The sequence below is a fragment of the Genypterus blacodes genome, unplaced genomic scaffold (assembly GCF_046128005.1).
Source record: "Genypterus blacodes isolate CSIRO-AG114 ecotype Tasmania unplaced genomic scaffold, CSIRO-AGI_Gbla_v1 ptg000022l_1, whole genome shotgun sequence".
Lineage (NCBI taxonomy): Eukaryota > Metazoa > Chordata > Actinopteri > Ophidiiformes > Ophidiidae > Genypterus > Genypterus blacodes.
The window spans coordinates 1262390-1403499 of NW_027466835.1; the positions used below are offsets into that span (position 1 = coordinate 1262390).

The 141110-nt window shown below is 47.6% G+C and overlaps 1 protein-coding gene and 1 long non-coding RNA gene across 2 annotated transcripts; one reads left to right on the plus strand and one right to left on the minus strand.

Moving 5' to 3' along the window:
* The first annotated feature begins 48798 nt into the window (after nt 1–48798).
* Nucleotides 48799–93300, plus strand: LOC142992745 (uncharacterized). Its single transcript, XR_012961064.1, has 4 exons — nt 48799–49467; nt 79301–79372; nt 90704–90768; nt 92579–93300. It is a non-coding gene; the product is annotated as an uncharacterized LOC142992745 (long non-coding RNA).
* A 40356-nt stretch (nt 93301–133656) lies between these two features.
* sox9a (SRY-box transcription factor 9a) lies at nt 133657–137450 on the minus strand. Its single transcript, XM_076142934.1, has 3 exons — nt 136684–137450; nt 136094–136341; nt 133657–135844 (listed from the first exon to the last, which is right to left on the minus strand). The coding sequence occupies exons 1-3, from the start codon at nt 137109–137111 to the stop codon at nt 135081–135083; spliced, it is 1440 nt and encodes a 479-aa protein (XP_075999049.1). The 5' UTR covers nt 137112–137450; the 3' UTR covers nt 133657–135080.
* Between the last annotated feature and the right edge of the window lie 3660 nt (nt 137451–141110).

The window sequence follows — 141110 nt, forward strand, 5'->3', positions numbered from 1 at the left end:
GCACACGTGATCGCGTACGTGCACGCGCATTTGAACCGCTCTCACGCTCCCCGCCGACGAGCTGCGGACGAGCCGGTCAGAGGAGCGCGAACCTCCAGACACGCCAGAGTCCAGGGGTCCAGCAGGAGGAGCCGCTGGTGATGCGGCGCGTAAAGGCTGTACATGTGTCAAGCAGGGGCAGGAGCAGGAGCAGGACACAGAGACAGTTACTCTGCAGCTAATGTCTCTCATTTTGCTTAGAGGTGCATCATTATACAGTATTGCAGAAAGTGCATGAAATGTGCAGCGTCATTTATTAATAAAAGAAGTATCTTTGATTTGATCTGATAAGGAATTTAAACCCCAAATGTTCTGGTTCCTGAAGTGTCCCTGATGTGGCTCAGTCATAACTCAGGATGTGTAGAGCACCATCCCCCCTGCCCACCCCCCAGGTCTGCATTATCTGGGGGTCCTTTCATCAGTAGATGGGGTCCATGCGGGTCCAGGATCTATGAGCACAGTCAGTGTTTACTCCTGTAATAATAAAGTCTGGCAGAGGAGCCATAAGAACGCTTCAATCAGCCAGACACTCCAGCAGGGGCCGAGGACAACAATGTCACAGGAACACAAGCACTGAGGGAGTGTGTGTGTGTGTGTGTGTGTGTGTGTGAGAGAGAGGGAGATTTCCCCACTATAAGCATGAGCGTATCTTATTCATATCTCGTGCCCATTTCTGGAGTTATCATTAATAACAGTATTGTCATACTTTCCACAGAGAACATGGGGGTCTCCTTACTGAATTTGTCTCAGCTGCTCTGCGCTCCAAAGCTTCATAATCTGTCAGCATACTGTACATTAAATATCTGCATGTTCCCAACAGGCTGTAGTAAAACTGCAGCGTCTCCTCAGATCTGCTCAAGCTGCTCGGGGGAACAGATGGTGTCTGCTTGGAAATGTGCCACAGGTCCTGCTTGTTTATGTGTGATTACAAAGGCTAATTAAACCATTTGTTTGTACCGAGACCTTTGCTGACCACCCATTGGCACTCACTGCCAAAGCAAGGAGGAATCAGCTGTTTGGAGGCAACTGTAAAGGAGATTTTGATGTGTGTGTATCCTGTATTAGAACATGCAAACAAAAAGCTTTACACACGTTGTTGAGGAGTCTCCAGGATCAGCTTGAGATGGTATAATTATGGGAAACCTCCGTGCACAGCATCTAGTCACATTTCAGCATTACAGCCAGTGCATCCGGGCTCACACAGATACAGCCAATCGCATTATGCAGAGTACCTGCGGCAGCGTTAACTTTGATTAGATTGCACCTCGTAAATCAGGAATCAGCTTATCGTTGTTGTTACATCTTTGCTTCATTTGCATCTTCGTTTTCATTTTGCATCTTTACCGCAGCCTTTATATCTAGGAATGCTTCTATTTTGCCTTGTTTACATCCGTCTGAAACTTAAATAAATTAACCCACAGAGGCTTAATCTCCGAGAATAAACATTTCAAAGGATTCGGTGTCTCACAAACTAGACTTTCTAGCGTTAAGTGTGCCAGTGGGAAGCAGACTGTGCAGGAATGAATGTAACAGAACCGTGTAATTTCTCTGCTAAAACGCCTTTTAAGTATGATGGAAGCGTCGCACCTCTGCAGTGGACCTAGATGAGACCCAAACACATTAGCGCTCAGTGGCATAGAGACACAAATTTGACCATAGATTATCCAGAGTGGTGTAAAAGTTTGACAAGCCGACGTGTTACTTATGCAGTTATCTGTCGTGTGTCTGTAGCGAGTTCAGTTTAGTAGTCAGGTTAGAGACGCTGTGTGGTAGGGGGGAGGCAACGTCTTTGGTTTCCACACACACACAGCCGCTTTCTCCCTTCGCTCTTGCAGACCGATGTGTGCCGTGTGCAGAGCAGATGTGAAAGGTCACGAAGGAGATGAAACAGATGAAGTAGGGGAGACGGTCATTTGTTAGATGCTTTCCTGCCCCGGGGAGGAATCGATGACTCTGTGACTCTGTGGCTGTGTTGTGTTAACTGGAATATGAGCCTCCGTACCGACTCTCAGCCTTAACTGTGTTTTCAATTTCCTAACTTCCTGGGTTGTTGTGAAATAACGTTTAAGGGTAAAAAATGAAGTGACCCAGGAGAAACTGATTCTCAATCAATATTCCATGGGAGGTATTGACATTGAAAGCCCAGAGTGAAGTCCTGATGGCTCCCCAGACAGGGTTAGCTTCACCGATGACGTTAATATAATTCAGTGCTGAGCTTGAAGCTTTGCTTTTTATTTGCTTTCTAATTACTGAGGCATGATCAAGCATCTCTCAGGTTCTGGCCCTGAATTGAAAGCATTGATTGGAAATCCTGGTGGCCTGAGTTGACACCCTGAGGGCCCAGTGCAAATACATTTTGTGGGCCCAATGGATGCTTTTGGCTCTAAACTTAAATGATGTTTATATTAGAAAACAACCGAGGTGATTTCTTGTGGCTTTATTGTTCTCACTCCGGTGTGTGTCAGCTCTTATATGTCCACTGATTAAGAGAGAGAGCTGTGACACGAGAGGTTATACTGCTGCAGTGATGTGTGAGCTCGGGTTTGGACCCATTAACTGCTGCTGTAACGTCATATCTCATGGGCGGTTGGGAGCAGCTAGGAGAGCAGTTTCCCACCTGTGACAACCAAAATGTGCAAACAGAACAAATCTCTTTTACAATGTCTGCAGAGGGTGAGAGTTTGAAACTGTAAAGCAGGAGAAACAGAGCGGGGACACTGTGGAAAATACTGTAAATCAGGAAGCATGCGGCAAATACAGGCTGACCGCAAGTGATGGGACTACACACACACACACACATACACACACACATACAGACACTTTGTCAGCCATTCTTTCTTCCACAGCTGCAGGCTCACATCTGTTTGTGTGTTGGAGGTGGCAGAGGTGACTTAGGGCTGATACACACACACACACACAAACACACACACACACACACACACACACACACACACACACACACACACACACACACACACACACACACACACATGAACTGTGAAAGAAACCAGTCTCGGTTCTCCTTTTGGAAGTGTGTGTGTTTTGTGTAATCAATGATACTGAGTCTGTGAGACGCTTCATCCATTCTCTGCATCCTGGTCTGTTTACACATAACAGCAAAAAGTGATTGTGTGTGAGGCGATAAAGGCTGCTAATGCTACAGCCGGGGCTGCCAGGAGACAGCGTGATGGTGATTAGGTGATTCTGGAGGAGGCTGTGTTTCTTTTTACTCTCGTCTTCCTTCCACCGCTCAGTCCAAACACGGAGACGCGCGTATGTGTGTGTCTGTCATTATCCACAGCGTTGTGTTTATTCTCTCCTGCTTTCATGATACGAGCCGCTAATGGGACGATGTGCGGCCTCGACTCGTCTGCTCACTTAATGGATTTTGTTTCTCCTTCCTGCTGAAGATTCTCACATAAAAGTAGGATTTCAAAAATATTCTGACAATCCTCCCGGTGTTAAATCAGCTTTAATATGACAAACACATTCTGACAGTCTTCCGATTTATTTTGAGGTTCCTATTTAACAATTTACTACTGATGAGCCATTTTGGGCCGAATCCATTATGAATATAATCCATACGATCGGAGTGGTTTATTTAAATCTGCATTATAGATTCACGTTCCTCTGGGATTGAGTTGAGGGTAGAAGTTGCTTTAGTTGTATTCAGGCTCCTCTGTGTGGATATTTATATATAAATTAATAATGATACTTTGTCTGTTGCCATGGGTTACACGTATAGCCAGAGTGTTGCAGTTTCAGAATCTGTATTACAGGTGTGTGTGTGTGTGTGTGTGTGTGTGTGAGTGTGTGTGTGTGTGTACAGTAAATATCAGCACTTTCTGAACTTTGTCTTGGTTTTCTTAATGAGATTGTGGCTCGTTTACAGATGAAGTTGTTTCCCTTGTACATCATTTCATGTTTCACACTGAATAATTGAATTTGATGGCGTGATCGTTAAGCGTCGGTGCCACCTGTGCTGAGATGTTTAGGTGTCATGCAGCTGTAAACATGCAGCGGCACAAGAACTGAGACTTTCAGCTCCATTAATGAGCTGTGGATGTTTGATGAGATGTGTGCCACCAAAGCTCCTAGTTTCCACCTCATGCTGCAGCTTTATCCTCCTCTTCTAACCTCTGCAGAGAGTCTCCTGTGCTTACAGAAGTTAAGATACTTTAGTAAACTTTTTTTTTTTTACACACAAGTTAATTGGAGAGAGAAATAATACATTTTCCCCTCATTATATTTCAAAATAAGCTTTTTTTTAATGATTAATTTACCAGGATTGCCGATGTGAAGGAACCTTTAATAGCATCACATACCTTATATGGTAGTGCTGTGTTTGAAAGGTCAACGCCCCAACAACTACAACTTTGATTAGAAAATAAAAATAAATGAAATAAATTGCTTTTTAATTCAATTTGCGCAATAATGTGAAAGCAGTGAGAAATTAGACTGGCGGGCATCCCAGTTATGTAGGTCACACAGGGTTCATGAGGCCTGGATGCTCAGAGTAATGAAAGCCCAGAGCAGCACCCAAAGGCCTGAATGCTGATCGATGCTTATGGTCTGATTAGTCCCTGTGGGCTGCTGATTGTTATTTTGTGGCAACTCTCCCTCTCCCTCTCTCTCTCTCTCTCGCGCTCTCTCTCTCTTCTCCCCTTCTCCCTCCCTCTCTTTCTCTCTCTCTGTCTTTGCCTCTTCATGCAGCACTTTACCCCTTTCTCTCTCTCTCTCCTTCCTGATTGTGTTTTTTTTGGTTGAGCACGCTTGTGTTTAATTTTCAGCAGAACACAGTAATTAAAATGTAAATGAAGTCTTTGAACATTTGTCTATTTTCAGACATCACGATCAGCCCCGCGTCTGAGCTAAACAGCAGATTGACGCTCTTCTCCTGTGGATCAGCGTCTTTATTTCAGGATCTCTTCAGGGTTTCAGTGTTTCTACGTTTTATTCCTTTCTTATCACGAGAGACCTTGAAATCGTTTCAATCCACTTTTTATTGCAGGGATGAGACAGTTCTGTTCTTCTGCCTTTCACTGCCTTTCGTTCTACGCTGACAATGGAACATTTAACTCATATATAAAGTATGAGGTATTGCGTAACACAATACCTATGGGAAATGTATGTAATTACCAGAAAGTGACTATTATTATTGCTATAAAACTAAATAAATCTACCAATCAACCAATCAATCAATCAACAAATCAATCAACCAACCAATCAATCAATCAACCAATCAACCAATCAACCAATCAACCAATCAACCAATCAACCAATCAACCAATCAACCAATCAACCAATCAATCAATCAATCAATCAATCAATCATATAGGCTCTCAAATGTAATTGTGTGTTTGCAGCTTGTGATCCCAGACAGCAACATATCTGTAATCGTGCTTGAATTAGTCATTTTGGGAAAAAGTAAGAGGAGTTCATTTATCACAGTATGTATAATATTAAAACATATTAAATCATTCAGTCACAGTTTCAGAGCTGTGTTGATGAATTCATTCAAATTCAGAAGATAACCAAGTATGAGGCATGTTGTGCAACTCAAACTCCTCTGAATTTGACTCAACGTGTTGTGTTTTGTGATATTGGTCCCATAAAACCCATTCTGTCCATTTGTTTTTACATTTACACGCTTACATACATTCTACTTATATGAAGTAAACCACATAGATTCTTTCAGCCTCATTACCATAATATTCAGTCGGTTGTCTGAAATTAATAAATGCATCAAACCTGGATCACTTGTGATTTTAATAGACTTTTCCATTATGCATATGGCAGCTGTGAGGTCACAGAGAGTCCTTGTTAATAACATGACTCCCTCATCCGTACCGCCGCCGTCCTTAAGTGGCGACACGGCGGCTGATTATAAATATAGCATGCTGCATAATTAGGATGATACATTGTAGTGGGAGTTGAGGAGGTTGTGACAGCGTGTGTTTAACGCCGTCAAACCTCCCACCTAAGAGCCACACCTTGATGTGACAATGATGGCTGAGCGTCCTCCTGCTCTCGTCACCAACCAACACGCACGATGGAAATGAATCAACTTCTTCTCTTCTCTTCTCTTCTCTTCTCTTCTCTTCTCTTCTCTTCTCTTCTCTTCTCTTCTCTTCTCTTCTCTTCTCTTCTCTTCTCTTCTCTTCTCTTCTCTTCTCTTCTCTTCTCAATCTCAATCTCAATCTCAATCTCATTCTTTTCTGTTTTATTCTGTCAGATTTTAGAGAAAAGTTCGACTTTTACAAGCAGACTGTAAAAGCTGAATATCAGAGCATCGTGTTCTTCACCCACCGCGGTTTTCCAATCTCAGTAGAACACAATGCCCCTCTCTCCCCGCCGCAGATGATAGATAATGCAGCTCATGGAGGGAGGCAGCCGTCAGCTCTGGTTTCGCAGGTGGGCTCTGCCAGAACGAGCTGTCAGCGGCGGCGAGCACCTCGCTGAGTCCACTCTGACCAGCCGCATTGTGTCTGGCAACATCAGCGGGCAGGAGTTAGAATCTGGCACTGACAGGAGTCCAGTTCATCCCATACTGTCTCATTCAGAACAATAGACTCCAGATTATATACATTTGAACTGATATAAAGTCTGAGCTCTTAACTCTCTTGACCACAAGATGAAGATCAGATCATGCGGCACGCTTGAGTTTACAGGTTTGGGTGAAGAACACCAGGCTCAGACGGATCCGAGATGAAGGACATGACTTCCTTTTCTTCTTCATCCTGTCCTGTACTTCTGTGTACTTTCCACATTGTGTATCTGACAGTGGATAACGCACAATGACACAAAGCTCCGGCACTCATCATCATCATCATCATCGTCATCGTCGTCATCATCCCTGATCATTCTCATGCATCTTTCATGTAAAACCAGGAGGTAAAAGATGAGAGACATTTTCTCTTTTAAGCAGTTTGAGGAATGACCTTTGCCCTTTTGTGGAGCACAAAGAGCCTCATTTCCTCCCTCAGATCTCCTTAGATTCAATCATAAACACGCAGCAGAGTGGCTGTTTGATGAGTCTGCTTCCATTGATGTGGAAAATAGTTCCTGTGCTATTATGTGCTGAGGTCACTGTGCTGCTTTGAGACGTTTCATTGAAATATGCCACAGCATGTAGTAGGAGTAGAAGTATGGATTAATAATATTGTATTCTAGATTGGTGGTTGTAATCATGAGTCCTGAGCTCATGAGTGACTTCCTGTCTGTGTTGTGTTCAAGTTCCTGTAGATCTAAAGCAGAAGCAGCAGGTTTGGCAGTAAACACAAGATGAACTGTTTGTTATCTTGCTGTAATATACTGAGAGTGTCTCCATCGTTACAGTCCCTGCAGGATCCTGTGTATCTGGACTGAAACTCTTTCTAGGCGAGTGTTTGTGCGCACATCAGCAGCTCAGACTTCAGGAGTGAAGCTCTCTTCTGCCGCTGTGACTCACTTTGTAAGATGGAAATAGATTTTTGATGAAGACGAAGCAGTTTTGCAGCCGACTCTCCGTTCAATGTGACCTCCCTCCTGATGTTTATTAGGGGGTATTATTTGTCATTTCTTATGATTCACGCCTGTCAAAGTGATTATTTGTTTCTCTCCTTGGTTCTCGACGGAGTGTTTTCAAATCGGGAACAAAATCTGGGCGAGCTCGTACATCACACACACAAAACAAGTCGAGGGAGTCTGAAGTAGCTGAGATAATGGAAATTTCACCTTAATCCCACCCAACTCATTGCTGCGGGAACACAAAGCTTCTCTGCTCTTGTGCTGCTCGTCGGTTTCGTCCTTCAGCCCGACATTTCCCGTGTCAGCGTTACAGATTCAAGAGTCAGACTTGAAGGCAAAGTACCATCAGATGAAGGACTCAGCGTCTCATCATCCAAACAGAACAGCCATTGTTTGATGTCTGAGGAGTGCAGACAGGAAAAACCACACACACACACACACACACACACACACACTCTACTTTCCAAGCTGCTGTGTCTCCGTTTCTGGAGAAGCTTGAAAGGATCTGCATGCTCAGCTGCAACTATAAAGAGATCTCTGTGGCTAACTGATGGAGCTTTTGTAGAAATAATTTAGTGTGTAAGTGTGTGTGTGCGTGTGTGTGCGTGCATTCGTCGTGGCTTTGATCTCAACAGGTTGGCAAATCAGAAACCAGAGTAGACATTTGTCCCTTTTAATATAACGTGTGTGACATGCTTCCTCCTCCTCCTCCTCCTCCTCAGGTGCTTCAGAGCGTGTGTGTGTGTGTGTGTGCCTGTGTTGGTGTCACCTTCTGTCTATAATCTCTGATTCCAAATATGACAGATGGACAGCAGCTCTCCTGAAGACGAGCTCAGCTTGTTTGATGTCAAATCACAAGCTATTATTTTTCCTTTTGATTGATTGATACTCCGTGTTCAAAACTATACAACATGATGAAGGTATTTATACGGTGTGTGTGTGTGTTTGTGTGTGTGTCTGGAGGTGTCTGGGTTGTGTCACTGTGCAGCTCTGTCTTTATTCATGCTGATACGGTGTCCATGCACCATGTCCATGTCCATGCGGCCCTGTGAGGATTATCTGAGCTGCTCCATGGACGTGCATATGTATCCTGCTAAAATGCCACACACACACACACACACACACACACACACACACACACACACACACACACACACACGCACACACGCTCGCACACATGTGAAACCTCAGACAACAATATGAATAATATATAAGCCTGCGACTGGAACATCAAAATGTGTTTATTGGACTCGTCTCTTTTAAGTAAGCAGCTGTGAGTGTGTGTGTGTGTTAGTGTGGTGTGTCTTGATGTGTGTGTGTGTGTGTCAGAGCTGAAGATAAACACTCACCACACCAACACACACACACACACATCAAGGCACACATTCCTGAGCTGTGATCCGTCCTTGACATTGTTATGTCTGGTCACGAATCACTTTGCTATATTCAGACTTGTTCACTTCTTCAGCTTCTTCTCTTTGTCTCTGTTGCACATTTCATAAAGTCCTAATAGATTCAGTTCAATTTGTTTTTTCCCAGTGCTGCTCTCTGTATATGTGTGTGTGTGTGTGTGTGTGTGTGTGTGTGTGTGTGTGTGTGTGTGTGGAAACAGCACAGCAGCTACGATTAAACTGATTGTCACTTGTGTCTCTTTGGCATTCGGCTGCAGCCAAGTGGCGACGCCTGCAAACAAACTTCCTCACGGCGTAGTAGATTGTTTTTTTGCGCCACTCGGATGATGGATTGACTTTCTCTCCATCTGGTTTCAGTGCGAATTGCAGAGAAGCAAACACGGAGCGGAAGGAAAACAAGGCATATCGGAGCAGCAGCCGTGTTTGCTCAGCAACACGGATCACACAGCAGACAAAGCGGGGACAGATGGCTGAGTAAGAAGATAGGCATACAGAGACATCCAAGGAGGACAGAGGACACAAACGAGCCGGCGGACACGCTCACACACACACACACACACACACACACACACACTCTCTCACACACGCACACACCCACCCTGCTACGCTGTTTATCTCTCTCAGACAGAACCTGGCCTATGTGTGGCAGCAGAGGTGTGTGTATGTGTGTGTGTGTGTGTTTTTTAGCGCGGGTGTTCACACTTAGCTGTATAAGTGCTCAGCTGCTTCAGGCTGCAGCATTCCTGCTCTCCTTGCACTAATGAGTCTTTAATATTCAGCAGACCAATAGATCGCGGTCGTGTCGTACTCCTTCATAATAACTGGAGCCGTCGTGTTCTGCAGGTCGCGTAATGGAGGAGGACATTTGCAAATGTGGCAGGAATGAAATATAGATAAGCCAGAAAGCAAACAAATTATAAACAGCTGTACTGTTCGGTCTCATTTGGTATTGTCCTGATTTTCCTTACATCACATATATCACAACAATATTAACATCCGTTGTTGCGAATTGAAATCACCCCTGTGGGATTGGAACATTGGAGAAATAAGCAGGAAATGGTGACTCAGTGCTGCACTGGGCTGCAACGCTTTAAGCTTTTTTTGGTGTTGCCTGATGACTTTGTTCTTTATGGCAAATTGGAAATGTTTTGTGTTTGCTGTCAGCTGTTAAAGGTTCACGTGTCCCGCTGGAATGAGGCTAAACTGCAGCTCAGCTCTCTGTTTCAGTTTGAAGAGGCTGCAAAGTGCCGTCGGCTCTGCTGTTACGGCGCTTTGGCGCAGGAGATGAACTTCCGTGCAGATCCGCCCTGAGCCAAGCCCCAAAACAGGAAGCTGAGCATCAAACAGGAAGCTAGCGGCGCTGTGAGGATCAGAGAGTCTCAGACTGCATGAAGACAGCGACGCCCAGTGACTCCAAAAGTTCTTACACACACTATTTTGCTTGTTTAGCCACTCCTTCATTTACATCATACCTCATCTGATACCATAACTGCACCCAGCCTACGTGACGTCCGGCTATTACAACATTTTACTGTATAATTATGAGATAGTCATTTAGTGAGGGTCTGCAGGTCAAACCATTAAAACACAAGTTCACGGGCAGCAACGCTACAATAATCTACACAACCAGATCTGAAGGGTTTAATGGGGGTTTAGAGCAGAAGATGCACAAGTAGGAGCCTGTGGCAGATCCCAGGACACACACACACACACACACACACACACACACACACACACACGGATTCTTAGCAAACATTCAGTGCAACAGGAAATACAGGCAGGAGAGCCGAATCCGCCTAACAGGGAGTCGTATCCTTTTTAAATGAGCCACATGAAACAGTGACGTTGAGTAAATACACTCATTATGGCACCATATGGGCGTGTAAAACAACAAAACAAAATCACTGGCAAATGTTGTGTTGCGGCAGTTTAACGAGCAGAGTGTGTGAAACATCATTCAGCCACAGACACAGATGAAGATGCTGAGGAACACAAATACTTTCATTGTCAGGGTAGAGTTGTTTTGTTGTTGTTGTAGTTTGGATGGATGATGGATGAGCGAGGCAAGGAGAGCTCTCAGGACACACACCTGTCCTCCATCTGCAGTACATCTACACACACATGTGTGGTTGCTCTCAGGGCCAAATCCAGAATCACCACTCACCTGCCACTCTGTCTGCTCTATATCGCTTCTGTCTGACTCTCACCTGCTCGTACATAAACTCATCATTCTTCCACACACACACCGCACCTGTCCTATGCCTCTCGGTAACACACGTTTGCTCAGCCAACAACGAAACCCTATGAATTCCTTCCACGTGAGGACGAAACAAATTGGAATATTGAGTGTGCGTCGTGTGAGGAGTGTGTTCCAGCAGCGTAGAGATGCTTGTCGGACCCTCCACAGGGAGACCACAAGTGCTGTTTAACACCAACAGCAGCCTCTCAGCCAGGATGATGTGGCACTTGACGTCTTCTTTTCATCACGATTGGCCAGATGGTGGAAAAATAGAAGGAGAAAAAAAAATCCGCTGACAACACAGATTGCTTTTCTGAAAATTTGCCACTCTGCCTCCCAAACAGAGCCAGTCGCTGCTGGATTTACTCCAAACCAATGCCGCACCGGGGTAAGACGCACAAAGGTGGCAAATATCAACAGTTTCATCCAATTCTGGTGCATGCCGATGATACGGAATCGCAAAAAAGCCCTTTATGCAAGAGTTAAGGGTTATTATTTTAATATAAAATACGAAATAAATCATAATTAAGGTTTTTGAAACACACAATAATATCTCCTCGATCATGAGCGGGCCTGCAGCAGCCCGCCGGCAGAGTGATAAAGCTATAAAATAAGCAGCTTAGCCACTGAGGTGAGGAGGTGTTGGACACAATCGCAACAGTCGGAAATGAATCTAATCAGCCGTGTCCAGAGGCAAGAACGGCTGGAAGCTTCTCTCATGTTTTTGTTCTCCATTAACCTTTTTAGAGATGCGATTGAAGTGGTCGGTGGCACTTTCTCCTGACCCTCAGCTGGTGTCAATGACCCGTCCTCTCTCTCTCTCTCTCTCTCTCCCTCTCTCTCCTCTGTGCCTTTGAAGAGGAGCACAAATATGGTTTAATTATGCGTTTCACATCCTTAAAGGGGAGAGGAGAATCATTAAAAATTAGAAAGATCGATCTAATACACGCTAAAAAAAGCCAAAAAGTTATCAAACATCAAACAAATATTGCGTAGTAGTGGTAGTGTAGTTTGAAGGATTGAACAGGAGCCATGTTGGACACACACCTCATCCATCTCAGTGAACATCTCGTCTGCATTCATTTTAAAAATTCATATCGATCCCAAAGGACGCCGCTGCATCGCCGAGCAACAATAACATGTTTAACTAAATAAATGCTGACGTTAAAATGGCGATGATGGATTGCACGTGTCAAGCTGTTTTCACATCCTGGCAATTTCCCCAAACAAGAATCGATGCTCACTAACTTACTCGCAGTAACAGATTGAACACATGGTGCGACGTGACGAGACGCGGCTGATCAGCGGTGAGAGATTGAGAAGAGAACATGACTTCTCAGAGTTCTCTTGTACACTCAGTATGAAGAGCAGCGTTACAAAAATACAACATTTTCTTTTGTCAAACAGAAACGATGTGCTTCACCCTAACTGCCACCTTATTGGATACAGAAAGGGACAGATTGTGAGTGGAAACCGTGTCTCACTTCACATGGGTGATGATGGATCATGGATCACCTGCACCAAAGGCCAATTTGATTTCCCATAATGCACTGCGCAGACCCTGGCCACTGCACTTTTTTCCCATGTATGTACCTCATTCCCAGCCTCGCCATTCTCACAGTATTGTGTCATATAATGAAACTATCAGCATTCTTCCACTCAGCCCTCAAGCAATACTGAAAATTGTCCCTGAATGCTCAGCTTGCGGTCGGCTTTCATCAGTGTATACCTTGTCTTCAGTTCGCGACCCTATTCCTTCTCCAAATCAAGCCCACATGCAGGAAACCTCTCATAAAACGACCCTCTGACCTCAATTACCACCTGACAGCAGGAGTAACAGGCTCCATTTATGCTTTTATCCACTCAGCAGCCAAGACGCAGACCCACGATCACAGCTTCCAGAGTGGAGCTCGGTCCTTGTCCAGGATCCACCTAAAGCCGTTTACCTTTTTGTCAAGGACCAAACGACTCTTAGGGTTTCATATTAACCCAGCAATTCTACTTATCTAAGTATTGTTTTCACCCGTTGTTGAAAACAGAATACAAAGCCACAAAGTGAAGTGAAAGAACTGAGAGTGTGTGTGTGTGTGTGTGTGTGTGTGTGTGTGTGTGTGTGTGTGTGTGTGTGTGTGTGTGTGTGTGTGTGTGTGTGTAGCTGCTGCACAACAGCCACTGTGGCGGCTGCTATAAGTGCTAATTAAGAGATAATGGCAGACTGAATTCCCTGCAATTTCCCAAGATTCGCCTCAGTCAGTGGGTTTAGTGACATAATTAGGACACATAAGTCATAATTAGGAGAGGTGACATGGAGGAAAACAGGCCCGAGAGAGGGACACGAGGAGAATGAGGCACAGGGTGTTTATTTCCTCTTTTACAATTGTGATAAAACACGAAAAGACATGGAAACACCGGAGCAGACTTGAATGTCAGTGATCTGACTCAGCAGTCCTCAGTTACAGAGTTAAGCTCACATTGGCTGCTAGGGTCCGACGCTTCCTTTCACATGTTACTGAGGCTGAACTCTGTCATGAGGACGGAATCACTGAGCTGCCCAACCTATCGATTAATCTGAAGGCTCAGAGATCCTCCTGATTTAAACATGAGCATGAGAGCCAAACGAAAGGAACCGATCACCAGAAAGATTTGTCACAAAAGATTGAATTATTCAATAACAAAACAGGAACAAGAGAGGCCCAATGTGAGAAGTAAACAAAACAAAGTGCTTATTTCACACCCGCTGTTCACCCTCAGTGTGCTTTGAGAAGTGGACACTCCAGAGTGTGTGTGTGTGTGTGTGTACTTTTCTCTGCCCATAAAAGTAAGAAAATGTTGAGCGTGATCTCTTCATTCTCACACACGCTCACACCAATTAGGTTTGCTGGGGTCTCCTGGGGAACAACCTGCTGTGTGTGTGTGTCTGTGTGTGTGTGTGTGTGCGTCTGCGTGTGAGTGTGTGTAGCTTGAAATTATTATCAAGGCTTTGACTCAGGAGAAAGAGACCGATGCTGGGTCTCATTAATTATGCGCCTAAAGAATGTGCTTGGGCCAGCAAATACTTCCTGAAAAAGCCCAAAGGCTGTTTTGCAGTTTCCCTTAAACTAAAATTACATATCCAAAGAAAATCAAGATTAACAACAGAACCTTATTACCCATACGCAAGGTCTTGACCTCTGTGAAATGGAACCAGCGATCCAGGTCCAATTATGGGTGTTACTTGGTACGACTTTCCAACAGAAGCAGAGAAATATGAGAGAATCCTGAAATTCCTCCTCAAAGATGTTTCCATTTTGTGGAATTTGGCTGAAATGTGGAGTACAGAGAGTCTGGAATTTAGTTTATGAATTCAAAAGCTATGTCTCACTTTTGTGTCATTGTGGCTAGTTTGCGGGTGTCATGAGGAACGGTAGTGCTGTGTTGATATTTGGTGAGTCAGACGTGATGGTGATGGAGGCTCTGGTTTCCGCACATGTGCAGCACAAATGAGACAAATGATGAATGTGCCTCTAAAAGTAAGAAAAATGTTGAGCGTGATCTCTTCATTCTCACACACGCTCACACCAATTAGGTTTGCTGGGCTCTGCTGGGGAACAACCTGCTGTGTGTGTGTGTGTGTGCGTGTGTGTGTGTGTGTGTGTGTGTGTGTGTGTGTGTGTGTGTGTGTGTGTGTGTGTGCGTGCGTGCGTGTGTGTGTGTGTGTGCGTGCGTGCGTGTGTGTCTGTCAGCTGCTGCATGCTTTAAAGCAGCGGAGCACACAAGTGTCTTTTCACAGGCCGGGTCAAGGCGCTTCTATGTACCAGCCGATTATTGATCCTCTCATCTTGGAATGTAAAAGCTAACAACACTTATTTGTACGATTGAAACAGTAAAGTCACTAATGACAACCCGGAATGAAGTTTGGTTGAATGATTTTGAGGCCCTTCATGTTAAGTGCAGTGGAAATGAAACCCAGCGAAGTGAAGTCCAAGCTTCAAATGTGTTCTCTTCAGAGTTCATTACAATTCTCATTACCATCTTTATAATGGACCACTGAATTATATATTTTATGGAGCTTTTTATCATTTGGGGACTCTGCATGAGCAAACTCAATATCTCACAAAGCCCCGGGCGTAATTTAGCCGATTGCAGGATCCCGGACGTACCTGCAGAGAGAATTTGTTGGCTCGTAAATGGAACATTACCACAGTGGCTTGATCCGAGTTGGTTTGGCACTCTGGGTTTTTATTGCAGATGTTCACTGCACTCTGGGCTGCTGAGCGTCTGTGTTATAGACAGATGGACCACTGATGGGCCTATCGCACAGCTTGCGTCGGCTCAAAGCGGAGGGGAGCGAGGGCAACCGGGGACGAAACCTGAGCGCCGGTGCGAAGGTACAGAGCAATGCTAGGAATGAGGTTTCTAGCGGAAGCAGCGTTTATTCCTTTTTCATCTCGCTGCCATGCTTCAATTTCATATACGCCCTCCTGTTCTCACGTCAAACAGTAGATGTGATTACCAAACATTAATTACCAAACAGTATTCACTTTCCACAGCAGGCAGTAACACATTTTGAAGCCATTATCACAGTGTTTATATGTGCAAATAGCTTCTACACAGTCAAAGAATGCCAGTCTGTATCAGCAAAAGGATCTTTAAGAGCGTGAAACACAGTTGGTAATCAGTTACAATCGTCGTAGCTTGTCATAGTCACTATAAACAGTAAACGTTGCCTTTTTTTTCAGCTTTTTATTATTGTTTTACTGGATATAGTTACTGGAGCACAAATACCTTCACCATTACCAAAGTGGAAATATTGCAATCTCTGCTGTGCCTGTTTCCATATTCATACAGATCGAATGAGTCCATATTCTTTCAGGAGCAAGAACAGTGTGTGTGCTGCAGTTCCTTCTCTGAGGCTTTGGGATCGATTAGTCTTAATACTTTCAGAGAGCAGAGATACAGAAGCTCTGCTGTTTGTTCCTGTTACCCTTTTTTTTTCTGGATTCCATAGTTCAGAGACTCATTGATTCTATTTGAAAGATCCCAGGAGGGTTTTTTTGCTAACTTTGTTTTTAGTTTTGTTTGAAAATCTTGACTGATCATCTCCAGAGGCTCATTTTGTCACAGAGATTGTTGAATTCATAACTTAATAGGAACAAAAGGCTCTAAATCGTTCCTTCATATTCTGTCCTTATTTCTAAATTTAGTTGTTTTCACGTGAGAACATTTACACATGTGAACCCCATCAGCATCACACTGATCGTTTATCTTGTGTGTGTTATTACCTGGATGCCCTCCTGCTTGTCTGTGATTAGCATCAGTGTTTGGCTCAGCCGCAGCTACACATGACCTGAGGATGAAGCTTACACCTGCAGTGGTATCTCCCATCTCAGATCCTGGGACACAAGCAGAGGATATTGCACAGACGTCAGAAGCGGTCATGCTCCGCTGCTGAATGGCTCCTATAAAGAATAATCCCGATAAGACGCTTAGTTTGCCAGAGGAACACCGACAGATTCCCTTCGATCGCTGTCAAATGGTTGATGCCTTGAGTTTCAGTATGAGGGGAAAAGAGTTATCTATAAGAATTATTTTACTCTGGCAGCTTCAAGTCAGCTGTGTGTGCGTGTGTGTGTGTGTGTGCCTGTGTGTGTGTGTGTGTGTGTGTGCGTGTGTGTGTGTTGTTAAGCAGCACTTGGACACATAAATCCACACGAGTTTTGGACAATAGAGTGTGAGCTGCAGGAGCTGCAGGCGGAGGAAGACAAAGATTTCTCTGTGTTTCAAAATGGGATTATCAATGATTATTTTCTATAATTATTTTCTTTTCCCAGCTGTTCAATGGCTGCTCGATGGCCTCTCAGCATTGCAGCAGAGCGGCTTCATCGAGTGCAAATGGAATATTGACCTAAGACGGAAGGAGCGCTCCTCTTCCTCTTCTCTTTTATGTTCATAACACAGCGCACAAAGCCCCGCGCTGACAAATGCCGCAGACGTTTTAATCTTCATTTCTCTCGACAGAATCAATATGGATGCAGTGGTTTTTGTTCAGACAGGTTGTAGACGGTTCAGGTTTCTCTACTTCCCTCACTACCTGTGACATTGTAATTGGTTAGCAACAGCGTCCCAAACTGCGGCCCTCATTACACACAGTGGCTCAGCTCCTTCAGAGGCTCTTCAGCTTCCAGCACATCAGTCTGTTTATGGATTTCATCATTACAGCACGGAGGAGACAAACTCACTTACATGACTGGAAGTTGGAGTATAAAAGTCAAGACTGTGGGATTTGAAGAGCAAAACCAAGGTTCAAGGTTCAATGATTACTGATTAATGATGAATTACTGATACAAGACCAATGATGAACTAACACAGCAGGCAGCAAACTTACCATAACGGCACAATCCTTCAAATACTTCCATTTATTTTGCATCACAGCTGAGATGATTTTCTCCAGCTGCTCACTCGCCACGGTCGTCCAATTTCTAAACTATTAGCATGAAAGGTCAGCACGCATGCCGAGCGCCAAACTGCACCGTCGAAGAAGTAAATGCATTTTGTGAGACGGTTGCTTGGAAAACAGATTATTTTACAAGCCACAGAGGAGAACAAAGTCACACACACACACACACACTTTGATCTAATTGAAATAAAGTTTGATTATCATTCCTGTCAGCTATTCTGTCAACTAGAAATGTCTCTTTATTAGGAGAAACTAATCAGATTAACACTGCCCTTATTAGCACCAACAGCTGTGTTTGACATATCCACACGCAGAAACACACACACACACACACACACACACACACACACACACACACACACACACACACGTCTGACCTTTTCCTGAGGGTCCAACCTCTGTCAGAACCCTCATGTATACTTTAGATGAGAGTTTTTGTGACTCACACTCTGAACCATTGAACAGACGGCTCGGTGTGAAGTATTTGCCGTTACTTGGCAACGGGTGTACCCAGAGAGAAGAATGCGTCTCTTCATCGATTTCAGGTGGACCGCCAATGAGGAAAGGTTTAACTCTTGCTTGCGTGAGGATGCCTGCGTGTAATGACCCTGAGACGAGTGACACACACACACACACACACACACACACACACACACACACACACACACACACACACACACACACAGGATACAGTAATATGAGATGTGTGGAATTGACCGCTGTGAGGTGAATGGGGTCTATTTCATGGCTGTGTGTGTGTGTGTGTGTGTGTGTGTGTGTGTGTGTGTGTGTGTGTGTGTGTGTCATGTAGGTACGAATGTCATCCCCTCCCCATTTCACACATATTGCTAAGATAAGCTGACACTGTCTGCCAAGTCGTAGCCTTGAGCTTCTCAACTTCCATGAAAGTGCATCTCAGCTGTCAGAATGAGTTTGTTGTCATTTTGCAAGTGTGTTTTTTTACAGTTTCATTTCACCATGTTCTCACTGTTCAGTCATTCTTCAGCTTCTGTTGTCGTACAGAAATACAGAGATCGGCCACTGAAGCGAGAGCTGCTGCCGGCAAATGAGCAATAAAAGAAATAGTTTTGATTCTGGTCTGCAATTTCCTGTCAATATCCTGCGTGTGTTCAGCTCTGAGCCCGGTGCGATATCATCGTACAGCAGGGAAAACATTTGTCCCAGCGCAGGTTATTGACTCCTGAAAGGCCGTGTGTCAATGCATTGAGCTGTGTTCCATTTAGAAAGCTGCGTTCCAACTACAGATGGAAGCCAGAGTGCTGAAAAAAACAAACAGGGAGAGAAAGGGGGAGAGAGAGGGAGGGAGAGGGAGATAGAGAAAAAGCAGGGAGAGGGAGAGAGAGGGAGGGTGAGGGAGGGTGAGGGAGAGAAAAAAAACAGGGAGAGGGATTGGGAGAGAGAGAGAGGGAGTGGGACAGAGAGTGGGACAGAGAGAGAGAGAGAGAGAGAGAGAGAGAGAGAGAGAGAGAGGCAGAGAGAGAGAGAATGGTCTCTCATAGTCTGCTGCATTTTACCGTCATTCCCCAGTCACATTTCTGAATTATTTTTGGAATATGGTGTGAAAAAGCAGAGTAATGAAATATAAGAAAGTGGAGTGAAAGGTGGATGAAATCCTGTGACGTGGCTGAGTGAGTGAAAGCAAACAGGCTCTGATGTGGTGGAGCTCCATCTCGGCTTCATACCTGTGTGTGTGTGTGTGTGTGTGTGTGTGTGAACCTGCCTGTCAGTCTCCATCAGCTCAATAAGTCCTCTGCTGCTGGTCTCATCTGTCCCCCGGACTAGGAGACAGTTTGACAGCGAGTCAGCCTCAGCCACCAAACCAGAAAGTGGAGAAAAATCAATAGTTTCAAGGAGCGAGTCACATTTCTTCACTTGGAATAGGTCAGATTCATCATGGAACAAAGTCACCTGGAGAATTTGCTGTGAAGAACAATAAAAGGTGAAGTTAATTAAGGTGAATGTTACTAAATTGATTAACTCTGAGGCACTGAGGGGTTTTGATCCACACTACACGCCTCCAAAAACACCATAACATGTTGTTTCACTCTGTATGTGTGCTATGATCAAACAGCAGCCTGCACACATCAGAAGGGTATATCACCAAGGAGACATTCAGTCAGTCTCACAGAGTTACTTTGGAAGACATCAGACACAAACTTCTCACCTCTCTGTGGTGGTGGAGCCAGACGGCAGCCTGTGACTGAAGTCCCCCTGCGCCCGAGAGACACGAGCTGCCGAGCACAGAGTGAGATGGAGCTGAACACAGAGATTAAGTCCATAAGCAAATTGTCCCATGTTTGTTTGAGTACTTATCAGATTTACACATTGAAAATTGGACGACTTGAAAGACTTGCAAATGTGATTGATAAGAATGTAAACCGGGGTCTCGGGGGTTAAACAAGACAGATTTACATTAGAGGCGTCTGACCTTTAATAAGCAGAACAGTTAGCTCATTGAGGCTGTCATGGTAAAGGGCATTGTGAGGAAGAACAACAGAGTGTTTCCCTTTGAGCTGAAGATGACAGCGACTCTCTTAACTGAATGGACATTGTTTGGCGATCATGTGAAGTAAATGTCCATTGATATGCTAATCTCCCTTTCTTCTCCGACGTCTCGCCCGTCCATGATTTAGACAAATTAAATTTCCTACTGCGTCCCTCTGAGGCTCGGCCATTAAGCTTGTCCGGATCAATTGAAGTACAATGAGAGTATTCCATTAGTGGAGACAAAAGAAAACTGACAATGACGAGCGCCTGCTTAGTTTGCAATTATCTGGCTGGTTATAAACGTAAATGCCAGGCTCGTATAGGAAGCTAGTGTGTGTAGCGGCTGGTCGTTAGGTCAACCGGCTCGTTAGGTGCTGTTGAAAACCATCACATCACATGAGCCATCGGCCTGACCTGCTGCTGCTCGTGTAGAGAGATAATTAACACTATGAGATCTCTGAAGCACAATGCAGAACTGAACTGTTTAAGAGCATGTGTGTGTGTGTGAGTGTGTGTGTGTCATTGGGATGTTGTCCTTGTTGTCCTTGTTTCATTCATTCCTCATATGCAGGTAATTGCAACTAAAGTGTGTTTGCTATTCTGTGGTTTGTCTCATGTGCAAAACAGACGTGCAGCTTCCAGCCAGAGGAGGGCAGCAAAAACAAGATTTGCCGCAAATGTTTAAATGCTTAATATTCCTGGTTTAGAAAGCTGGTGTGTGAATACTGAGAGCACTCTGCTGTGCTTTATGACTTCAGGGGTGTCCGGAAATGTTTTTATATTTTCCATGTGTGTGAAGTGACAGCGAGTGATGCCTTCACTGACTGCATCCGTAGCTTTCATGTTTCAATGGAGCCTGGCTGAAGGAGTAAAATACAATCCTGAAAAATGAACAATAACTTTGGGAAGAATAGACCCCTAGTGACGCTCCCTTGGCAGCCAGATATTATTCAGTGAAACATAAAGGAGTCAAGGCCCAGCAGGGGAAGGACAGTTTTGGCTGCTGAATAGCTCCCACTACTTTAATCCTCAGAAGACTGCAGAAGCCCGCATGGCTCTACTTTATAGCAACTCCTGCCAATTAATTACTGCTTAAAGTGTTCTGCCATGAAATTATGTCCATGTTCCAGTTCACCATTAATAAGTAAGCATGAAAACTATCAGAAAACTATCAAATATGTATCTTAGTGGTGTTTGTGGTAAATGTAAACGTGAATCACAAGTTGCTCAGTGCGTCATTGTGAAGAAGTCGACAGACAAGGACTTACTGAGGACTTGCGCATATCGGGGAGCTGTTCAACACGCTTGTTTCCAGGGAGTTCACACTTGTAGTGGTGCACTCAGGAGACGTCAGACTAGCACCTGCACAACACTTCTATATCAGAACGCAACTTTACCAACTTCCATCTGGTGAACGTCATGTGCCTGTGGAAAGATCAGCAATGAAATAGTGAAATAGTTAGAACATGGCAAGTCTTATTTAGGGATCCAATTTCTCCACAACAGTCAGAGTCATTCATTATTAACAATCCCCCAGTCAGATCTCCATATCGCAGTATTGATTTTCAGGAATAAAACAAGTGACACTTTTCTGTCAATTTGAGAGTTTCTTTCTTTTCGCAGGCACGTCGCTGGAGATTTATTCACTCTGTGGGACAGAGAACCATGCAGACTGACCTGAAATATTTATTCATCATCAGCACACTGGCTCCCCTCTTTGTTTATAACATCTAGTCCTTCATCAGAGGAGGAAGAGTAGGGTGTCTGTACACATGATGAATGAATGCCGGCGCTGTGCGGCTAAACGGGTGAAGCCCTGAGACCCGGCCGCCATCGCTCATACCTGTCTGGCTCTGCAGGCTGCGGGGGACCTGGGTCGAACTAATGACTTTCCATGCAACTGAAATGAGATTTTAGGCTTAATTATTTACATCCCTCTCTGACATTTGTTCCGAAGTCACATTCTGTTGCCACACTGGACAGAGATGTAGTGGCGAAGCTCATGGAGTCGATTTGGTGTTTGGGGGCTTTGCAGGCTCGTTTGATGCATAGAGGCACAGACGGCTCCCAGCAGTGGCGATGCTGTTTCACCAAGATACAGATAAATGGTAATCCAACATGATCCAAAACTAAATCCTGGTAACATGGTGCAGTCTGTTTATGCCTGTAAAGAGCCACCTTCCTCCTCAGCACCTCACATAGACAATGGGTACAGAGAAACTGCAGTCATAGAAGGGCCTCGTATTAATCTTAAAGTAGAATGAAGCTTCCTTTGGACCGCAGCACTATTTCTTCATTGCTTTGACCAAATGACCACACATCACTATTTGCGGCACACACAGACACACATACAGATACAGCAGCTTTATGTAGGAAATACTGGCACTGATTACTGCGTATCCAATGTAAAACCACACACAGCACACAACACTAGTTAGTAACACCCCTCCAGATCCTCATCTCTCCCATCATGCACCACAGCCGCTTCACTACCTCACGGTGCTCTTTGTCAGGGAAGCACAGCCCAGCACCTTCAGGAGACAGAGATGCAGTGCAGAGGTCTGATAAACAACAGCACAGAGAGCATTAGCATAATAGAACCCTAAAGTCCTCAGTGTCGTCCATCACACTACAATATAGATGGAGACAATCCTTTAAATGTGACACAGCAACACAACCCAGTAAACAAGACACACTCTCAATATCACCACTCATTTGAAAAACATGCTCTTTCTCTCTCCCTCTGTCTGTGTGTGTCTCTCTCTCTCCCTCTATTTTAAACACACACACACACACACACACACACACACACACACACACACACACACACACACACACACACACACACTCGACGCGCCGGTGAGTCTGCTGTGAGGTGATGCCACCTACTGGACAAACGCCGGCCGAGCACTCTTTGTCCGCGTGTCACGTTGAGCCCGTCTTATCAAAGAGGTTGAATAGCACGAAACCCGGCACACATCTTGGCTGTTCAGCCTCAGAGGTCACGTATAGTGTCAGCACTGAGTGGAGAGTGTATTTGCTCAAGACAGGCTGTCTCCTGTGCACGGCCTGGACAAAGCACTCCATTGTCGGAGTGATTTACAGCACTTTCCCCCTCTGTAGGTGCCTCTGTGGACTCATGACAAGGCTGATAAAGGTACAATAACCTGCAGAACTCACACACACACACACACACACACACACACACACACACACACACACACACACACGCACACACACACATTCTTATCAGGCTCAGCCCAGTGCTTCGTCTGTTCGATACATAAAACATATGAATCCAGTCCCTGCGGTATCCCGTCTGTAGCCCGGTGGATTGGGTGTGTGTTTGGCAGGTGCTGGTGTCGGTCTCACAGCTGTACACCTGTCTGTGGGTTCAAATTCCTAATGAATCTCACCCCGTGTGTTCCACCAGAATCTGTGTCCGTTCTTGGCTATCCCGCTTGTTTAGGGAAGGAAAACTAAACATAGCGGGAACAAAGGGAGCAGTGTGTGAGCTGGAGATATTCGTCACCTGTGGTAACACTATGATGTAGTGGAGCTGGGATTACACGGGTTTAGGAATGTGAGGGGTGACAGTTTGCACAAGATGACTATTGTTGAGAGCAACACCCGAACTGGTAGCAGGGGTGAAAAGTGATCAGGAGAAGATGGTAAACGGCTCATCTCCGGCCAAGAAACCATCCTGGCACAGCAGCGCAGCCGTGTGAACTCATTGTCTCAAATGGACAACGAGGAAAATGTCCAAAACTTGGAGATCCACAGTTAGGGCAGATTACAATACTTTGGCATATTCGGCCAAAAACAACCAGACATGACTGAATAGATAGAATTACACAAGTATCTCTTCATTGTTGCATATCTCAGTGTTACAGTTTGACATTTTACACAATTCAGCACAGAAATGGATGACGAAATCATGTCTGAATGTACATTTTTTTGAAACTCATTCTTTTAAAGCTAACGGGAAAGATTTACGATACAATTAATGATCGCTCGCTCTCAGAAATACTGCGGCCATAAACCTGTGCACACTGCCAGAGCAACAGAGTTCCTATAGAGCGCCTGAAGGTTGGACGTGTTCGGATCTGAGAGCTTCTGTGAACGCGGCACTGTTTTCAACATCAGTGGATTTTTTTTCTCTGTCTAATAAAAAAAATGTTTAAAAAGGCACTAAGGCTCTCCCAGCTGCTCCACTTCAATCAGCTGTAACAGATCCAGGTACAAACTTTATGAACAGTGAACAGTCATATTTTATTTCCACTCCAGATGGGAAACATTAAGGCGTATAGGCTCTGCACTGTATAGTCCAGTATGGAGTCACTGTAGCCTCCATTCAGCAGCTTTGTGCCCTGTGCTTTATATGAACAGCTGCTCAGAGCTGCGACTCTTCTTTTTTTCTCTTTTTTAAAGTGAAGTGAAAAATCATGGAATAACATTTGGAGGGACAGGGAATTTTTTTCACATGTGTGTAAGGTGCATGTCACAGGCGGGGGGAGGGAGGGGGGGGGGGGGGCGTGAATGGAGCGATTGAGAAGCACGAGACCTCGCGGAATGCACTGGAAACCACCATCCAGATGTGCAGCGAGCAGGACTGGGCGGGGGCCGGGGGTGGAGGTGGTGGTGGTGTGGGTGGGGGGGGTGGGATACGGGTGGTGATTTAAGGTGGGCAGGAGAATGAGGAAACATGTAAAAGCTGCTGCTGCTGCTATGGAAACTTTACTCTGCCCTCAGGCTGATAGTGATCAGGAGAGATAAACAAGAAAGAAAGAAGTTTAACAGTAAATCACAGTGTGTTGACATGTTCTGTAGTCAGGAAGGTGCATCCTCTGCTTAGCGACGCATACTGCCCCCTTTGGGTCCACAAGGTTATCACAACAACAACACAGACAATTCCAGTTCCACACATTCATTAAAGACATCAAAGGAATATGTATTAAAATCAATAGTTCCTCCCCTGTGCAGAGACACTGTCCATGTGTCCATTTGTCCACGTGTTGTCTCCATGCATACATCAGTGCTTTGGATGGTCGGCATGTCAGGTGGCTCCACTGTTCATTCATGTGTAAAAACAGTGTGTAAGTATGTTGCTGTTACATTATGAGAGTTTTTCTGGGCTGGTATCCATAAAGTTTTGCCTCTGAGGCCCACATTTCTCTTTTTTTTTTTGGTCCATCCACATGAAAGGGACCTGCAGAGAACGGCTCACCGCCCAATCCAAATATCCCTGCTTCCCTTTAGAGTGACCCTGGGAAAGGAGAGCAGGGAAAGTGTTTGCATGGACAAGTGGACCCAGGAGTCCAGTTGGCTAATTTGATGGCATCAGAGCTGAAAATGAGGCCAGAGGCATCAATCGTCTGTTTTCAACTTGTGATGACGTATTTGTTTCACTGCTAGTTGTTTTAATAAATTGTCTCAATTTATATAACAGCACTATGAATGCCATCCTCACATGTTCCATATTTGTATCTGAGACAAACTGCAGCCTGATCCGTCCAGAAAGAAAAGGTGAAAGTCTGCTTCACTTGTACACCCCGGGTTTGTTTCTGTGTGTGTGTGTTTGTGAGTATGTGCGAGTGTGAGTTGCCGTGTCGGCGTGTATCCACATTTGCTCTAACAAGCGGTTGCTTGTGTGCGGCTCTGCAGCGTATTGTAGTTATTAAAGTCAGTAAGAAAGGAGTCTTTGTCATGGCCATCATCTAAACCCAGTCACACGGGCCATCTTGTGCCAGAGAGCCCAACTCGTTTTTACCACCACATTCCTGGGCTGTTTGGTAAGCCCAGAGGGGTCCGTCCTCTCCCTCCTCTCCCTCCTCTCCTTCCTCTCCCTCCTCCTCCTTCTCGTCTCGTCTGGATTCCTCATTCCATCTATAGTTGGATCCTAATGGGAACATCGTCTCACATAAGTATAGATACAAATGCCTATACATGTCTTACATCACACACACACACACACACACACACACACACACACACACACACACACACACAAACACACACACACACACACACACAGACCCTCCAGGCAGTGCTGTTGCTTTCTGAGCAGCTCTGGGAACAGGAGGTGACAGATATGTTCACCTTAATATTCTCCTACCAGGCAGCCCTTCACTCCCTGCCTATCACTCTCCTACCTTGACGTGACACTTTCATTATTGCTCTTTGAGTCGAGGTCAGGGTCCAAGCGTTTCTTGATGATCACCGTGATGAAGTTTTTCCCTCATGTCTTTGTAGATCTGATTCTCAGACTCTCTTTCTCATTCGCTGCTGCTCCCTGCGTCGTTTCAGTGGCCGGCAAACAAACAATCCATTGATGAGATGGTCAGACATCCCACCAAACTCAACCATATGTTTATACATTCTTTCAGGGAAGGAGGCTGTTTGTGGTCAGACCATCCTGCTGCTTTCCCATGTTTCTCTCTCTCTCTCTCTCTCTCTCTCTCTCTCTCTCTCTCTCTCTCTCTCTCTCTCAAACATTTTCCAGACTTACTTGCTCCTTCTCACTTGGTCCTCCCAGACTCATTTCTCTTTCTTTCCCTTTCAGTGATGAATGAAGATGAATATATTCTGATGAGGACACAGAATAAGAGTTTTAATTTCATTTGTTCATTTAAATACAGATTTAACTTTGGACATGTTGTCTCCCCAGGACCTCAAGGTTTGACTGCAAAGCTAAAATAAATAATAAATACACCTAGGAAATAAGTAGGATTCAGTGTTTAAGTGATGGACAGTAGATGGAACATTGTCTAAGACTTTACTTAAGATTATTTCTTACGGTCTGTGTACATATGGGTGTAGTCAGTGTGCTCTTTGTTGCACTGTTACCATGCCATCATTGTTTGATTGAACTGAATGTGTGGCTTGCTGCCAGGCAAACACAGACAAAGACACACAAAGACATTGTTGAGGATCTTAAATTTATTGGTTCAAGAAAGTGTGCCGCTTGATTTGTTTTGATGATGATGATGATGATGAGGGTGCCTGTGGACAAAGACTACTCCCATCAGTGTAATCTCATTTCCTTAAATTGGAGACAGTGAACAATGAACATTTGACTCGCTCTTTAATCTCACCCAACGTATTCTTCATTTTCAAATCTAAATCTACAGTGTTAAGTACTGAAGGTGACATCTGGAGAATCGTGTCTTTAGGAGTTACTAGATCGTCCCCATGGCGATTAAACAGCTCAGCTCTATTAGGGAGATAAATATGTGGGTACTTTTGTATGGAGACCGCCTGTTTGCAGAATATAATGAGCCAAATATGTTCAATCTACTGTCTCAGAATATAGTTCACCTCCCGCTTTCTCAAATTCCCTCTTCCAGCCTGTTAGTTTAGTCTTGGTTACAGATTATTATCTAATCTGTGGATTAAATGTAATCTGCGGGCTTTAAATCCTGCAGCAGCGTGCCAGGGTTCCGGTCAGGACCCGGGAATACGGACAGACAGCTGTGTGACGTCCTGACTTTCCTTTGTGTGTCTTGGCAGAATATGGCTTTGCTTCTCTCCATGGCAGCCACACACAACTACACCACAGATCCTCTAAATGAGACCTCATTACCTCCCGGTTGACCTTTACTGTAACCTGACCTTGCACGTCCTGATGTGAGGCACTACAGAATGTCGTGTTTGTGACTGTGTGAACATGTTTCAGGAGCACCTGTCGCTTCCCTGCGTCAGCTCTCATTTCCTCCCATAGAGCTGCACTGGGGGGTCAGAGATGAGGTCGGAGTCGCTGATACAGGCTCCCTCATCTGTGTTGTAAGTTATATTCAACTATATGCACATGTATGTTGCTTATTTTGGTGTAAGAATCCCACCAGAGAGCTTCCACTTCAACCGCAGAGCTAAAATCCCCAAACCTTCCTTCTTTTCCCTCCCAGATGACAGAAGTGGATCACAGAGAGCCCAGATCAAACCCTCCTCCCCCTGGACACCTTGATTACACGACCTCCTCAATTCCTTCTGTGGAAACATCTCACCAAATCCTAACTTCAGGCCCCTTAGCTCCAAAGCTGCAGAGGCACATTCTGTACTACAACAAGTAAGGTGTTGTGCTTTGTTAATCTACAGAGCGGCACAGTTCCCGTCACTCTGCAGGTGTGAGGAGCATATTTCATAAACACCTGCTGGGAATGTTGAGTGTGTGTGACTGTGGAACCCTGGTTCACGCCTCAGTTTTGGATTGACAGGAACTTGACTGACAGTCGTGTGAGGGAAAGGTCACGTTTGGTAAATTTGTTCAAGAATAACATTCGACACGACTGATGAAACAATACGGGGGGAATGTAGGAAATGAACATTTTGGATCTTTCTCGCTGGTTCACAATGTCACTGATGTTGCTGCTAAAGTATTTAAACTTGTCAGCGTGACCTAACCTCAGCCTCACCTTAGCCCCGAGCCTAACTTCAGGCTCCCCTTAGCCCCGAGCCTAACTTCAGCCTCCCCTTAGCCCAGAGCCTAACTTCAGGCTCCCCTTAGCCCCGAGCCTAACCTCAGTCTACCCTTAGCCCCAAGCCTTTCCTCAGTCTAACCTTACCCCGAGCCTAACTTCAGTCTACCCTTAGCCCCGAGCCTAACTTCAGTCTACCCTTAGCCCCGAGCCTAACTTCAGTCTACCCTTAGCCCCGTGCCTAACCTCAGGTTCCCCTTGGCCCTGAGCCTATCCTCACTCTACCATTAGCCCCGAGCCTAACCTCAGACTCCCCTTAGCCCCGGGCCTAACCCCAGACTCCCTTTACCCCCGGGCCTAACCTCAGACTCCCCTTAGCCCTGAACTAACCTCAGCATCCACCGCTCAACAGTTTAATTAGAGCGGGAGAGCGCTGAGCGAGCTGACCAAACTTCCCAGGATGAGAAAACTTTAAATCTAAATGTTATTCTTCTGGGTCCTCAAAGGATACATTGTGTGGGGATCCAGAAGGACATACCAGGCTGTGAAAGAGGCTCTTTCTTGTTTTCTGCCCGTTGGCCCCCTCCCAGTCTCTCCGGGGCGGCCTGTCTCTCTCTGACAACAGCTGCTTGCTGCCTGTGGAAGCCGGGGGTGAGCGGCACAGCTCCAGACATCTGTAGGCCCCTAGCCTGGGCCGCCGAGCTCTTTCTTTTTCACTCACACACACATACATTTGAAGCCCACGGTCTGCCCAGCACAAAGGGCCACATTCATCCTCCTCATACACTCTCTACTGGTGAAGAGATCGTCTGAAGCTCCCAAGCTCTCACTCTTTTCTGCCTCCTCTCTCTCCCTCCACATCTTCACTCATTCTCTGGTCTAATCCCTCCCTTCTCTCTCGCGCACTTTCTCTCTCTGTCTTTGTGTTGCCATCTATTGGGATGAATGTTTCCCCATTCAAGTCCATGTAAATCATGGGATCATTCAATATTATGAATTGTGGTTAACCAGAACGACAATGTGGGTCAATTAGAGGAGATGTGTTCTCCATCAGGGAAACACAACATTCCCTGGTTTTGGCTGTTCATTATGTCAGAATATGACCACATTTGAAAATATGCAAGTTTAGTTTATGTATGTGTGCTTGTGTGTCTTTCTGTCTGTGTTTTACCTCCTAATCCTGAGAACAGGCATTCCAGTGCGGAGGACTTGCCGGCTAAGTTCACAAAGGGATACTGAGAGTGGCCAGAGCGAACAGAGATCCTTTGTACAGGATGAATGTGGCCATGAGAAGTTTGGGAAAGGCATCGTTTGAGAAACATCACAAAGTTGCTTTTAAAAAGCCTCACTGGTAGGAAACCATCTACTTCAAACATACGAGCTGGAGGTCGGCCACATGTCGGTAACAGACAGAGCACAACTAGTGTGGGAACTCTGAATGAGAAACGTCAATGAATGAGCTTTGACTCGGGGAAAGATCTTGTGTAACTCCATCAAAATAGATGAGAAGGAGCTCAGACTAAATGTGCTCCTGATGGGTCAGACAGGAGTGTTTGTCCTTCACAAGGTTCACAACATCATATTTGTTTTTGTCCTCCTGTTCCTCCTGCATCTGTACAAACACCTCATTAGTTCCCACGTGCCACCAAATCAAGCTGCTGTGGCCTTTTTGCTGCTTAGTAGCTGCATATTTGGAGCGTTTGTATGACTTCATCAAAGCAGCGATCCTGTACAGCACAGCAGGGGTTTGTATGTTTACATTCATAGTGACTCCTGATGTTAGAAACCTTTCATGTGTTGATGAAATAAACATACATTTCATCAACGCATTTAGGGTTGAATCTGCATTTGTTGCTCGCAGCAACTTGGTAAACAGGAAGTGGATATGCAATCTTGGGAGAAGAACTGCATATTGCACCCAAACAGCTCTCCATTCTTGGCTTATGAGAACATGATTGATGGTAGTTTCTCCTCTGGCCTATAGGTGGCAGATATCTGTAACACTTTCAGTCTGTCAGCGCTGCAGCTCAACTGTAACTGTTTACTCTGAATGACACCAGAACATCTTCTGTCTCCAGGTGCTCCAGGCCCACACTGCTCAACAAGCTTTGATCTGTTGTATGGACATGCAGCAGGTTCTGTACATGCACACACACGCACGCACACAGACACAGACACACACAGACACACACAGACACACATGCACACACACACACACACACACACACACACACACACACACACACACACACACACAACTACTGACTGTATTTCATGCTACAAGAAATTCTACTTTGCTTTTTTGTCGACCTGACTTCTTTAGAAACATAGTGAAGATGTGTATCATTCTTCTTCTATCATTCTGGCTGACGTGGGTCATAATATGTGACCGCCTGCATGTTTCTCGTACGGCTCTGATCTCTGTGTAAACCATGTTTTAAACTCCAGTCATGTTACATAGCTCAGCAGTAAACCCGACTAAGCTGTACACACACATGAATACAGACACATGTGTGCGTGGACACGGATACATTCGCCGGAGCACACACACACACACAAATGCACACACACACGCACACACTCGCTCCCACACACAGTCGGTGCAAAGCGCGACTTGTCTGCTCATCTGCTTGTGATTAGTGACGACATGAGCGATGCCAAATGGGAGATATGGATCTCATTCCTCTGCAGACAAAGCCTCATTCATTGGCAGAAAGCTCAGATGTGGGAAGACGATTCCTGAGACTTGGACCTGGCCTGGTCCGCTTCTTGTGGGTCTGGTGTTGTCCTGTGAACAGGGGGTTGGACCACATGTGCTGTTTGGCTTGGATGGGCGGAGGGTCGATGTGGAACGGGACAGAGAGGAACTTGGTGTTTTTACGCTCTCATTCTGTGAGGGTTGTTTCCACTTGACGTATCTTCAAACAAAGCCGCCGGTTAAGTCGACTCCTTAATTCCTCTCTCCTCGTTTCTTACTCGCTTTCTTTCTTGGAAGCCAAGCTCACTTCAAAGATCTTTCAAACTTGACCGTATACACAATGAGCCGCCTGCGTTATCTGCCGTTGCGCTTGGAACAATGAATCTATTCTCTTGAATGTCAAACAGATGTGTTCCTCTTGGTGTTTGCCGTGCGGTGTTTGGCTAGCCGGTGGGTACGTCCTTAACTTATGTCACAAGCAAATGGCCTCCTGTTATGTCTGTGACAGCTGTCAAGGTGATGGCACACCTTGGGGAGACAGAAAAGCCTTTTGATGATTGAGTTTACCCACAAGCCCTCTGCACTGGCTCACTGTGTGACTCACCGCTGGGGAGAACGCAGGTGCCAATGCCGAACGTTTACCTTTCTGCTTTGCCACACATGACTAATCCCAAACATTGCCCTCCACATGTGCAAAGGGACCTAACCCAAATACACACAAACCCACACACATCATCACACAGAGTAACGCGTGGAGTCCAGTAAAGGTCACATTCTGAGAGATCTGTGTCTTTGTTCCCAACAGGTGTGCAGCGTCATCACACCACAAAACAATCGAATCTCCACGGTAACTCTACATCTGGACTTTATCTCCCCATCGCCTCCTTCTCCCTCTCTTTCTCTCTCTCTCTCTCTCTTTCTCTCTCTCTGTCTGTCTCTCGCCTGCCTTCTCTATGAGCTAATGAAGCTGGAGGATCCACGAGCCAAAACATTGAAGGCGAAGGTCACCAGGCAGTCAGTTACCACATGAGGCTAACTGCTCCTTTCTGGTGACCTGGGGGGGCGGCAGCTTGGCTCATTTACAATTCTGTAACTAGATTGTAACTAGATTACACCCTCTGCTTTTGGAATGGCTCATAGAACACAGGTGTGTGAGTTGCGGCGTGTGTTTGTGTAAGACAAAGCTGTGTGTTTTCACTGCATTGAAAGGTCCTGACAGTGCAGGCAGTAATTATTCATTGTTATTTTCCCAGGTTAAACTGGAAGAAGGGTTTGCCTCTGGGTGAAGTTACTTAGAGCGCTGCAGTTATGTTAGGTGTTCAGGTTGGTAAAGGTCAATAGGATGTTTTGATAATAACAGTAGATAGGGTGTGTGCGTGTGTGAATGCGTGCATGCGTCTCTGTGTGTACTCATATAGGGGTCATTAACATGGCGAGGCCAAACAGAAGTCGAATGGCGTCGCGAGTCAGCTGGACAAGATCCGAGCGCAGCACCACCAGGTTCTCCGTAATCTGCGAAAACAAGCAAATGTTTTGGGCTTTTCTCCGGCGGGCGCTCCCCTCCCTCTGCACCGCATGGAGCAGGGTTCATTTGAAAGGCGCTGTTTGTTAAGGCTTTAGCGGTTGGTAAGTGCTTCCTTTGTGTGGTGGGAGCGTAGAGACGGGGGGTTAATATCTCCCAGGGAGCAGTGTACAAAGAAGGCCTTCAGCCGGGCCGGCCACAGAGGGGTGACTAGATGAATGAGGCCGGGCCGCGGGGCAAAGGTGCCAGGGAGGGCGAGCAAGGGCGGTGCAGAGTTGCGGGCTGAGGGATGCAGGGGAGAGTCGGGGAGGTCACGGGGGTGTTAGAGTGAGGGTCAGAGGCAGGAGGAGAGGAGGGCGGGGGGTTAACTTCTGTGTAATGGATAAGATGAAGGATGAACCATCAGAGGAGCATGGAGGCTTGGGGGTCATCATCTGTGTGTATCTGAGCAAAGCTAATCAGAGTGTCAGGTCTAATAAGTTGCTGAGTGATGTGCGTGTGTGTGTGGGGGGTGTAGTATGGAGCTCGGCACCTGCGGCATCTGGACCCAAGGACCCGCAGAGTGGTTGAAGTGGCAAGCAGAGATGCAATCATGTGATCACGTGCTCAGGACAAACAAATCCTTTATGGCGCGTGATAGCAATCAACACAGTCTGTGAGGGCCATCCACACATCCCCCTGAGAGAGAGAGAGAGAGAGAGAGAGGGAGAGAGAGAGAGAGAGAGAGAGAGAGAGAGAGAGAGAGAGAGAGAGAGAGACGGACAATAGAAACGTACCAGTAAACCAGCTAACAGGTATTGTGGAAGTAAAAGTTACCTTAGTGTTCAAAACATATCACTGCAACACTGCTATGCACATTGAGAGAAAAAATTGATGGTTTTGGCAAAATAACGATGCTTGCTGGCCTCACGGGTGTGTGGCGGCAAAGGTGTGTAGGCCAGTGGAGACAAATAAGTAGTCAGGGTGTGATCAAGGTATGCGTGGCTGCTTATGAGAGAGAGAGAGAGAGAGAGAGAGAGAGAGAGAGAGAGAGAGAGAGAGAGAGAGAGAGAGAGAGAGAGAGAGAGAGAGAGGGACTGTGGATGAGGGAGGTATAGAGTTTCCAGATAGGGCGTGATTGTGGTGGGTCAGTGTTGCATGATGGGGGAACAAAGGGATTTCTGTGGTGGGTTTGGATCAGATGGATGTTATTATTTTATGGGGATCCGTGTGCGTCTGGATTGCAACATGTGTTGGCCGGAGCCCTGACACAGATAGAAGGACAGGGGGCGTGGCCAGAAGGGGAAACATCTTCATTTTTGGATCATGATGTCTGGCTGTTCCAGGTATTGATGTGCATGTGATCAATAACACAGCTGCCTCAGTCCAGCGCTCTGATGTTCCTCCAACTCTCCAGATAATAATGAACCAAAGCATCATTAAAAGTGTGTTAATAATTACACATAATGTAGTCCTGACTGCCTGAGTGAAATATGCTCTCTCTCTCTCTCTCTCTCTCTCTCTCTCTCTCTCTCTCTCTCTGTCTCTCTCTCTCTCTCTCTCTCCCCCTCACTCCATCACTTTCTCTTTTAAACTATATATGTCAGCTGCCCAGAATTTCATTACCTCCATTACCTTCATTACCTCACCGCCGGCAGCACAGTGTGTATCTGGTGTGTATCTGGTGTGTATCTGGTGTGTCTAACGCTGCTTGTGAGGTTTTCATCGATGTCTCCATCACATTTTCTCTGACATGAGAGAGGGAGAGAGACAGAGAGACAGAGGGAGAGACAGAGAGAGCAAGAGAGAGAGAGAGAGAGAGAGAGACAGAGAGAGGGGGAGAGACAGAGAGAGGGATTGACAGACAGAGAGAGGGAGAGAGAGAGAGAGAGAGAGAGAGGGAGAGAGAGAGAGAGAGAGAGAGAGATCCTTCTCATTGAGACCAACTCTTCCCACGGAACTCCGACTGGATTCCTGCTGCGCCTGAGCCAAACCAAAGGTCCCTTTGTGCCCGTCCACCAGAGCTCCTCTCTCCCCTGCACACTGCCCCCTCTGTACCCTGCTGCTCTGGACCAGCGACCGCCCCTCTCTGCCTCTCACCACCACTTCAGCCTGAACTCCACAGGTTCACTGCCCATCTCTGTGTGCAGTGCGGTGCATGTCGTGGTAAAATACAGCGTACGGGTCCAAACAGAAGCCTTGGACGTCTTCGGTTCCAAGGCTCAAGGGTGCCCGGGTACACGAACTGAATCGCACCTCATTGATTAGTCAAGAAGAAACTCACACTTCCACCTTATATATGAGCAAAAATATATCATCTATACCAATCAAGATGCTTTGGACAGGGAGCTTGTTTTTGAAAGTTGCTTTAGCCAAGACGATGATTCTATCGGTCATCAAGCGTGGTCGAGTTCCAAAGGATCACCGTCGACTTCAAAAGCCAAAAGGCCAATGAATTCTCACGTGGCCGGGCCATAGTGCAGCCGCTCATTCAAGGCACAAAGTCTGCAGCCGTCTCACTTTCATCAGGCACGTCAGCGGGCGACTCAGAGGGGTCAGAGGCAGAGTTGGGTCACACGCGTCCATGAAGGACAAAGGCTCCACTCGTCTACTCAGTAGTATAGTGCTGCAGTTTTCTGTGCTGTTGGACCACCGTGACTCCAACAGCCTCTTCTTCTCCTTCATTTTTCCCTTTTTGTCCTTCAACCATTGTTGCCGCTGCTGCTTTCCCCCCCTTTTTTTTCCGTCGGGGTCACCAAAGCAGCATTTTTCCCCTGAATGATCTCATCCCCGTCCGTACGGCTTTAAATATGCTGCTCCTGGCTGATTCAAAGCAGTTCGGTGAAAGAATAATATTTATTCTCTTTAATCCCCCCTCTCCACCTCTACATTCCCCAGCCTACAGAGCAGCCAGAGCGTGCCAACAATAGCACCCCTCCCTCCTCCCGCCCACACTGCTCTCTCTCTCTCTCTCTCCCTCTCTCTCTCCCCCTCTCTCTCTCTCTCTCTCCCTCTCTCTCTCCCCCTCTCTCCCTCTCTCTCTCCCCGCTCATGTCGGCAGAGAGGGTGACAAGTGTTTGGGTAACATGCCATGTCAGAGGGCTTAGTGAACATGTTTAGGACATGGATCAAAGCGTGTAGAAGCAATTATAAACTATGAACTGAGCTACACACGCGGCTGCAGCGAGGTGGTGTGTTCTGAGACGTCCTGCAGAGATAAACCAAACACTCGCACTCTCGGAGATATCGTGGCTGTTCAGCGTGTGACTGCCAGATAAAACAGGGAGTTATTTGGAACCCCCCCCCAAAGTGGTGATGGCAGTAATAGATTACATTTATAAGCCTGTAAAGTATTTTGACATGAGCAAACACTGGCGGCTGACATTGTGGATGTAGTCGTCGGTTTGATATTTCAACACGTTGTGGAGCAGAGACGGACGTTCTCATGGAGGAAAAGGGGTTGAAGGAAGAAAAAGTGTTTTGTTCTTGTGGTCAGAATGGCCTGGCAGGGTGAAGTGGAGCATTTCAACGCTGTCTTATGATGGAAGAATCCAGAGGGAAGTAAACAACGTGAGAAGACACGAGAGAAGATTGGGTTTTCAGTCAGGCGAAGTTAATTTGCGCAGGATCACTTTTCACGGGGGCGATATGGAGACGTAAGATCTCAGGAGGAGTGAGGTCATGCTGTGCTGCTGGACGAGTCAGGCGGTGAGCGAGCGAGCTAGCGAGCGAGCGAGTTCACCCTGACCCCGGCCTGCCCTGGAGCCTGGGACTATGGTTTCTGGCGTTTGGCCTGCGAGGCGGCGAGCGAGCGAGCGAGCGAGGTCAACTCTGGCAGCAGCACCGCGCGCGTTGCTCAATTCTTGGCTCCGTCCTCCTAGACGAGCCTTGACCCAGGTTTACTTCACTTCAGGGACCGGGCTCTCTGTGCCGCTCCTGCTTTTCTTCCCCTCTCTCTTTCACATTATTCCCGTCTCCAACACTATTTTCCCCTGTAGTTCTTCTGCCCTGTAGCTGACTGAAGGAGCCCATTGTCGGCAGATTCACAGCGTTTGTCTGTACCGGTGTCATTACAGCACATTCTCTGTAATGTCTAGACCATAACTAAACAAAATCTGAGTAATTAACCATCTCTCACCCTGGATTTGGCAGAGCGGCTGAGCACCAGTTCAGGTGAGCTTACAGGTAGCAGGGTGGGGTTTCTGTCACAGCCGCCGTGTGGACCTAAGGTGGATTAGGCCGATGAAGAGTGCGGCGCGGGTAAATCGGGTCATTGTATTCACTGTATTCTTCGTGTTTGTACAGCTTTCATGAATGCTAATCATTGTTAGCGATGAAATCGTAAGTGTCAGCTCATGTTTGATGCACACATACCAACCATAAACTCACACACGCCTTCTTCTCACAGCTTCTATCACCCCGGCGCGGCGTTACTCACCTTCCCCTCCCTCCTCTCCCTCTTCCCACTCCCCCCTCTGCTCCTCTCCTCTGCTCTCTGCTGCTGTAAAGCCTTTCCGTGACTAGCTGTCATTAATCTTCCCTCTCTAGGGGCAGGATCTTGACTGCGTGCCAGCGAGCACTCAGGGAAAGCCAAGACAGCCATCCAAAAACAGAGCCGCTTTTCTTGTTTCCAGAGCACAAACGTGGCTCACACTCACACCGCTGTAGCCCTCGGGGCGGCGCAGACCCACACAACAAAGGAGCGACTCTGGATGCAGCCTGTGCACATCACACTTTCACTCATATTCATACTTTTAGGTGCACAGACACACACACACACACACACATAGGCTGGCTGGCATGTAGGTTTGCAGGTATCAGTCACTCATACTCATACTGCAGCAGGCTTTGTGTGGACGCAGGTTTAAAGCACAGAAACATCATGGTGTTGGTGTGTATGAATCATGTTTGGTGTGTGTATCTACAGAAGTAATCACATCTGGAGCAGCTTCATTTAGAAAACGATCATAGTTACACACCTGAGCGTGACAGTAACGAACCACACACACCCTCTGTAGCTTAATAATCCGCTTTGCACACACACACACACACACACACACACACACACACACACACACAGCATCACTCAAAGCCAAAGACCTGAACCATTCAGGCAGCAGGTGTCCAAACAACTCAGTATGAATCAATAACTTTCCATTGATTAGAATGATTGGTTTGGTTGTTGGGTTGTGTGCGGTTGACTCGTTGCCTTGTTGTTGTTGAAATCTGCTGCTCGGTAGGTGAACCCATCATCCTCTGCGTCACCCTCAGTGTGTTGGCAGCAGACTCTGGACTTTGTGTCGCAGGCAGCAGTCACACATCGGCGCACTGTGGAAAAAGAGTGAGTAACAATCCCAACAATGGACCCTAATAAAAAAAGCAGATCCTTCGCCATCATAAAGAGCCACCGAGAGGTTAACAGTCCACGCTGGGTGCTATAAACTTCAGTCAGAAGGAAGGTTGAGGGTTCTAAACTTGATCTGCGTGATTTCCCCTGTTGCTTTGTAGATGTAGAGATGATCTGCAACAACCACCAATCAACCACCACGTCCACTTCAAAACACACACACACACACACACACACGCACACACACACACACACACACACGCACACACACTCTACTCATCGCCAGCTAAGAAATGCATCATCCATCCAGAGTCTTTCTAACTCCTTCATTTCCATCTAACATCGCCATCATGACTCTGCCGAACCCGACAACAGGAAACCACACGTCTGAACACACACACACACAGTGATCATCATTTTGTAAGGGGCTTGATTTTGCTCAAACACACACGTTGTTGTTGCTATAAAGGCGCACAGTATTCCATCTTTTTTTTTTTCTCAGGCGCGTTACTTTCCTTAGCAACGATTTGTGTGCCTACGCGTGTTTGTGTGCATGTGTGGGTCTGTGCACACATCCACAACAATGTCTGAGGTTATGTGGGAGCGCTGGCTTTATTTGCGTAAAGACTCAGACTTGTCACACGCGCCTCTTGTGTTTACAATCGCTCATCAATTGACAATGGTATCGCTTGTTCCTGTACCCTTGGACGACCTGCGTGTCTTTCCACCTCACTCAGTATACGTGTGGATGTGCGTGTGTGTGTGTGTGTGCATGTGTGTGTGTGTGTGTGTGTGCATGTGTGTGTGTGTGTGTGTGTGTGTGAGAATAAGATGCAATGCAACATGAACAAAGTAAGTGAGTAAATGAAGGATCATAATTTGTACTGTTGGTAGTGACATAATGTGTTAGGTATGAGATCCTCCTCAGAGTCTACCTGCCTACGGGCGTGACAGATTCCAATACACTTGAGGATTTAAATAAGATTGTGATTATCCTCTCGCAGTGTGTGTGTGTGTGTGTGTGCAAGAGACAGTACGTGTGTGTAATATCACTCTAATTGCTTGCAAACTCCTCCAATACAAGGATGAGATAAGCTCCGTGTAATTACTTTTTTTTTTTGCAGGACCTGCAAATTAAAAAGCCCTGAAATGTTCAAACGGAGAAGTTGTGCTGCTGCTCCTCTTGATGTCGTCTCACCCCGGAGGCGTCACACACACACACACACACACACACACTCGCTCAGCCGTATTTCATTGTGTATGTCTGCAGGGGAGCACATTAACCTGCCTACGCTGTCACGCGAGCTTCCAGTCGAGTGTGTCGGCGTCAGACGTTGGACCTCAGCATACCATTCACACACACACACACACACACACACACATACACATCAAAGGCAGGCTGAAGTGGCTCTACACACTGAGACGCCCTGGCTTGGTATTCACAGATCCTCGCTGCTGATCTCTGAACACTTTGTCAGGCCGATCTCATTCTGTTATGCTCAAGCAGCTGAGCGTTGAGGCGCAAATGTTGCTTATACTAGATTCACCAGTAGGAGAAACTTTCATTGGGCCTGTGAAGTGGTTGTTGTGAGTGTTTTGCTGATGGATGTTGGTTCACAGCGGGCGAGCAGAGACGGTAATTCCAACCGCTCTTTAGACATTGTGCGGTAATAATAGAGATTAACATTAGAGCCAGGCAAGAAATGGTGCAGGGCTGCTTGGTTTGTGGTAAATACGACAAAAACAACAACAACAACAACAACAAAAAGGCTGCCAGCCAAATGTCAACATGCTGCCTGGTGGGCGGGCGGTGAAACTGATTTTGATTTCCTCTTTGTGATGCATGTGACTCCATAGCACAGAGTTTAAAGAGTTCACTGGAAAGGGGAAGAAGTAGAAATTCTGATCTCTGTGTCATATTTCTGCATCAACTATGGACTTTTACAGTTTACTTCCTGTCTGAACTTCTCCTTTGACCCGTTCCGAGGACTCTTCAGATCAGTTTCTAAGCTGCTTTCTGAGTGTTGTTCTTTTCTCTCGGGTGCCAGTAAGCAGCCCATTGTGTCCCGGCTCAACCCTGTCATTAGCTGGCTGGGGTGTGTGTGTGTGTGTGGGGGTGGTGTGTGTTTACAAACAGCCGCCATGACCAGAGAGAGAAAGTGACACACACACGCCGCGTATCGCCCCCTCCACACACTCATCTGTGCCATCACCATACATTTTTCCTTTGATGAATTGACATTAGAAGGATGAGATGGTGCTTTGACGGAGGCGCACGCTCTTTAATATTGGTTAACCACTTCAGATGAGCGATAGAATGCATCAGCTATCTCACTATCAGCATGTGGGGGGTGTGAGAGAAAAGGTGTGTGATCTTTTCCCACCTGGCAGCTGTTTCATTTGCATGCTTATGAAATCAAATTATACTTAATTTAAGGCAATAAATCACTATTGTCACAAATAGAGGCACAAAGAGTTGCTTAGAATAACAGGACTTTAATCCATTTCATAAGGTTGAAAGACTGAGATTGTAAGATTATTAAACATCTGTGATTTTAATTAAATGCTGATTCCTTTGGTCATTAATAACTCATTTCAGAGATAATTGTGTTGTAACCACAGCCTCTAGTCTCATGGACAATGGGGATTGTTAATGAAGAAGAAGAAGCAGAGATTGAGATTCACTGTGACTCGAATGGAGGAAGAGGAGAGATATAAATGAAAAGGAGGAAGTGAGAAAGTTGAAAATTACAGGAAACAGAAAGATTGAAAAAAGGATCCTCTGGCCCCCCTGCAGCTGAGCGGCTTGTGTGCCCTGTGTGTGTGTGTGAGCGTCTTGGGCTCCAGTGACACGGCACAATGGAAGAAGGATCCCTTTATTCTCACACACCAATCGCTTCATATTCCCAATCATACAAGGCCTTTGTCTCAGCGCTTCATCCGAGCACAGGGGAACAGTGTGCTGCATTGACTGGACACGGATAGATTATCCTGTTTGAATGGCTTTTCCATGGCAGGAGAAAGGCCGGAACAACAATAGGCAACTTGTTGTAGGCACAACAAACCTAATATTCATTTAACGTGGCCTTGTAGCGGCTCCACACGGGGGCCGCTCACACTGGTACAGTAACTGTTTGTTTTTGCATAATGCACTCAGTGGGGCCACTAATTGGGCTGCTTGGATGGAACCAGAAGCCCCCTGATGAAAGAGAGCAGCAGCCACAGCTATGATAGGAGGCGCAGATAATTCCTCCTTAAGTGTATAAGGAAGTGGCTTCAGATAATAAATGCGGTAGAAGGATTTCAAGAGTCACTCTCTGTGTCTGCTTGCTTGTGTGTGTGTGTGTGTGTGACTCCATCTGCTCCAGTTGTTTAGAGCCTCAGGGCGTTTGACACTTTGGTTGATTTGCCCCTTTCAGTTCAGTTTAGTTCAAGTTTGACGTCAATCCAAAACAAATACAGGAAGTGAAAAGCATTCATACTTATTTTTACTTGCTTTTCTCCAGAATTAATAATAGTTATATCCTGTTTACTGTATGTCAGTATCTGTATTGAGGGTTCAAGGTCACCCGCTCTGTTATTCATACAATCCATAAATGTGAGCTTTTGTACGTCTACAGAACAAAAAACAGGTAGCGGGTGAATGTTGCTCCATAATTGAATCTTTCTCTCAGCCTGGTTTACTTTGTTTGTATAACGCAGCCTGGAACCAGCTGTACCGTGACAAAACCGTGGCAATGTATCAACTTCAAAAACAGAAGATATGTGCATGTTTGTGCCTGTGAACGTGACCGTGAGGGAGAGATGCTCATTATACCTTCATTAGCCCTTGATTGAAGTCACATGTGCAGCCGGTAATGCCGTCGTCTGTGCGAGGACGCGACGGCCGCCCGTTAGGTGTCAGGAGCGGTCGAAGCCTCCGTCCCTCTTGGGGGGGTTTGGTGCTGCAAAGGGAGGGGCGTGCGTGCGTGCGTGTGTGTGTGTGTGTGTGCGTGACTGCGTCTGGCGTTGGGTAACAGCGCCGGAGTCCACAGACCGGATTTGGACTTGTTTTATTACCTTCGCTCTGTGTTCAACATCTGTTAGATCGCAATCATTCACACGCAGCAGTAAATATTTGGGCTCTTATTCATACATGTATCGGTTCCTGTAACGAACAACACATGGAGCCCAACAGTGAGGTGATGGACGCAAAATAGGTTTCAAATACAGCCGTGACTTCATTGTTGAGAGATAAGTGTGGCCAAGGCCGACTCCAAGTTCATGTTTACGTTGTTCTGGTTGAAGTACGGTTAATGTCACACTTCATCTGTATGAGTTCACAACACACACTTCAGACACAAATTATCTTAAATGTTTAATAAATGTTCAAACGACTGATGCAACTTTCCACAAACCTAAAAACTATGGCACGAATGTGCCGAATGGTTCCAACAAAACAAATACAAAATAGGTTCAAAGTAAAAATGTCAAAGCAATCAATAACTCAATAACTCAATAACTCTGTCTGTCACTCAGCAACGGAGAGACAGACAGCAGCTACAAAACCTCCATAAGAAACAGGTGCTGAGTCAGGGAGGAGAGGAATGTGAGAAGAATGAGGAGGGAAGGGTAATGCGTGTGTGTGTCTGTGTGTGTGTGTGTGCTTGGGCGGGCGAGGGAGAGAGAGAGAGAGAGGGAGAGGTACGAGCGTGATGAGTGTGTGTGAGAGAGAGTGTGAGTAAGGCTGAGTCGAAGCCAGCGAGGCGAGGAGAGAACAAGGGGAGGAGACTCTCTGGGGATTGCGTGCGGACATCAAATGTTTACCTGTTACAAAAAGAAAGGGGAAGGTGTAGGAGGAAAAAAAGGAGAGGAAAAAAAGGCCGTGGTTTACAGGGGTGGGCGGGGACCCAAAGCCTGGAGTAGGAGCTTCGCACGCAACTTAACAATACTACCTTTATGAGCGCTGTATTGCGTTAGTCAGTGAGCACACACACTCACACGCGCGCATGCACCAGCACACACACACACACACACACACACACACCCACACAAATAGCTACACACGTCAAGGAGTAGATAAGTGAACGATGACACTTCCACTGCAGCCTGGATGAGAAAGTGAGCGCGGCCTTTTGTTCAGCAGGCATAAAGGAGAGAGCAGAGGCTCAGACTGTACGACTCACTCTGTCCCGGCCCGTCTGCCCATCTGTGCAGCAGCTGGAGGTTCTGTTTGGGGTGGGGGGGGGTGCGTGTGTGTGTGTGGGGGGGTACTTGTGTCCACCCTAAAACCCCAAACTTCTGAAAGCAGATGTGCGGCGTTCCCTCTCGTCCCCGCCTGACTCTCTCTCTCCCTCTCTCCCTCTCTCTCTCTCTCTCTCTCTCTCTCTCTGTAGTTACCCGGCTTGTTCTTCATCATAATTGCCCCGCTCCCCCCTCAACCGCCTCCCCAAAAAATAAAATCAAGACAAAAATGAGTCGGCCTTTGTTGTGGAAACCATCCAGGGCCCCTCTGATTTAGCGAAAGGCAGCCGCCCTCTCTCTCTCTCTCTCTCTCTCTCTCTCTCTCACTCTCTCTCTCTGTCTCCTGGTCTATCTGGACTTATATATCTTATCTACACACAGAACACAAAGCCTGAAGAAGCCTCAGCCAGTGATGATAGATCATTTAACAACAGTCACATCGTGGGTTTACGTTGATGTTGATAGGTTTGGATTCACTTTTATGATCAGTCTTTACTTTGACGCCAGGGAATTCACTCATCTAGTTTGGATATAAACTGTAACAATTTCACGATTGTAAATATTCAAATGAGTCCATCAGTATCTGCAAAACATCAACGTCTGGATGAAGACATCTTTCATTCTGCCTACATTGTGATTGGCTCTCAGTTGGTTCTTTCCCTCCAGATGTTGGTCTCCTGATTCAAAATAACCTTATTAATGAGAGCGAGTAGAAAACTGGGAAAGATGAGGCTGGGCTACAGTTTCAAATAGTGTTAAGAGATCTAAACAGGAACCCTAAGTTACCTGTTTATGACATTAATCTATGCACTTTAATGTAATAGAACCAACAGCTCCATAATGAAGCTTATAGAGGCCAAACTAAATATCATAGTATTGTTGATTGAGCTGTCTGGTAATTCTGAGGCTGTAGTTGTGATGAATCAACACTAAAACTATGTGTGTGTCAATATTATAAGTCAGATTGTATGAAACTCTACAGCTGTACCTAATAAAGTGGTGACGAAGATCTTTCTTTGCTTCAGTTCTTCTTTATTTGTCTGTTGCCTGATAATAACATTCACTTCTTTCTCAGGACTCTCCCTGTTGAACCAAACACACACGTATTCCTCGGCTTTGATTGGAGCTAAACACCGTCAGTCGTGCCGTTGATTGGCAGCTTGCGTGTAAAAGGCAGAGTTACTGGGATTTAGCCTGGGGCGCCTGCGGTCAGCACAATATGTGTACTATAAATAATTTGGCTGTGCACGCATGGTGTGAGTGTGTAGGCATGTGTGCGCGTGTGTGCGTGTGGGAGCGTTACACACACTGGGCTCAGGGCTTCCTCTCCTGTGAGCGTCTGCAGTCAGAGCGCAGGTACAATAGGGAGCATTGTTCAGCTGGCAGGCCCCTGCGTGCCGGCACCCCCTCCGTACCTGAGCGCAGAGACAGGTGTATTTCTCCTAGTCACGCATAGCCCTGCCACACTCCCAGCTGCCTACACACACACACACACACCTAGAAAAGTATCCACAAGCGAGGTGAGCATCTACCTAAACACTGATTACAGAATCTAACTCTTACACAAGAAGCCTGATTTTAACCTTAATTAACCTTCAACAAGTTTGAGGACACACACACACATTCTTCATGTGCTCAAAACACTTTTGAATTCCAGAATAGTTTCATGTTCAGAGTGTGAATTTGCATGCCTAAGTGTACAGCTGCATTACGCTCATAAACGGGCTTTCCTGAGGACATTCAGCTGTTCCTGTTGATAATTACCAACGTTTACAAGGTTTACTTTTGACACAGAAACCCAATAAACCAAAAGACACCTGCAGGGAAAAGTTCTCATGGTCACACTGTGGCAAGGCTCCAGGAAGGGTGTGTTTGTCCAGAGAAATTCCTCTTTTGCTCAGTGCGAGAGTGTACACAGCGTTAAGGAGGAGACGGGAATGAGTCACGGTTCTGCTCACTGCTGCGGTCATCTGGGGGCAAAAGTTCATTTCATTTCTCCCAACATCGAACAACATCGGCACCACTGGCAAAGTTGAGCTTGACGTGCTAATCTAGGATGAGATGTGGAGGAAGATGGCCAGACTTTGCTGTTAACACCGATTGAATGTGAAGAATTACATAGTGTTGTTGATTGTAGGGTTTCCATTCCACACATTTGACTCCCTGAGGTGCTGGAAGGACTAGGATAGGCACACACACATACACACATACATATGAACCACTTCTACTTGAGTAACCTTCATCCCCATCACGCTGAAACCTGGCTGTGACCTCTGTTTAGCTTGGGTTCGCCCGTTCCCACGGCGAGGCCCCCGAACCTGACACAAGTCGTCACTTTATTGGCTGAATATGAAATTTGCACGAGCTGCCAACACAAAAAATCTAAACTCTTGGTTTCCTGGCTGATATTTACTGAATTAATTCCCAGACGTATGTAGAAATAATAAGAGCTGTGAAAAGTGGGCGAGTGGGAAAACGGGGAAGCGAAACCGAGTGTGGCAGGCGAGCAGGAGTGTGTGTGTGCAGCAGTGAATGGGCATGCTGTTATTTGGGAAATACTTGTCATTTTCTCGTCTGCACTTTGGTTTCCATGACGTCACCTGGAACCCCACCCCCCCATATTGAACCTGCATTAAACCGTATGATGGCCTGAGCTGCGGAATACGTTTCGATCCGGGTCCGACAATAGATAAACCTCCAGTATGTCACTCTATCCTGCTCGGCTGCTCGGAGCCACATAAGGAAACATTTGTTCCCTGTCTGGTTGAATGGAGCCTTGTGTTGGAGGTAGTCAAAGAGATAGAAGGGGATAGCACATCCAAACAGCCCGCAACACAAGCGCCGGAGCTCTGAAGCCCCTCTCTGTCTGAGCGGCAACCAGTAATGAATGTCATCTAGTCTTAATCACTCTCAGTGTACACACTGCAGATATGACTGACGCCATTGTCTGCCCCTCCATGTTCTGAGCGAGTCACAGAGGTCATCACTTCCAGTAAATATTAGATCTGCTGCAGCACTAACAGGTGATCATTGTTCCTCTCGGATGGACCCGTGTACATTCTTCACAATATTCCCGCTGCCACCCGTTTTCTGGTTGTGCGGCTGGATGTGGACGCACGCTAAGGCGATTTGTTTATGTGGCTTAAAGATCTTAAGCGTCTCTTGCCTCAGTCAATCTGGTCTGATTGCTTCTTCTCTCTGTGAGCAGCGTTCTCAGACCTTTGTGTTCTCTGGATATGATTATCCTTGTCACACCAATCTGGAAAACATTTGCGTGCGGATTAGTACATACCTACGTACACACACTGGCATGAGCGGGGAGGAGGCGCTCGCTGGCAAACAGGCACGCACTCTGACACGCTCACACACACACTTCACACTCCCAAGTAATTAATTGATTAATTAACTTTCTTAATTCCTTCTGCGACAGACATCAGCCGTTTTCAGGCGTGTGTCTAATCTGCAGCTCAACACTATAGCAGGAGGAGCTTCTGTCTCTGTTTACATTCGTTACATTCTTTCACAGGACAAATACCTTTTTAATTGTTTTGACACTGAGCCAAATTTTGATGAAACGTGGACTTTGGTACGAATGTCCAACACTTAAGACGTCGTGATTTAATGGACTCACTGTAAGAATGATCAAACCCCATATCATTTGGTTGTTGTGTTACTTCGGTATTGATTATTGATCAGTGTGTGTGTGTGTGTGTGTGGGGAGGGGTGCAGCGTGGGGGGAGAAATGCCATCACTGTGAACCAGGTACACATGTGTAACCTTCCTTTTCTTTCTTTTTTTTTTTTCTCCAAAGGAAAAGAAAAAGCCTCCACACAGCAGTGGTGGCTTAGGAATGTGAGACAGGAATGCTGCAGAGTTACTATAAAGGGGGTTTGATCGCTGAAAACAAATGTCTTTGTGTTTTCATCCCCGGCTCTAGTCACGCAAGGCTGTGCGCTCAAACCTCCAGCAACTCCTCAACCTCGGCACAGAAGAAAAGCCATCAAGTACCTGCAATTGACAGAATCGCGTGCAATTCAGGTGCTCCAGGATCGCACTGGAGCGGGGCCAAATGGGGAGCCGGGGGAAAAGGCGGAGCGGAGCAGCAACACAGCCTGGAGCGCAGGAGGAATGTTTACAGAGATTAGAGACACTTTAATGCACATGTTATGATGCCATGAATGCTGAGGGTCTGCAGTCATGATAGTACATATATAGGCTGATATGATGAGGGGAAATAAGGTTTGTATGTATTGTAGCATGAATAAATTGCAGATGTGATCTTATATAGTTTAAGTCTGTATCAGTAGAGATTTAAAGAGGAATCACAGATAAAAGTGTTTGTCGCCCTCAGAAACATTCAGTCAGTACTCATCCAATGTGAAGTAAGTTTCATTCTGTCTGTAATGTAAACTCACTTGGTCTAATTTTGGCCTTTGAGGCTCCATTCTCAGGAATCCAGTCCTTGTTTTGAGTTTTCAGGGCGTTATGATCCCAGAAATAAAAGCAAGCCTGGAGGTGGTTTGGACATGAAAGTGAGGTAAGAAAGACAAGACATTCATTCATGGGAAGGTGATTGATCTGTGCTCACACACAGCTCACGCACACACAGCTTACCCCCCCCCCCCCCCCCAGCCCCCCCCCCCCCCCCCCACACACACACACACTGCTCACACACATACACAGCTCACACACACAGCTTACACGCACACAGCTCACACACACACACAGCTCACACACAGCTCACAGACACACCGCTCACACGCAACCCTGCATCACACTGACGAGTTATAGCAAGATGTTTTTAATATCACATATTCATCACATGACAACGCATAACACACCTCAATGCATCAGAGGCCAAATAAGAAGAATAACAACAATACCATTAATAATAATAATTACAACAATGACAACAACAACAACAATAATCATAATCATAATGATTATTGGTTATAAAGTCAGAGCAAGTATTGCAAATGTCTGTTTTTTTCTAAACAATTGCCACTTAAAGCTAATCTGTTTCACCGGCCAACAGCCAAAAATACAACAATAGATTGAATTATCAGATCTAATTAAGATCATAAAAGTAAAGAAAAGTCACTGCCTTCATATAATTTATATACATTTTGATATAAGTTAAAGTGAATGAAATAATATTTAAAATAATTAAACTTTATCATCCTTGTTTCATTCACCACTAGAAATGAGACAGAAATTAAAATCTGGGTCCCTGATTGTCTGAATAAAACTTTAACATTCAGGTCTACTGACGTTGTCCGGTTTTATAAACATTACGTAATCGAATACGGTTCGTGCGAACGCCTCGACCTGAAACTCCACGTCCCGTCATGCCTCTGTGTGTGTGTGTGCGTGTGTGTGTGTGTGTGTGTGTGTGTGTGTGTGTGTGTGTGTGTGTGTGTGTGTGTGTGTGTGTGTGTGTGTGAGCAGCATGTGCTGAGCTGCTCTGCTCTCACTATGGCTCAGTGCGGCTCCGGCTCTCCACGGCAGCGCGTCGTGTCCGCGTTCGTGACAGAGGCGCTCCACGCAGGGGCCGCCGCTCGCTATGGACTATTAGGAACCAACATTCTTCTGATTCTAACCGGAATTAACCACACGGACCGAACCGGACCGGACCTCTGGATCTTCTCACCCCGCCGGTGGAGTTCCTCGCACAGATTGTGACCCAAGTTTGGATGAATAAACTGGATTTATCGATCCCGTTATGCACCGACACACGTGCTGGAGTTCGGATTATCGATTACATAGAATCGATCAGGATGGCAGCGAGTGGAGGACTCGTCAGACCGGACGTGTCCCGGTTAGTTGGGTCTGAGCGGATGCTGTCTCATGTCTGTGTCCATGTCTCCGCTCCCGCTGCTGGACAAGTCTGCGCCCGGACACACACAGAGACACACACAGTCTCGGGATGTTTATCACCGGCTCGTGTTCGCCCCGGTGTCCCGGATGGATCATCTGCTGACGTTCTTTGTGGAAGTGTGTGTGTTTGTCGCGGTGGATTTGGAGCACAAACTAATGGAATAATATCCTGCCGCGGTTTGTTTCTCGCCTGTGGACGCAGCAGCTGATTCTCGTGTCCGGCGGTTTGGATTTAAACCCACAATGCATCTGATCTCTCAGCAGGTAAGTCAGGATCATTGTCATCTTATTTTCAAGTGCAGAATCAGGGGCTCCCAAATTAATTCTGGGCTTTTCTGGGGGTCAAAGGGTCTCAGTAGCTGCGAGGTTCCAAAAACTGGTCACATATGTTCCTCCACACACATCTGAGCTCTAATTCTCTACCGCAGGAAGCCTTGATCTCCCTGCCTGACTCCTCACAGCTCTGTTTTGTGGGAGTCTGCATCTGCTTAGTGGTTGGTGTGTGAAGCTCTGGTCAGCTGCACCTTTAGGCTCACCTGTCTGTCATTCAGAGGGAGACATTTTGATGGTTGACCGGTTCAGAACACTTAGGAGCCCAGTCGCTGACAGGGCCACAGCTTGATTCACACACACACACACAGGGACACCTGCAGTGCTAGGTACCCACAGGTGCTCCAAGCCCACTGGAGAGCAACGGCATGAGCTGTCATAGATCATACATGGTGTCAGAGCAGCTGCAGAAATACACCAACTGTGGATACAGTATCCTCGCAGAACAAGGATGTAGTCAAGCGGCGAAACCCCCTCGGCTCCTACAGTGACTCCATTCAGGTGTGAGTCAATCCATTCAGCTGCACAACGCGGCTCACAGGGAAGCACCTGTCAGTACTACAGGCTGCTGCTACCTGGAACGCCACACGGAGACCTGATCCAGTCCAAGGCCAGGGTTAGGAAGACTGTGTGTGTGTGATGTCAGGATTCACCATGTTTTAGTGAAGCCTATTGATCTCATTGATCCCCCTCATACTGGGTCATAGCTGCTTGTAGTCCTGTTTGTGTTAGGTGAGTTGACGTGCCTAAGCGGCAGTGTGGCATGGCGACGCACAGTAGGCGGTGCACAGTAGGCGTGTGTCGTTGCGTGTTGGTTCAAGTTATCTGATGAGGCTTCCACAATTTCCATCCTCTCCATCCTTCAGCCCTCCACTCCCTGGTCCCATCCACTTCCTTAGCAATAAAGAATCCCGCCTATTGTTGGTGCAGGGGGACAGAGCCCCACTATACGTCTGTATACAGCACAGAGCACAGACCCAGCCCCCCCTTCGACTCAGCACCCCCCCGTACACCCCCTCCATTAAAAATCTTCTCCAAACAAGACCCCCTTTCTCCGCTGAAGAGGGACCCTCTGTCTAATGCCAAGTGACTCTCATGGCCGGCATTGACGGTGGGACACTTGCTTCACAAAAGGAGCTGAAGTGTCAAATAAACTCGGTCAGAGCCCCCGACACACAAGAATTCCTTTATCTGGCACCCTGGGAGGCAGACAAAGACGGACTTTGTGTCAGCGAGCAGGCCTTGACTAAACACTGGGGCTTTTTTTTTTCTTTTTTACTCTTCTTCGCACAACTTCTGCCTCCTCTTCCTCCCTTTCCTTTGTCACATCCAAACGTCTGAGCGGGAGCATGTCCGTTGACGTGACCCCCCCGGCTCGCCCAGCATCTGTCCTGCACACGGCAAACCTCACCCCAAACACACACACACACACACACACACACACACACACACACACACACACACACCTTATCACCAGGCTGTCTGTTAAGCCTCAGAACACATTTCAGTGTGTGTGTGTGTGTTTACGCCGTAGCTGCCTTCACAGAATAAGCCTGGGAATAGTAAAGCAGGAATTCTCTTTCTCACAGGGTTGAGGGAGTTGGCTTGCGCTGTCATATGATACGCTTGTGGTTCACCGCAGCAGAGAGCCACCTACACACTCGGGTCACACTCACTTAACAACCCTGTATTTACTCAACATTTCCTTGGAATGCACTTTCTCATCACCGGCATTTGTTTGGTAGGAATTCCAGGTTCATGTTGAGCTGTGCTGCATGCGTCACCTCCCCCCCATCCCCCCTGTACGTTTAGAGCTCTTCAGTGGAGCACATCCCAGGCTGCTCACCTTTTAGCCTGAGCCTGACCACTTTTCCACACACGTACAACGGTTCTATAGAGCCGTAGAGTTAAAGTCTAGTCTCCGTGGACGAGAGCTCAAAGTCCTGGAAAATGACCTCACCTCAAATGGCATCCAGGCGGGTTTTAGGACGGCACTGAGGCGGCGTTGCAGTCCAGAGTTGGAGCGGGACTTGCCCCCCCTCCCCTGGTGACACACGTGCGCATCAGGCCCCCGTAGGCGCGCTAATACGTGCCTGCCGGGGCGCACGGGTCCCCGGCACGGTGCTTAAGGTAAACAGATTGAGTTGCTGTGGTGAAGCATGTTAATGGCCTGTTTATGAGCTTAGCTGGAGTGGTGATTTATCATGTCTAAACTCAAGGCTCACCTCAGGGTCCTGGCCATGATCAAACCTCAGTGTGTGTGTGCGTGTGTGTGTGTGTGTGTGTGTGTTTGCATGGTGACTTTGCAGGTGACGTGACCTCCTGCTGAACTCTGTCTAGACGGCCGCAGCGGTTTCATTCAAGCACTGCGGGGAAATGAAATAGAAAGAGGATTCTAAAAATGAATTAGGCAGTTTGTTTAGGAGTAAATGTGTGTGTGTTCTGTGTGTGTGTGCGTTACCTCATTTAGTTTGCAAGCACAAAGCTCTGATCGCAGGGAAAATATCTTTACATCATTAGTGTCAAGTAACCTTTTTAATGAGCAGCATGAGAAATCTCAGGCTATAAAAAGCTGCTGTGCATCTTTTCATAGTGTGTGTGTGTGTGTGTGTGTGTGTGTGTGTGTAGAATGGGCTCTAAAGTTTGTCTGAACAGGAGAACTGTCATTTATTAGTAGTGCGGGAACAATGGGGAGCTTGTCTCCGGGGTGGTGGGGGCCGGGGGGGGGGGGGGGGGGGGCTGGCCTGAGATTGGGCAGCAGCCTCTGACCAAGAACAAGCCCCCGTCTGATGGAGGGAACTGCTGACCCTTCCTGAGTAAAATGGCACCTTTGTTCCGAGGTGTATGTGTTTGTGCCTGTGTGTTTATATGTGTGTGTGTGTGTAAGGAGAGAAGGAGGTTTTTTGAAAAGCCGGGATCAGTGTGAAAAAGTATTTCTCTCTCTCAGGCCCCTTTGCTGATTTTCCCTCCGTTTTGCCATTTTCTATCTCTCTATCTATCTATCTATCTATCTATCTATCTATCTATCTATCTATCTATCTATCTCCTGACCATTCTCTCTCTCTCCTCTCTCCTCTCTCTCTCTCTCTCTCTCATACATATATGTTGGTCATCAGGGAGGATTTATTGTTTAAACAGGAATAGAAGTGAAGGAGGGAGGAGGAGATGATGGTGGTAATGCCGCCAGATTGCTGGTTTCCTACAGGGAAACCACAGCTTAGAGGGGGGTGTGTGTGTGTGTGTGTTTGGGGGGTGTTAGCCTGTCTTGGGAGCTGGCAGGAAGTGGGAGGTTGAGTGGAAATTGAGGATGTGTTGGGCCTTGGGGTGTGTGTTCTTGAAAGTGACGCCTCGGGGTCACACACTGGGAGACACACACACACACACACGCTTGTCCTCTGTGATGAAGAGGCCTCAGCTCAGGCCTCCAATCTGCCGTCTCCTTCCTGTGTGGAGCTCTGCTCACCTCACACACTCGCACCTTTTACACGTCTATGTTTCAGTGACACATCCTGCTGTCCTTTCCCGTCCTTCCCTCCTGCAGGAAGAGAAGAAGAGGAAAGAGAGGGAGTAGTAGAGAGGAGGACGTAAGGATGAGTAGGGCAGGGCAGACAGGGCAGAGAGACGGGGGGAGCACAGGGGCGTCTCTGTCCACAGGCCTGGACGTGGACGGACAGCGCGCCGTTCAGCCTGGGACCCCAGTAAGCCTGAAGGATGGCGTGCGTCTGGAGAGCTGCAGTGAGGATGGAATGCCGGGAAAATGTTCCGCATCTGCACGACTCGAAAGCAGCCAGGTGTCCGCCGGCACGCCCTCAGGTGTTTTCTTGACCCGTCTTGTCCACGCCGGCGTTATCTCGGCGTCACAATGCCTGGGATGCCAGACATTCCTCCCCTGCCTCCTCTTCCTCTTCTCTCTCTATCTCTCTTACCTCACTTGTTCTATTCCCGCTTTCATTTTTTGGAGGGAGAATTCCTCCCTTTGTCTTTGGGCCCCCGCTCGCAAACGCTGCATTCCAGCGAACCTGTGACCGCGCTCAGGCTCACTTTCCAGGGTGTGGGTTGCCATGGTTACGTGGCTGCTTCTTTTCAAAGAGTCACACCTAAAGGAGCAATTCGGGGAGCAAGTGTCCCTCTCACTCTCTCTTTCTCTCTCTCGCTCTCTCTCCCCCCTGTGTCTCTGTCTGTGTCTCTCTCTCTTTCTCTCTCTCTCTCTCATTCTCTTAGCTCCCTCTTCCCTTTTCTTTCACTCGCTGTGGGGGGATAAAGGAGACATTTTCGGTGTGAAGAGGAGCGTGAAATTTCCTGCGTGACCTCCTTGGGACACAGCAGACCACCAGGCTCCTTGGCTGACTGTGTGTCTGTGTGTCTCTCTGTGTGTGTATGTGTGTGTCTGCTTTTAGACTTTGTCCAATTGTACTGGTGTCTTACAGGAGATTGAACACGGCTGGATTATTCTCTCTTTCACATAGAAAGTGTGACTGAGACATTGTGTGTGGGTGCTTGAGTGACAGATGCTCCTCTGTTGGACGCTCTGTGCTGTGCTCCACTCTGAGCTGCTGACAGGTGTTTGATGGATGGGGTGTGAGCGGACACACAGGTGAATTAACACTTCTTATTGCTCGTTGATCTCTGTGTCAAGGAGCTTTTCATGAGGGTGAGGCTGCCCAGGTCATTGTAGGGGGCAGGAAGTAACCAGAAATATTTAAATATCATGACTGGCTGTTGAGCAATGATGTAATGAGTCAATTATTCTTTCACTTTTATTTTTAAGTCTATACTGCCCCCCTGCGGACAAAGTGGAGAATAACACAGTAGTTTAATTGTCTGTAATTCCTGTGTTGGCCAGTAGAGATGTGTGGCGCTGTTGTACACAAACCCTGGATGTGACGTGAGGAGTTTGATCGATGTTGATCTTTTAGCTGGTGAGCAATAATTTGCTCTAAAAGTACATGTAAAACATCATCGTTATATAGCAAACTACTGATTTATTATTATTCGACGATTATATTGTACTTAATTACGCACTAAATGGGTGTAAATAGCACAAATACACAATGTTTCTAACACATTTAGGTATTTCAGGTTGGAGTAGCAGAAAGAAAAGGGAAGATGTTCAACTATGTGTCACTTGCCTGCTGTTACTATCTCTATATTTAATATAGTTTAGTTTCTAACATGAATATGAACCTAAGATGAACCAAAATATGAAGTATTGACCATCTATAGACTACATCTCCTACTATTGTTGGTATTATATTCAGTACACAGCAGTAATTGTAGTACAGTACATTATAGCAGTTTATTAACATCAAATTCTGAAATGTTAATGTTAATCTAAACAACACAATATAAAGTAGAAGAAAGAGAATACATTTGATATAAACTGGTAGATTCAGTAGATTGTCAGTGAGCTGTTCTTCCCAGCATGCGGAGCACAGCTGTGTGTGTGTGTCGGGGATGAGGGCGGTGTTTTGGTTTTGTAATTTCAGAAACAGTGAGTCATAGTTTATAGTTTTACTCAATAATCTGAATTTATTAGTTTATATGTTTTGTGGCACACACATATAAAGTTTCACACAACACAATATCCCACAATATATGGTTTTAAATGCCTTGTTTTGATGATACATACAACATTCAGATTAAAAAAACGTTATTTATGTCTGAGGTGCAAATGTGCAAAAGACACAACATAGACTGTAGATCGCAGTTAGCTGTTAGCTTTTAGCAGTTACTAAAGTGCCAGATGTAATGTGAGATACAAGTACATAATCTGAAAACAAAGTAGAAGGGAGAAGGGAGAAAAGCTGTTTTCATCTCGTCCCTTTAACCCACAAGGAACAAATTAAAGATTATTATTAAAAATATTGATTCCAAACGTGTGTGTGTGTGTGTGTGTGTGTGTGTGTGTGTGTGTGTGTGTGTGTGTGTGTGTGTGTGTGTGTGTGTGTGTGTGTGTGTGTGTGTGTGTGTGTGCGCGCGCGTTAAAGGGCATAAATAAAAAATCGCTGCAGGACAATATCTAACGCGAAAACAAAAACAAAGCAAAGTCTTTTTCCTGGTATGTCAATAAAGCCCAAGCGACAGTTGCCTGCCTCACCACCAGAGGTCAGAGTCGGATCTTTTTAAACATTGATTAACATTTACTGTTAAACCCGTTGCGCCTCTTTGCACAGAGCGGTCTGATGGTGTTGTACACAGTGTTGTGTCACAACAGCACACACATATGTTGTGTATAGGTTTTTCCAATATAGTTGAGTGGTAAATGTTTTAATTAGATTCTCATGAAACTAGAGTACGACCGGCACATTTCTCTGACCTCTGTGATAAAAAAAAAAAAAGGTTAGTCTGAAGTTTGACCACTAGATGGCAATGTGGCAACACCAAAAACACTTCAAATCCGTGAGTACAACTACTTGTTAGTTGGAGTAATCCTGTGATCTATGGAGTAATGGATGCAGATTGGCATTATTATCTTCTTATTGCCCCTCATTCTAGCTCATCTCCCTTTGAAGATCAAAGTGGCTGAGTGCGTCTGTGTGTACCGACACTGATAAACCCACAGTGAACTTCAATAAAGTCAACTGTTCACCTTGTGCGTCCGTGTATCCCAACCAAACCGTCCTTGGGAACCGGAAAAGCTTTTTGAACCACAACGACAAAAGAAAGTGGCGAGATTGATTTGAAGTTATAACTTAAAGTTTGTCCAAAATGTCAGAATATAACTTTGAATGCATGATAGATTGCAGAGGGAAAAGGAAGAGCAGAGCAGCGTGCCAGCAACAGCAAACCAGCCAACAAGCAGACTGATTGTTTGAATCATGATACGGAAACTTGGCAAGTTCGCCGGCTGTTTGTTGGCTTCACTCCTCTGTGAACTTCAGACATTAAGGAACACAGAGAACAGACAAAATGAATGAGAGAGAGAGAGAAAAAGAGAGAGAGAGAGAGAGACTCTTGCTCCTTGAATACGGACGGCTGGCTTCTGAGAGACACACACAGGTGGGGCAGCTTATGATTGGGTGACAGTAATAGCAGGAGTATAATGCTGCTTATAGTTCAGTTCCCACAGGTGTCTTGTGCGTGGGTGTGTGTTTGCGGCGTTGGCATAGATGTGTGTGTGAGTGAGTGAGTGTGTCGACTCCAAAGCAGTTTATTGGTTGAGCTGTGATCATAACAGTGATGACCTGACAAGTTTGAATTCATCTGCTCCCATTCAGGTGGACTTTCTTTGTAAACAACTTTCCTTTTCTATGCTGAAGATCATCCTCTCTCTCTCTCTCTCTCTTTTTTTTTTCTCTCTCTCTCTCTCTCTTTCTCTCTTTTCTCTCTCTCTCTCTCTCTCTCTCTCTCTCTCTCTCTCTCTCTCTCTCTCTCTCTCTCTCTCTCTCTCTCTCTCTCTCTCTCTCTCTCTCTCTCTCTCTCTCTCTCTCTCTCTCTCTCTCTCTCTCTCTCTCTCTCTCTCTCTCTCTCTCTCTCTCTTCTCTCTCTCTCTCTCTCTCTCTCTTCTCTCTCTCTCTCTCTCTCTCTCTTTGGAGGCCCAGTCTTCCGGTTCGTCTCAGCATGAACTGCACATAGTTGAATCTTGACCAAATTTGCTTTGGGCAAATCAGATTTCAGACTATGCAGTTCTTCAGGTTCCTTACAGTTGGAGCTGACGGTGAGAGTCATGGGAAGATGAAGATGTGCTCAGCAGGAACACTTTAGTTTATTTAGGCCTTTTGTGTCACTGCAACGTGTTTCTTGTATTAATTCCTCCAGCATTACTCCATAATCAGAAGCTTATCATAGCTCTGTTTGGTTTGTTACGCCAATTGTGTAGATTGTAGTATGTTGCACACACATACACACACACACACAATCTACTGTTCAGACCCACACACTCTGTGTGATTCCTCTACATCTCTGTTATCTGCTCTTTCATTCAATAACAGCAATCCAGTTCCAAACTATGAGCTTATCAATGCACTTGGCCACTATTTGCTATTTTTCTTCTCTATTTACTATTTATTCTTTAGAGCAGTGAGAGTGCAGGCAGCATTCAGGTCTTTGTGGTGAGCCTGTTGACATTAGCGCCTGTGTGCGTCAAAGCCCGTTTATGTCCCGGCAACAATCACTAACCCAGGAACCCCGGTTGCAACATTCCTGGCGGCCGCTTATCTCTGGCACCTGTAAGCTCCGCAAAATTACTCATCTCTTCATAACAATCGATCATCTAAATCCTTCAGCAGCTTTTGATAACAGCCACCGCGGGCGAGTCTCTCTCGCTCACAACCTGACCAGACGTGTCGGCGGCAGGCAGGCAGGCAGAGACTGACGGAGTTTGCTCGCCTGCAGGGGACCAGATCCACGTTTTTCCCAAGCTCTTGTTTTATGAGGCTCTGTGCTTGGCGGTACTCTCAGGCGGTGCATGCTGGGTAAGCAGGCCTGTGGAAGGGGGCGGAGCCCCAGTGGAGATATGGACATATCTGTCTGGTCAAACCTTCTACAACTGTTGAGGTTAATCATTGACGCTGGAGCTCCCAGAGTGCAGTGCTGCAAGAGAGGCCTAAAGGAAACGCACGCACACACACACACACACGCACGCACGCACGCACGCACGCACGCACGCACGCACGCACGCACGCACGCACGCACACACACACACACACACACACACACACACACACACACACACACACACACACACACACACACACACACACACACACACACACACACACACACACACACACACACACACACACACACATAGATTCTTTCACCTTTTTTTTTCACTTTTTCGATTATATCATGCACATACTGGCTGTTGCATTTGACATTCGGGCAGCTCTCTCTCTCTCTCTCTCTCTGTCTATGTCTCTATCTCTCTTTGTCTCTCTCTCTCCCTATCTCTCTCTGTCTCTCTGTCACCTTTAGTCACATTTCCGTTGGTTCAGTTGGCAGTGTATCGATTTACAGGAGAAGCCCTGAAGTAATGAAAGTTAATCACCATGTCACCCAAACCCGACCACATGGTAACACTTCCTGTCTGGATCTCAGGTCTCGATCAGTGTGTGTCTGTCACCTGCACAGGTAGAAACTGTACTTCAGTCTGTACACAGCTGAATTTCCAACACAGGACTTTTATTTTGAAATATCAGTATTTATTCTTTTGCACATGTAAAGGATTCTTCCACTGCATAGATGCATACACACACACACACACACACACACAGCCGCGCAGCAGGAGTGCATTAGCAGCGCTGCTCGGCTGGTGCAGGTTTGGGTTTCAGTGTTGTGTAAGTTTTGGAGTTTATGTGAGGTGGTTCATGTGTTTGTGTGTGTTCCTCCGTTCGTTTACAAAGCCTGCACTCCTCCACTGTAAACTCTGCCAGCCGAGCCTCTCCCAGACATCTGTCTCTCCCTCACACACACACACACACACACACACACACACACACACACACACACACACACACACACACACACACACACACACACACACACACACACACACACCACCTTCTCGCTTAATCCCCCAAGTCCATACAAGCTGCGTCTTGAAATCCAAACCCTGTGTTCTAAATTCTGTGCATATGAAAATGGATAATCCGCCTCCAAATGCAATTACAACAGTGACATTTATAACAAAAATCAGGATATAGTGTATTAGTAGTGTTGATGGGGGGTGTGTGTGTGGCCTGTAAAGACGCGGAGGCATCAGTGGTCTGCAGGACGGGGCACGGGTCACACAGGTGTGGCAGGACTGTTCCAGCCCCGCCCAGAGCTGTGGCGCCATCGATCGAAACAAAATGGCAGCGGGACAAAACGGTGTTTCTGGAGGTCCAGTACCGGCCTGAACCGGCCAGGAAGCGGAGAGAGCAAACAGTGAGGAAAGGCTTCTGGAAAAAGTGAGCGTGGCGGTGGGGGACCTGGTGGTTACTGGTGGGCAAGGTTCCCCTCCGCTCCTGCCAGCTTATCGACTTTAACGATGTGAGCGAGCGAGGGCCAGTCCCTCTGCCCCCCGGGGCTCCGGGTCCAGCAGGGTCCAGCAGCACCAATAAAGCCGCACATGGTCCCGATTGAGGCGCATTACAGCTCTCTCTGCTCGCTCTTTCACCGCACCACATCGGCCGGATCAAAAGACGGCGGCGCTGCCCAGAACGCTCGATAATCTTCAGGCCTCAAATGTCTCGTTTACTCGAATTACGCCGGTGTCGGTTTCTTTAATGGCAGCAGGTTTGTCAAAGAAACAAACGTATAAACGCTTTTGTGCTCTGCGTAAACAGGAATCTGAACAGGATCTTGTTCTAACACGCTGCTGCTCGTATCTGTGGAGGGGAATGAGCCAGTTTGTGCAGAACCACATGGAGCAGATCATTAGAATCCTTTAAAGATGTTTGCTCTTCATCGCTCTGATCTCCAGCGCCAAACAATCCACAAAACTGGTACAAATCAATATGACAAACATGCGATGAGAGAAGCCACGCAATCCATTTTCTCAAAAAATCTGAATTATTAGAAGTATTGTAAATTGTTCTCTTGCACTGCATCTTGGGAGATATTTTATTCAAACAAGATCCTTAAGAAATACTGTGATCTACAAATCATCTGCTTGTCAAACGCCTTTAACTCGAGTCTCTCTGCTTTGATGAATTAGTCTCAGATCAATGGGATGAGGCCCTTTAGCTAAAGTGCTTTTACAACTGACAGGTTTGTTGACTTGTTTGTGTTTGGACTCTGCAGGGCAAAAATCATTTCCCAGTTTCCCCCTCCTCCCTCCCTATCACTCCCCCTCCCCCTCCCCTCCCCCTCCCCAGCTCTGCGCTCTCTGACAGAGCGGCTCTGGAGCTCCGGGGGCAGCGTTCGTTTAAGAGTCAGATATAAACAGGCATTAAAAGGCAGCGTGGTCTTAATTAACTGAAGCTGGGCATGTGTTTGGAGCGATTGTGTAATGTTTATACTTCAGTGTGTGTGTGTGTCTTTGTGTGTGTGTGTTTGTGTGTGTGTGAGTGGCTCTGGTTACCATGCTGATCGTCTAACCTGCGATCAGCATGGCGGCGAGCATCCAGACAACCAGAGTGGCTCTGTACATGCATGTGAACACAGGCAAACGCTATTTCTGAACACTTTTAGTTATTTAATGCAACAAATAAACTTAGGAGTGACAAATAAATCCATTTATTAACTATTTTGCAGTAGAAAAACATGTTGCTGATTTATCTGAGGATTGGTTGAAGTGTTACTCGGCTTTCGTATTGGACAGATTTATGGTTCTGGTTCTTCTGAAAGGCAAGAAAAGACACATGAGTGAGCTGTGTGTGTGTGTGTGTGTGTGTGTGTGTGTGTGTGTGTGTGTGTGTGTGTGTGTGTGTGTGTGTGTGTGTGTGTGTGTGTGTGTGTGTGTGTGTGTGTGTGTGTGTGTGTGTGTGTGTGTGTGTGTGTGTGTGTGTGTGTGTGTGTGTGTGTGTGTGTGTGTGTGTGTGTGTGTGTGTGTGTGTGTCCGATCATATTCTCTGGAATCTCCTTGGCATTATGACACTGGTTGGCTGGTTTTGGCGCCTCTCAGCTGAAGCACCTGCCCTGAGCTGTACAGTAACACAGCGATGACATTTGTCCCAGTTGTAAAGGAGCGACAGAGCAATAAAGGCATCTTTTACCACGTCTGGGTTTCTGTAGCAAAGGCCATTAAGCCGTAAAGTCTTATTGTAAAAGTCCTGATCCAGGCGATAGCGCGGAGGGCGGAAACGCTCCTCACTCGCAGTGGGCTTGGTTCTTACCGGTAAGCGTACAGGGGGGAGAGCCTTTGAACTCACGCCCTCCTCGCTCTGGTCCTGCCGCCCCACAGCCAATGGGCCGTGGCCACACGGGCTGGTGTGCGGCCCGTTCTGACGTCACGGGGGGGGGGCGATGGAGCCGCTTCAGCCAATCAGAGAGGCCCTCCGTGTTTCCCCTCCAGTCCAGTTTAGAGGATTTGTTTTATGGATTGTACATTGGACTGAATCTGCTGGTGTTTCGTAAACACGCTTGCACACACACACACACACTCATATCCAGTTATTGCTGTGTGAGGTGGGCCAGATCACGCCACTGTCTGACCTCACTGGGAGTCACACACACATGTAGGTTTGGCTCTTTTCCTGTTGTCCCTCTCTCCACCTCTAGGGGGCGATGGGGGGGCAGGAGGGTGGGGGGCGTGTCTCAGACCCAGACATGTCCATAAATAAACGGGGTCTCCCTCTCCTCAACCAGAGCCGAGCCGTGTTTACGTTCAGGCCCTGTGTTTTGGGTGGGGGGGTGGGGGGGCCATCTGGACCACTGAGCCGCTCTCAGGTGGAATCAAGATGTGCCTCAACAACTTTTCCATTAAATACACACGGTGCTGTTAGATCAGATGATCTTAGCTGTGAAGAGAGGAGAGAGAGTGAAAGGAGAGACAGACGGTGGAGGAGAGTAGCAGCTTATTTACATTAGCTGGATATGGTCTTCTCTGGTCTTCTCTGGTCCTCTGTGGTCCTCTATAGTCCTTCCTGGTCCTCCCTGGTCCTCTCTGGTCCTCTGGGCTGCGTTTGATTTGGTCCAGGATCCAGGCTATTAAAGCTAATGAACACTTATTACCCTGATCTGGGTCCTGGGCTCCTTGCTGAACTTCCTGTCTGTAGCTGTTTGTTTTACTTGTACCTGATTATTCAAACAAGCCCGAGTAGTAAAACATGTGGTCTCGTCTCTGCCTCTGGTCTTTACAGGTCGTCTCATAAACAGTCCGATCTCTGATATCTGATTGGCCGGCGGTTTTATGGGAGCACGTGCGGGTGGTCTTCACTTCTCTTCTTCTCTTGTGCGTTTACTGTCCAGCTTGATGGCACATGTGCAGAATCCTACATGCGATGTTACATGTTGCTGCCGTGTTATTGGACTTGCGTGTGTTACTGCTCAGCACATTGTCGTCTTTATGAGCCCGTGACCTCCTTGTGTGTTTTTTATGTCCCCTTGCTCGTTTCGGGGGGGGGAATGACAGATTTGCTCGGTATGCGTTTCGGCGTCGCGACATCTGCTTTGCAAATGTGAGCGAAAACTCCCGAGATGCGTTTGAAACCCAGTTTGATCTATACGGCTTTAAAACTCTTCTGACAAAGCTGACGGGATGTTCTGTGTCTCCGGGAGAGAAGAACCACGTGTTTATGAGATCCTTTGATACGAGTGCCATCGCAGAGTACACTGACATATTAATAAGTGAGATAATAAATGAGTCCGACCATTAAAATGCCAATTCTGTGTGGATTAAAGCAACCGGCTGATTACTTTCAAATGTCTTGTAAACTCACAATCAGACTGGAATCTGCGTGAAACCACAACCCATTAGATTACAACTGTCACATGGAATCAGAACATTCTGCTGCTCACATGACGCTGTTCTTCCTCTTGTGTGTTATTGAGCAGAATGTTAGTGTGTGTGTTTACCGCAGTTCGAGTTGACATTGTGTTGATCAATAACAGTGTTGCTGCTTCAGTTTGTCATGTTTGCTGTTTAATCGTGTGTTCAGGTGCTAAATTAGCACACGGATTCGCACCCTCCTACCTTTTTCTTTGTTATGATCACAGTTTCAACACCTCCAGGATTTGCCGGCTTGATGGCTTTATAATTGTTTGCCCATCGCCAGCTGTCAGATTGGAGATTAGGGTGACAACTGACAGATGAAGCAGCGTGCCTGCGTGTGCAGAGCGAGCGTGTGTCTCGTTTGAGCACCGCGTTAGCATCGCCGCCACCGCTCGCAATGTCGGTGAGTGACACGCCACAAGTGTGTGTTTCTCTCCCCCTTTGGTTGAGACCTTTTGTGCTGCATAAATCACCCCAAACACCGAAACAGTTCTGGTATTGTTGAGGGGAGCAGGGGCCTCTTTTCTTCTGACTCCTCTCCTGACACTTGTGGTTTTTAATACGATACGCGCGTAAGGAAAGCGCGGTCAAATAAACAGCGTGTAAAGTTCCCCTGTGTCTGTACCAATCTGTCAAAAAGAAGAAGAGATGGAGCTCGACTTTCATCCCCTCCTCCCCCCCCACACACACACCTCCTCCTTCCCCCCGGAATTTCCCCTGGAATCAGCTGCGGCCGTTAGCACCATTTGTTTTTTAAACTAATTAAACATTGTCAGGACGCACAACGGCGTAATGGCACCTTTTGTGCGTGGCGAGGGCGAGATGAAAGAGACTTGAGAGAGAGGAGGGATAAGTGAGAAGGAGAAGCAGGTCGAGGGGAGAATGGTCTCGTCTTGTCTCTTCTGGTGACATCAGCTCTGCTCCCTTTGGCTCTGAAACTCTATATGGTGGAGCTGAAATGCAGGGCTCCTCTCTTCTCCTCTCCTCTCCTCTCCTCTACTCTCCCTCTCCTCTCCTCTCGCCTGCCACGTCTCGGTCACGGCGACGCTTCTCGCTGTTGCGCTCTTGTATTACATTTCACTTAACATGCTATCACTGTAGAAATCTGTAATTAGATATACAACACAAGGCACCACACCTATAAATCCAGCACCATTATAAAGGCCTGTGTTGGCTTGAAACCCCGGCTCCACCTACGTCAGGACCACAGCTGGCATTCTGTGTGTGTGTGTGTGTGTGTGTGTGTGTTTGTGTGTGTGTGTGCGCTCTCACAGGTTATGCTCTGTACCAGTCCCTGTAGCCGTAAGTCATTCTGCAGCTTCGGGAATCTCACAGCAGCACCAAACCTCCGCTTTACAACCTCACACAATCATAGAACACACTGGAAAGTTTGCAAACAATGGAAATAACAGATCGCACGCACACACACACACACACACACGTATAGGTGCCCCTGGGCAGCGGCGTGCAGCAACATAAAGGCCGAGCTCTGTGAGCGGCGTGGCAGAGGTTAGACCAGACCGAGGGCCGATGGGCCTTGTGGTCCTGGGAGAGGCCCTGAGTGGAGCTGCTGCTGCTGGAGGAAATGCTGAATCCTCACTGCGGGGGTCTTCCTCTCTCCCCCCCTACCCCCTCCCCCCCCTTGAGGTGCCTGATAGCGCACGTTTGTCTTGGATCCCTCACAAAGTCCGTCTCCCAGTTTTCAGTTTCACTTCTGAGGATGTATTTTTATCGCAGCACAGATGAGAGATGATCCTTTAGTGTCTTGCCGCCCCGCAGCTGACCGCTCACTTCCTCTTTTTGTTTTGCTTCCCCCCCCCCTCTCTCTTTCTCTCTCTCTCTCCGTATAGAACTCTCAATTAAGGAGCTCACATGATAGAGAAATGGGGCCGTTTTGGATGCAGGGAATGTGTGATAATGCAGTGAAAAGGGGGCGGAGCCTGGTCCTCCAGCTGAAGAAAAGAGGGTAATGGAGCCTTTTTTTTTTCTTTTTCACTGATTCATTTCCCACAGGAGAGGCGGCGAGTTGCATTGAAATGTGGCACAGAAATTCGTCTGAACCACTGGAGGGTTTCAGATCAGATGATCACAATCAGACACACGTTTTGTAACCGCAAGCTTTCCCGACCTTTGTTGGACGCAGGGAAAATGGCACAGCAGCGCCTCGCCAACACACACGCACACACACACACACACACACACACAGCCTTCTGATCTGCTTACCAAGATTAGACACAAATGACCTGGATCATGACGTGGCAGAATGCTGTGATTAGGATCGGCAGAATTCCGGCCTTAAAGCTTTTCGGGGATCTACTTTTGTCTCATTCAGAAAAAACACATTTCATAAGAGCGGATTGACTCTCAGCCTGGACTCTGAGCTATTTAAAGAACTCAAAGTGATCATATTTAAGTGTAAAGCCGTCCGTTTTGCCTCTAACGAAACATTTGCGGTGTATTAACAGACGTTGTTGAACACGTTGTGTGATATCCAAAGTTCAAGACAGCTGCTTTGTGTTTCCTGGCACCGTGATAAACGCAACGTTTATAAGTAATAAATAATAATGATAATTGGAAAGAATTCATTTTCAGCACAAACTCTTTTGCTCTATTGCACGTTTGCAGCACTCCGCCTTTGGCCGCCGCGATGTTCGAGATTCGGCTGAAAGAAAATGCTGCCTGTGTACAAAACACAGGTACATGATGTGTGTTTGGAACTGTGTGTGTGTGTGTTTGGAGTCCTGGCTGAGGGTAGAGATGGAGGGGGGGGTGTAATTGCCACATTAAGGTGAAGGAATTCAAAATAAATTTAATCTCTCAATCCCTTTCACCCCCCTAGAGGTTTACGGCGAGCGTGCCGCGTCTTGTTGCGAGAAACAAGGAGAGCACAGAGAGCGAAACAGAGATGAGGAGAAGAGAAGAGGGGCGAGGTTCTGATGGAGGTTTACCCACTGGCTCCCGGCCTGGGTGGTGGTGGTGGGGGGGCGGGGGGGTTTGAGGTTTAAGCAGAAGGAGCAAACGCCGCGTCGCTGTCCGCCCGGCGTTATCGTGTTCGTGAGACCGAGGCGACATCGATTGATCTCCCAGTAAACCACAGTAGCACTTTCCCACAGTAGCTGGTTTAGGCGTCCAGCCAGGGGCGCGTTCTTCATCCTGACCGAGCCCAGAGCGCCGGCTAATTGTGCTGACTGGCACATCTTCAATCGCAAATGATGAGCGGGAAGCAGGAGGAATGGGTGTGTGTGTGTATGTGTGTGAAAAGTACAAACCTGTGTTCGCAGCAGCAGCAGCAGCACGGAGCTGCTCGGTGGCATTCTGAAGCCTTTTGTCTGCCGTGAGTCCATCTGAGTTCTGCTGAGTGAGCACTCGGCATCGTTTCACCTCAGTTTGTTTGCTTGAAAATAACAGAATAGCTTCAGATGGAGGCGGAGTGAGAGGTCAGTCAGCTGGCCCAGGGTCAGAGGTCACGCAGGGGTACGGTGTGGGTTCAGGCCCTCAGCAGGGACACATGGTGCAGCGTGAATCATTCCTTCTGCCTGCAAAAACACTGTTAAAACGCTCTGCATGCTGGGGCAAGAATTCAGTGAGAGAGGCCCGCTGACCCACACACAGCAGTGGGGAAACACACACACACAAACACACACACAGACACACACGGTAGATCAGAGACGTCCTGCATTGTTATTGATTTGCTATTTGGTGCAATTTTAGCTTGGTTCTGGATTCTTCACTTCACTTTTACTCCATGTTCTCTTCAGAGTGTCTTTCCACTGTGGTACTAAAACTTCTGAGTGCCTCTTCCTCACATACGAGGGTCGTTTTGACTGATTGTGGTTATTGTGGCGTGTTTACTCGTCCCAATGCCGCCCGTGGTGTTCGGAGGTGAGTCATCTTCCGCTCTGGTAGAGGGATGTCGGGGTCAGCTGGAGTTCTTCCCTCCATCAGCAGTTAAAGTGACATTGATTTTGGCTCTCAGGTTGTAAAGATAATTAAGACATTTGCGCAAACCTGTAATTACGGCCTCTCCGTCTGAGTCACTAATGTCTCCACTCTATAGGCTCCTCAGCCCGTCTGCACCTATATGTGTACAGTAGTTGACAGCCAAGTCGCTGCTCTGCCTGTGTTGTTGAAGATAAGTTTTGGTTTTGTGGTGCAGCTGCCGAAGTCAATACAGCAGGAGTCTAATGAAGAGGAAGCATAACGCAGAATGGAAAACTTATCCGTCTGTTTTCCCATTTAATTATCAGCTCGTGTGTTCAAAAAGTACTTCCTGTAGAGACACGAGACCTGACCTGCCGCCGCCACGGCCGGGATTGGGCCGGCTCGTCCTTTCCCGGCTCGTTAGGGAAATGGCAGCCTGAGTTTTCCGGGGGCGCTGACAGGCCGGCCCCGGTGTGATGTGGTGCCCCGCGCGCCAAACACGCCGTCCCCACCGCTGCCGGGCGAACACTGCGCCCTGTGTTGACGGGGATGATGGGCACGCGGATCACATTTCCAGCGGGAGCAGGAAGTGAGAATTGGAGGGTTCCTGCTACCAGGCCCCTCTTTCCTCTCTCTCCTCCCGGTCCTACACCGAGACAAACTGGAACCATGTGTGTTCTCACCCGGTGGACCTCTGCGCACAGCCCCGGCCCGAGTGTTGTGGTCCCCCTAACACCATGTGATCTCAGGAAGCTGCCACTCGCCATTGTTATTTGACTCCCCCCTCCTCTACCCGAGTGTGTGAGGGTCTCCAGGTCTCCAAAGACACACCCCTCCCCTCCCCAGCTTTCATTCAAGGTTAGGCACACGATGGATGTGATTGGGGAAGTACAGTAGTCCGTCCCCGGGTCAGAGGTCACTTCCTGATACTCAAGCTGCCACAGGTTAACTAGGAGCAGATTAAGAGAAATGCTTTTTGCTCGCAATGACAACAAATGAACAAAGCTGCTTGCAGTCGTTTGTCTCCAGCACACTGATTTTATGATTTTGCAATATTTTTGAAATATGTTTTTGCACACATTTTAAGACTTGTCAGCTTCATTTCAACGTCAAGCTGTTTGGCTGAGAGAATTCCATCAAGGGGTTAACAACCTCTCTGAGCTGGTTGGCAAACAAGTAATCTGTCAAGAGCTTGATGTGTGTGTAGAGAGAGAGAGAGTTATATTCATGTACATAAAGACAAAGAAGAACAGAGTAAACCATAGTAAGTCAGTGTTCTGCTGCTCTATCTGCTCTGCTCATGAGCACTAAGGCACAGCTGTAACACGTTTCAGATAAGATGCAGGGGAATATCCTCCAAGATAAGGAATCAAACCAGCAGATGGATTGTTTACTCTAAACAGGGCCTGACGAGGGGATCATGCCCCCCCCCCTTCTCTCTACATTTGTCAAACATTTGCAGCAAACACAGAAAGCTCATTTTCGGCCCGAGCTTGGGTAGATGTGTCAGCGTCTGGTGCCTTGCTCCTGCCTCGCTCCTTTCGCCCCTCACTCCGCCTCCCTCCCCCAACATTGTACGGACACCTGTGGGCAGCCATTTCCACCGCGGGGGTTAGCGGTGGGGGGGGGCGTGGCTACGTTGCCGGCTTTTAATGGAGACGCGTTGACTAATCGGCGGAGGATTAGACTCTTAGACAAGGACTCTTTCATTCTGACACTCCACATGCCGCAAACAAGCAGTGGACCTGCCTGGAGATGAAGGAAGGGGGGGCATACTGTACCTGGATGGGCTTTGTTTGATCATGCCTGAGCCCTCGGCACACACACACACACACACCCCCCTGCTCCCCCTCAGGCTGGATCTCCCCCCGTCCTCGTCCTTTCGCTGACAACTCTGCATATTTCCCACCGTGTTCACAACACAGCGACTTTCCACATGAGAGTAAGTGGACACGAAAACGATGGGAAAAGAGAGAGAGAGAGAGAGAGAGAGAATGAAAGAGAGAGAGTTTAATTGATCTCTTTGAACAATCAAAGCTTTGTGCGTCTCTTTCACTTTCTGCCTGTAGATCAGCACGTTCAGCTTGCTGTGAGGAGCTGACATGTTTTCTTGGAACCTTACCCGCTCCTCTGCTCATTCACAAACAAACACACACACACACACACACACACACACACACACACACACACACACACACACACACACACACACACAGTGCGCTGCACATGTGCTCCCTGACTGAGATTGAGTTTAGCGTGCCGTGAATGGTTTGTGTGTGTGTGTGTTTGGGAGCCGGCTGTGGACCTGTATATTGTTGTATGTAAATGAAGCGGGGAGACACTGTCGAGGCTCTCTGGCGCAGCTCGGCCCTGATGTTACCCAGAACCCCTCTGCAGTGTATTCTCGCGTCTGATGAGGTCATTTGTCATGCAGGGGTACATAACGCTCAGGCGTAGGTGCAGGAAGGAGGCCGAGGCGAGGCGAAGCGAGGCGAGCGCGAGGATGTGAGAACCGCGTTTCAGGCCGGGCGCCGCTTCTACTCGCATACCTTTGGCATTAACGCGTGCCCGTCGGATTAATGCTCCCAACCTTTCATATTTAATAAAGGTCTTTAAGTAGCAGGCTGTGATCTGTCATTAGCAGGGGAAAGTAGTTCACATGTGATGTCATTGTAACAGAATGCAGAGGTAATCTCTCTGTGGTTACTGGGACTTTACAGAGGTGAGGTGTGACAGGCCGTCTTTCTGGATTCTCTAAAGCCTGAGTTTCAGGTATTGGCAAAGTATCATCACACACACCTCACCTACAGCATGTGGCTCACATCAAGGTAGACGTGGATAAAGTGTGTGTGTGCGCGGTAAGCCGTCTGTGAACAGGTTTCGCGGCGCAAAGCAAGCACAGACCTACGGCGGACTTGCGAGGTCACAAAAGAGAGCAAACAGCACGGTGGCTCCTCGCTCACAAAGGCTTCGGTCGCGGCGGCGCGTTCCATACGTCCGGCGTTGTCCTCTGCATTACCTCCTCCTCTTAAAGTGGTCTGTGTGTTCATGTGTTTGCTGCGTTCACTTGACCCCTGTGCGTTTCCTGGTGCCTGATCGGAACAGGTACCAGGAAACGCACGCACGCACACACACACACCAGGAAGCCACCGCTGCTAAATTCCAGCATGTCACCGTCCCAATCTGATCTACCTGACAGCTATTTAGGTTGTTTCTTCACTGCCAGCTTGTTTTGTGGTTGTTTGTCTGCTTGCCTGGGAGCAGCTGCTGACCTGTGTGTGTGTGTGTGTGTGTGTGTCTGTGTGTGTGTGTGTTCACTCAACCTCTGTGGAAAAATGATAACAACTAAAATAAACGAAATGGCGTGAAAAGCATTTGCGGTTGGAGAGATAAAAAAGCAAGGTGTACTGTACAGAGAAAATGGGAGGGTCCAAGCTGAGGCTCCAGGGTGTGTGTGTGTGTGTGTGTGTGTGTGTGTGTGTGTGTGTGTGTGTGTGTGTGTGTGTGTGTGTGTGTGTGTGTGTGTGTGTGTGTGTGTGTGTGTGTGTGTGTGTGTGTGTGTGTGTGTGTGTGTGTGTGTGTGTGTGTGTGTGTGTGTGTGTGTGTGTGTGTGTGTTATAAGGCGGTGTTTAGAGGGCTGGGAACTAAGTGTTTGGCCCTCCAGGTGTGTGTGCTGGAGGTTGTCGGGGCTTGCGAGGCGAGTTGCGGAGGAGCTACGTGACAGCCATAATGATAGGCTGTGGCGGGTGAAGACATGAGTGTGTGTGTGTGTGTGTGTGTATGTGGTTTGCTGCAGGCAAGTGTTAGCTTGGCTCCTGATGACACACACACACACACACACAGTGAGACAATGCACCTTATATCAGACTTTACATCCCCCACGGTGAGAGCAATTAGAGCGAGGACATCAGGGCGAGTGAGCACAAGTCTGAGGTCAAACCATCCTCATCCTCAACCAGGTCACTGAGGGGTCAAGTGTAGGTTCAGGCTGTGGAGAGGGTCAAGTTCTTCTCCCTGTCTGCTGACCTCTGACCTATTGACTTTGAGAAGGTGATCAGTCTCATAAGGAGCAGTGTTATGGAATAAAGGTTAAGCATGTTGCATGTTTGTTGGCATGTTTACAAAGGTATGAAGGTAGAGAAAGTGAGATAGTTTAGATAGTAAAGCCAGACAGGATCTATGGCTGATAGTATTTACTAGATAGTATTTATCTGGGAGTGTTTTCCGTGAGCAGCAGTTCACTCACACTCTGGAGTTCCTCATGTATCATCTTAGCTGAGCCAGTGACATTTGATTCTGAGGTTGTAATCGGTTGTAATCGAGCACCGAAGACACAAACGGGCCGCAAAGTGAATTTAAAGGTTTGATCTGTGAGTGTGAGTGTGTGTCGGTGTTTGCAGTGGATGGTTCTGCTTTACAATTGACTCTAAAGAACACACACACACACACACGCGCACACACCCGCGGGGGGTTGCTTAAGAGTTTGACGTTCTTCTGATCCGACCTGATGCCTGTATGAAGCTTCTCTCTTGGTGTCCTGATCTTCTGCGACAGTGAAGATGCACCAGCTCAGATCTGCAAGATGTTTAAATTAGCCTCTTGGGTTATGGCGAGTCCGTACCTGGAGCTCATTAAAGCCTCTCCTGTCATTTACAGTAATGCGTGAGGATAATGGGCGCCGCTCCACAAAGATGCGTATTGTTGTGGCGAGCTGTGAGGAAAATCTGGCATGTCGGGGGAAACACAACGTTTCTGTGGTGAGCCGCCCCACAATAAAGCTCTCAGGAGGACCTTTCTGGTGCTGGGACCTTACCCAGTGGTCTCAACGCTGCGGCCGCATCCGCTAAACCCGGTTTCTCTCTTCTCTGACACACACACACACACAGAGAGAGAGAGAGGGAGGGAGCGAGAGAGAGAGACAACAGACGAGCTATTGTCTTTCCTTACATTGTATGGAATCAGAGATGCTCGTGTCTAATCTTACAGTTTGAGTTGCGTTGTTGCTGCTCTGTGTCAGGACGACTCGCCAGCACGTCAAACTACCTCACACACACACACACACATACACACACACACACACGCACACACACAGATCAGAATCTATTGTCAAGTGTGTTTAAAGAAGATTGTTTTTTCACTCTTTTCTCATTTTAAATATTCTCAATCGGACTCCAGTTGTGTGGAGTTCAAAGTGTGTGAGAGGATATGTCCCGCTGTGTCAGGGGCTTAATGTGAGTTCAAAGCCGTCGTCCAACTGTTTACAGCAGCTGCTCTCTGAATGTCCTCCTACTGTACAAAGAGGCTGCCGCTCCGCCACATGCGCCCCCTGAGCTTCACGATGGTGTTAAGCTGTCTGGAGATAAATCAAAGCTTCTTCCATCTCTCCTTCTTGTTGTTCTTTCTCTTCACTCGGTTCCTCCTCCAGCCCGAGAGGCTGCGGTGCCCGGAGGCAGTGTCAGCGCTTATATTTGTGATTTGTTGGCAGGGGAACAATGGTTCAGTTTAGGCAGTGCATTCCTGATTATTGACACACTGTGGTATAGAGGTGGATTAGCGAGTGCCTCGGCCCTCCTGATTCCTCCGCTTTGGCTCATGAGCAACACCTGGGCGTATCCATGACAACAGGTATCACAATGAAACAGTGATTTCGCCACCAACCGGTTTGACAGAGAGTCTGCGATGGCGCTTGTGCATGGAGGGTCACTAAAGAAGGGAAAGTAGAGGGAATGCGTTCCTGGCGTGTGGAGCGTCGATGCCCAGCCACCGTCCACCTCATCTCATTTCCTCCCAGTAGATCTCCGACTCTTTCTATCCTTTATGTTCAGCAGAAATGGGAGTTTTGCAGGGTGGACATGGCGGGTTTATGGTTTCTGCAAGAGGAGCCGGTCCCATTCTGACAGCCCTGATTACCTGCGTCCGGCGAGCCCACATGTGGTCTGTGGCGAGATGGACCAGATAGTCGGGACTGAGGCGGCTTTGTTTGCCCGCGAGCGGTTAGCCCAGGGTCCTAGTGACCTGCTCCTCAATCTTATCAGCTCAGGAGCCCACAGGAGCCATATCAGGCATCCTGGAAAAGACTTCCACTGACATCATGGCCTCCAGGGTGGAACCCACGTTATGTTTTGATCCTTGTGAACTCGCTACTGGTTACACTGAAACACAACATGAGGCATCTCAAGCCGCGGCTCATCACATCTGAACTCATTTTAATATCAAAACAAATGTAGCCACTTACGCAGCAGCTCCCTGGGACTGAACCCCATGATGTCAGACTCACTTGTAAACAGATGACCTCATACTCCAGATCAGATCACATGTGGTGTGTCGTCTCATATCAACATTTCCATGTCAGACTCGTCTTGTCGTTGTTTATATTACAGACACATTTTCTAGCACCTTGAACACCATGAATCATATTTGGTTTAATTTTATAAAGGACATCCGCCCAGGAGTTGAGCTGGAAACACCCCTGACATGTTGGTTGAGTACTTATATCTGATGAGTGGTTGTATTCTGGAACAGTAGAATTAATTGTGTTTTAATTGATGGCCTTGTACATGTTGATTATGTAGGGTGTAGTGTGTGTCACACACACACACACACACACACACACACACACACACACACACACACACACACACACACACACACACTCACTCTCAGCACCTCACGACCTCATGTTCAGACTTCTGTTGTGTTAAATCGGCTTAAAATTCACCACTCACCTTTGGCACACACACACACACACACACACACACACACACACACACACACACACCAATCACTGCACTGTTGCATCATTCGTGTCACTGTGTCTTTGCTGAAGGGAGCACAGTGTGTACACACACACACAGCAACACATTTACACACCCTGAGGTGACTGTGCATTAGTTTACTACAGAAGCTTCACTGTGGGCTGTAATAAGTACTGATAAGGTATTTAGGGTATTTGACTCACCTGTCAGGTGCAATTAGAGGTGATGGTGTGTGTGTGTGTGAAGCCAGACGGCTGACAAATACGCTGAGTGGGGGAAAACCCACCGTCTGATTCATTGAGTGACGCCAAAGACTCTCTGTTCTCTCTCCCCCGCTGTGCTGAAGTCATGATTTGGAAAGATGTTTTTACAGAAATGGAAATGTCTCCGAGGTCTGAGCTTAAATATGGATTAGTTTTGGGTTACGTGGCATCGTTTTTCTGATTTGGCGCCGTGTGCTCGAATGTGTCACCAGAAACCAGAAACCTCGCTACTGTACAGGAAGAGCGAAGCCTGACATGTTCCCAATAGTCGCCCACACACCTGACTGTGCAGCCGTTAACAAGAGTGACTACCTGAGCGGCTGTCAATAACATCAATGACCTCATATCTCATATCTTCCGCGTGGGCTTATCAGGAATGCCGTGGATCAGTCCAGCACAGGGAATTGGCACGAGTACACGATTTATAAAAGGGTCGGTCAGCAGGGGTGAGAGCCTGGAGGAGCACCTGAACTCAACCAAATGTTCTCTCTGATAGCTGAGATGTAGAAAAAAAAGAAAAGAGCCGAACGCAGTGCAGTGGAACCGGAATCAGCCTGTTCAGGAGCCCTCTCGCTCACAACAAGTGGTTTTGTTTGGCACTGTCCCTTTGTTGACGCTGTGAGGTTCTCATGCCTATTAGGTTGCTGTTGACGAATGGGCACCGCCATGACACGCCGCCGCGAGGGCATTGGCTGGTAGGGGGCGTCACGGTGGAACTGAGGCCCGCTCGCTGTTTGGGACCAATGTGGCAGAAATGATCATGTGTCTGTAAATCACTGACAGAGCCAATGAAAGAGGGATCAGAGGTATGATGTCACTGTCGTATGACAAAGTTAGAGTCAGATATTTGTGTGTGTGTGTGCGTGTGTGTGCGCGTGTGCCTTGTCACGCTGGTAAGGAAGTCCGGTCTCACGAAGCGCTCCGACTCATCCCAGCATGGACGGTTCAGCACCTGCCCTCTTCCTCGCCCACGATGCCGAGCGTTCCGAGCTCTCCGCGGCATAAGGCAGCGTGGGAAATGCGGTGAACTTCCCGACCCCACGCATCACCGCGGCGCATTGACCCCCGTCACGTGATAAAGGAATGTTCTCCGCCTTTTGTTTTAACACCCGTGGCACTCATGGAGTTGAGAGCAATTTTGCATACTATAGAATAATCAGCAGCTTGGCATGTTGCCTCTCCATTCTCCTTTCAGCGTTCCTCCCATAAAGGATTTGCCGGCAGCTCTTTCCTGCATCTTTTAAATCACTTCAAGGTCTTTTTCATCAGGAAAGCGGGCACCAATCTGATGGCATCATTTGGGCCTGCACACATCCAGCAAATCAGCCCCCCCGCCCCCCCTACACTTTTTTTTTTTGTATGCTAAAGGTTTTGTGAGCGGGGAAACAAAGGGCGGGCCCAGTGAAGCACATCTCGGCGGGGCCGGCTGAATAGAGGGGCCCCTTTCATGGGTGTTTATGAGCACCCCTCTTCAAAAACACACATACAAATCACATCCAGTTCCTCCCAATGGCCTACTCCTCCTCCGCCTCCTCCTCCTCCGATACGAGCGTGGGGAGTGGGTCGGAATCTCGCGGCGCCTCTCCCTCTTCATCCGTTCCAGGTGATGGATCTTCACCCGGCGTTTACAATCCAGATCCATTAGTTTGCCGTCATTAGTTTGCTGATTCAGGTGTTGCATAATGGAAAGTAGCTGGGACGGATAAGCGCTAATGTACGGTGACTAACATGACAACGTGCATCCAGGCGTCATGAATAAAAAGTAAATATATTGGAGAGGTTGGAGTGAGAGATGAGCTGTGTTTGTCCTCACGTGGACACACACACACACACACACACACACACACACACACACACACACACACACACACAGTAGTGGCTGTATCCTTGAGAGCTGACAAACTTTTTTAACATATTGCATGTCACCCCGCCGCGAAGCAGCAGAGTCGTCCTTCCTGCGACTCCCTTCTCTCTGCCGGGTGTCATATCTTGTCGAGCAGGTAAGGGTTTGACGGACAGGAGGAATGCGGGCGGAGGGATTTGTGTTGTAATGGCACGCCATTCTTTGGGTGTTCTTAAGCAAACAGCGCGGCGCTAGGTCCTGTTTTTTTATGGGTTTCTCACGTCACTGTTCAAACTCTCAAACAGGCTGGTCCCCAAGAGTACATCCAAGAGAGCAAACACAGCTCTAATACCTCACCGCTTTGACCTTCTGCTAACTTGATACACGCATAGACAAACACACACACACCTTTAACTCATGCAGGCGAGTCTTGCAACGCGCAACATTGACAGTATTCCGTTTCATCCTTCGGGTTTGCGGTGAAATCGGATAACGCGGAAAATGTTTCACGTCCACAACTTTGTTTTCTGCGTGTTAACTAACGAACATCTCGTCATCTCGTTGTTGTTAATGGAGAGATTTTCCATTTTCTGCATCTCTGGAAGTGGCAGCGTTGTTTTTTAAAGCCACCCAGGTCCCATAAACACGGGTGGTGGGTGCTATTTATCATGTTGAAGCGGCGTACGGGTGCTTAATTGAGTGCTACTTTAATGTGCGTAGGTCAAACCGGTGGAACAAAAAAAAAACAAGGCTGGGAATTCTGTGGGAAAGTTTGAAAAGCTCGTAAAATGATGGATTTTCAAGTGCTCCCTAAATTCCAACAAAAATGTATTGAAACAGTAGAATGTCTATATTTATTAACGGCACGGAAAAACTGTGGAGGGAGCGTGTAGCGTGTAGTGCTCCCCGGCCGCCAGCGCGGGACTCTACGCCGAGGCCCATTTAGTTTATGTAAGCGTGTGTAAACTAGTTAGGGACCGTATGTGTCTGGACTTGTGTGTGTGGCTGCCGTTTCCCCTTTACAGTAGTGCCAAAGCTGCCCCGCCACGCTGCATAAAGGGACCAAACAACACCTACGGCTTCCATAGATCCCTCCGAGATTCCCCTTTATTGTTCTTTTCCGCTTGTTTTAAAACTGTCCTGATATACGAGGCATTCCTTTGTGCTTGTGTAACATGATTTGAGGCCGAACTCGGGGAAAGAAAGAGAGAGAGAGAGAGAGAGAGAGACGGGAAAGACGGGAGAAGGGTTTGGTCTCGTTGGGTTTCACGTCCTACTGTGCGCTCATATTTCTCCAGCCTATCCGGGCCTCTCCTGTGTACTGTAAACCAGGCCTAATAACCCTGCACATGATTAAAGCAAACACGGTAATAACAGCCCGCCTCATTATCAACTCATGCTGGGAAAAGCCAGTGTGTGTCAGCCTCACCTACGTGTGTAATCGCCCCGACAGCGTGCGTAGCTCGGAAACACAACTGCGATCGGGACGGGCATCGCGTCTGATTTCTTCGCTTTGAAAATTGGGAGGAATTGCAAGAGTGTTTGGCTTTTTTTTTGTTGTAATTGTTTCTGCTGAGTCTCCCATGTGTGGGAGTTTAAAGTGTCTTGTTGTTGTGAGTGTGACATTGAGGTGCAGGGCTGGATAGAGGCGTTGCTCTAGAGGGTGCTGTTCACTGAGGAAACGCTCTGGCTTCCTTTCCTCTCTCATGTCCTGCTGTCTCCCCGCGTCTCTGCTGCATACATCTAATAACACACACACATCTTTCTCTGTTGTGTAGTTACTTTTAAATCACATTATTCAAGCATCTCAATCTGAAGGAGGACAGGACGAACCTCCATGAGAGAAAGTGTGAATGGAGTAGAGAGTAAAGATGGCCGATGACTTCTCTGAGGAAATATTTCATAATCTCTACAGTGTTTGAAAGAATGTGCGGTATTGTGCTGTAAGGCATAAGATTAGGCCACTGTAATCCCTCTCTGTGTGTGTGTGTCCACCTCACCCGTGGCTGCTGCTCTGCACGCCCACACACACACATACACAGATGCCGAAAGATGTTTACACAAGTTTTTTTTCCGCGCAGCCATCCCGGGGCAGGTGATGAGCTGTCAGTCAGACCTCCAGCAGCAGAGCAGGCGGAGATGGCGAGGAATGCGTCGGTGGCGGTGGCTCCACCTGCGCGGCCTGCGGTTTCCTGCGGCGCTGTGGCAGGGTGTAATCCATGACATCGCCTGTGTTTACGCCTGTGTTTTAGTTACAGGCCTGACATGTGCATGCTTTGGAGCTTAGTGACTTCTGCTTCACTGACTGCTCAGCCTGGCCCGGGGGCATCCTCATCCTCACCCCCCCGAACTGCGCCACACACACACACACACACACACACACACACACACACACACACACACACACACACACACACACACACACACACACACACACACACACTCATCCCCGAGCTTGTGCAGATACAGTACAAGAAACTTTCCGATCCGTGTAGAGACGAGAACGTTCCGAATGTTCATACTAAGTAAATATATAAATAAAGTTCCTAATCATTTTGGGACTGAACCTTATTCCCCCCGTTGATCTGGAACTGGATTTCCATTAGAAGAGGATTTTCAGGGAACATTAAATTGCGGTTGTTTCCTGGATGTGCTCGGGGTCTCTTTTTTTGTTATTTTATATGGTTTGTACTCCGTCAGCGGTGACGTTGACGCCGCCGCTGAGGTCATAAACGGGGAGGAGAAACTTCCAGTGCCAGTGGTTGAACTCACTTTTTTATTTTAGTAAATATTCTAAATTTAGACTCTCAGCCTGGGCCAGAAGTTCGCCCCAAACTCCCTGAATGACACACATAGACACACACACACACACACACACACACACACACACACACACACACACACACACACACACACACACACACACACACACACCTTTCTTCGGGGCTACATCTGGTGTTTTTATTACAGTCCTCCTTGTTTTCTTCCCTTCTTTTGTTCGCTCCGTCTCTCTTCTTCTTCTTCTCTGACTCTCAGGACAGAACGATGCAGCTCTGTTTCTCATTTGTCAGATTTGTTGGGTGGATTATTATAGAGAGGATCTTAATTCCCGCTAAAGGAGGGACACGCTCCGCCGGGGTTTATGAAAAACACTGCGCCGTGACGTGAGCGCAGCAGACGGACCAGTAGAAGCTCCTCTCTGCTCACACACCCTCCTCGCAGCTCGGCCCAGGCTGAGGCAGGAGTGGAGGAGCCGCTTGCAGACCTTTCTCTGTCCACTCTGGTCCTGAAACCTGGACATGTATGTAAAGACACGTGTCCCCAGCTTATACACGAGACGCTAAATGCAGCACGTGAGCACTTTCCTCTCTGGTCTGATACGACGCTGATGGGATCTGTGTTATTTTGGTCTCCTGGCTCAGTGAAGTGGTCGCTCTGCTGGATCCTTCTCCTTGCGGCTTGAGGCTTTGAACCATTTTCCAGTCATACATCATTTTACATGTTATAACACAGTTTCGCCCAAATGAACCCAGCTGAACAAACGGAGAGCGCAGATTGAAGCAGATATAGAAATGTAACAGTGTGTGTGTGTGAAGTGACACATAGATCCTTCTTTCCCCCCCTACAGGTGGAGAGTCACACATTCTGAAAATGAGACGTCAACCTCCAATTACCTCCATCGTGCATTCTTCTTCTTCTGGTGAGTGTTTCTAAAGACATGAAGCTGTCTCCTCCTCATCTTCAGGTTTTGCAGCAGTGAGACCTCCAGACAGACAGACAGAGGTTCAGGCTCATGACAGGACATGTTGCTTTTAACTGTTGGCACAACTGGCAGCCGCTTATTAAACTTCTCCATCTCTCCTTGTCCAGGCCAGATTCCCTTTCCTTTGTCAGACATGTTGAGTTTGTTTGTTAGTTTACATAAGAGAAAGTTACGCTCCACCAAAAGAAGCTTTATTAATAGAAATGGTTTTAATTGCAGTGAACACACACACACACACACACACACACACATCTATTAGTCCTTTATTGTGGTACTCAGTGTACTTAGCCCCCCCTCCCTCTCCCACGGGTGCTCCCTCTCTGGGCTGGTCCAGCCTGCACCAACCAGTGTGTGCCTGTCAGTGTGTCACCCCAGGGTGATGCCCCTCTCTCAGCCCCTCGGGGCCCTTTTGACTCTGCAGTGCTCCGTGTTTGCCCAGTCATTTGGGAGCCGGATACGGGGATGAATAGTTAACTACAGCGGGTCGGCCTCTGCCCCTCAGCTCCCGGCCCTCTCCGCTCCCCCACCTCCCCCCCGGCATGCTGTTGACTCATTTCCATGGCAACAGTGCAGGAATTTGTTTTCTCTCATGTGTCCGCTGCCAGCCGCTCGCCCGCTGCCCTTCGCCGCCGCCTCCGCCGCCGCCCCTTCTCCTCTTCGTCCTCTCCTCGTCCAATGGGAATGCGTGCGGGCGGGAGTCACATGGTCAGGAAGCGAGCGGCGTGCGTCCCACAGAGAGCGTCACTGGAGCTGCTCTGGGAGAGGAGGCCTTAGGGGAAAATGTGTGTGATTTGTTTGGTCGTCAGTGATTTCCTGGCCCACATGCGTGCGTACGTGTTTAAAACATTCTCACACGTGGTCAGAAAGGCACATGTGTGTAAGCAGGCGGGGGGCTCAGAATATGCATCATGTCATAAAGTACTGAATCTGTGTGAGCTGCAGAGGTTTAGCTTATTGTTTCTGGTGCAGAGATTCAAACAGGTCCACAACTTTACGAGACAAACAGTTGGAAAAATGGCACCGTCCTTTAAGACACGTACAGTATGTTGTGTTATTGTGGTCTGAAGTAACCTGCAGGTTCAGCTGTGCGCATGCGTGTGTGTGTGTGCCTGTGTGTGTGTGTGTGTGGGTGTGTGTGTGTGTCTACCTGTGTGTCTGTGTGTTTGCCTCCACATGCATTATTAGCTTAGGGCAGGTGAGTGTTTGCCTACCTGTCTCTCTTTATGAGCTGAGTGTTTGCCCAAGGAATGCACCACGTCCGATTTGTCATTGACTGGTATTGTTCAGCTCATCCGACCGGTGCCTCCAGGCCTTCAGGCTGACTCCTGCTGTGCCCCGGCAAGCCAGAAATATGCGCCGTTTCCCCTTTTTTTCCGTGTTTGCTCTGCGTTATTTGCTCTCGTTTTTGGATGGAAGTGTATAAAGTATTAGAGGCGGGCGGCGGAGGCGTTCAGGAGTTCAGGCCTCCGTCAGGAAAAAGTAGAAAGGGAATTATTGAGTTGAACGTCAGAGAATTTACCAAAGCTTTCTGACGGAATCCAGAGTGTGTGTCTGGCTTCTGCCCGCTGTGTGTAACTGCACGGAAAGGTTCTTGTTTTTGGACCCAGGTCAAGTAAGATAGAAAATTACACACGATGTCGGGGAACTCGGTTATGTGCAAAACAGAAAATAGTGCAGGAATGACGTGATTCAGCAGCAGACACATCCTGTAGATACACACGGCAAAGAGCAAAGCTGGCTGCATGTAGAGAGTGTGTGTGAGTGTGTGTAGATGATGTATGTGTAGTTTTTCATCCTTTTTAAACTCAACACAACGTTTTATTTTCATATTTTCTGCTGTTTAATATTCTAAGCAGGATTGAAGCGTTATGCGGATGTGGTTGAGCGGTGGATATGAGTGCGTCGCTCCCTTCTGTATATTTGAACTTGCGTGCTTACGTCGTCCTGTGCCACCGTCTGGGTGGTCCTCACGGCTGGTTTCATGTTAATCTCCTGTCCCATAAATTAGTGTCCGGGCCGGAGCCGAGGAGCTGATGCTGTGTGACCGGCGGAGCGCGGGGGGGCTCAGAGGCACTAAGCCGAGACCCCCCCGGCCCCCCCCCCTGCCCCACCGCAGCCACACGTCAGCTCTCCACACCACCTTTAAAATAACTCGTCACGCATGGACGAGCGCAGAAACGCGGCCCCGGACTCCCGTACGAGGCGGCGACAAATCGGGGCCGAGGCTTGGAGGGGCGGCGTGGAAACAGGCCGGGTGGCTGCTGGAACAACACCAGATACACTTTGGTGTTTCATAACCACAATAGTGTGTGTGTGAGTGACTTTTCAATGTTCTGGTTTTTGTTTTCTTTTTCATTATGTTTCATTATATTATAAATGTCTGAAAATGACTCGGTGAACTCAATTTGTTTGTTCCGACTAAACCTTAAGTGACTTCTGATGGCTTTCCACAGAGCTGCTCTCATTTCAAATGTTCCCGTCTGACTCAAAGTGCCAAGATTAAAGCCATATCATAGTCTTTGTTGGCCCTATACCTCTCTCTCTGAGGAAGAGGAAGGAGGATGAAGGCTGGCCCAGGTCTGCCGGGTATTGCGTACAGCTCTTTCCGCTGGGCTTTTATCTAGGGAGATTGGTTGAAGCTCTGTCCAGACCGGGCTCCCAGGGAGTGCACGGTCCTGAGACCTGTGGCATTAATAAAGATAATGCTGTTTGGAATAATAACAGTCAATTCTGCCCGATAGAGGAGAGAGACAACAGAGACGAGTGTAGTGGAATACAAAAGAAGGCGAGATGAAAGGCTGAGCCCGTGCAGCCTATATCAACATGCTGACACACACACACACACACACACACACACACAGGGCTGAGTGGGACCCTATGCCGCTTGTGACCCTCGGGCGCCATGATGCAGAAATGCAATTTGTTCTTTTGTCTGCCAAGATCACAGAGGGAGAGCAGTGACTCGTCTTTCTTTTGATTCTTACTCTGGTTCTTTTCATTCTCTCTCTATTCCTCCATCGCCTTGGCTGAGTGCAATTTAGTTTGATGAGCAGGTGGTCTCTCACAGGGCTTTTGGCTTTCACCTCTGGCGTGTGGGGGCTTTCAGTTGGAGTCAGTCATGTAGGCCGGGATTACAGGGGTGGAGGAGGCGGAGGAGAGTCCGGTCGGAGTCTCGGTATTGGCGACCTCAGCGCCTCGTCGTCAGAACCACGCAGAGCTCAGACTGAAAGAGTTATTTTGTAGCTCTCAGCCGTGCCCCAGATGGCTTTTGTGCTGGCCGGGGGATGTGGCTGCGGGTTAAGTCCTTCAGGCTTTGCCTGTCCCCCCGGACGCAGCAGGTAAAGCATTGTGGGCCAGGACGGACTGGGAGGGCCAATCACTGTCGTCTCCGCACTTTTCCACCTTAAATTTGAACAGTGGACCAAAGCAAAATCAGAGGATTACAGCTAAGAAACCGCTCGACGTCCATCCGCACGTCGCATATCACACAAAAGAGTCGGTGGAGAAAGAGAAAAACATGCTGCATTTGCGAGAAATTCTCCTCTTTTGCACTTTTCACGGTTGTGGAAGAAGAAAAGGCGGCACAGACCAAATTCCAACCTGCTTCACTGCTTTACCTTTGATCTCAGTTTCATCACACAGTGCTAATTAACCAACTCCCATTACCACCGAGGGGGAATTTATGGCCCATTACTTTATCTCTTTCCAGCATTCCTCAGACATAATCTCCATGGTGACGCATGGACAAGCAATCAATATTTTGCCAGTCATGCCTGTTGACTGCGGCACGACTTCCTCCGTCTGTAAAAGCCCTTCAGCCCCTCGGCGCTGTCGCTCCACGGAGGTTTTCAGGAGGAAGCTACTTCCACTCCGCCTGATAAACAGCAGGGATTGGATCCAGATCCTGCTGGGTTCTGGCTGGATCCCCCAGGGGCCCTGAACAACCGCACATATCGGGAACGTTAGTCATTTGTTTAGGTTATTGGTGATATTTGCCCGCTGTTAATCCCGGGCCGGATTAGTGTTCCTCATCCCACCTTTTTCCACCGGTGCAGGCTCTGACATTTACATTAGGAGGCTTGTGTGGGTTTGAAAAGTGTTTGCATTTGTTCTCCACACACACACACACACACACACACACACACACACACACACACTCTCACGCGCACATACACACACATACACACACACGCATCCAATGGCATGCTTGTGGCTTTTGTGTAATGAAGCATTTCACATTTGTCATCAAAGGTTGTTTGTAATCAAGGCAGTCTGACAGATCTGCTGTAAGGCTGTGATCAGTGTCAATAGGAAAACTTTCACTTAACTTAATCTTAACTTTGTGCTCATGGACGCGGGGCCGGAGGCGTGTTGGGATGTAACAAGTCAGGCTGCGTGAAATTGTCTTTATTCATTTATTTATTTATTTGTCATGGAAAGCACAGAGAGGCCCGTAGGATCTGTGTAATCAAATCAACGGAACGTCGCCGTGGCGTCAGTGGAATTGAAATTAGCGATGTCAGAATGTTGGTGGGAGGATGGGGAGGGGGGTGTGTGTGGAAGTATTGACTGACTGAGTCACCTGGAGCAGAGGGGGAACACGCTCGTCGTGACCTTTCAGATGAATCGATCCCCGCCTACATAAATCTGTTTCTAGTTTCCAAACGCCGCCACCACGCACGCGCTCAATAACGTGCTGCGCTCTAACCCCCCCCCTCCCGCACTGTGTTTGTGGACCGAGAGTGCTGCACAACTCTGGACAAACACACATGCACCTCTTCCAATTCCTCGCCTGTAATGCAACACACACGCACAAACAAACTGATGTGTATAAACTAACACGAGTGACAGACGTATAGCGTGTAATAATGACTGTTTACGTATGGATGATGAGGTCATGAGGTTGAGGATGGACTATTTATCACTTTATCCACTTGGGCTTCCTGCCTCCTCGTGCTTATGTGTGAAGTTTTTACAAGCAGTTGTGATTTATTCGCATTGCGTTGGAGGGAATGGTTCTGACCCAAACACGCCGCCGTCCTCAAAACGCTCAGCGGAGACAGATATTGGGTGTGACTGACATACTGAAATGTGCGACCGTCCCTCCACATCCGTTCCTCTCCTCGCTGCACATGGAAGTCGTCCAGTTGAATCACAGCTGAGCTTCATGGGGTGTTGGTTAATTGGCAGCGTTTGCTCAGAGCAGATACGCTTCACTGTGCGTGACTTCCTCAGTGTCCTCGGCACTCTTGACGTTTTTAAAAGACGTCCCCTCTAATTGCCTGCAGAGTCACGGTCCCCCGTGGTACGCCAATGTGGCCTGTTTGACCCCCACGCTCCAGAGGTTGAACCTCGTTTTTTCCTCAGCCCAAACCGACGACCCTGAACTAGAATTTATTTTTTCGGTTTTCAGTCTTGGTCTCTTTCTTTCTCGACTTCTGTTTCTTTGAAGTCGATCTCTTTTTCACCGGGACAGTATCGGGCCCCTGAAAAGCTAAATCCGCTCCATTTCAACACCTTTTCATAATCCATACCTAGTGTGTGTTTGTGTGAGCGTCGGACTCGGGCCGTTCTGTCATCGCGGTGGACGTGCGTGCCTCCGCCCGCCCCTGAGAAAAGGCTTCAACCTGGGGCAGCGGAGGCCCCCGACCAGCCCACCTGATGGACCTGCCCGGGACTCCTCCACACACACACACAAACACACACACAAACACACACACACACCAGCCACTTTGAACTGGGCTGCATCAGCAATACTGAGAGACCCGAGCGCACTGTGATCCCACCATGGGGTGAACGGCTGTGGCTCCTCCTGCTCTACACTTTAATCCCCTTCCCTTTTAACCACAATGGGAACCATGTGCTCCCTCTGTGCAGGGTACAGGCCCACCATGGGAGAGCCTGTTTACCTTCACTCTAAAACTAACATCTCAGCCTCCCTGACCACTCCTGCTTACTACCTCTGCTCGCTCTGCAAAGGTGATAGCAGGAATACAGGATTGTTTGGTGATTTGTGTCTGTGTGTGTTTGTGTCAAACAAGGTGATACATCAAGATGTTTGCCTGATACAAACCTCGCTTCTCTCTTCTCACCTTGAGTATTTCTACATTTTTGTACATAGAGTTGAGCTTTCTAATTTCTCTAATTAAAGAGCCGCTCACTATAACTGTACTATCCTCTTCAGTTTGCCCTCCACGTTGATTTGGGTCAGTGTGTGTTTTGCACACCGGTAATTGAACCTCGATGCATCTTGGTGAGGAAATCACATTTTTCTTAATTTTTCTTAATCGCAATGATCCACCATTTAGAATGTGAGACTTTCAACACTCAGAGGACACACACACACACACACACACACACACACACACACACACACACACACACACACATACACACACACACACAAAGACACACACACACACACAGAGTGGACTCCTGTAAAATAGGAGCCACTGTTTGTGTGCCAAGATGGAGGACAGGAAATTCAGTCCAGATGAAGATGCTAGATTGTGGTTAATTTGACTTGTGCATGTGTGTATGAAATGCTTATTGCTGCACTGACGATACACACATTTCAGTTACAGCTCAGTGTTTCTGCTTTGTGATCTATTAGAGCAACAAATTATCAGAACTATAAAGTATTATATCAGTTATTTCAGTTATTTGAATGAAAAGTGCTAAATGAGCCCCGAGTGATTTAAAATGGAGAAAAGCAAAATCACACATTTATGAGGCTTAATTGAATTGATTGCTTGAGTATCAGCTGTATACTGTAGTTGTAGACTTTTCAAAGTAAAAGCCTTGGTAGTGATGCATGCATGCAAGGAGAAAGAGGGTGTGCCGCAGATCATGTCTTGCATAGTTCTTGTTTAGTTTGAGTGTCTTTGAATGCACCAAAAAAAGAGAGTTCTAGTGAGCTTTAAAAATGTGATGCACGGTAAAGTCCATCTTGATTTGTCCTTGAGTTGCCATTAGCTGGTTCACGTTGCGTTCTGGCAGGCGGCGCTGTGTCAGTCCCTCTGGTCTGCTCTGGGCAGGCAGGCGGGTGTGGCAGGTGATCTGAGGGATGAGTGAGCTCTTCCTGGGGTAACAGTAGCTCTCCGGCGTTCCCTGGTTTCCCGTGCTGCAGTCTGCCCTTTCCTGTTCTCTTATCTGGACCTCCAATGCAATCTAAACCCCCTGACCACCGCCGCCGCCATCCCTGCTCTTCTCGGGTGACACAGTGAAGAGAGAATGACCCAGTGCATGAACTTGAGTTCCGCTGACAGAGGCCTGACACCCCAACAGCCATTCACCCCCTGACCTCATCATATATGAAGGATTTAATGATTAACACAGAGGAATACATTCAGAGCTTCTTTGTACTTCAAACAACACTAAAAACACGTGAAGGTGTTTTATTTGAAGTCACACAGGTGAGGGTGGTGAGGTTAGGCAGCCTTGGCACCCAAAATGTGTGTTTTCACCCAGCCTGCAGAGTAGTGTTTCAGCAATCCAATGTTTTATGCACATGAAAGCTTTGCACCCCTAAATGCATATAAGTGGATAAGAACATGTGAATCTGTATCATATGTCACCTTTAAATGGTTAAAACGTCATTTGAATGTTTGACTTCACACACAAAGAGGCACCACGACCGCAGGATCTGTGAGGAAGATCTGATCAGGGCCCGCGGTGGTGTTTGGTGTGACGGCTGTGATAAAGAAGTCGTTTAGGTTTCCCTCTGAAGCCACGAAGACGAATGCAATTGGACGGTCGGCGGGGCCAAGGCGACATGCTGATGCAGTTGAAGAGCTTTGTGATTACCAGCGTGGAGGCTAATGTAGATCCTGTAGGGACGGAGACTTGTACTTCCTCCAGCTGTCTGGGTTTGATTAAGCAGCCTGGCCAAGCAGCTTCTTTCACATTCTGGTTTGGATAGAAAGACTGGAAGCGAAAAAAAGCAGAAAAGCTGCAAGATTGATCACTAAAGCCCCAATGTGCAGATACAAACCGCGTGAAGGCATCGGTACGCTCTCCCTCGCCCGCTCGCTCACTCGATGATGTCATTTAGATTGATGCAACTGGAATACAGAAAATCAACTGGATTTAGATCAACGTGATTCATTAGTATTTCATTAAAAGTTGGCGTGGACTTGTGTAGAACAAACCAGTGTGTGTGTGTGTTTTCCTGCTTTAACACATCAGAGTTCGGTAACCTGAATACAACTTGAATCATTTGCGAATCATCTATCATTTGCATTCCTGCCAAACGCACATAAACATGTTTCCACACGCGCTCATTCCACCGCCGAGCTGCCAAACAGCAGTTGAGCTCTGCTGAAAGGAGGCTTATCACACACTTCTATGATTTTCTTTGACAAAGAAATTGTTTTGTTTTGTCGTTAGTCAGGTGAACCTTTTGCTACACACAACTGGGGTGTATACAGTGTACTGCAGATACATGCAAGGGACGTGTGTGTGTGTGTGTTAAGGCAGGACTTTAGGGCCGACAACTGATTTCTTTGCAGATTGCCTACATGTACAAAGACGGGAAGGTTTGGGGGACGAAATCTGATTGTGTGTGTGTGTGTGTGTGTGTGTGTGTGTGTGTGTGTGTGTGTGTGTGTGTGTGTGTGTGTGTGTGTGTGTGTGTGTGTGTGTGTGTGTGTGTGTGTGTGTGTGTGTGTGTGTGTGTGTGTGTGTGTGTGTGTGTGTGTGTGTGTGTGTGTGTGTGTGTGTGTGTGTGTGTGCTTGATCCCTTAGCTTGAAGTGTGTGTGGACTTGTAGACCTCAGTTGGTAGATGTAATCTGATTTGCAGAAAGGAATGGATCGTTTCACATGACTGGTTTAAAGGAGCACTGGCGCAAGCTTGTGCCAGTGTCCCCCGACTGGGTGTGTGTGTGTGTGTGTACTTGCATGCATGTGTTTATGCAGCTAAAAGTATTTATTTGGCTCAGGGGGTAAGGGTGTGTTTGTTCTGCTCTACAGTAGAAGTGTTTGAGTTTGTAAAGGTGTGGAAGTGTGTTTGTGCGGTTGAACAAACCAACATGTTGAGTTCATCCGGTTATTCTTGGTTTTAAGAAGGTTTATTTAGGAAAGGTTAAGTAATAGTAAAGACGCTGCTAATTAACAGCCGATTACACATCTGGAAACGAGTCCCGCTCGGCTGAGACTCTGCCTGATGCAGGTTTTGTTTGCATCTTTTTGTTTACACGTCTCTTATAATCAGAGCTTTATTTTGAACTAATGGACCATCAGAAATTATATCAAATAATTGAAATCATCCTATAGCCCCAGCGTACTCCAGAGGAGCGCTGGGATCAAATCCCCTTAAAGCTTCGCCTCTGAATCCACTCTGCCTTTTTTTTTTAAACATTGTTTGTTGATGTTTTTTTGAGGTGGGATTCTCAGTTGTTTTTTCAGAGCTGGACGTGGTCCATCATGTGATTTTCATTGGAGAGTGGCCGGAGGAGACGACCACAGTAATTCCAGAGTGTGTGCGCGTGTGTGTGTATGTGTATGTGTGTGTGTGTGTGTGTGCTGGCCCTGTGAGCAAATGCAGGTTGTTTTCCATTTGAGGGGATTATCAGCTGTGGTCATCGCATACACAAGTGGAAGAGAGCGGAGCAGAACCCGAGGAGATGACGTTTGCAACCACATGTGTGCATTTGCGTACATCAGTGTGGTCGTGTACATGTATGTGTGTGTGTGTCAGCTTGTGCAGTACATGCAGATTTGTCTCTCTATGTGCAAATTTGTGCCATTAGATGTGTGATTAGATTTTTCTGAGCACTTTGTTTGGGTCTCTGAATTCTCTAGAGGTTTAGTTTAGCTCTGTGTGTGTGCCCGTGTGTCCGTGTGTGTGTGTGTGTGTGTGTGTGTGTGTGTGTGTGTGTGTACTCTGGGTTTGGATGTGTTTGTCTCTCACATGTGCAGCAAGCTCATACGCAGCGGTCAGGAAGCTCTGATCCCATCAGGCGCGTCAGCAGGGGCGTTTTTTTTTCATAAGGTTGTAATCTCCACACACAAAGGGGTGTCCAATATTGGAGGGAGCCCCCCCTCCCCTCCCACACCTCCAACTATCCCCCCACCCCCTCCCACCCCACCCTCCAGCTAATCAAGACCTGACTAACCCTTCTCCTGGCTCGCCCACCTTCTGAACATGACCTCATCTGGAGGCTTAGCCCGGCCTCGTGCTGCTCCAGCACGCTGGCCTGCATGATAAGTCACTTACCTCAGTGAGATAGCTGGACAAACAGGAAATGGAAGAAGGGATTTAAAAGTAGCTGGACCAGCGCTGAGGTTCTGTACCTCTGGTGCCTGGTGCCAGGAGAAGGTATGTTAAAAGGCAGAGGAAAGAAAGAATCATTTTACCATGTCCTCCAGAAACTCTGGGAAGCAATCCGCCGGTGTTCAGTTTCCCTCCCTGCCGTCCTGTTATTGCCGTTTTCCCCCTCGACTCTTGGAGCTCTTAAATTCAGGCTCTGTGTCACTTGGAAACAGAGCGTTTGTTGCCAAGGGTAACAGGTCTGGGACAGCGTAAGGCAAGAGCCAGAGAGCACCTTTGTCCCGAGCACCCGAGGCACCCGAGCTGTCTGGTCCAGTTAAAGCGGGTCCAAAAACAAGAATCCTGCAAGTCGCTCCATCATGTATCTGTGGTACCTGAACCTGGTGACCTGACAGAGGCTGCACGCCGCCTCCGTCTGAAACGCTCCCATGGAAAAGCTAATTTGACTTCTTCTACTCGCCAGGTCCTGCAGTCCTGCGCTGAAACCTTAGAATTACACAGACCAGAGCGAGGTGATTTATGTCGCTGCTTCAGGTTTGACTTATTAAATGTCATTATGAGATTATATTTCATTGAGTAAGGGCCTTAAACATAATGCAACGACGAGGCAGGCGGGGCGCGGTAGGCCACATGAGTGACAATCTAATTAGAAGAACCTGAAACTATTCGGTACTCCAAGTGCTTTCACAGTGACTTTTTGCACTTGAGCACTTTTCAGCTATGTAAGGATCGTGTTTAAGTGAAAATCTAAAAGGCATTTTTCTATGATTATGTCTGGACGTGTGTCTGGACACATTTTCAGTAGTCCTACACCCCGAAACAGGAGGAAGGAACTGTTTGTTCTCACATTAGTGAAAGAAATGTTTGCTGGAGTGTTTCTACAAGTTTGAACAGAGTTGGACTGAATTAAATTTGATTCCTGTGCTCTTTTTTCCTTCTGTTTACCCTTGAATGAGCTCCACTCTCAATGATATATTCTCCTTAATCTTCCTCCCAGGTGATCTCAGGTGAGCGCAGAGAAGAGGCTGAGTAATGGAAAGATGATCTGGAGAGATTCGGCAGGTAAGAGCGTCTCTTGTTTGATGTCTGTTCAGCCGAATACATGAGCAAACTCATTGGAGTCTAATATGAACACGGTGCCGTTTGCTAAACTCATCCATCAAATGGAGGCAGGGGCCGTAGGTCCAACGTATATGAGATGCGATCGGGGGTGGCGGCGGCGTTGGTGCTGTGCCCACGAACTTGGCTTTTTTGTGTGTAACTCAAGTCATGACAGCGCGGTAAAGAATGCAGTGGCACAGAGATATCACTTCAAACACGGCTCCTCTCAGATCCTTTCAGTGGATTGAATGAAGATATGCTTTGATGGCCCACCCCAGAGTCGCCGGCCTTCAAAGAGACTCGCTGATGGGACCGAGCGCGGCGGCCAGCAGGCTGAAAGAGCGCCACTGTATACGTGCTGCTCACAGGGAAGCCGTGGGTGTTCTCACTGGAGGTCAAACATGCTTGACCCCCAACATGAGCAGGCTTCTCTACAGACTTCAGGCCTCCATTATCTCCTTTTCCCCCCTCCTACTTGGTTCCTGTCTCTCTCTCTAAATGAAGGGGAACTGTGTGTGTGTGTGTGTGTGTGTGTGTGTGGCAGCATGCCAGCAGACAGGTAGATGTGCTGATGAGGGAGGGCGATAGGGGCCGGCATCAGCCCCAGGCACACACAGACGCACACGGGCAGGCTGAGACTGAGGGGCAGGTTGGGACCTGGTTCCTTGACGCTGATGCTGCCATGCTGGCTCAGCGCCGAGGTGAGGCACCGGAGGGAGACGTGGGAAGGAACAGACTCAGAGCAGAGATAGAGCAAAAGCGGCGAAATGGAAGATTGGCCAGGGGTACGGTTGAAGAAGCATACCGGCTAAAATGAGGGTAGATAACAGAGATTGAAGGTACGAGCTGAGATTGTAGCGGCGGGCCAGATGAAGAGAGATGATGATGTGTGAGGGGACGGAGAGAGGAATGGAGGGGACGGGACGAGAGGGGAAAAACCAGAAAGTGAGGCAAGATTGTAGCACGTGACTCCTCGCAGGAAAAAGCTGCTCAGAGGTGCAGACAGGCCGAGAGAAGAAGACGCGCATTGATGGATGACTTCTTTTCCTCTGACACGTTGTTCCTTCCCTGTGGGCGACGTGGCAGGACGGGCCGGTCCCGCCACTTTGTTGCTATGAGACGACGTGATGTCATCTATGTGGGAGGCGTGCGTGTGTTTGTGCAGGTAACAGGTGAAGCATGTTGTTATGGGGACACCATACCTGCACGACCTCATCCTGGATCGTCTCATGAACCAGCAGCAGATACTAACATCCGGTTAAATTGAACAGAATGGCGTTCCCCTGTCTGATTGGTTGAGGATTATCACAGAAAGGAAACATGTCTCTCAGGCCTTAATCAGATCCATGCGTTGGCGTCAGAGAGTGAGCTGAGGGTGCTGGGCTGAGGCGGACGCTGGTTCCGGACTCGGCCCTGCGCGGCCTTGATGTCGCCGCCGCTCATAATGTGATAATGTGGCGCTGTGGATGAGGTTCTGGATGGTTCATCGGCAACTTGTCGTTTTTGAATCCTCGAGGCCTTTCTGAGGAATGTCTCGGACAGAAACCAAATGTTCCGCGAGAGCAATCAGCGGAACAGATCTTTTTCAGTCAGGTGCTCTATGACTTATCTGATTAAACTCATCAGGATTCATTTATTTGATGGTTTAAAAAGCTCCCAGGAGAGATAATGTACCTGAAAATGTCTTTACACAGCATGAGAAACATTCAAGTCTCAAGATGTTTGATTTCTTGGACGCAGTCAATCATTACTTCCTGTATTATGTTTCTAGGAACAGAGAGGGGGGCCGGACCAAATCCTGGTCGGGAGTACGGATCGGCGTCCCCTGCAGCAGATGTTTCTGCCTCTGGCCTCGGCCGCTGACGGCTTCATCAGCTCCATCGCTGATAATCTCACACATAGGATGGAGCGCCAACAGCTGGGACTTGGATAAGTTACGACGTGAACTCAGTGGGATTGTGGAATCGCACAATCGCTGGGCTCAGACTTTATGGAACAGCTCACTCATCTCCATCTTAAGTCAATATGCATTTACTCAAAACCCACAGATCTGCTTGAGTTTGAGCAGATTAAAGTGCACTTGAATATACTGAACATCTGCTTTTGTAACAGTATTGAGTGACGATTGGTGTTGTTTTGCAGCTGCAGGCGATACACTTATACTGGAATTGAAGTTTACGATGGTATTTATTTATTTATTACTATTATTTCTCAAACAAGATGTCAAGTTTTGTCAAGCTGATTGAGCGTATCGAGCGTTGAAGTGCTTAAGACATCATTAATTTAGTTTATGTTGGTGTTAGTACTACTAGCAGCTTGTCCATGGTCTGTATGTAAACGAGGTGCATTGAGATGTAGGAACAATGAATGCTTTGTAATTCTAATAATAATGTTTTTGTTGTTATTGGGATATTGGCTGATTTATGACATCAGAGTGCTGATTTACAGCTCTTTAAGTGTTGAGATCTGTCTTAAGAAGCAATAAAAAAGTCTCCATCTACATTTCTGCGTCTCCATCCGTGTGTGTCGGGTCCCGTATTCTGGTCAGTCCTGTACTCAGAGGCCAGTCTGGACTCATCTGGTTCATATCTGAAAGAGTAACTGGCTTTTTCTGGTCCTGGAGCAATAAGAATATGAAAGTGAAGTGTGCAGTGAAAATGGGAAGGAGTGACATTTACAACACAGCAGCGATAAGGGAAATTGGAAATCACGTTACTTCATGAAAACAGGTCTGATGAGTGATGTTAGTGTGGAGCTTGATTCCATTCACACACGTGACCCGTGTATCATTTTTCATTTTTAGTTTTGAGTTTACATTAAAGGGAAAATGTCCGTGTAATGTAGACAGAAGTTGTAAATGTCAAAGCGTCTGTCACCTCAGGTCAGAATAGGGGGAATTTTCACCCATTAGAGTGTGAAAACTCCCCTCAGCTGCCCTCTTCTACAGAAACACATCCCCACTCTGCACACACATTTCTTCTTTTCATTTCGCTTGAGTGAGTTCAACAATTCAGCTGTGACTTCCTATTCAACTGCTTTTCACTGTCAATTTCAGCTGTGACTCAATAAGGTTCTGCTTTGGAGGGGGTGGGGGGGTCTCAGGCCTGGCGGGAAAGTGGGGGGGGGGGATATTGGTGTTAAGGGGGGGTAATTATTCTCTGAGGCGCTTGTGTATTGTTGTTCTCTCTGGGATAAAACAAAAGCGTACCGGGCCTCCGCCGCCGCGCTCCGTGCTTTATCCTGTCGCTTGACGATTTTCTGACAAGTGGTGGACGGAGGCGGATGAACAATCGAATTTACTTTGGACGAGGTCATCGCATCTGAAAAAGAGGAGGGGGTAGTGTGAGGGGTGTGTGGGGGTGTGAAGGCGCGGCGGTGCTGATGGTTTTGGAAGTTGAGCTTCATGACATCTTTATGGCTCTGCTTACGGTCAACAACATTAGCATGTCAACAATACACTTCCCTGCTTGCCTGCCTCGCTTTTTTTTTTCCCTCTCCCCCACTTTTTCTCACACACATACGCACACACACACACACACACACACACACACACACACACACACACACACACACACACACACACACACTCACGGCTCAGAGAATAAAAATGACCTCCCTACAGCTCTCAATTCACTGCACTTCTATAGCCCTGAATGGAGCGGCTCAACAAAAGGTGACATAATTTTCTCAGGGTTTGATTGGCCCCCTCCATGCCACAGGATGACATCATGCAACCCCCTTCCCCTCCCTCCCTCCCCAGCACATATCACAACCAGTACTAGCATACAACGACCCCCGCCCCCCCACCCACCCCCTGTTCTTGGATGCTGGGTTGCCACGACAACGGCGCTAGCTGGCGATGGGCAGGACTTGGCACCGTGTTGGCGCTTGGCTCTCCATAATGAGCTCGGGGAGCGTCGCCCTTGTTTTTGGGGGAGAACAGTCTTGGGAAGTGATAGGAGGGAGAGAGAAAGAAGGACAGGGACGGACGGGAAGACACTGACGCGGACATAATGGTGGGGTCGCCCCTCACTTGCAACTATCTGTAATAAAAACAAAAAGTATTGAAGTAAAAGTTTGAAGCCACAAAACTTCTTCATGCTGTCACTTGAACCTCAGCCAAGTGTTGGTGTCTGCATGGGTGTGTGTATGTGTGTGCGTGTGGAATGTGTGTGTGTGTGTGGACTGAGTGTGTGTGTGTCTGTGTGGAATGGGTGTGTGTTTGCTGGGATATCTACAGTAGGTTCAGGCCGTTAAGTTTTAATCTAATGGAGACAGAGCCATCCAGGTGATGAGTTCAGGTCACGTGACTTCTTCCCCCCCTCGTTCTCCCACGTCTCTCTGAGCCAAGAGGAGCTGCTAAAAGCTTCCCGGGTCCAGTGGTCCGACCTCTGACCCTTATTATTAAACGTCCCTTTTCATGTTGTGGTGCATTCAGGATCATTACCCCAAACACCAGAGCATCGCACGGACAAATGGCCGTTTCCCCTCGGAATTGACGTTAACGAGGATAATTTGAAGTGAGGTTGACGCGAGGCCCGGAGCCAAACCGTGCTGGTTCCAAACACTCCTGAGCCATGGACGCCTTTAAGCGCCGTCCAAGCTATTTCCTCAAAATTGGAGCTGCGTCCGAAAGAAGAAAACGACACAGTTACCGCCGAGTGTTGGAGCGGAGCCACGTCTCATATTGTCCTTTAGAAGAGAGACAAGCGAAGAGCGGCAGATCGTCGAGCCTGCGACAGAGCAACTTTATCCCTTTTGCTCTTCCCGTCTTTGTCTTGTCCCTTGCTCTCTCTCTCTCGCCCACTTTAAAGCCTCCGTCCTCTCTCCCCTCCTGTCCGCTGTGGTGTGATGTGATTAACTGCGGTGTGTGGGACCGCACTTCCCTGGAAGCGAGCGCAGCTTTAGTGTGTATGGCACCGCCTGGGTCTCAATTACCTCTGGCATGCAAGCGGGCGTGCGTGGGCTCACAGTGACCATGACGTCCAACCTGCGCAGCTCGGCTCGCACAGAGAAATGGTGGGAATTCGCCACTTTTCCCCTTCCTCTGTATTTTCCACAATTGTTCTTTATAGCAGCAACTTTGTTTCCAACAGTGTTTCACTTTCTAATGTGTCGAGGGATTTACCTTGAGTTTATTATGGGCAGATTTTCCCTAAGCCAGAACTACATCAATACATCAACGGCAAACTGAAAGTGACGTTAAGGTCGTGTTCTTCCCAAAAATTGTTAAACACATTAGAGTCGCAGCTTGAGTGAGTGTGTAACGCTCCCAAACGTCTCCGGGTTCCTCCCGATGAAAGCCCGGGCTGGCGAGGTGACATCCTTAAACCATCCTTAAATCAGCGCGAGCACCCCTCTCCTCCTCATCTCGCTCCCTCCTTCTTTAATCCCCATTGAGAGGTGGAAGGGGAGAATTGCGTGCAGAGGAGGAGGAGGAGGAGGAGGAAGAGGAGGGGGGGAGTAGCAGAACAGGCCAAAGGCTCTGCTGACATCCATGGGAATCTGCAGATCCATTCATTGGTAATTATCAGCGTCAATACGGAGTGGCAGTGGTGAGGCGAGGGGGCGGGGAGAAGGGGGTGTGGGAGAGTTTTTTGGGGGGCAGGGTTGGGAGGGATAGGTGGGGGGGGGTTAGGATGAGATGAAAATTGGTGGGTCTCCTGAAGAGTTTGTAATTAGAGTGAGAGAGAGAGAGAGAGAGAGAGAGAGAGAGAGAGAGAAAGGTGGCGGTGGGGGGTTTACTTGACCTTAGGAACGAATCCATTTTGCTGTGTCGCGGTGCTTCCCTTTTATGCGTCTGCTCTCTGGAGAAGTGATCACAGGAATAGAAATGTGCACACGGGGGGAACTTCACATCATCATCATCATCATCATCAGCCGGCGATCAAGCATATCGTCCCTGATTCTTTCTTCTTTAGGCCTCTAGCCGACAAAATGACACTAACTACCAACGCGTCCAGTAAGGAGTCTGTGTGTGTGTGTGTGTGTGTGTGTGTGTGTGTGTCATCCTGCTGCGGGACCGTCCACATGAAGCGAGCTGGCAGGAGCGGGCAATGCCAGGCCTCCGTCCGGCTCGGCGTCGTACATCACTCTGACAGGCCGTTTCACTCCTGGATTCCGAATTCCGGCGGGGGAGACCGCCTCAAACGCTTCAGGATTGTCCCCGCTTGGTGAGAACGTCTCTCCCGAAGCCCGCTGAGCACCACGTTTGAACCTCGGCCCACTGGACACCGAGCCAAGTCTGTCAAACCCGGGGGGAAATTATGACCAATCACTTCTGCTTTTACTTTTTCTCCTTTTGGTGACTCAACTCAGCTTTTACTGGACCGCACTTTACCATTTAGCAAGGAGGAAGAATGAGAGTAGGATGAGTAATCTGAGAGCATTGATCGGAGATGATCGTCTGATAAGTCCCCCCTCTTGTTCCTCTCTGGTAGTCAAGTCAAAGGTCAGACAGGCACTCGTCCTTTCGGTTTGAAGGCCTTGTCACATTCTGGAGTTTACCTCTGGAGAGACGGGGCAAACAGACATGTCTCATTCTTCTTCTGGTGAATTTAGACAGGGGGTGTCAACTAGCAGGGAAAGATAAATGAGATCAATGTCCTCCTGTGAAGCTTCCAGAAGGAAATGGATGAATTCACACTTTCCTTGTGCTGTTTTCCAGTTTTAAAAGGCAAAATGACAAATATCTTCGTATTGTTGAAACAGAATCTTGTGTCCAGACATGCAGCTGTGTGTGTGGAGGACAGTAGCTGATGCCCCCCTGCTGTGGAGGCACCTATGCTATGGAATCTATAGAATCTGCCTTCATTCTGCAGTGTGATTAACTTCTTCACACCATATCAGGATCTCAGTCCGTCATTATTTTCTCGGTTGACAGATCTGACAGTTTGCTGCGTCTGGACGCTGCAGGAATCCTGCCGCTCAGGGAACCGGCCGACCTCTTGACCCAGACACACAAAGTTCCTTTTTACATGCAGCACTTGAATTTCGTTGCCCGATGCGTAGAGCTGGCAGAGGGGTGAGGAACAACGAGAGCTCGCACGGCCATCTATCACAATGAGAGCGCAAACAAGGCGGCGGCGGTGTGTTACTCCAGTATTGTGTGAAGCACGGATCTCACACACACACACACACACACACACACACACACACACACAGCTGCAGATACAACCCGTCCTGGTCGATCCGCAGCTCTGAGAGTAACATGTTTACCCCCGGCTGAGACCAGAACAGAGTCAAAGTCTTTCCTGTCTCACCTTCTGCTGCCAGATGAGGACACGTCCTTAATTAAACTGTTGACTCCCTAAACTGTAAACAAGGACATTGAACTTTGCCAAATTAAACAGTCTGACTGCATCACAAACGTACCGTGACTCTTTCCTGTTACAGCACAGTTTGTTTGTTGATGGTGACACTGACGGTAAAGAGCCTAACGAATGTGCATGTGTGTGTGTGTGTGTGTGTGTGTGAGTGTGTGTGTGTGAGTAGCATCCTGCAGAGACCTGAGAGCAAAAGCGGACCTGCTTCTCTTTACAAAAAAGGGTTTAGGCCTGAAAATAGAGGCTGATCAAAATACTGCCGACTCAGGGATTTTTCTTCGCTGGTGTTTGTATTTCAAAGGCAGCTTTGTTTTCCTGTTCATTCCACTTGAAATTTAGCCCAGAAAGTTGACGCTGTGCGATCTTATCATCACGCCTTGTGCTCGTAATTCAAAACGCTCTCTGCATCTTTAGAAGCTCTCGTCTGCTTCCAAACGCAATTCATTTAAGAATAGTTACACATTCATTTACGTTTTTTACTTGTTTTGGCTTCAAACAAACAGCATGTTACACACATACGCCAACGACTTGTCACTGATGACCTGCAGGCCTGTTGATCACAGAGAGCTCTGGTCTATTTGCATATTTCTTCTTTCATAGACGACCGTAAAAGTACTTTTTTTTAGACTTCTCTCTTTTTCTACATCTGCTTTGATATGAGGATGTAAAAGATGAAATACCTGCTTTTAGCTGGTGACAGTTTCAGTTTCCTAGAAAGAATAAGTTGAAAGTTTCCATGCAGAATATTCAGTACGTGAAGAGCTCAACCAATCACGAACCAGAATCACATTTCTGCTAAACGATTCTTTAAACTAGGAAAGAAACGAATAAGGTACTAATGTGTACTAATAAGAGTTTCATAGAGCTTCATATCAGTGTTTTCTGTTTCTGGTCTGTTGACTTAATTTGACACCAAACGATGAAGCAAATATAGAAGCAGACCAACTCATGAATCATTTTATGGACCTTTCCAAAGATCTAGTGTGTTCCTTTAATCTAAGTGTCTGGACACGAGTCAGTGAGTCCATTTGCTAAAACAACACCCTGATTGAACACGCCTGCTCCCCTGAGCTCACTCTCACTCTGCAGCAACAGAAACAAATATGAATTCACTCATTTAAGTGAGTTTTATTTGGATGGAGCGTTGCCCTGGAGATGGTCCAGTCGCTGAGGGTTCTAGAATAAAGTGCAGCGGCGACGGCGGCGGCGGGGGTGGTGGCGTCTGTCAGTGGTAAGGTTTGATTCAAGCTGATTAGGCAAAGTGGACAGGAAGCTCTCATTGGCTGGAGAGCTAAGAAACCTCTTATTCAGCCCCAAAGACCAGAATCTATGAATATGAATGTTCAGTGTGACACACTTATATGCTGAGGCACGTTTTTGATTTCTGGGGCCATGAACACAAACACATCAGTGGTTGAGGAGTGAGTGAGCGAGTGGCGTTTTAGGGTGGGGGCCCTGATGTGACTCAGCGTTTCCAGCAGTTGGCTGTGTGTGTGTGTGTCTCTGGGGACGTGTTTGTGTGTGAGAGCTGGACTGAGCTGCAGCTCCTGTAGCTCCCACACTGGATCCACCGCTCCTGAGAAGATGCTGTAAAAGTTATTGTTTTTCTGTCAGCGTTCTCACAGCGAATCTTCCTGAGAACGGACGACCCGGACCGGTCTCATCTCCACCTGAAGCAGAATGAACAGCACTTCACATCTCTACAGCTGAATGTAATCCTGCACCTGTGGGGATCAGATCCAGGTTCTCATGGGAAAAATGCAAATATCTTCTGCTCTGATTGGAAGTTACAAACAATTTCCCCTCCTGCCATACTGTGAGAAAGCAGCGCTCCTATATATTCTCTCACACACTCGTTCACCTCTTAAGTGTCCTAAAACTGTGTCCTCTGCACGTATGAGAGTGAGAGCATTAACTCCCTCTTCATTATTTCAGCTCAGCCATGCCTGCTTTGATAGAACCTTCTCAGATTTCCTCGTTCGACATTCACCTCTGTGCTCGGTTGAATCACCTGGGAACTCCCCTGGCAGAGGGTGGGGGCGGCGGGTGGGGAGAGAGAGTGAGTTACAGAGAAGAAGGAAGTGGCGAAGTGGCTTCTGTGTTGTGATGAGGACACACAGAAGAGTCACTCTGGCTTTCTAAAGAACCCCTCCAGCCTGTGTTTATGTGGATGCAGTGGGTGTAAAGCTGCGGCTGCACGTCACATCGCTGGCGTTCTCACAGCGGCCATAATAACAGCGGTGCGGTGGAGGTTGGGGGCCGCCTGATTATGGCGCCGCAGTGTTCTGGTGAATCCACACCCGGAATTTATCGGCTAAAGTGCTCAGTGTCATTTCACAGGAATTAAAATGGCTTTTGATTTACTGCAGTGTGCTAAGACGGTACTAAAATGGATACTTGGAAGTGTAAGTCTGTGATTGTAAAGATTGCGGAATAGGAGGATCGGGGAGAAAGAGTGTCATGGGGCTGGAACACATCCTGTCAGCTGAGCTCCCTGCCTCGCCCTCCCTCCTTCACGCTCCTTCCTCCTCTTCAGCAGCTGCTGCTGCGCCACGCCGCATGCAGGGTCTCTCCTCAGGGTCTCCAGCTGAATTGGGGCTCGGCCTGCAGTAGTGCTCTGGGGTTGCCTGACCCTTGACCTCCCCTGGCTTGACCTCTCAACTTCATCTCTCCCCAGGGCCAAACGCATAGCCATACTGAAGGCATTAACCCACTGACCCCCCCTCTGTGCTGCTCCACACTCACGACTCTTCATCCTCTCTCACTAATAACAATAGCTATTAAGACATGACACTTCTACTCGCTTCAAATGGAGATTATGACTTTCATTTAGTGTCCAGGCCTCTTTGGGAAGGAGAGTTGAGAATGCCAGACATGTTGGACGGGTCAGTTTAGGACACGCTTCCCAAACAACACGGAAATCTTTTCTAATGTGTTGGGCGGCTCCAGAGAGAAGCTCTTGGCTCAGTCCTCCGGCCCGCTGGGCTGCAGGAAGGCCGGGCAGGTCAGGTGGCCGGGCTCAGCGGGGCTGGGTGACTGGCTCCAGGTGGTACCGCTCCCGCCCCTGGTCCCTGATCTGCCCAGCGTGCAGAGGACTTAGGGTGAAAGCCGGGGGGATTATCTCCGCTGCACTTCCACCCCTAACCCACCCACCGCCCCCCTCCCAGCGCCACGCAACGCTCCAACCGCCCGCCTCCCTCCCTCCCTCCCTCCTCCTACGCTGCACCTGCACGACAACAGGGTGAACACGCGCGCACACACACTCTCACACACGCCAATCACCTGATCAGCACGCAGCCTCTTTGACAGCTCCAGCAAAAGGAAGTTTGCCAAAGGCGTCTCAACGGAAGTGTAGCATTGTTCTTCTTATTAACTGTAAAACATAACACTGCTTGTTTTTCACGTTACTCATGTTACTCACACACACTCACGCAATCACCACACTCTCACACACACACACACTCACTCACCACACTCTCATTTACAAAGATGGAATATGCAATTAGTGAGGATTGGTAGATAAGTTGTCTCACCACAGCCAAATGTCTGAATAAATACTGTAGATCCTTAATTAGCTGCTTCACCTCAGCATGACCCCACATTAACCCTTTGTTACCCTCAACCATTTAAACTGTACTTGATTCTTCTTCTTCTTCTTTTTATTTGTATTTCATTGCATCAGGTTCTGCATGGAGCTGCACACCCTTCGTTTCCTCCTTTTCCTCCGGTTGCTTTTGAAAATAGCGGCCGGCTTCTCATTGTGGTTTGCATGTTTAGACACATCCTGATGTTTGTTTAAGGTTACAGATGAATCCTTGTTGGGTGAAGGATGACAGAGGGCACCAGAGGCCTCCACCTCCTGCTCTGTAGGCCTCCTCACCGCAGGATGCCACTTTTAAAGGGAGCTCTAGTTTCATTTCCTCATAACTCATGGCCTACTGTGTGCTCTACCTCTCTCCTAAGCCCTCCTCTATTTCTCTTCCTCCTCTCTCACCACCCCACCCACCCACACACACCCACACACACACACACACACACACACACGCATGTACACACACCGAGCTGCCTCCTCACCCGGATGAGCTGCCTCTCACTCATGATGTCATGTGTGACTGCTGACAAGCATCTCTGGTCTGTGTGTGGGTTGAAAGACAACACTAGCTGAAAGAGACGACTACGTGATTCAGAGTCGTACAAACATCTCCCTCTGCGATCTCTTCGCCCGCGTCTGACCCTGCAGAAAGTATAAAAGCTCTTTCCTGGAGAGATAAAACCCCAGCAGATTCATCAAGACGTTTATGAAGAAGTGATAAAACGGATAAAATGGAAGGATGCCTGGAGTGACATCATTATGTTGGAAAATGTCTGTTTCACACCGTGCAATGACTCAATTGTTGTCTGTTTTGTGGGGCAGGCAGGGGTATGTGTGTATGTGTTTATGGTTGTGTGTGTGTGTGTGTGTGTGTGTGTGTGTGTGTGTGCTGTCTCCTGATATGATCCCAAAAGCTGTAACCGTGCAGCTGCAGGGTGGGATCCGCTGGATTAAAGCTGAAGTGAAGTCGTTTAGACGTTTGGTGGCTTCGGAATGCAAAGCTAATGGAGATAAATGACGGAAAGATGATGAAGATGCAGTCGTGTCCTGTCTCTCCTGCACAGGCTGAGACGAGCCAAGATGGCCTCCCAGATGTGTGGGGACATGTTCTCACAGCCCTCAGACCTCAGGGTAGAGGTGGCAGTGTTTGTAGCATAGGTAGGTGTGTGTGTGTGTGTGTGTGTGTGTGTGTGTGTGTGAGAGAGAGAGAGAGAGAGAGTGCATGTCCCTGTGTGTTGTAATGGGGGCTGGAGGCGTGTCAGGGACAACAAATCACGGGCCTGATGCCAGGTGCGATAATCACACTGCCGAAAAGGATTTGGGCGCAATGGGGGCGATAGTAGCTGTGGAAACAATGATGTCATCGATGGCTGCTATCTGGAGCCGCTGGGTTTCATGGACGATGGCAGCGTTCACTTGAGGAGGAGAACCTGGGAGGCGGGTAGAGGGACAGAGGAGATATAAGAGCTGGAAGGTGCTCAAGGAGGCTGGAGGTGAGGCGGCGGGGAGTTTACACGAGTGTTTGCAAGCGGGCGGGCGGGCAGGCCGCGACGGAGGAGATAAGCGAGGGATTACGTGTTGTTTAGCTTGTTCTCGCCGTGCAGAATGCGCACAGGAGATCTGGAGATGCAGAACACTGATGGCGGCAGAACCTAACAGTGTTCCGTGTAGCACATCTTCTTCTTCACCTTCTCCTTTTACCTAAAAGCCCCTTCACGGGGCCTCTCTCAAATCATTTTGCACACACACACACACACACACACACACACACACACACACACACACACACACAAACACACACACACACCCACACACCCACACGCACACACGCACACCCTTGCTCTGGTTCTGCAGCCACATTCCCCTCTCACACTGTTGGCATATGTGCAAACACCAGCTTGACGTTGGGTATAATATGCACACCTGATGGCAGCTGAAGGACGCAGCAGGTCATTTGATCCTCGTCCTTTTCTTCTGCTACACTCAATCACAAACCAGAAACACGTCCAACAGGAAGTACGAGCAAGCGCCTTATCAACTCTGTGCTGCTTCAAATCCTTCAGTAAGATCTGGATTTACAGAGGACAACGAAAAGATCTGGTTTTGAAGAGCCCGCTTGGTTTCAGGTTTGGCATCCCTTCGTCACGCTAATCTTGTGTTTGCTGCCCCACTGGCTGGCAGGCTGCACAGAGCAGCATAGAGCAAACCCCCTTTTGTTCACAGCTTACAGAGGACTTAACTAGAGCAAACAACTCAAGCCTGCGTCACTTAGAAATGTGATTTAGATTTATAGTGCAGGATGAAAATGGAGGTAGATTCAAAAGGGACGACAGGATGTGAATGCACGCAGGCTGGCCCTTTACGGTGCCGCTCTGTGAGACAGAGCGGCACGCCGTTTGAGGTGGAAACCCAAACCCTGGCAGCCCAGGTGGGCCTAATGTGGTAGCCTAGCCCTGGCAGCACCTGGGACTGGTTAGCGTGCAGCTAGGTACTGTAGAGGTGCTGGATAAGGTTCAGCTCTGTGGGAGAGCAACAAAAACTGCAAGGAGCGAAAGAGCGATGTGAAAACGACGAGTCCCACCAATGTAATCAAATCTACAGATCAAATCAAACGTGCACGGATAACCTAATCTCTACCTGTCAATCAAGTACAGCAGGTTTGTCTCACATGTCGCTGCCTCCAATCGTAGTTAGGTACCAAACCTAAAGACTTCAATCTAATCTTTCTAATCAATCCCAATGACGACCTTAACGTCCCCCCTGTTAGTAGCACAGGAATGCACACTGAGGCACAACCGTAGCACCACTTTTCTACCCAGCACTCGTTCTGTTCCCTTTATCTCTAACACACAATCCTAGAACTGCAGCTCAACCTCCATCTCCGGTTTGGCCGTGATGACTCCAGCAGCTACAGCAGAAACTAAAGTCCCGGCGTAGAAACTGGAGAGTCTCTCTGCTGTGACGCAGCCGTGACTGAGCCTGAGCCTGAGCCTGTTCTGCTGGATGGATGGGGCGATGTTCTACTCCGACCAGGGTTGACCCGACTAGACAACCACAAGCACTTGGCTGGCTCCGGCTCACTTTTCGGGACGCCTGCCCGCCTCCATGTTCTGTGCTTCATTTGGGCTTTCTTGATCCATCCCAAACAAAACCACAAGAGCGGAGGGATTGATGCAGTGAGGGTTGCGCAGCGGCTCTACCCGGCCGCAGAAGCAGTGAGGTCATAGACTGTGTGCCCTCGCCTGAAATTTGGCACCATGCATGGGAACTGTCTTTGAATCTCTCTCAGCACCAGTTCCTTCTATCCCCTCTTCTTTTTCCGTGGCATCTCTTTCCTTTCCTCTCCTCTATCACCCAGCCGGAGTGTCAGTGATCAGCCTCGCTCGCACCTCATCATCCCTTATTGTTCTGGTCCAGGAGACAAGGCAGAGAAACATATGGTATCTATATAGCTGCAGTGTATTAACCCATCTTTGAATCTCTCCAAATCCCATCCATGCGTGCTGCACCAGCTTTTCCACCCGGCACAAGTCATTAGTATGTGTCCGTGCCTGCGTCACGCAAAATGCCGCTCTGATATGATGTTATACTCGGCTGCACTGCCAAGTAGGGCTATACTGTAAATCAGATCGGCTTTCGTATCCAGAGGAGTTTGAGGGTATCAATGCTGGAGCCAAACGTATAGCTCATCTTTCAGCTGGCACCACCGCCCTACACGGCTGTCTTGTATAACCACGTATGAAGGACGTGTACTTTGGAGAAAGGCAGAAAACGCAGCGACTCGGAAGAAGAGGGTGTTGGTTGAAAGGTTTCCAGACAAAGGGAGACACGAGGACTTCTCCCAGGAAACGACAGGAAGCTGATACAACAACAGGCTACGAGAAAGTAGCTCCATCCTGCAAATTAGCTACTGAGCTGCGTGCTGGATCCAGTGTTTGGCCAGGTTGTGTTGCCCAGTGCGACAACATAGGCCAAGCAATTGTAAAATAGGAAAGAGGAGAACTTTTTTGAGTTTCCCTGCACATAAATCTCTGCAGAAAAAGCGAGGAGGACTGTTACACTCCTGCAGCTCGGTTACTGCCTGGGCAGGATCCAGGGGCAATTTTGTGGTAGCGTACAGCGTTGAATGGTGATATCCCTCTGTTGTACAAACTCTAACGCATGATGGGACACGCACTGCTTGGGAACATATTGCTTGTCAGTCATACATTACCTTGTTCTAACACCCTCGCAGACACAAAGGTGCCAGTATTGTTTCTATAATGCTCTCACCCTCTTCCCCGGGTTTAATTCTTTATTTTACAGCGGATGAAAAAAAACAAAAAAAAAAAACCTTCACTTCCTGCATCGGAAAGTGTCATGTTTCTGTCTCGCACAAACAGCCCCTTGTCTCCGCAAGTGCAATTTACCTGTCCCATAGGCATGAGGGCTGTTGTTCCCCTTGGCTTCGTCAGGGCACAGAGCACGGTTCACCGGGAGGACATGGCTTATGGAGATGTTGTCTTGCTTATAGGAGCAACCACTTCAGAACAAGACGAGCGTTACACTATAGGCTGTCACGAACGGACGCAGGGTTTGCTAGAAGAATGGTGCTGTTCTTCTTTGATTTGTGAGCGTTTCATGAATAAGCTGGGTCGGTTTATGGTAGCTTGAGTTTCACAAAGCTTTTTTCAAGGGATTGAGATTCAGGTATTCATTTTGCAGGAGCGTGAAGCGAGTTGAACCCCGGACGTCCCCACGTACACACACAATAACACGGGACTGTTCAAACACTTATAGGTGAGATGAGTGTGTGTGTGTGAACCCTCATGCACTCCTTTTTTGCCTCTATGTGTGGGTATTGTGCTCGGTGCCAGGTCTGGTGCCACAGTAATGGGTACGTCAGCCCCGCCCTGCTGGGCTGCCTACTGTGTCTAAGGCCCCGGGCCAAGGGAGATGAAAAGTTTATGAACATACGCTGCTCAGACATGTTTGGCCTGTCACTGTAGCTGGAGTGTTTCAGTCCAAGTGAGCTGTTAAGTGTGTCAGCAGCTCTATCTGATGCCTCTGTGTTGTGTGTGTGTGTGCATGTGTGTGTGTGTGTGTGTGTGTGTGTGTGTGTGTGTGTGTGTGTGTGTGTGTGTGTGTGTGTGTGGTTGGTTGAATTTATCGCCATGTACGTGTGTGAGCAGTGAAAGAGCAAAGGTGAGCTATTAAGAGAAATCAAGAGTTTATGTATGTGTATGTGTGTGTGTGTGGGTGTGTGTGTCATTTTCTTTTTCTCCGCCCCGACATGTGTATGTTGGCACGGCCCGACACACACTGCTCCTTTGACAGTCGTGGCTCGTTAACAGATTGGATCCAGCAGCGTTTCCAAAACTCCATTCATGCCCTGAAAGTGCAACAAAGTGCACAGTGCGTCACTTGAAAAAGCTTCTTCCTAAAGTCACTATGAATCTGTCAGCAGGTCGCAGCTCCTCCAAATCTCACTCGCTACTTTATTACTGTGCGGCTCAAAGAATTAAGAGGAAAATTAAAGGGGCAGAGGAGAATGAGATGAAAGCGCTTGAGTGGGTTTGCCAACATTTTATGAATATGCTGCTTGTAAAAGAACACCAGTGATGATTTCATAAATCACCAAAGTGCACGGTGACTAATCCCTCCAAAGCTCTGTCTGCATAATGAGCTGCAGATAAATGTGGCTGTCAGGGCATCCAGAGACAGAGAGTGATGGATGTATGGAGGGAAGTGGGCGGAGGCGTTTCTCTGCCCTGTGGGTCAAACACCTCCGTCCATCAAGCCAGCAGATGAGGCTCCTTCCTCACATCCAACAGAAGCTGATCACCGCTGACAGCCAATTATCTGCTGTGAGTGTCAACCGGCAGGGTCAGACATTGATTATGTGTGTGTAAATCGATTTACACCATCCGCTGCCTTCCACTCAGTGTAAGTGAACTCTGTTTCCTCACCTGGCCTGTTTCCCCTCCACAGACATGCAGCCAACAAAAGAATCCCATCAATTCCATGCTTGTTTATGCCACACGTCACACATATTTATGTTTTAACTGCAGAGCAGACATTATTCAGAGCAAAGCCTGCATGTAAATGTACTGAGATTTAAATGTTAGTAAGAAACAGATTCTGATGAAACAGACCAAAGACAGATGTGAAGCCTCACTAACAGATCTGCTTTGTTTGCTGTCGCTTTGTTCTTATTTGTGCGCAGTCGTATCCGTAGAGTGAATGGACTCGGTGTTGGCCGTGTGGGTGGCTGGATAATGTAACGTGCTGATGAATACGATCCATCCAGAGTCACATGAAGTCAAAGAAAGCTCGATCCAAACCTCTTGCCCACTCTGGCTTACATAAGACGGAGGACTTTGACAAGCTCGTCCGCTGGAAAGGGGCGTCGACTCGTCATCTGTCAGTGAGGTGACACGCCGACACTTCAACAGGTGCAGCACATCAACGCCACTTCCCTTCTGTGTTGCTGTAACTACAACAAACTCTGCACGGAGCAGAACAACAGAGCTGAGCCCTTCTCCACAGACTGAACTCATATTTCATCAGATATTGTCAGAAACAGAATATCTGTATTTCATAACTTGAGTGTTCGACAATCTGGCTGCAAATTAAACACGTCCATAACTTTATTTACTCAATCATTATCTCCACCTGCTTACAGACGTGGAGACTGGAGCCTATCCAGGGAACTCCAGCAGATACGTTGCTAGGCGATAACGTAGACTGACAAGTACTCATTCACATCTAAAGACAATTTAACTGCAATTCATCTGTGTTTGCAAACATGAGTCATTCTAATAGGGTACATGCAGTCAACACTCATGAGGAAGATAAAAGGAAATGATGTGTTTTAGTGGGATAGGAATATGATTAATAGCTTATAACGTGAAAGTAAAAGTGTATTTGTGACACTATAAAATGTTTCCTGCTGCAGTTTGTCTTCAGAATAATTCTCTTCAGATGTTACCGCGTCTTGATGCCAGACAGTCAAACAGGCTGAAACACTGCAGCGGTTAATCCGTGTTGGTGTCAGAATGGATGCCTCTCCTCGGTGACCGTACTTTGACCTTTCAATTTCATTAAATCACTCCTTCACCCAAGCACGACATCAGTTCTCCTTCAGCCTCATTTGTTTCTGGTTGCAGCGAATCTTTGCAAACAGGTCACTAATCACAAAATCTGAGTCATGCAGAACACATAAGCTGACAGATTGTACCCAGGGTGGGTGAGACACATGTCACAGTCTGTCACACACACAAACACACACACGCACGCGCGCACACACACACACACACACACACACACACACACAAACACACACACGCACAGACACACACACGCACACACACTGTCTTAAGCCACCATTACTTATCTGCTGCCTTGTAATCATGCTGGTTTCAGTGTAAACACCGGGCTTTGCTTCCATCTTAACTGTGTGAATGTTAAACAATACATGCAGATGAAATATTACTCTTATTGACCTCAACGAACTCTGAACCTCTGCGCAACCTTTAATTTGGCTTTAACGTCATCATGCAGTGTGTGTGTGTGTGTGTGTGTATTGATGCAAGAATACAACAATATGTAACAATTATCTGCTTGTATATGAACAAAGAAATGAAAAAAAAGGTAATACTGTATTTGTATCTATTTCCATTTTTCAAAATAATACCTGAATTTTTAATTTGTGTTTAGAGAATAAAGTATGTGTATCAGAGCTGAGGTCCATTTGTGGGAGAAAGTGAGTGTTCTTGCTGTAGTTGGATGATTCTTCTGTACCTGTGTTATGTTTACATCTGTAATGGAGACACATTTACATTTACATTTACATGTGACCTTGTTTAGTGTGAAAGACCATGGCTGCAGAGTAAATATGTCCTGCAGAGGGGAAAGGGAGAAAGGGAGAAAGGGAGAAAGGGAGTTCCCCTGGGTGCAGCCAGAAAGTAGATGCAGCTCGACCTGCTGCTGCCTGTTTCTCTCTCAAAGAACTGATAGAGCTGTGTGTGTATGTGAGAGGGAGAGAGAGATTGTTGATGAAGGTCGGAGATACAAAGCAATGAAATCAACAACAAAGAAATGTGAAATAGTTGCAGCGAAAAAGACTCGAAGGAGGGAGGACAGAGTGAGTGATCCTAAATGGCGGGTGGAAATTCTGCTCTGACACGGGCCTGTCAGCACTCCCAGCAGCCATCTCCGAGCGCTGCCATCGCCATGGTGACGGCGGAATGTTTGCTTTAATAATAGGCAACTGTGAGCCCACGAGCGTCCCTGTGCACAGATACACTTACTCATACTTTGACGACACCTGTCAGGGGAGCTCGTCTCCTCACAACCTGACGAGTGCGGCGGCTACTGCGAAGGAAACGTGAGGGCAACACACACACACACACACACATACGTGCGTACACACACGTGCGGAGTCGTCAGAGGCTGGAAGACACAAGTCAAAGTCAAAGAGGCCTGAAGGGAAAGAGCATTGACAAGAAATGTGCCCTCGCTGTCTCCGCTCTTACAAAACAAAAGCTGACGTACGCGCGGTTGAACTCTGAGACGGAGACGGGGGACAAATTAGGGACATTTTTGGCGGAGGCACGTTTGGCGGCCTGCATGCGATGCTATCACGGCCCTCTGATTGTATCTCAGCTCGGAGGGATCCTGTAAGACTTAGACGGGAGGGGCTCGGTCACGTCTCATTGCCGTAAGCCAGATTACGCACGGCTAACACACTCACACACACACACACTCGTTTGACCCTCAGTCGCGTCTGCTGCTCTGCTCTTTGTTTTCATGCTGTTCTTCACTTCCGACGCATGTCACTCCACAGACAGGCCCCTCGGCTGCAGTGAAGTTGTTGTTGTTTTGCTGTGTTTAGATAAGTATGAAGATGATACCTGAGGAGATGATTTACTCACATCCATATAAACTCAACCCTGATTAAAGCATCAATCTGCTTTCACTTCATGTGGATCTTACAATAACAGCCCACAATCATAACCTTTATTTTTCTTGAAAGGTGACTGGGCTCGTTAAGATGGAGTAAAGTGGCTGCTCATTAAAGCTGAAGTGGATATACGGCTCTCTATCTCCGCTCGTTTGATGCTTTTGCTCACTCTGGGAGGAATGGCACAATTACCCACAGTGCTTGGCAGCGGAGCGCCGAGTCATTTTGGCTCTGAGGCCTGTTGTGTCTTTGTCAATCACCTGGCCCCGGGAGGAAATGGCTGTCTAATGCATGTGCCAGCAATATCCTGGCAGGCACCTCCGACAGCTGAAACCATGGGAATGCGAAGCAAATACAGAACTCAGGGCACTGTTATTGCGCGGTGCGATTGTGTGCAATTCTGCAGGAAAGTCGTTCTCTACAGGGGCGGGGAAACCTGCCGGAGCTGTTGCTTCTTCAGAGCATTAATATAGATCACTTTGCAGGATTTGTGGGATTGTGCACATTGTTGTGATCTCAACATTTCATCAATTGTCCTTTCCGTTCGTTTCCTCCTCAGCTCCTGCGCGGAATGACTGCGGTATTTACATGCCAGCAGATTTGTTGTTGGACGGCGGAGCTGATGATGCTGAGCTTAAGCCTCGGCGTTCCTCGGAGACGAGAGGATTTGACAGGAACGGCAATATGACGTGCAGCCGTGCAGCCAGAAACTTCATGCTGCATTTGCTGCTACGCCTCAGTAACGGTCCAGTTTTCCCAGAACTAAGAGAGGAAAGAAAGAAAGAAAGAAAGAAAGAAAGAAAGAAAGAAAGAAAGAAAGAAAGAAAGCACGATTGACTTTAGGCTCAAACTGTAGAATGAGGACAGTGTGATTGTGTTTCTCTGCTTGCATGTTTGTGTGCGTTGCGTGTTTGGTTACATGGCAATTTTTGTTTTTTTTCTCTTTTTTTAATGAAGTAATGTGATATAAAAGAGAGCTTCTTTATTTAAACATCTGCCTCCTGAAGTTCCCTTTCAAAGGGCTGGAATATCAGATTGCTCCACGGCGGTGACGTGACGCTCTGGCCGTGAAAAGTGGATCTGTCACGTCGACACACACGGCGAGTCCAAACAGGAATACAGGTGCTTACACTGCAACAGGCCCTGTGTGTGTGTGTGTGTGTGTGTGTGTGTTTGTGTGAAATTTGTGTATGTGTGTGTGTGTGTGTGTGTGCGTGTTTGTGTGTGTGTGTGTGTGTGTGTTTGTGAAAGAGAGAGAGTGTGTCTCTGTGTGTGTCTGTGTGTGTGTGTGTGTGTGTGTGTGTGTGTGTGTGTGTGTGTGTGTGTGCGTGTGTGTGTGTGTGTGTGTGTGTTTGTTTGTTTGTGAAGGGGAGAGTGTGTGTGTGTATGAGAGTGAGTGTAAATGTGAGTGTTTGGGAGTGTGTGTGTGTGTGTGTATGTGTGCATGTGCATATGTGTATCTGTGTGTATGCATGTGTGTGCATGTGTGAACTGAAGGTAAAAGTGGCCTCATGTATTAGGAAAGTGAATCCTCCGGGGCCAGATCTGATCACCTGGTTAGCAATTGCAGTAATATTAGAGTTAATATCTTAGTAACTTGGCTCAAAATACTTTCCTAATAATTTTATAGCTTTGACATTTTGTTCTCAATTCCCAGTGCAGCTCTTTGGCACGGTCTCAGCTCAGGAGATGCTGAAAGGCCTTTTTTTTTTTCTGTCTCAAAACATTTGTCATAAATAGGTTAAGCCTCTAAATCAGAACTTCTCGTCTTCCAGCTGTAAGACTTTGTCAGTTTCCCTTCAGGACCCGGAGCGGTGAGCGGAGCTTTTTGCACAGCGGTGGCGCGGCGGCCATGTCGGACTGTAACGCTGGCTGAGGGAGAACACCGGGAGAATCCATGTAGTTTGTCATCATTTGAGGCAAAGCTCAGTCTTGATCCTGTAATCACTCTGAACCCATATAACAAAGAACAGACCATGCAAGTAAATCTGATTCGAAGCAATTTGTTCAATTATAGGGAGCTGGAAAGTGGAAGCTGATACCTGCTATGAGACTTTGGTTCCACTGCATTCAGGAAATACAGTTCTGGAAAAATACTCTTCGCCGTGGCTGCGACTGCTCGGTTTCTCCCGTTATACTCGCACTTTGTGACAGATTTGCTGTGTTGTTGTGTTGGATCAGCGACGTGCAGAGTTCACCAGCTGACAATAAGGATTTAGGGGCTGAATTATAAGGAACCTGAGCCCGGGACGACAGCGGCAGGTAGACGCGGTGCCAGTGAGCTTTGCTTGCCAGTAGCCAAGTCGGGCTTAGAGAGACGTATAATGTTCACACATACATTAAGTACAAACAGCCTCCGATCATGCCAGTTGTGCTCCATATTAAGTGTAGTTGAGGAAAGCAGCTTTTCCATCTGTTTTGTGTTCTTTTCTTCATCAAACACATTTTCTATTTTACGTCTCAACCTGAACTTTTATTCCATCGTAAAGAGAATTATTCTTTTCTTAAATCAAGGTAAAACTAGGAGGTCAAGGCCAAACGGGACAAAAGTGTGTGTTGTTCTTATATGCTGGTCTAAGGAGAAATGAAAGCCTGTTATAAACCCCTTAAATATCAAATGTATCATGTGTCTATTAACTATTTTCCTGCTATAGAATCAGCATCAATTCAGCTCTACACTGTTGCTTGTTCATGGACTAATTTGTAACTGTAGAGATCTGCTGCGGATCATATTGCATGTATTAGTATGTGTGTGTCATGGGATTTAAGACTTGGGTTTTAATTTTGAATAAATTGGCAAGGCAACAACGTCATTAACAGTTCTGTTGTTCTATGTTAGATCCAGATTTGCACCCAAATGTAACAGGTTCTTCCCCTGCTCCAGCTCCACCCGGACACCAAGTTTAATCAAAATCGAATCAAACTAAATAACCAACAGAGCCAAAGGGAAACATCTCCTCCCTTCTTGAGTTGATGTGATGGTGGTCATTTAGTTTGTCTTTGATCCAAACTCAGACGCTACACATGTACCAAGTCACGTGACCCATGACAGTGACATTCTCAGCTGATGTGCCTGGTGTGTGGCCGTCGTAGCCGCGGCCGAAGCGTAGACATCACGCACTCTCACTTCTCTCTGTTCTCTCATGCGTGTCTGTCATGTTCGATATCACACAGAAAACATTTTCATTTTGCTGCGATGCATGAAAAGAGGAAGCTGTGATGTCGTCACTGGGTCTGGCTGCGCTTGGTCTGTCACTGCGTCCCAGTGTGTTGTGGTGTGATGATGGTGCCGGGTTCCTTCCGCTTGCTCCCCCGTTCTCGCCCCTGTGGTCTGCGCTTCTTCTTTCCGTGGAGCTGCAGGGCCGAGCTCAGTGGATCCTGCGGTGTCCTCCTGTGGATTCCGTCCGCCACGGGGAGTACAAACCTGCACATGCTCCAAGCTGTAGGATCCTGGGATGGGAGTTTCACAGCTTTTCAACATCCATAAAAATGCGTATGTACGTCTGTAAAAAAAAAAGAAGGTCAGGGATTTGTCAAGAGCGGAAACAGAACAACAGTTCCAAAAACTTTCCTGTAAACTATGAAAACAATCAAGCTTCAAAAGGTCAGACATTATTATGGAAATTCCACATTTGCTGCTTAGGCTGCAGGATTCAGCGAGCAGCTTATACATCTACCCCTCCAACCAAAATACACACACACACACACACACACACATATGGTTTATTTATTCTATTTAAGTAAAAGTAGAAGTAACATGATGGAAAAATAATCAATTACAGGTAAAAGTCCAGCTTTCCACATTTTACGTCAGGAATGAAAGAAAGAAGGAAAGAAAGAACGAACGAAAGAACGAAAGAAAGAAAGAAAGAAAGAAAGAAAGAAAGAAAGAAAGAAAGAAAGAAAAAAGAAAGAAAGAAAGAAAGAAAGAAAGAAAGAAAGAAAGAAAGAAAATAAACACTGCAGCATTTCCTTTGTAATATAGTGAAGAAAAAGTTAATGTGGTTACTTTTGACCTCATGAAACACACACACACACACACACACACACACATCGTTTTGGGGGCCAAATTTATGGTGAGAACACAGCAGAGAGCAAACAAGCGGGGAAGTGCAGGATCCTTCATGAATACTAATGTAGCCTAAAGGGAAACACGTCTGATAGCAGAGACGCCGCGTGAGACTCGAGCTGTTACACCAATGACATCACCAACCTCTAAAAACTCTCCCGCTATACAACCAATAATATTAGACAGAAAAAAAAAGCGACAATACAGCATTGTGAGTGTGTTGTGTGAGATTGTGACCTCGGTGGAAAAACACGGTAATAATTTTGCGATGATGCTTTGAGTGGAAAGCAGCAACAATGGAAAGATTATGAGGCTGAATCAGTGGAGGCCAGATCCTCCACAGCTCAGGTACCCACATCCACCCAGCCAAGCACTGACTTCACTCCTGCTGCTGAGACTGTAATGTCACGCTGTGTGTGTGTGTGTGTGTGTGTGTGTGTGTGTGTGTGTGTGTTTGTGTGTGTGTTTGTGTGAGGGTCACAAGTGTTGCTATAGGTCGTATCCCCTCCTTATTTTAATCCCAAGCGTCTGGGGATGTAACCAGTTGGGATTAATCCATATTTAATGGATATGATGGGTGATGAACTGGGTCAACTGTCGAGGGCAGCAGATTAAGGTTTGTCTGTCTGATAGGCACCTAAATCCTGACAAAGAGGTAAATCTACCCCCGCCGTCTCATTTCTGATAGAGGTAAAGATGGAGGCCCCCGCCCAAACAGCACAGACCCACAGAGCCCCTGTTTCCTCCCCGTGGACCTCCAGCTCTGCCTCCATCCAAACCCATAACCTTTTTTTCTTTCCATCTCAGATTTTTACGTGTTCTTACCGCTTTCAGACAGTTGGAAACATCTGATTTATTGACTTCAGTGGCGCTCCCGCCTCAATAGTTGCGTCAGATCGCCGGTGACTTGGACGCTAGCTGCGTCTCACGGTGCCCCTCGGACCCATAGGCATGACTATATGGGCCCAGTAGAAGCCAGGAGCAGGGCCCGGCTCTGCGGGGGCTCGGCTCGGCCCGGGCCGGGGTTCAGCTCCAGCTGGCTCCTTCTGCCGCGCGGCTACGTCAGGAGCGACAGACTGAATGACGAGGGTAAACAAAATCAGCCTCAAACCTCTGGGGGCAGGAGCCAGACGTGTGTTGATATCATCAGAATGTAATAAGCATGTGTTAATGTAAGGCTGCCGTGAGTGTGTGTGTGTTTGGAGCACTAATGGTATCCAAGCAGGTGATAGAAGGATCTGTTGTGGTCAGATCTGGATCATGTCACGTTCGGGTGCCCGACCTTGTGGTCCACATGCTGCTACACGCTTGTCTACATTCCTGATGGCCAACATGTGCGTTGGCTTCATAAGTGACTCAGAGTAGATCAATCGTACGCGGCAATTATATTTCGATGGTTAATGGTTAAAGTTTATGGTTTATGGTTTACAGTTACATTTGCTCCGCCTGTAATGGAAAACAGGTGACGGAGGCAGTGGCACTGAGGCACAGCCGTGCAGCTCTTGCCCGTATCTCCCCCCCCTTGAACGCCCCTCTCCCCTGCTCCGATGCCCCCACCCTCACCCCCTTTTCACTCAGACCCGCTCCATTAATGACGTCCATTTTCAGGGGCGGTGAGAGAGGCGCTTTTATGTAGCGGCGATAAAACAGCTTCTTCTTTTTTAAGCCTTGGTTTAGCAATGGCGCTGCTCTGGGCAGTGCACCATTACGTGAAAATAACCTAATTATTTTCTCCGCTGTTGCAACAGGGGCCCCCAGGTCTCCAGCTGCAGCCTCAGACTCATGCCTTGGCCTCAGCTCCTGCAGCTCCCGGGCCCCCAAGAGAAGCTCAGCCCCTCACCATCTCTGGTAAACCAAACCAAAGAGTAAGATTGATTCACTTAACCAATAAGGGGAACAATGGTCTTAACTCTGAAATCATAACCATCATCAGATTCTGTCTGCTGTGATAAACAGTGAAGTGTCCCCGTTCAGGACATTAGGCCCAACCTGATGCAAGGGGACTATACAAAAACACAACCACCAAGCATATCTGTTCAATCTTAATCTAATAATTCCCGTTTGGGCACAGATACATATGTAAATGAGGCTGGGGGGGTTGCGTAAAAGGGGCAAGTGGTGTAAGTCTGACATGCTTCAAACATGAACCATATGTGTTTCCTTCTTTGTCTGTAAATGCAGTCAGATGGCTTTGTTCTTCTTGTACCCCCTGAGAGGTTTCTGTTCAAGCCAGATCTCTTCTCTTTCCCCCCATGTCCTTCCTTGTTACCAGTTCATCCTCGCTCCCTCCAGGCAGCCGCAGACCTCTGCAGCCTGCTGGAGCTTCGTTTCCTGGAAGATCCTCCTCTGTGTGTCCCTGGCCAGATAAGGATGGTGTGTGTGTGTGTGGGTAGTAAGCAGGGTGGCTAGAATAATCTCTGTGACCAAACCCAGAATAACTGCATTATGATGGTGAGGTGGACCGGAGGAGCCAGGAGGCACGAGGAAACCGCGGCTACAGATGCAAACGGACAGGAAATAGATGTAAATCCTCTGCGTTCAGGCCCAGGAACTGGACCGCGGCTCCGTTGGTGCCGAGCAGCGCGCAGGCTCGAGTGGTCGGGAAGTTTCCTTCACAGTGGGAAACAGGACTCTTTGCTTGACATGTTTATTCATGTGTACTCACTGGGGACAATGACAAGAAGAGCATTGCTTATAAATCTTAATAATGCCAATAATAATCGCTTTTGCGCTCCGTCTAGACGAGGAACGGTTAAATTGGGTGTGGGTGTGCGTGGGTGTTTGGGCACGGAGGGGGGGCGGAGGTGGGTGGTGGGTGTTGGGGGGGGTGGCCACTGCTGGAATGGGTGAGTAAAGTGAGCATTCTATTGAGGTCTTAGTTTGGCTAATCTCCCCCATGTGACAGCACAGCCAGATTTGCTGCCATGGAATGCCACAGGCTGTTGTGCTGCGGACAAAAAGAGACAGAGGCTTAAGCTGCAGGAGGGCAACACTCCGTGGTCCTGGAGAGCAGCGCAGCTACGCCGAGGGGGGAAAGAGTTCTCAGGGTTTACACACCCCCCCACCCCCTTTCCCAAACCCCCCCCCCCCCACTCCCACCAACACCACCACATCCAACACTCATCACCAGCACACACCAGCAGAGCTGACCACCGACCATGACGCACATGAACCCACACAGATATGAGCGTGCACACACACACACACACACACACACACACACACACACACACACACACACACACACAGCTCTCACTGGCTACTGGATGGCAATCAAGGGCATTTGGGGACCTCTCTCTCTCTCTCCCTCTCTTTCTCTAACTCACTCTCTCTCTCTATCTCACTCTCTCTCTCTCTTCCTCCCTCTCTGTCTCCCTCCCTCTCTCTCTCTCTCTCTCTCTCTTCCTCCTTCTCTCTCCCTCCCTCTCTCTCTCTCTCTCTCTCTCTCTCCCTCCCTCTCACTCTCTCTCTCTCTCTCTGCCTCCAGTGGTCCATATCCTGCAACAAAGTCCAACTTTGGATCACATCTGGTCCACAGCCTCACAAAGTACACAGTGTCTTCCATGAATACCAGAACCGTGGCAAGGACAAACAATACGGATCCTGGGGGCGGAAGCTCATTTACCCAACATTCAATGTTTTTCTGTCTTCCTTTTTTGCGGTGTGCGTCGTCTCAGGGGGAGAAAGGACAGAAACCGTCACCGACAGTCTTTGTTTCTCCCTGCGGTTACAGACAATCATCGCGGCTATTGAGGGCCTGTGCTGGTTCGAGTTCAGCTCAAAGTTCCCTCCGTCGTCTCCGGGGGGTTTAACACTATCAAGATTTATCGCTGGAGTCACAAACAAGATAGATGAGACAAAAACGTTAATTGAATTTGGCTGTGTTCAGTTTGTTTGTGAGAGAGGCTTGTTTGAACACTGAACATTCTGTTTGTATTATGCAGATATTTATTTGTGCAGGTGTGCCAAGTTAATATGGAAATGCACTTTGTCTTCTGCCAAAACAATGACTTCAGCCCGGCAAAAAACGAAAGTGCTGACAACCATCTCTGCATGCAGCCACTTGAAATTACAAATAGAGATTTTATAACTTGTGTCCACGGCGGCTTCAAGTTAAACTATGTTCTCTGGGGGAATAGAAGAGACCTGTGTCACAGATTCAAAGGCTCTGACCCAAACAGTCTCCACAAACCAGCCAAATCCCCCAGAGCCCCAGATTTCCAGTCTGGGATGGACGTGAGAATCCGTGTCTAGCAGGGGCGAGGACATGCAGTTCTGTCAGTGTCGACTCCGCCCCTTTCGCTCCTCTCGCCCCCTCCCCTGCTTTAATTAAAGAAATAATCAGGTTTTGCATCACAATGGCACCCAGGGCTCTTACCATTAGTGGCCCGTTTGCCATCAAGAAATCTAATGAAAATGTAACATCACCTAAGCCCTCCTTCACAGATTCTCAGATTAGCCACAGCAGACCAGAAGAGAAAGCTCGGACCTTGAGTTAGTTTAATTCTTTTGTACGATAAGCATCGGCCCCTAAATCCGGCCGAGGGAAATCCTCTTGAGAGGGGCTAAGTGGCCGAGCTGAGTGAGGAGAGGAGAGCAGAGGAGAGGAGAGAGGAGCACGGAGAGGAGAGCGGAGATGACGGCGCAGGAGAGAGGAGAGGTAGGGCAGGGAGCCAAGGCAGCCATGCTGGGGCGCTGGGGCCGGGCCTGGACCCCTCCTTCCTCGCCCCTGCCTCCGCCTCGCCGCCCTCCCTCCTCAGCTGTCCCAGGCCACAATAGGCCGAGCATCTTTTGTGGCATTAACGGTTTGTAGGAGCGGGAGAACAATGTATGAGAAGTGAGGAGCGCCGGGTTCCCACACACAGGGCCGACGTGTCCTCGCACCCCCACACACACACACACCCGCCCGCCCCTCTCAAAGATGGCAACCTGAACACAGCTGATCGAGGCAGGCCCACACCCCCCCCCCCCTCAACCCCTCTGTGCCCCCCTTTCACACATGCATGTACAAACACTCACTCTCTCTTTCAACGCAAACACACTCACATGCACGTAAACATGCATCGCTGGTGCGACACACATATTTGCTCATGTTTAATGCATGAGCGGGAACTCGCGACACGGGATGCAGTTGTTGAAAATAAATGCAGAGAAGCATGTGCGCATGTACAAAACAACAAACTCTCACACACACAAACACTCACACACACAGTTTAATTGCCTGCTGAGGCCAATGCATAGAGGACTCAGGGAAAATCCTTTTGTTGCTTGCAGGGTGAGGGTTTGTCTGGGGCCTTGATTAATTTGTACTGTCATATGTGGGAGGGGTCTTCACGGTGGGGGGGGTGGAGGGTGGGAATGTCACTTTACTCCAGCCCCTAAGGTTCCTCCCTGTCAAATCCACTGACAGTGACCTGGGGTCTCCATGAGCCGGTTCCAACTATCTGATGAACAAACATTTGGCTTAAGCTGTATTTAATCACTGTTGATTCAAATGTGCACAAATGATTTATCCCCAGCCAGAGACGAGAGCGTGGAGCTTTGTGCAAAACGCCACTTATAGCCATTCATTCATCAAAACATCACGGTTTGAGCCGCAGCCAGAATTCACCTCAACTCTGCAATTCTTTCCCATAAAAGTTTGATTAAACTCTCGTCCTCGTGTCACTTCTCTTTTATTCTCAGTACACATATTTTTTTCATTCCCTGCAGAAACGTAATGATTCCTCTGAGGTAGGAAGTGTCTCCTGGAGGAAAACAAGACGACTCCAGAGAGAAGTGTGTTCATAACACTGAGGTTAGTAAACTTTGTAAGATTCAGAAACTTTTCACTTCTTTCTTTCTCTTTCAATTTCCTGCCTTAGCCTGGCTGGTTGGTTTAGACTCCGCCCCTCCAGGCAGAGCTGCTCACACATTCCCTGCACATGCAGGAATGCGTGAGTGGACATGGCGGCCCAGAGTGGCTGCAATCTCAAAATGAGTACCACTGCAACCTTAGCAAGTGTGTGTGCAGGTCAAGGAAGCGTGTTGACAATTGCGCATCGGTGCTGATCTGAGCTGGTGGAGCGACTGACCTCTGACCTGTACACACACGCCCCCTTCTCACTGTAGTACAGTAATATATGCAAGTTATGAATTGATCCGTGCTGCCATCTGTTTAAGTGTTAATGTGTATGCATGGTTTAGGAGTGTGTCCTTGTCGCCATGTCAGAATGTCATTGTGATTATGTGGGCTAATGTGTTTCCACTCCTCCCTCTCCCCTCTCATCTGTCCTCTCTCACCCTCCATCATCCAATTTAGCCGTGTGTGGCACTCCGTGGATTCCCACACTCCACTGCTCTTGTGCTGTCAGGACCAATCAGAAGCCGGATCTGTATAGATTTTCGGCCACCTGTGCCAGGCGCCTTGCTGCTGCTGCGAGGACTCCCCCGCTCCTCTCCTCCTCCTCCCCCTCATCCTCCCCCTCCGCCTCCTCCTCCACTTTTTGGTCCTTGCCCTTAATCTACCACCGTCTCCCGGGGCAACTGACGCACAGTGTGCAGTGCAGTCCATTTGTCACCAATTGTCAGCGTTTAGCGGGGCAATGATGTGTGGCAGGGAGAGGAGGGGAGGGTGGAAGGGAGGGGAGGGAGGGAGTGAGAGAGAGAGAGAGGGAGAGAGTGTGTGTGGAGCATGTGGAGGGGCTTGTTGGGGCAGGTGGAGAGGGTTAAAGAGCTCCTTCCAATCAGACTCACATCCCGTATTAATACCTTGTGCAATGAGGAGAGCCTAAGTCTCTGTGCGTGTGTGTGTGTGTGTGTGTGTGTGTGCCGGCATCAACAGATATGTTTACACCTCCTCCTTTGGTCATGTGAAGAGGAGGGGGTGGAGTGTGTGTGTGTGTGTGTGTGTGTGTGTGTGTGTGTGTGTGTGTGTGTGTGTGTGTGTGTGTGAGTCTTTGTACCTCAGCATACTGGATCATATAAACAAGCAGAACGGCACAAACGTGTTAGAGGAACTTTGTGTGTGTGTGTGTGTGTGTGTGTGAGCGTGTGTGTGTGAGTGTGTTTCTCATCTCTTTGTGGTGATAAACTTGGACGTGAGGGCGTTTAACCGTGCACACTTTCAGTTTCACTTCTCTCTCTGCACAGTGACAGGAAGATAAAGGGGGAGCACGAGAGAGAACGCTAACCCTACCTTTCACCTCACACTGTAACACACACACACACACACACACACACAGAGCCAACGTTCTCACCACCATCGCTGCACTGCACTGGGTGTTATCATACCCACGTCTCACTCTGTTACTCTCCTCAGCAGATAAAAGCCGTGCTCACACTCTCCATGCATTCCAAATCACCGTAACCTGATTTGATTTTCAACCAGGGACTATTGAGTTGCACCGGCAATTCCACTGGATTGCCTGGGGAAGGTATTTGTTAGCACAGAAAGTGAGTGAGTCTGATGTCCTTGTTTGTTTTCCTTAATAACCAGAGACTTCTTAAGAATGTCAAGGGCTGGATGTCATTAGCAGGGTGCGGCCACTCTCCGGCAAGACGAGGCCCAAGTTCGGCTTACTCATTTCCCGCTCTGACTCAACAGAGAAGGGGGCAGTGTCCCGCTATTAGCAGCGCCCATCGCTAAGCCCAGACCCTGAATGGAGTCGGCGGAGACGGAGAGGGACCCCGGCGAGAGACGAGATCACAGTGTCCTATAATGGATCTGTTTTCATTCCAGGGGAAGTGGTTATTTAAGTAGACTATGGGGAGAGCCCCCTTCTCCAAACATCCACAGAGGGGTTGATACTCCAGAGTTGATGTTTTGAAGGCTATCAGAGAGAGACCGAGGAGAAGCTCAGTAGCTGCAGGTCCAAACTTTGAAAATATCCCCAAATGCAGAGTTGGTGGAAGTTCTGGTCAAATGGCACTGATGAAGCTCTTGATGGCAAACTGTGAGAGGTTTCATTTCTCTAAGCAGTGCCCGTCTAATGTCCAGCTGCGGGGATTTATGTTGGCACTGAAACTTTACAGACGTTAGCCTTCCAAACCCATTAAAAATATTTGACACCTTTTTGAGTCCAAGGTTGACAAAGAACTTCAGATTCTGTAAGGATGCCATCTGAAAGTGACACCCAATTTAGCGGAGCAAACACAGATGAAATGCTTTTGAAATGCATTCCGCATAAATAGCTCTTTTCATGGGCTGCCAGACCAAATGTGTTGACTTGGCCTTGACTTCAGGTGCCTCCAACAATTATGAAAATATGATGGGTGTAATCTTTTAACAGTGCTCGGTGTGTGTTTAAGTGCATGTGAGTGTGTGCGTGTGGAGCGCGAGGCGGTTTTTTGGCAGGTTGCTGCTCTGCTTGGTGCCACTGTGCAGTCTGGGTTAATGGATCTTCGGCAGGGGGTGACCTGATTGCCCGAGCTCCCGCTCTCCTCTGGCGCTGCGGCACCGGAGAACGAGCCTTTGGACACGTTTGGGGGATCAGCTCGTGTAAACACAGACTTGACCATTCCTGGGTCCATATGGAAGAGATCATCACGTACAGAGCGGCATGACGCCTGTCACGGTGGGGCCGAGGGATCGCATATCCCCCCCCCCCCTGAATGTCTCCTCCTCCCTCTACCCCCGAGTAGCCCCTCCCCAAAAAAACACATTCAGATCTGTCAACAGTGCTGGCGACCTGGCAAGCAGCACCGGTCTTCCTCGCTGACTGAGCTTCTCGGTCTCCCCGGATTGGCTGGTGCGCGCGCTCAGGAATGTTGCTTAACCGTGTTGATTTCTGTCGACAAACCTCAACGCAGGGAAGTTTAAAACAATGGAGGAGGTCATCAAAATCTAACACATCCCTCTCTCCAATGCACCGCTTAGAGGTTAATGAGCGGCAGTGTAATTACTGTGGCGAGCACTTGCTTCTCCTCATCACGGATGACTGGCTTGGGATTAACTCATTACCCCCTGTCCTGAGCATGCAATTAGGCCTCGCACCACAATTAAGTCTCCATGTTCCGCCTCAGTAGTCACTAGACTAGTGGGACCCGGTGCTCGCTGCTAGCACACCATGGCGGCTACATCTTACCGCAGCCTCCTGGACGATCTGCCCGTGATTGTAATGACAGCTATTGTTCTGGCGAGCACGCTCTCTGTCCTGTGGTATTGATTAGGCCGGGCGTGTGCTGCAGCTCCTGCAGTATGCTGACAGACAGGCACAGATGTAGAGCCGGTCCTGTACGTAACCGCCTGTCAGGAATATTTTGGCCCCTCGCAGAGACTTCCGGCGCCTGCCAGGGTGGCCGGGGGAACAATGCCGCCCATCTGGAGGCAGCTCCTCCTGGGTCTGGCTGATCTGATGGATGAGGAGCTCTCCCCTGGACATCCAGCTGACCCTGCCGACAGAGACCCAATCAATCACGCCCTCCTGTCCCCCACGACGGGCCCTCGCCCACAGGTCAAGGGTTCTGTCAAGACATCTCCACCTCTATTTGCTCCTTCCTCCACCACAAGGAAATTAATTTGATCACATTAAGTGCGCCTTTATTTCAATGAGTGTTCATTGTGTGTGTTTTGTCTTTGGTAGCTCCTTCATTTTCCTCCTGGATAGTTCTCCAAACTTCAACATCATGGATCAGTTTGCTGTGGCAGCTCCTGTAACTCCTGTAACAAATCTTAATGAGTGGATCAGTGGGACATGAACAATAACGGAGCCGTCTGGCCCGGTTTAATATCATCCCAAGCTCCAACCTTTGGTATGATCCATTTTCCACAGCTGTAATATAAGACTCAACTGTAAATTTCTGGTAATCTCAACAGTAATAATACTATTAAATCACTTTGGGGAGCTGCGCGATGTGGAAAATGTTGCCTTTGATTAATGGTCAGCACATCTTCTCAATCATGTCATTCTGACAGCTCCACAATCTATTATCTTGTCACGATCTCAGGCCAGGCTGTTAGTGAAAAGCAAGTCTTTCAACCAATCTCTGAGCCGTGATTGATGAGGTTTCAGGCTGATTTTCCATTCACTCCGGAGTCTCTGCGTTACGAGGAGACCTCTCCAGTGTCTGCCAACACTCCTCATATGTGGCCGTGCGGACTATAAAGAAATGTAAAAAAGTGTTTGATGGTCATTTATTATGTCCCCAGGCAACAAATCAAACACTTAATGTATTGAAATTTGATAACTCTGTAAAAGAAAGCAGCAATATTGTAGCAAAAGTGGAATTTTGACGTCTAGTAGCGTTTTAAAGCAGAAAGCAGGAACAAAAGTGTAAAGATAGATATCAGTGGATCCAGCCTGTCAGTCATCCGGCCCCGCTCAGCACTTGTCACTCATAATGACAAATGGCATAGCGCTTGATGAAACAGAGGGGTTACATCATCACTTCCCTAATGAGGCAGCTCACAGCAGGGGGGCGGGGGGGGGTTGAGAGAGGCAGCCAGGGAGCAAAGGATAGAAAGGGAGCGAGCGAAGGGACGAGCCAGAGATCGTCTACGTTTATCACCGAAAACATGTTTTTACAGAGTTGTTGAATAATGAAACAGTAATCAGTTATGTAATACGTGTTTATCTCAAGTGATTACTTTTGTCCTCCGTTCCAGCCCGGCGTCACATTAAACTCTCCCTCTGTGATGATGATGTAATCCTACCTAGGACAGATATATTAGAGTCCAGCCATGGGTCCTATTTGTTGGAACCAGGGGATGGAAAAAGCGCTTGGAAACTTGTGTGTTTTACACAGTAGCATGTAGTTATGAAGCCAGTGGGGATGTTGTTAGATATGTATCACTCAGGATGATTTGCTGTTTGTTGTATAGCGAGGTAGCAGCAGCCAGGTCCCCCGTGGGCCTGTGTGTCTCTCTGTGTCTCTCTGTGTCTCTCTGTGTCTCTCTGGATGGCTCTGGGCTCAGGGCTCTGGCGCTGGAGTCCGAGGGGGAGATTATCCAGCCCTGTCTGCCTTCAGGAGCTCTCGGGAGGTTTGTGTCTTTGTGCGGCATTAGAGCTGGCTGGGAGCGCGCCCACCGAGGCCGAGAGAGAGAGAGAGAGAGAGAGAGAGAGAGAGGGGAAATGTGTTTGACATACGCTCAGCACACACGGTCGGGGAGGCTGGAACAGCAGGATACGATTAATGACCACAGAATAAGATTGTTACAATATGGCTTCCCTTCACCCCCGCCTACTTCACTGTGGGGCTGTCATATTTCACAGACTCGCCTTGCCCCGCGCGCGCGTTTTCAATGTGTTTGCGTGTATGTGTGTGTGTGTGTGTGTGTGTGTGTGTGTGTGTGTGTACGAGGAGAGTGTGTTTGCCCGTGTTGCGAGGGGGCCCTTTTATCCTCTTTTTGTTGTCTCTCTTGCCCTCTCTCTCTCTCTCTCTCTCTCTCTCTCTCTCTCTCTCTCTCTCTCTCTCTCTCTCTCACTCTGTCTTTCTCTGTTGATCTGGGTCATTGATATGCAACGGTGCATTCCTGGATCTTACAGGAGAGGAGCTGTTCTCATGCTTATTGTGGAGTTGCCTGGCAGATTAAAGCACGCAGAGACTCAGATCCTCGCAACCTTGTTACGGTCCGTGTACAACATAAAAGCTGTGAATGGGAAGGTTAACATCACCCTCACTTAGCAAATGTTTCACTCAAAGACGCATGATAGAAACAAAACACATTTTCCCCAACTTCATCCCTTCAGTTTGTTGATTCTGGAGTTTACAGTCGAGCTTTTAAATTTGGCTTTATTGGAGTTTTGAATGCTGGTATGACGTCCTGCACATGTAACAGATCAATTGGCAGCATAAAAGCAAAAGAAGAGCTTTAAAAGGAGGTGTGTGTGTGTGCGTGTGTGTGTGTGTGTGTGTGTGCGCACGGGGGGGAAACCTGGAGGAAAAATCTGGAGGCCAAATGTTGCCAGATTGCTGCAGCGTCGGGGTCAGCGCCGTAACCCGAAGGGCCGTGGGGCCGTGGATGTGCAGGGGGAGAGAGGGCAGCGGGAGGAAGAAGAAAACCTTAACAAGGTGTCAAACAGGCCCGTCGGATCTTCGCACACGAGCACACGCATAGCTCAGGCCGCGCTGTGATGTTTGTTGACACGTCTGGGAGAGAATTTTGAAGATTTCACGACTATCATAAATCAAGAGAGGAGCCCTTTTTTCCCAGGGTTAGGAGCCTCGCCTGGCTCGCTGCTGGCCGTTGCCAATGGGCCATCAAGTCCCATGAACACCAGCAAGCTTCATTGCCATGGCAACCTGTGGGAGTTGAGTTGGCGTGTTCTGCCGAGCACAGAGTCCAAGACCTCTCAGGCTCCGATCCACTCAGGGGGGGGAGGGGGTTAAACTAACTAAAGGCGACATTTTCCAGGTACAGAGACAGACACAACACCGGCCGTGACGTTTCCTGCTTCAAGAGAAAGAAGCAGAAGCGTTGGAGAAGCTGGCTGCACCGCACACATGAGAAACCAAACGTCTGCCTGCCTGATTCTTCTCCTCCTGACGTCTCCTTGGAATTTCACAGCAAGTTACAGAAAGTGGCAGAGAGAGGGAGAGAGAGAGAGAGAGAGAGAGAGAGAGAGAGAGGGAGTGTGTGTGTGTGTGTGTGTGTGTGTGTGTGTGTGTGTGTGTGTGTGTGTATGTGTGTGTGTGTGTGTGTGTGTGTGTGTGTGTGTGTGTGTTTCCGACGCCTCATCTCCCTTATGTCCACTCATGGCCACCATACGTCCAAACGTCCAGCATTCGTCTGTCTGACTTTCTCCCTGCTTCTCTTTGGCCTAGTTAGGCTCAGTTGTTGGGTTTTATGCGTTTAACATGTGGCAGATCTCATCACCCTCACCATGTGCTCGCCACACACACCTGTTCCCCCCAGCTGCTGCCGCTGCAAGGCACTCTGGGACGTGATGCTAATTCCACATTTTCCAAGAGGGAGAAGGCGGGAGAAGAAGGGACACAGGGGAATGTTTGTCGGTTTGGAAACACAGCAGCTGAATTAGTTTGGTTCTTACGGGATCCGGTCCTGCAACAAATCCGGCGTCCGATGAAAATGTCTCAAAGGCCGACGCGTCTGTAAAAACGGCTCTTCTCTGCTCTTCTCTGCTCTTCTCTGCTCTTCTCTGCTCCCTGTGTGCCTGGTTTCATGAAAGTATTCCCCTGTGTGCATGATAAGACCGTGAAAAAGTGCTGATGCGTCAGAGGTAGTTAGAAAAGCTCAAGCTTGCCTGTGGAGAAAATAATAGGGGCACACAGTAGAACAAACCCGACCCCTGGCCCATCCCCCACACAAGCACTGCTACCAATTAATGCCTCAAACAGGCTGCACACAGAACTCTGAGAGAGACGGGATGGAAGCACGCAGGCATGATGCAATGTTTTCTTTTTGAACAGCCCCTCGCTATTAATTAAACAGATTAAACAGGCGCTTTATCATCACTCGGCTATAAGAGACGCTCCGACCGTCGCCGCTGCGCTCAAACTGAGTTATTCCGTTTATCTGTTACAGTGAGGTGATATTTTCTTTAATTTTAAAAGGGAACTTAACACCGTCTGCTTCCTTCTGTGCTGTCAGCGACGGGCCCGGGGGCTCTGCTTAGCGCTCCCTGACAGAGCTCAGCGTTGAGGAAATGAGGCTGGGGAAGACCCCGATGACCGTGAGGCATTCTGCCCATATTTCACTAAGCTCCTCTCCCCTAAGGAAGAGACTGCAGAGACGACCCGTATCAGAACACATGATGGAGGGGGGGGGGGGGGGGGGACGGTGTAATGGGAACCACAGAGGTCTGAAATGGAATCCCAAGGAAAACACATAGGCAGGCACACACATAAACACACACATAAACAAAGTCTGCACCGCTTTGCCTTTTGCTCCTTGTGTGTGTGTGTTTTTGAGTACGGCAGTCCAGGTTTACGTGTGTGTGTGTACATACGAGGCCTGTATCGCACACGGGAATTTAACCAGCACGCAAATGTGCCGACTGTTTGCCTCCGCGACAAAAGCGAGTCCCTCTGCGCGTAATGAATTGGTTTCCTGCCAGGTTAGAGACCATCTGTCGCTCAGGAATCCACACTTGTCCCTGAACTTTATTTTTACACGTTAGCCGAGGTATTAACGTATTTGGATAAGGGATTAAGTTCACTGGTTGTCCAATAGATGGAATGGACAAACAGAGCGAGGAGGGACTGGCGGAGATGTTGGGCCCCATAAGTAAAGACATGGCTGCCCGTACGCCTCCAATCCCACTGAGCCACACTGACTCAGATCAGCTGACTGCTCACATAGTAAAGACCGTAACTGGCAACGTAACGTAACACAACCCTTCCTCTGCAGTCCTTCTGTTTGCCATTCAGTAGCTGGATAAGTGTGTGAAGTAACGACTCGTTTGTAGTAAAGACTTGAACAATCATATGTACTCAGTAGACTTTGTATACATAGTTGCGGTGAGATTTTAGAGCAACAGAGGAAGTAGGCTGCAGTCTTATGTTGCATGTTACACCTCCAGGATAAAGGACGTATCGCTTTGCTGCCATCTTCCATTTGCGAGAAGCCAAACAACCCTGAGGATGCGTCAGTGTAAAACGATACGAGACATTCAAACAGAGGTTTAGCAGGTACGGACCAGGAATTAGCGAAGACAAACTACAGTACGCACGGTGGGTTTGTACAGCCCGGGACTTCCTCTCCGTGTCTCTAATTGGAAACAAATGGAAAGATGAACGGAAAATCTCTTTCTCCTCATGCAGAATCCTTTTCTGAACAATGAGGGATAATAGAGATAAGGATGAGAAACCTTGATTAAATAAAGCTTATAAACTAACCGGCTTGAGCCAGGATCCTGGATCCAATTATGGAAAGTTGTGTTGCCTGTACGAACATTTTCATGCAGTATTTTTAGCAAAGTTTGGTTATTTTGCTTGTTGATTTCAATCACAAACCTCTCCTGTTACAGTTTATCCTGTACTGAAACTCAAACACACGTCTGGGGGAAATATTTCACCTCAATCACTGCACATATAAAGTTAATACTGGCATGAATTCAGATAAACATGTCCAAAGTACAGGTACGTTCTCTCCTGGTGTGTGTAATGTCTTCACTCAGTCACCAGCTCTTCCTCTGCCAGCCCTTCACCTTCCTCCATCCCTCCCCTGCAGACTGAGCTGGACCTCATGAGGCCTCAGACACACTTAATGGGATTATGGTAATATAATTTTGTGACGCTGACCTCGGGCCGGTGCCAGGTTTCTTCCACATCCTCAGACAAAAGGCAAGGAGCCCACCGGGGGCTCCAGCAGGCCGGCCCGGCTCAGCCTCTTGGCACAGGCTGACGTCCTCATGGGGCCAGTGCAAGATGGATGGCTGCATGGCAAAGTTTCACTTCCTCAGTCTGACAGCCAGCGAAAGCAAAGGGGGTTTTTAAACATACAAAGTAAGAAATAAAGGGATGAATTTCAGATCCCTGTTGTTCGTATGATTGCCTTCATCCCCTGCGGAGTACGGTCAATAATCAATAAGCTTCAGGACGTTGAAGATCTGCTCTCCGTTTGGCCCAGACTTCAATCAGCCGTAGTTCTTCCGCTGAGGGTGTAGCTTCCATGGAAACAGCCTTGTGGTCGGCTTGTATTTCTCTGTGATTTAGCGCTCAGTTTCCTCTGCTGGATGTGCATTATTAGTTTAAGAAAGAATTTTATGGACTGGACGGTTTAAAGAGGACTCAGCGTGGGGTCAATCCAAGCTCGGTCAGTAGGCGATCTAAATGGAGAGACGATGAGCAGGAACGCAACTGTGAGAGACAAAGTCTGAGCGTCGCCTCCCAAGTCTTATGAGGAGAGTTCATGTCAGCGGGGACTCGTTCACCATCAACATATTGCTTTTTAAAAATGTAGCTGCTTAGGTTCAACTTTGAAACACACACACACACACGCACAGACATCAACGTTCTTACGCAAACACACAAGTTCAGATATACGCTCGCAATATGCTGGCAGACTGCTACACTCTTCATCTTGTTTTGTCTCATTTAACTTTGTTTCGTGTTTTATTGTTGTCCAGTCTCCAAGCATGTATCACCAGATCCCCCCCACCCCACCCCCCCACACACACACCCCACCCTCTCCGACCCCCACCCTCCCTTTTCTTTTCCTCTTCCTTTTGCCTTCAGAAAGACCACCCATAGGGTTCGGAGGGGGCAAGACGTCTCTGTGGAATAATAATGGGGTCGTCCTGGGAAAATTGCCCATGGAAAGGCCTGTCTGAAAAAAAAATAAAAGAAAAAAAAAAGAGAAAGAGAAATTTGGTCTCGTTTCCGATCCTTCTCGGAAACATTCATCAGGGCACTCCCCGCTGTTTGGAGGGGAGCAGTCCCCGCTGCAGCCCCAAACCCACTCACTGTGCCGGGTCACACTGCTGCTGCCAAGCCTCCATGAGCCTGAGCAGGAGAGCTGGAAACAAGGCTGCTGCGCTCGCAATGCCAAACCATGAGAGTGTGTCATATCGAGAAACAGCATCTGCTCTGCCCTGCTGAGATCCTTGTGATTTGATTTCTTGATTCTTTTTACATGTTGCCGTATGGGAAATATGGTCTTTATGGACGTGTTTGCGATGCTACTGGGCAAGGCGGCCATGTGTCTGCAGCAAAACCCAACACATGACTCACCACTGTCTTTACCAGGGAAAGCCTCAGGAATGATGTCATTTCCTGTTGGGGTGCTACTCTGTGACAGCGCCTCATGACACACACTTTGTTCTGATGAAATCCCATGAAAGCGCCCGTGTAGCAGCTACAAGTTAAAGCGGTAGTTCTGTGACGGTTTGCCTGTTTAGTTCCGAATGAAAATGAAATGTTTGTGTTTAGGAAGTTACAACGTTAATTAAAGCAAACACACTGTGACCAGTTTATTAGGTTCACCTGTCCACTATTTAAAATGTTTGAAATGTAATCCAGAACAATCTACTTTTGCATCAGCACCAACTGCAGCTTCAAATGTTTGTTACTACGGTCGAGTGGTTTTATTTCTTATTTAGGTCTTAAAATCTAAATTCTTATAGTTGCTTACTCTTCACAAAGTTCTATTCAAAACATCACGTTCCAAATGTGTCAGTCTGCTCGCCTGATTTCAATTTGGTCAGAAACCACCAAGTTTGTGCTAAACGCCCCATTTACAAACACATCATTCTTCCTTGATTGGTTTTTGATTCATTGGATTTACAAACAAACGTTTGACATTTTACCACACACACTCTCTAACACACACACACAAACACACACACAGCCAACAACCCAGGACAGCCAGCAAACATTTCATCACCGCTGTTAACCAAAATCCCTCTTGTTTTGTGTTTTGTAAATAGAACATTTCTCAAGCAGGCCAGATCTTCCATTAGGAGCCGATCATGTGCAGGTGTTACATCGATTCCATCACAGCGTTGTGTTGTTGATGCTTATGGTCTGAAGAGAGCAGGAATTCATCTGTGGTTTACATTATCGAATGAAAACAACATGCAAAACATAAAAATGAATGTTCTGCTTTCAGGAAATATGTGATATTTGCATGTTGTAGAATTATTCCAGTGTAACCTCCTTTATTATAATATATTGTAAGTGGGAAATGAATTAGTCCAGCATGTTATTTAATTTCAGCCAACAACCTAGTTCCATTTTCTTTGAAGTTCAGCTTTGTATTCCATCCAACTGGTCTCCCTTGGGCCTGTAAGACCTTGTGGTCCGGCTGCCTGGCTGCTGGGTCTCCGGCTCGGAGCGGCAGCAGAGCCAGTGATGGACGTGTCAGCGGGAGGTGTGCCTGCATGTCAGGAAACACACTCACACACTCCTGACTGCCTTAAGAGTGGAACATATCAACCTCCTATGAGACCAAAGGCGTCAAAGCGGCACCTTCATTTTCTTGTTGTATGCCAACCTTGACTTGACCAGCAATGCAAAAACACCGCAGCATGAAGAGCTCATCACTGTGACAAATTAAGAGAGTTATTAATAGTCGTACTTCATTTAATAAATACTAGAAGGACTCCAGTGCACATGTGTGAATATCAAGAAGAACTATGAAGTTACCTTCAGTTACTAATTACAGATTTGACCTTAAATTCTATGTTTTCCCTGCATTAATTTTAGTATTTGGTAACTCTACAATTACACTGAAGTATTTTTGGAGCATGAACGTACAATAACAAACAATTCATGAGAGCTTCAACATTCTAACTAGTTATTTAACATAGATGATGGACTGGATCAACATCTTTTCAGAGCCTCAGGTGATGCAAAATATATGTAAGATAAATAAATCTTATTTGCTCCACAATAATAATTTAAACCCAAACATTATCATTATTATTATTATTACTGGAGATGTTCAGATTTGCTTTTGCTTGGTGTGTATCTTGGGTTATGGTTGTCGTCTCAGCAAGGGGGCCGGCAGCCAACACTCGCAAAGTGACGTCATGTGAGAACACGCCGCAAGTTTCAACACAAACGTTACTACCTGATTGTGTTTACACTGTTGCTGATTTATTGAAGTCTGTTATATTTCCATGTTACTTGGCTGGTAATGAATAAACAATATTCAATGTCCAGTTTGTTTCTTTAAGCCGTGGTGTATACAGGCCCGGGGGAGGGGTGTGGACATACGTCTGCTCAATGGGCTGCGGTAATGATGCTCTATAGTGAGCTCATGGTCTGAGAAGCCAGGAGCCAAACCAGTGCTCCCAGCGCTCCCAGTGCTCCCAGTGCCTCAGCGTGTTTACACCAGCAGACTGGATTAGTAAAGACCTCACGTGTGTTTTGAAGTGGGAAACTGTGAGCATGTGAGGTTCTTAGACTCTTCCCGTCTTCTTTCATGCTATCAAGCCCTAATCTTTAATTCTGTTGTGTTTTCTGATATTTTTCATATTTCCTTCTACAATCAATCAAACGGATGAAAATCTTGTAAAAACGTCACAGTTACAAGAAAGTTTTCAGTGTTTTGCTTTTATTGCAAACAATATAATACAAAAGATAAGCTTTTAAGACAATGGCATGTTTACCTACGGAAACTGCATTAAGAAGATGACAAAATGAGAACTAATGATACAGAATATAAAAAGAGAAACAGAACTTTTTTCAAAAACAAAGAGCATCCTGGCGATTCCAGCAAATTCTTTACAACAGCCGCAGCTTCCATATCCATTAATTCATTTGTTAGAATGAAAAAAAGAGAAAACCTCCAGTTTTTCTTCTTTATAGAAAAGACTTGAAGATCGTGTTTATCATAATAATAAGTAATCTGCACATAACTAGATTGTGAATAAAAGAAACTTTTAAACTGAAACATTCACAAATGATAAATAAACAAATCTGTTCCACGTGTCAGCAAACTACTGTGCTGAAAATGTTTCATCTCAGTAAGCTGCTGCTGAATTAAAAAGATAATTGCAAAATAGTTATTTTCAAATAAAATTAATGCTAAAGAATAAATTAAGAATGAAAAGGTTAGGAAATGGACAGGGCTGTAGGAATGATAGAAGCGTGCCAGACTCAGCCAAGACCTGCTGGCTGCTGTGAGAATCAGGTCAAAGGTCACTTCCTGTATCTCCTCTAGCAGGAAGTCCAAATTATAATGTGGCTTTAGATTCTGCGATGCCAGTGGACGGAGCCTCCCGACTGTGGCTCCAGAGGCACCAACGGTATCAAGGCAGTGCTAAAGAAAAGCAAGCAGCACTCAGCTCCATCTAGCATCACGGTAAGGCCCCTAGAGTTACACGGCTCCTGCTAGAGTATTTCCAACACAACAATTTGAGCTAAAGCAAAGAAGAAGAAGTAGAATATTTGCCTAATTCACTGATGACGCTGTCATATTACAGTCACAAATTAAAATCTAATTCAAACCTGCATCGCTCAATTCTTGCATGGGAATTACAATATATACAGTACAAAAATTCAAAGCAAATGTAGCTATTATAAGACGGCAGTGTCAGTAAACGGATGTTTCTTACTTCCAGTACAAAAATACATTTGTGAGAAGTAAGGCCACAGAGGGTGATCAGCATTCCTGCTCCATACAGGTTAAACCTTCAGTATGTGAAGATGAGATGATGACACTGATTATGACCACCATGGCAATGATGACTAGAGCAGAACACATACACAGTACATACTAAAATATTTATAACAGTATGTCCTCACAGAGGATTTCTTTTTTTAACATTATATTTAAAAAAATATAATTACAATTCCAACCAATACAAAAGGCACTGTTGTGAGCCAATCCAAAGATAAACTTTCAGTACTATAAAAAAATGTTTTTCTGTTGGCAATGACGGCCGTGTGCGGCATGATGGCGCCGAGGCCGCCGGGCGAAGAGTCTGTGGGTGATACAGTCAGTGCTCAGGCCGCTCAGGGCCTGGACAGCTGCGTGTAAATGGGCTGCTGCTCCCAGTGCTGTGGACTGTGGGTCTGGGGCACGGAAGGAACCCCGGCGTTGTCGGCGATGGGGGTGTACATGGGCCTCTGGCTGGGGTAGCTGAAGGTGGAGTACAGGCCGGAGCCCTGGCCAGCTGCATGGCTGTAGTAGGAGTTGACGCCGCCTTGGTGGTCAGAATAGTCATACTGCGCTCTGGTGATGGAGGGGTAAGAGGAGGCGCTGTAGTGCTGCAGGTTGAACGAGCCGTAGGTGACGTGCTGCGGGGAGCCCTGCTGCTCGTTGTAGTGACTGGGACTCAGCTGCTCCGTCTTGATCTGGGTGGTTCTATTCTGAGCCTGCTGGCCTTGCTCACCTCCTCCACCCAGGGTGGTCAGAGAGTGCTGCTGCTGCTGCTGTTGTTGCTGCTGCTGCTTGGACATCCACGCATGAGCCCCAGCACCAGCCGCCGGGTTGACTGAGGAGCTGTTGATGGCGTAGTTGCCGGTGTAGCCAGCCTGGGTCACCCCGGCGTGGCTGTGAGGCGGGAGGTATTGGTCAAACTCGTCCACATCGAAGCTTCCCATGTTGGAGATGACATCGGTGCTCAGCTCACCCATGTCCACCGCACCAAAGTCGATGTTGATCTGGCGGCTGGTGCCCTCCTGCATGGGGCACCCCTCACGCTTCAGGTCAGCTTTGCTGGTAGGGAGGTCTGTCTTGGGGGTGGTGGGCGGTGTTGGAGGGCCCTGGGACTGACCTGGTTTAGGTGGAGAGAGAGAGAGTTAGCATCATAGGCAACATCACACTGAATAACCAATGTAAATGTAATGTAAATGTGACAGGGAGGGCTTGCAGGGTGCAGAGGCAGGTGTATTTGCATGATGGCTTGTAAAACTCCCTAATCTTTAATGATTAACAGGAGTCTGTTCAGGCTCTAAAGCTCTGGAGATTAAACTAATATGTCGAAATGAGTGATTGGAGTGGAGCTGGTGTGATCTCTTCTTACCTGAATGCTCTCCTGGTGAGTGCACCTCGCCCATGCTGGACGCGGGGGAATCGGCCTGCTGCAGCGCTTTGAATATGGCGTTGGGGGAGATGTGTGTCTGCTCGCCGTCCTCCGGTTCGCTCTGTCCGTTCTTCACAGACTTCCTCCGCCTCGGCTGGTACTTGTAGTCGGGGTGGTCCTTCTTATGCTGCACCCTCAGGCGCTCAGCCTCCTCAACAAACGGCCGCTTCTCCACCTCGTTCAACAGCCTGGAAATGACGAGATAGTTGGTGAATTTAGAGAAACGCGGTCAGAACATAGAACCGCTAAGATGAGCGCGCATTGACTCGATGAAAGAGTTTTTAGAATGAATAAAAAGTTTGAGTTTATAGCCTGAGGTGACACAAGCGGCATGCATGCATTAAGAACGGAAATTAAACAAAACTGTAGTAATAATAATACTTATAGTAAAGGATCGACAAACAAGAAAAATATATTTTCTAATCAATCAGACAAATCTCCACATTGCTCCACGCGTGTATTTCTGTCTCATGTGTGCCCGGCGCGTAGAGACGCGCAGCGGGGCGGATGGAGAGCTGGGGCGGACTTACCTCCACAGTTTGCCGAGCGTCTTGCTGAGCTCCGCGTTGTGCAGATGCGGGTACTGGTCCGCCAGCTTCCTGCGGGCCGCCTGGGCCCACACCATGAACGCGTTCATGGGTCTCTTGACGTGGGGTTTGTTCTTGCTGGAGCCGTTGACGCGCACCGGCATCGGCACCAGGGTCCAGTCGTAGCCCTTCAGCACCTGGGACACCGCGTCACGGATGCACACGGGGAACTTTTCCTCCTCCGTCTCCTTCTTGTAGTCCGGGCCCAGCAGGAGGTGGTTGTCGGTCGGCCGGGTGTTCTCGGTGTCCGAACCGGAGCCGGACGGGCACGGCGAGCCGACGGAGTCCTCGGACATGCTGGGGCTGGGAGCGTCGGAGTGACACTTCTCCTGTTCTTCTGTCATCTTCAGGTAAGGATCGAGGAGATTCATACGAAGAAATTAAACAAGAGCTTCTCGCAGTAGAATAAAAACTTTCTGAGGGAGAAAATCCTTCTTTCTAAATCCAAGTGTTGCGCCCGGAGACCGCAGTGACAGGCTGAGAGGCGCGCAGCCGCACTGGAGAACCTCGCACCTTCACAGGAGGAAACGCCAAGAAAGTCAAAGGCTTCGTCGCTGCTTTGACTTCACGTAATATTTCAGAAAAGAAGCCGAACTGCATGTGGCCGCTTTCCAACGCTTTACTTCAAAAATGTGATCAAAGTGTGGACAGTGAGGGAGCAGATCCACTCTGGAGCACAGCTGAGGAGTCTACAGGCGCAGGAGGCGACGCCGGGATTTATGTGACGAGGCGAGGGAGCGATTGGGCGAAACTCGAGGAGGCGGAGACGAAATCCGACTCTGAGCCGCAGTCAACAACAGAGCAGAGCAGAGAAGAGAAAAGTGTTTTTCCCCCACTGACTTCTGCTTCTATTTCAATTTACCTTATAGATTAAAGTTCAAATTAAGAGCGTAGACATGGCAGCTGTGTCTGTAACACTCAGAGAAAGACTTTAAATCATCACATGCACAAGGAATACAACACGGAGCCTCATATTCTATACACACTGCATATACACTGCAAACACGCCGTATAATACAACACAGACATATAGATCTATATATAATACAGTAGGCAACTCGTTTCAATGATAAACTTTGAATAAAACCCAATTAGACTAACTTCTTACACTTTGTTGTCATGGAGATTCTATCATTTTTCCCCAGAAATTGCGGTCTATTTGACTCCTATTCAGTAAAAAATTTAAGCAAATTCAAGAACTGATCATTGAGAACAGCAAGTCCTTATTTCTGCTGGGTTTGTCTCACCAGAACGAAGTTGCTTTCCTGTAACCAACAGGCATCAGTTTGTCAGTTTTAATATATATTGATGGTTCGATTCTAATCCGTTTTTAAGGGAATGATAATATCAGGATCGATTGATTATCCCGACTGATGTTTGTTTCTCATAACTGTGGAGAGAAGTTGTTTGTGGGTGAAGCTGTTGCACTCCGTGCAGGCTGCGTCAGTTCACACAGCGACCAATAGGGGGCGACAGCAGTCCAGAAACTCGGTAGGAGCTTTTTGCTGGTTTGACTGCAGAGAGTAAAGCAAAGTTGTTAGAAATATAAGTTTCAGCTCGAGTTTGTCTCTGAGAACTATAAGACCTCAGGACAACGATGAAATAAATATCCTGTGAAATGTCTTTTACTGAAAAGAATGCAGAGGGACATGACGTCACTCTTCCTCTAGAAATGATTTGGCCGATTTCTATTTTTTTTTTTTTTACTTTAATACATTTAATATAACTTTTATAATCTACCAGTTATGTGAAATAATTAGTCCTTACACCTAATAATAATGATAATAAATATTGTTATTGTATCATCATCATCATCATCATCATCATACAGGACTATATTCCTGTATTTGTTCAGTCACTCTCATACTCCCAAACAAAACAAATGTGTGGCAGCAATAAATTCTGCTTTTCTGGATTTGCTCCAACACTTATTCAGAGGACAAAGGACACTTTGTTTGAGCGACTTCCCTCACTAATCCATGTATTTCATTTACGAAACCAAACACTCCAACATAAAACAAACGTTACAATGTTTTAATTACACACTTTTGATTTCACCGATTGCCAACATCAACTTCATCCTTAATATGAATGTGGTAAACCTAAATGTGTAATTACTGGCCTCATTAAGGTGCGCACATGTACAAAATAAAATGCAACAAGTAGTGACATGGATCAGGTTGATCACTTAACATGATATTAATCTAATAGGGAGATATAAAGAGAAGCAATCTAGAGACTAATTTAAATTCTACAATATCCGAATAACATTCTTTGCACATATTATATTCAAATATACTTTCATCCCTGAAGTCAAATAAACAAAAATACACAAAATAAATCAGCTCAAACAATGTAAAAAGTCACTTTACTCTTTTAAAATGCTGTAAAATATATATATCATGGTGAGTTTCTGCATTCTGTGTTTATTCTATAAAAGCTAATGTTCTGTTGCAGGGACCCACATAAACACTCCGAGTCAAACAATGGAGCTGCTTCAGGGTTTCCTGTTACAGCGAGCCGTCCAGCCCAGCCTCTGGTGTCACGACCCTGACAGTTTCATTAAAAACAGCCTAATAGCCCGATCAGATGGACCTGTAATTTCTGCTCCTCGTCTCATTGGTTGACCGGACGCACTGGCAGTCTGCCTTGTCATCCCCCCAGCTCCACTGGATGACACACAATTTAGAAATGCTATACTTCCAAACTACATGCGAGGGGCTTTGAAAAAGGCACTGCACATTGTTTTTGTTTCATCACCATTTGAAAGGTATAATGGTGCTGATTTTATAACACTTCAAAGTAACCTGATTCTCTGTAGTTGCTCTGAAAACCTTGAGCCACTTCCCTCCATATCGTCTCACTTGTGAGCGGCCTGTGAGAGCTTGCGGCGCAGGTCACACAGCGATACTGACAGGCAAAATGATACACTTACACTCAGATCGCAACAACATACTACAGCTGCATTATAATGTGATTATTCGACACCGTTTCTTGCTTTTTAAGGCGAGCGGGGGTGTTGTGGGAGGTGTGATGAGAGGTTTTGGCCTTGTGGAGCTGCCTGGTCTGAACATGCAGAGGAGGAAACCCAGGGATGGCTAACACAGAGGCATCAGAGGTGTGGCTGGACATGTTCTCGCCCCCGTAACGCTGACTGCACAGGGTTTGAGGTGCCCTGGTGGGGCGGGGTGGGATGGGGTTGGGGGGGCCGGGCTCGCGGCTTACATGGAACACCCCGCCTGCGAGCAGAGCGGGTCTTGGGAAACTTCTCAGCTTGACTTCGAGCCACGGCGTCAAAATTTTGAAGCAAACACTGGGGGTAAACTGCTAAATCATGTCTTCCACCTCTCCTCACTCTCTTAGATTCCACTGCAAATGTTTGAGCAGACCGCCTCTCGCTTTTTAAGACTCTGAGCATCAGTTGTGTGTGGATGTGTTTGTGGTGTTAATATAGCAGGCGTTTGAGCGTTCCTCATGTCGTTACAACAGCTGAATCAAATCATAAAAGCCTGATGTGCTTTGATGTCCTGTTGTGTTTTTGTTTTGTGTCATTAAATTGTTGCCTTAGTCCATTTTTTACAAAGACATTTTCCTATTTCATGTGATCTACTAAATAATTTGTGATATTTTAACAATCTATTCACAAGGCCGTCTGGAGACCTAATGCTCATCTTTCTAAAGCAACGACGGCATTAAGACCCCCATGTTTAAATTACCTCCTATGAGATCCGAGAAGAATTAGAGGAATTCCTGGAGTGATAAATCATGTGGCAGGGATGGCGGAGGCAGAGGTGGGCTTCAACCAGTCTCAACCGACATCACACCTGTCTGAGACTTTCCACAACCAGTGCCAGCTGCCCTGAGACGTGGCAGGATGCTGCAAGAGGAGAACTGAGAGAATCCTGTCGGCACATCTGAACTCTTCCTTCGTCTCCCTTCAGTCTTTGCTCCTTCGACGCTCGGCTGTTTGTTTCTCGATTCTTAAGAGAAAATGCGATGCAGAGGCTGGTTTGCTGTTACTGTACCTTGCTCACTGTCAGCCAAGGCCTCATGTGGATGGATGAGCCCTGCCCAGCTGTTTGCCTAAACCAGATCAGAGCGCTCTGGCCACGGGCAACTGTTGACACATGGCATTTTGCGAAGGGTAAAGTTTAAACAGGACTTATCAAGGCCCTGACACTGTCAGAAGGACGGGCTTCTATTCGCTGCTCTGACTCTCTCACACCTCCCTGAGATCCCACGCACAACCACAACAGGTCCCAGTTTCTTTGCCAGTATGTCTGAGAGGAAAAGGTATGCAGGAGAGTGGAAATAAGTATTACAACTACTGCAAAACAACTTACAACTTATACTTTCAAGATTAATTTCCA

Bases quoted from the DNA above. Each gene is read 5' to 3' on its own strand.
- sox9a (XM_076142934.1), bottom strand. From the start codon at position 137,111: ATGAATCTCCTCGATCCTTACCTGAAGATGACAGAAGAACAGGAGAAG. The intron at 136,342-136,683 runs GTAAGTCCGCCC...CGTCATTTCCAG, and splicing joins ACGCTCGGCAAACTGTGGAG to GCTGTTGAACGAGGTGGAGA. The intron at 135,845-136,093 runs GTAAGAAGAGAT...CACCTAAACCAG, and splicing joins CTCACCAGGAGAGCATTCAG to GTCAGTCCCAGGGCCCTCCA.